The following is a 138,729-nucleotide window of genomic DNA, read 5'->3' as shown; positions in this document are numbered from 1 at the left end:
GTTTCCTGCTCTTGTCAGTAAACTGCATAAACATGAGTTATTTGTTAAATAAAAAGATGAAATTAAATTATTTCCAACATTCTTCTATTGAAAAAGTGAACTGAAATGGCATCAATTAAAAAATAATGATAGTTAAATTGATTTATTCTCTTTTAACTGATTCAAAATATCCCTTAGTGCAACACTGCAGTTTCTCGCAATGTGTTTATTTTGCAAGTTCATGTTGCGATGATAAAAATCCGATATATTGTGCAGCCCTACTGGAATATTAGGAGGATCCCACTGTCATGTCATGTAGTGTCATCTTGTGATTTTAACAGTGTCCGATATTGACAAATCACCGGCACGTTTGGTACAAACTTGATTGGGCCATGTTACTGAAGCCTGTCCTATATTGGTGATCAAAGGGGAAATCCACATTACTGAAAACTCTTTAAAAATGTTTTTAAGTAAGTATTATTGGTGGCGCCACTGTAGCGGTCATAACTTGATTGCTTTCCATTTTCCTCAGAGCCTAGCAACTATTTAAAAGTTGGCTAATAGTAATGCTCATTCATTCATTGGCCGTAACCACTTATCCTCTTTAGGGGGCTGAAGCCTATCCCAGCTGTCATTGGACGAGAGGCGGAAAGGTTGCCAGACTATCGCAGGGCTGACACACTTATAGACCGACAACCATTCATGCTCACATTCACACCTATGAGCAATTCAGAGTCACCAATAATCTGACTTGCATGTCTTTTGAATGTGGGATGAAGCCGGGGAACCCAGAGAAAACCCACGCTGACACAGGCAGAACATGCAAGCTCCTTGCAGAAGGACCGTCACCCAAGGTCCAAACCTCATTTGCTATCAGAATCGTTTTAGATTCCTACAAAAATAATCAGAAATTTGTGAGTCCCTGAAATAAAAAAGAGCTTGCATGTCAGTCCACAGACTTTTTTATCAACATATAACAAATATTCAGAGAGAAAAATCTATTACACAAAGGGCAGAGGAACCAGTTTCTCCACCAAGACTAACCTCAGAAGGCCTTGATGCATGCGTGTTTACCTGCGAGGCATGTTGTGGTCTGAATAAGGGGCATGGATGCAATCATCACTAACTGAAGCAGAAATAGACAAGGCAGGCTGAGCATAATAAAGTCCAGATTTCCAAAGCAAAATGAATCCCTGAACTGTGTCACAAAATGATGAAGGATACAAGAGTATCTTTTGAGTTTTCATTCACAGTCAGTCACGCTTGTATAAAAATGAGCTGCGTGTGTAAATGGGCATTCAATCTGCAGCTCATGGTGGACTGAAGCAAATCACCAAGGATGTGTGTATCTGTAGTACTTCTATTGCTCGACTCAGACCACAAACAAGACAAAATTATGCACCAGGGACACTGCTAGGCCACGGTTAGCTGGCAACAAATTATACATGAGTGTGAGAGGAAGAAAATGGGGTAGCATTTGGAGATTTTCTGCCCATGTGGTTATATTGTTATCAGCCTAACTGCCGACTGAGAGCTGAGTGGCTTTACGCCGTCTCCTTTTTTGTCATCTATCAAAAGAGAAGGGACGAGGATCCTCCCCTATGATGCTTTTGTTCATTCAGCCCAGTGAGTTTTAGCCCACATAGATTTAAAAACACTGATTTATTTTAAATTCTCAGGTTGATCTCTGACCTGATTATTCCATCCAGCCGGCTCCATTGATCAGCCATGAATCCCCATTTCTATAGTGCCTTTTCCGCCCATTTATTCCCCTCTCACTGCAGTGATTTAGTGTTGTTGATGTCCTGAAATGGAGTTGATGTCAAAGATTTAAACAGATTAGATTTTAAAAATGAATATCTTGTCCTGCATGGTGTGAATAATATAACTAGAGAAATAAATCACTTCCACAGTAGGGTTTAAGTAGCTAAAAATGTTTTATGCAGCCCTGTGCCCTTGTCCCATTGCAGTAATGTTTCAAGTAATATTTCACAATTTCACACAAGAGGAGCCACTGGAGTCAGCACTGCATCCTTTATTAAGCTTCTGTAAAACATCTCAAAAATAGAAATAGGTCTGTGATAGATAGATAACAGATAAAGGTAAAAAGGACAGCAGATCTCAGTGATGGATGTTTTCAACCCCGTCTCACTCCCTCAAATACAAACACTGATGAACAGGGGCATCCTTAAGAAAGCAGGAAAGTCTACATAGGGTGGGCAGTATGGGGCATGGATTAGCCCAACAAACTCCAGACTTTCACTGTTGCACTGGCTGTTTGTGTCCTGTGTGAATCCAAAACTGTGGTTTTAATAACAACATTGCGTGCTGGTAAATGTAGCACACTGCATTAGTGTCCTTTGTGACATGCCATTACATTATGTTAAGGACAACCATACATGTTTTAAGCCAAAACATGATATTTTTTTTCTTAACCTAACAACATGCTTTTGATGCTTAAACCTAAAATCAACAGTTTTTTTAACTGCCTTGTAAGCTTATTTCTAAAAGACTGTATGCATTTAACAAGTAGAAACTGTACATTTCCTGTGAAAACTGAAGTTTATTTTGAAAAGACGCAATCCATGTCACAAGCAGAAATTGACACACCATCCCTGAACATCCTAAACTGAAGCTTGAGGGCTACCCAGCGCATCATATTTTGACTTTGTATGGACACTGACTAAGTGTTTTTAACAAGCTGGGAGTGAGAATGTGTGAAGTTTTTGTTTACATGGGTAAACCTCTATGTAGGAACCTAGTTCGTATGTCGGAGGACATGGGTGAGCCCCACTAAAGTCAGATCATCCCATTGCCAATTACAGCCTTAAAACAAATTATAATCACCAATAAGAAAGGCAAAGGAGAAGTTTCACAGGGTTTTACTACAGTGGCGTTTTCTCCCTTTCTCTCCTTTAACAAGTAGCAGAGACATCTAATATCTTTCACTTATGCTCATTTGTTTATGTCAGATGTGCAAATGGGAGTAAACAAAGCCAGATGGGAAGGAGCAGGCTACTGTGCAACCGCTACGACGGAAACATTTGTCTTTCATCCAGCTTCAGACACACGGTGATCCCTAAATCACTTGATAAAAACTTGCAAAATGATGCCATGAAATAAATCAACCTCACTGTCTGTTGTTTTGTGGTGACGAAAAGCAGTAGTAGTACATAAGATGTGTGTGGTGTGCCGTATGTGTCATCTCTGTGTAGTCTGTCTGTGTTTATAGCCAGCGAGTGAGACAGTTGACATAAGAGTGAGTAAAGATATTTAATAATCCAAGTCACTAACTGTGGATGTGGTAGAGACTTTAAATGACTGACCTCAGGGCTTTATAACTAACTGCTGTACTATATATTAACTTATTGAAATAATAAACATTCAAAATGGACTTCTATAATCTTATCAGGTGCTATCAAATCACTGTAAAAGTAATAGTAGAGTTAGATTTGTTGTTGTTTGGAGCTCAGCAACCAAAACAGTAAAATCCAGAGTCATAAAATTCACGTTTTCCTGGGTAAAATAAAAATATTAATGTTACCGGGCACCAAAAGCAAACTCAAACTGTTCAAGTGGTAGACCTATTACACTTTTGGTTTGTAATGAGCACTGTGGGCTAAAGTGTTATCTAGTTTCACAGTGGGGCCAGAGGGATGTGTGTATGTGCATGTAATGTGGGATAATATGTATAAAAATAACTGGTGTGCACTGGACCAAATAACTTTCTAAAAATGTATGTGGTGATGAGTTGTACAAGGCTGTCGTGTAAATGTGTCTTCATTAAAAACTCACCATATGTGGGCGCTTCATCATAGATTTGGAGAAGCTCTTTACTCTGTAGCAAATGACTGACAAACATAAGAAAGGCACAGATTAGGTGCTGAATGTGCATCATGGTACTTTTCATGATTTGAGTGCAGAGCATTTGTTTACTAAGCCTGTATGATTAGAAGATGTTTCTCTGCAAAACATAATCTTTTGAGCATAGCTTGTAATACATCAAGGACTCATTGTCGTAGTTAGGGACTGTACAAAAATTATTGCTGTGGGAAGGGGAGCTGAAATTGATGATTTGATCACAACTACAACTATGACTATTCCCCAATGCTGGACCCAACACATTTTTAAAAATATTATTGGATTTGTTACAAACAAAAAAAGAGCTAATAAGCAATAAAAAAAAAAAAAGAAATAATAGCGCATCCCCTCTAGATGTCACCCATTGATTTAAAAACAATTCCTAGATGATGCCAAGATGGCACCTTTGCACTTAGGTGGAGTTGCTCGTCTGGCGCATACACCAAAAACATTTTTAGCCTCCGGGTTAACCTCTGCGGTATGCAGCCCAATGAATATGCACAGTAGTATTTCTCCCACTGGCCACACCCACATGTTCATGCTCAGCTCATGAACTTTAAACTGTGGTCACAGATTTTTTTTTTGGCTGTAGAATTTTTTACAAAAATAAAGCTTCCATAATCAAATTCATAATTAACCTTGATTGCAGTTTGAAGTGTCCTGTCAACAGTTTTACAATGGTGGTCTGTGGGAAAAATACTTTTTGGGCCTACAATACCACGAATGGCCAGTGAGAAAAATTGAATGCAAGGCTGAGCTGCTTTCCCGGGGGCCTGGTGGCACCTTGGGCAACCATCTATGTCACCTATGAGAAGATCCGCAACTGCCCTCCCACCTAAAATCTCAGAATAATATAACAGTATTGGGTGTTGTTCATTACATTTGACAAAACATAGTTTTATGATCAACTGATCGATTTATTTTATTTATAGTAAATCATACAAGGGAAGGCTGTAATAAGATTTAAATGAGACTTTTCTGACTGATCATTTTTGCACAGTCCCGTATCAGACACCATAATACACAAGATGCAAAACTACTTTGTGAAAGTCTATGTTTAGCTGCTATTAAAAAAGTCGCCCAAACAAAACAACAAACAAGTTTCAGTGTTTCAAATGTGGGTCAGCTTTTTTATTGCTTTGTGCTGGATGCCTCTACACTGTCATGATTGTACGATGGCCTGGCAAAAAGCCCAACCAATGTTACTCAAGCGTTTCATTGCGCTGAGATTCTGCCTTCAGCTCTCAAGGAACCAAACCTGTCAGTTAACTTATGATGCCAACCTGCTACACTGTTCCTCGGTAATGATGGGGCATCATGCCATCTCTCACCTTGTTTGACCTACTGAATTATAAAGGACTGACTCTGCTTTGTATGGCTCCTTCCGTCACTTGTGCATTCACCACAGCTTCTTCTCTTCCTGCCAAGGACTGATGTTGTTGTGAAGTGTGTGAGTACACTCTCTGCGTCCCTGTGAGCGTTTTTGTCTTTCGGTTTGAAAAGCTGTCAAGGCTACAACTAGGTTACATGTGGCTAAAAAAAATTAATAATGTAAATCTTGACAGTATTTCACCAGCTAACACTCACCGGATTCTGTCTCACCCGAGCTCTGTAGATTCGCTGCCATTTTGCACACACAGTATCTAATAAATGTTCCTGGTTTGGTTACGCCTGCCTTGTCAAAGATGTGTTTTGTTTATGGAAAGTACTTTGTGTGTTGGACTTGCACTGCATGAAGAAACAGCATGGGAAAATCCCATTGTTGATGCAAACATGGGTGGCACAAAAAATGAATCATATGCATCACACACAGGGTCTGATCTAAATAATAACGTAAACAAAACTCGCACGTCACATAATCCCTTTGTTGTAACATTTAATGTTAAAGGGATAATTCACCCCAAATTTAAAGGAGCATATTTTTCCTCCTACCTGTAGTGCTATTTATCAGTCTCAATCGTATTGGCCTGAGTTGCAGAGCATTGGAGATATTGGCTGTAGAGATGTCTGCCTTCTCTTGAATATAATGGAACTAGAGAGCACTCAGCTTCACAGCAATGTCTTTTTCCAGAAGTCACGACCCGCTTACTCAGAATAATCCACACGTTGGTGTTTGGTTGAGTTTTTCAGTTTTTTCTTTTTTTTTGTTGTTTTTTGGCACTCAGAGCACTACAAGCCAAGTGTCATCTAGTTTCATTATATTAGTGAGAAGGCTCTCCACAGCCGTTATCGGCAACACTCTGCAACTCACACCAAAACAATCTAGACTGATAAATAGTACTTCAGGTAATAGGAAAAATATGTTGGCCAATTTTTGATTTTGGGGTGAATTGTCCCTTCAATCGCGTCTTTATTTCAATAAAGTCCGTAATTTGACTGTGATCTTGTTAGACATGAAATATGGCTGTCTCTCTACTTGTTTCTGTCACGTAATTCAAACGTCACCATTTGCTTATAGAACAGTTTTGATGTCATATCATACAAAAAAATCATCAAACACTAGCAGCACTATGACTTGAATTAAGCAATATAACCGGAGAGGAGCTGTTGTACTGTACATCATCACAGCTGTGATTCGTTGCTCTTTTTTATTAACCCCTGGCATTGCATGATTGCAGGGTTAGTTCTTTGCTTCTGGTTACTGTTTTATATTGCATTTGCTGTCTTTTAAATCAAGTTTCAACAAAAAACTTAGTTCTCATACGATATTGATTAAACAAAACATGGACAACTGACTTGTATAATATATTGTGTATATTTATGACGGTAGCCTACAAATTTACTTTTTTTTTAACATGAAATGTTATTGTATACAATAAAATAGGGGTCTATAATTTTCTGTCATGGAGTACATCACTTCACTGCTAAAAGAAAAGAAAGCAGACTCACTGCCAGTTGCAGATGCTTTTTTTGATTTGTAGACTTTGCTCGTTTTTTTGTCATAATTAGTACTTAAATGAGTATAAATCATTAAATATAAAAATGATTCATCAACATCAGTTAAATGTAAATATTAGTGCTTTTTATTCAGAAAACCCAGAGTTTTTACGTCTTCTTGCATTTGTATAAAGGGCAGACCTGCCACATCCAATCTGGCGGACGCACTGACTTATGGCAGCAATGGCCCGACACAGTCGATGCAGCATCTACGTTTTAAAAGGGCATTAGTGTAAATTGTTCATTCTGTGATGTACTCCCAGATACACTCTCTCATTTATTTTGGCACTGTGACCATACCAGTAGGCTATGGATAGACTTGAGCCGATTTATTATTGACAATATTGACCCTGATTTTAATCTGTGTCTAGAAAATGTTTTGTTTGGTTTTCATAAAGGTAACTCTCATCCCCTGGCATCTGTTCATTTGTGTAGTTATACCTGTTTTCTTAACTTGCTCTGGCAATATGTACACGTACATTATTTTTGTACAATAAAGCCAGAATGAAAAAATGCTATGGTTGGAAAAGTGCACTAGAATAGACAGGGCTCTGGGTTGGGAGTGACAGCCGTTGCCTAGCAACACCAAGTTTTCCCTGCTAACTGGTGTGCTACACTGTGTTAGCTAGGTCTACTTATGGGCAGGGCAACTGCCGAGTATCATGTACATCAATGTGTTTCCAGCTAAATAAGAGTCTGTTAACAGTAGCAGACTGTTTCATATTGTGTGTGTCTCTTGATGAGGCGAGTATGAAGAATCCTCACCGGCTCATAAGTGTAGTCTCCGCCAACTCTCTGAAGCACCATGCAGGAGTTAGCCGGCTAGCTATACTGAGGCAGCTAAGCTAAAAACAACAGCAGGGGGTAAGGGCTCCACGTCCTGCCACCGACGGAACCGAGCATCCTGGGTTCGCCTAACTGGACCACTAATAAAACAATAAACCGGGCGGAGGACGGTGTGACAACTTCAACAGCAACTGCTGCCATTTTAGTTTCCTTAACCGGCACTCGCACGCATGCACGAGCCCCGAAAAAGCGTGGAAGTTTCCCCCACTACTTTTTTACCTGCGATACGGCAACTCAAGAGGGACAGAAAGTAAGCCTACAGAGCAGGCTTTACACTACAGTCTACAGTAAGGTTAGATGACGACCGACTTTTTATCGGCCTGGCCGAATATCAGGGCTGGCATTTGGCATTTTGCCAATTATTTTTAACAGTGTTTTATTATAATGATCACCAATAAAATTAATTAATTAAAAAGTGCAAAGAAAGTGTCTGCATGGAAGAAACTTTTACTTTGTAAAACCTCGAGGAGCTACTCTTATTATTCATTTTTAAATTAAACTTTCACATGACATGAAAAACTTGCTGTATATGATGTTGAACATCTCAGTTTTGATTAAACATTTGCTAAAGGCATTTAAACAGAGTTGTGTGTTGGTGTTTGTTATATTCCAAAGTCTAAAAATTGACAGAAAGACTTTCATTTTTATTGTAAATGCATATGGGTTCCAAATATCCAAATAAATATACCCCTCATTCCCAAATTTGGCTCAAGCCATTTGTAGAATCAGCTGAGAATGGTAAGAAGGAGAAATCTGATGTGCAGCTTTTACCATTTTTCAGAACAAATTACAGTTACAGAACAAATAAATGTAGTCAAAGCCATTAGTAAATGCTATGATGTTGTAACTGACGGCCTTATACTGTAACCACAGATTGCTGTCTTACTGTATTAACAATAAATGAAACTGGATGCAATGTGTGACAGAAGCAGTAGAGGGCAGCAAATCACAAGTCTCTCAGCACATTACAATGAGCTCATTGATCATCCATTGAGGGTAAATGGATTATAATTGGTCTGAGCACCAAAGTGAGACTGTATAATTGAATTATTGTTGCGTCTTATTGATGCCTGACTGGCTGACCTCCTAAAACTGGAGGTAACTTAAACAGCAAACTCCAGGAGGAGGCGGTTTGGCAAAAATAGTGGCATGTTATTCCATCTGCAGAGCTGCAAGAAGCTTTCAGTGAAAATATTATCTCTCCCTCTGACTGTGTGTGATGGAGCAGCAGTGTGTGTGTGTGTGTGTGTGTGTGTGTGTGTGTGTGTGTGCGTGTGAGTGAGCGAGAGAGAAAGTGAGCAAGTGAGAGAGTGAGCAAGTGATGGAGAATGAAGCAGGCCGGACTGGCAGCTCTGATCTCTCCCATGCCTGAAGGTAAAACTTACAATGATTTCCACAGAACAGAGAGACCTGCGGAGGAGTTACGTGGTTGCAAACATCAGCAGAGCTGAGTGCCGAGCTGCAGCTCGTCTTCATGGCACACAACCACCAAACGGCTCCCAGGGGTCAACAGACACAGGAGAGGCCCGATCAGAGGAGAGACATATTGAGTGTCACACATGAGGGAAAATGGGCAGCAATAATGGCTAATATTGTAAATAGTTAATTAGTTCTCATTTGATTGTCTGTAGTGAGTGGGATTGATTTTGTCACCTTGAGCTGTTGCACTATCATTGCATCCTGCTAATAAAACTGCTCCTGAATTCAGAGGAGACAGACAAGAAACAGAGGAAGACAAACTGCAAAATAAATGCATTTCTTATCAGGATATTATAGAAATGAGTGAGGTGAGGTAAATGAGGTTTTCTCACCTCTTTCAATACAGGAAACAGTTGTGGTAGAAACCAGAGGTGTGGACTTGAGTAATATGACTTGAACTTGAGTCAGACTTGAGTCATTAATTTAATGACTTTAGACTCAGCTTGACAAAAATCAAACAAGGTTTGCAACTCAGCTTGAAATTTTGCATGAATGACAAATGGCTTCACTTGGCCTTAAGCCTTTTGACTTGAAATATTTGATATCTCTCCCCCAAGCATAACGATATAACAGTATGTTATTAAAAAATATGCCACAAATCTATTAATTTTCCTCCATTTTCTGAATCAACCAACATTAATGTTATTTATTCCCAGCAAGTCCTCACTTCATTCACCAAATCTACTTTTTTTAACCAATCTGACAGCATCCAATCAAGCTGCAGGAGAGAATCATAAAAAAACTGCAGGTCAAAAATTACAGATTGAGATGCAACAACTGTCAGCAAACAAAAAAGTGGACAAAAAGCTCATGATTTTTGTACATGTAATATATTAATACTCTGTTGTTACAATGGCATTACCTTTGGTGAAGATGCATTATGATTTGTGTTGGACTCCAATCACAAAGTTTATTACTTGGGACTCATCTCAGGACTTGAGACTTATTTGTGACTTGCAAAACAATGACTTAGTCCCACCTCTGGTGAGAGAGCTCATACCTTATCAGTAAAGTAAAAGGTATAAATTATATGATAAGTTAAAGAGCGTTACCTCAGTTACAAGTAAAAGTCTTGCGGTCAAAATTCTACTAGCTACCAAAAATACCAAGGTACCAAAAGTAAATGTTCTTATGCAGGATGACCCTTTTGTATGTGAAACCAACATATTTCAGCTTGTAGCCTCGATCAAACTTCATCATCAGAAAAACTGTAAGTGACAATTTAAAATGTATTTACAGTCACTGATACACTGTTATATCATCACTTGTAACGTCAGTGCTATAAATACCACCCATAGGCACACCACTTCCATGGAAACAACACTCAGACGTACGTTTCTTCAGAGCAGTATTGTTAAACATTACTCATCTAAAATATATTGTAAAAGCAAACTAACAATGGTGCGTCTCAAGAAAAGTCTTTCCAAGTTTATAACCTCTGCCTCCACAATGTCTGTAGTCTCCACCCATCCTATGTGTGCAAGGTTATGACATTCTCAGCCCACACTCTTTCAATCAAGCTCACACACAAACATACACACACACACACACGCACGCACACACACACACACACACACACACACACACACACACACACACACACACACACACCTCTATGGGTTGTCATTATGTTGTAATCAGTGGTCTTAGCAGGATAATGATTATATTTATAGTTTTCTCTTGATGTCTGGCCTGGGGAGCTCAGTGTCGTGTCGCATTCATCCATTGTTGGAAAGAGTGAAATCACATGAAAGCCACTTTTATCAACATGAAGTTTTCTTGTTTGGGTGGTGATTTGACAAAGACGTTGATTCTGATGATATGCAATGATTAACCACAGTCTGTACATTTCTCTTTACACTGTGGTTGCTGCCCTGTTGCAACACTGCCACACGTGCCTCGAGAAGAATTACTCTAAACATGTCAGGCACTCATTTTGACATGAAATATGATTTCAAGAACACACAGTCCTTAGTAAGAAACCTGTGTAGATAAGCCTGTGGGTGGATGTTTGACACAGGCAGGGACAACGCTAATTAGTGCTCTATAATAATGAGTTCTTCTTTACACAAGGGTGTTGAGAAACTCTGTGCAGGGCTGCATGTAGTCTTATTCCAGTCAGGTGGCATGTGTGTGTGTGTGTGTGTGTGTGTGTGTGTGTGTATGTGAGTGTGTGTGTGTGTGTGTGTGTGTGTGTGTGTGTGTGTGTGTGTGTGCGTGCGTGCGTGCATGCGTGTGTGGGGATCTAACACCTCTCTGTCATGTTTCCTGGTGGTTGCTCACCCATGACTCACCATCTTTCCTCTGTATGAGACAGATAGGTTATCTAGCCAATTACAGATTAGCTAAGTTGCTTGGTACTTTTATCATCTTAATGTCTGTATTGATAATGTACAAGAACCCCCCCACTGTAGTGACATGTATGAAACATTTAAATATTGTAGCCAGTCGATGTGGTGCCAACTTTAACTGCTTTACATACCGTTTGGTAATGAAATCCAGAGCTATGTATCATGATTTGTAAAATGAACATGCTTCATATCTAGAATCTTAAATATCTATAACTTAAAGAAATTTTTCACAAAAAACAAACATTTGTATCAGTTAGTCGTGCTGTGTTACCTTGGATTCATGAGGAAGGTTTTCAACACATTGATTTTTTATTCATTTGGGACCATGTTTAACAACAGCAAAACTTTATCAAAATATCAATTTACAAACTCATGCAGTATAAGCCAAGTCTCATTTATTCTGTTGCATGCTCAGTATTTCCCAAACACATCAATTTTCACTAAAACCCTACCATTTAAGAGTGAACTGAAATTAAACTTGTCTATAATGTCCTTTAATGTCTTTGTTTATTTATACAGTATGAGTTGTGTGAGTTTGTAAATGGATGTTTTGATAAAGTTTTGCTGTTACATGGTCCCCATCATTCTATACATAATTACTCTGGCCTTTTCTGTGGAGCCATGCAAGAAAAATGTTCAAAAATTCCAAATAACGCAGTATGACTGACTGATTGAAATGGTCATTTGTGGATAACATATTGCTCTAAGTAACTACCCAGCTAGTGCAACACGTCAACAAAGAGATAGAATAAAAAGTGCCAAACCTGACTCTGGGATGTCGCGGAGTACACTAGAAGTAGCTAACTAAATAGATACAGTAGCTAGCTGAAGTTGCTATCATCAGCAAAATAATCTGTTTCTTTATCTAGAACTATATTGATTATGAAGCAAAACAATGTTTTTTTAGCATATGTTATAGGATTATATTTTGAGTAGTAATGATAAATTAGCTGGTCAAGGAGTACTAATGATAGCTTACTGTGTATAGATGGAAAGACAGATATTTTCTGGACATAGAAGTCACACTGACCGTTGCTTTCTCATGGAGACAATGGCTCCCAGCTGTACTGTGTGTGTGTATGTGTGTTGCATGCGCTGAGGGAGCCTCTTGTCTCCCACTCAGGTCACGTCTAAACAACAGGACAGGGTCAAGACCATACAGATTAAACTATTACCATTATGATGTTAGTGGGACTCGAGGGTGGAATCATGAGCAGCAGTTATGAATACCAGGTTTCATAGAGAGCAGTTAAAATGACGTGCAGCTGCCGAAGAAGAAAGAGGGAGAGAAAAGGGGAGGGAGGAGGGGGCTGAGAGGTAGGAGATGTGTGAGTCTTCGCCTCCTTACGTGTGTGTGTGTGTGTGTGCGTGTGTGTGTGTGTGTGTGTGTGTGTGTGTGTGTGTATGCTTCAAGCATGTGTTCAGTGACTGTGTGTAGGTGTTAGGGGATATTTTGGCTGCAGCAGGGGGATTTAGGCATGAGAGAGGCCTTCGTCATATAATGGGATAATGTTTTATCTCATCGGAAGAAAGGAGGAGGGAGGGGGGAGGTAATGAAAAGGGGAAGAGAGGGCTGATTATTTTCATGAAGCAGATCTGGCATGGTTGTCCACCCACAAAACTTTACAACCTGTTTGACGTGTGTGTACAGTACTCACGAACACATGAATATTATTACACAGGGCAGTATTTGCAGGACAGGTTAGGGCAAGCAATAGGAACTTCTTTTCATTATGTAACATCTATTCAGATAGAGAATTATGTGATTATCCTTGAGGAACAAGAGACTGCATGTCTGCCGGTGTGTGCTGCCAATCCCTTTTAATGTAAGTAATTTTAACGTGTTTAACTGCCTGCATGACACATTGACTTAAAAGTTGTCCACCCATTTGGGCAAACTGGCATGATCATGGGAGTATACTGGACAGGCCCTTTGTAACAGTGTATGAATGTATCTTCCAGGACAGATCTGAAAATACAACACAAAAATCACAACATGTTGTCAGTCAGTTGGCTGGCTAAGGATTTATAAACACACACACACACACACACACACACACACACACACACACACACACACACACACACCGAGAAAAAAAGTTATGTAGCCTATATAAATAATATTATTCCAAGGGGTACAAATGATCAATAGAACAAGTGGCAATACATTGCACAGTTATGAAACAACAAGTTAAATCACTATTATCATCACATTTGTCGTCTTAATTGTTGTTGCAATCCCCAAAAATAATGTGAGCTATATCTGGCCACAATAATTACATTTTCCTGTGAAATGGAGGTGCTTATGTGTTTCTTGCAGGAAGAAATTGTTGATAACATAGGTCACAACAGTCAAAGGACTTTTGCTCTCTGGCTAAAATCTGCCGTTAAAATTGTAATGAGAATACCTTTATTGTCATTATTCAGGTATGAGAAACAAAATTCAGTTGCTCTGCCCAAGCAGAGCTCATAATGAAAATAAAGTACAGCATATTTGTATAGCATCTTTGACTCAAAGTATCTTTACACTACATGTCAGATTCACCCATTCACACACACATTCATACACTGGTGGCCAATGGTGGCTACAAAGGTGCTGCACAAGCTACACACACACCAGTGGCATCAGGAGCGCTCTGAGGGTTCAGTGTCTTGCTCAAGGATAATTCAACATGCGGACCAGAGAGAACCATCAGTCTCTCTCTGAGCTACACCTGCCACCAAGGTAGCGGAAAAGCCTGGATTCAACAGTAAAAACTCCTTTGCATTGCTTTTCATGGGGCTATAACACAAATATGACAACATGCAGTCAGAGTTAAAATGAAGTCATTTGTTTAATTTTATTTTTTAAATTAATATAACCCAATCTCACAAATTAGTTAATGTGAGGTGGTTACTGTATAATCTGTGCAAACCGGGGCGAAACTGGAGGGAAACCCTCACAGAAACTGGGGGAACATGTCACAACATGATGCTTGATTGCCAAATTGATATCAGGTGATTTCTGGGTGTTTAGCTCCTGGCTGCAAACCAAACTTCCTTCAGGGAGGTTAGAAACTTGAAAATGATTCATGCCCCAGTTACATTAGTGTTCATTAAAGCAAAAACCTGAGTGACCAGTTTGAGTCAACAATGACTTCTGAAGAAATTTAATAAGAACTCATGCATGTAGATGTTGGTTAAATAAGTGACTTTAAAATCGCAATGAAATCAAATAAGAGACCTTTTCCAAATCATCTTTTGAGTGTATTGATTTATTTTTATTTTATTTTATTTTTAGATATATTTCTATATATTTTTTTATATCAATACATCCTTACTGTCTACTTCCTGGAAAATAATGGATCATTTCTGGAGAGAATTAAAGACTCCCAGCAATAAAACCATCACATTTTTCTTAAGTCCTGACCCTCCACGTCTCCTGTAACATAACTACCTCTGTTCTCCACTGCTGCATAATTGTGAATAATGCCTAATTTATGTCCTGCCTGAGCAGAATGTTTCAATTGAATAAATACATCAAGTAATGTCAGATAGTCTCAACAGTCCAGTCTCGCTGGGACTTTAAATTTTGGAATTTGTCTTCCAAAGAATGAGCAATCAGTTATAACAAAACAACTTAACAATGGCACTATTGTGTTTTATAAGTGTCTGTAACATGGTTTTTTGTTATGACAAGAACTAAAGGTTCCCCCATGAAGATTTACATTGAAACAGACCAAATTAATTCCTAGAATAACACAAAGTACAATCAGGTGGTTAAACACCAGGTTCAACTCATCAGTATTATTCAGACAAGTCATTGACCCTCTACTGCATATCATTTCCCTCAGTCAACAGAACGTCTCACACTCTCCCATAATACATATTTGATGCTTTACACACTGAAACATCTGATGACATGTTTCTGATTACTCACAGGAGGAGCTGAAGTGGGTGTAATGTGGCATTTTGTTGTGGGAACATACTTTGAAGGATGAAGCAGAGCCTCATGCGGCACTTTGCCTGAAAAGGTCGAGATCAATTAGACTATTAAACACTTTTAAATCAAGACAACTTGTTGGGAAAAATTACACACGTGCATTAAATAAGCATAATTGATGGTTTCAAGATCTCATGTTATATATTTTCCTGAGGTGTAATTTTGTGTACCAGACAGTTTCACGTTCAAAGATAGACATGATTATTATATAAAATTATCATATTTTTAAAACTTGAACCAGAGGTTGAAAAAAAATCTGAAAGCAAGTCTAAAATTTGACCTGCAAGTCTCACGCAAGTCCAATGTCACTGTGATGAGTCAAGCAAGTCTGCTTAAAGTCAAACTAGACAAGTCAAGTCATTGCTCAGATAACAAGTCCCAGTTCACGTCATATGATATTCTGATGATCTGTCAATAAGGTAGCTAAAAGACACATTAATGTACTTTATTTTGGGGTTTTGTAGTGACGGATAAGGTGGGATGTTGTGGCGGTAATGTCACTGATTTTTGAGCAGTAGGCCTTACATACCTCTGTCCTCTTCTCTGCTGGTCTGTTGCATCCTAAATTTGCATGCATTGCACTAGAAAAACAAACAAACCATGGGTCAAAACCAAAGACTGTATAAATAATAGACATAGCTACAATAACATCACCCATTAGTTTGTGGACTGTCATTTCAAAACAAAAATTGTCCATATCTTGGAAGAGAGTGACCATTTGTATACATGAATTAATGAATGTCTAATTCATATAGAAAGAGAACTCTCTTTTTTTGAACAACAGTGCTCTCATTTTAGTTTAGAGCAGTTTGGATTTAGTAACCCACCCCTTTGTTTCATGATCCAAAGCATGGAATAAAAAAATGCAAAATGAAAAGGGGTCCATGGCATATATTTTTGGAGAAAACAAACAATTAATACATAAAGAAAATAGGGAGCATAAAAGGACCATATTTATGTTCTGATACAGCTTTTCCAATGCATATGTTTTCTATTTTCATTGTCAGAAGACTCAAATCTTCTTTAAAAAAGGATGAAATATTCCTTGACTCACTGTAAAAACCTAATTCATGCAGTAGAGGGCTACATTCAGTCTTAATTTGTAATTAGTTATTTAAGCAACTGAGTGTCACATATACAACTCACTGTCATGCTGAACTGAGCGCATGAGCTTCCAGTTATAAGACCGGATGACTAACTGAACAGCAACCACAGGTGCTTCATCGCTCCTAATCTATGAAACCATAAAACATGTGAAAAGACAAGAGCAAACTATCAGCTGTTTGGTCAGGGAGGCGTTCAGAACAGTGCAATACTTAAGGAGTTAGTGGTGAGCAAACAGCTTTGAATAAGTGCATGTATGTGAACGATAAAACAGCCTGTGGACCCTTTTCACAAATCATGATAAGAACTCACAAAAAGGCCTCCACTTCCCCACTTCAAATGTGAAAGCAAAAGGGTTTTCTTGTATCCTCTGAAGCCCCATACAGGGTGTCACCCTAAGTGTTTAGCAGGTGCAAAGATATTTGCCTGATATGGAGGGAAGCCTAATGGGTTTGTCCTTTGAACCCACTTTACATGCAGAGAAACCTACCCAAGGAATAACTGCACTGTTGCTTTGGGTGGCTCAAGGCTGTCATATTTGTGCAACTAAATAGTTCAGTTGTTGGCTTTATCAGGTACTGTGTCAAAGACTATTACGCTGGTTTATAGGATTTGTCATCTTTTTCTTTTTAGTCACTGCAGAGTGATGTTAAAACTCCTTGACAACTGACACTTCACTGTTGTGTTTCACATGGTGAGGCACACAGTGATAAAGAATTTGAACTCGAAAAAGTAAATTATTAAAACAGCTTGTGATTGTGAATAAAACAAAACTTCACCCTTCAGAGCAGCAGCTGAAACCGCTTAGGAATATTTTGCTGTCTGAGTTATTATTTCAAGTATTTCATTTTAAAATGAGAGATTACAAAATAACTACTTTGCCGAAAGCGTATTTTAGTTGCCTGCTGACCCTGTTTGATTTGCTGTATGATCGGTGAAGCAATGCTGATTATTTATTATCAGCTGTCATCTCCACTGAATGATGTCAATCATAGGGAGTTAGTGCTAATTCCCCCATGATAAGCCTGATAATAAGACTGAATTGCAATTTCCCTTTATTGTACAACCTGAGAATTACATTTCTTCATGCTGCACACAAAACTTTCATTTACTCTGTTATTTTTCCAACTGGAGAAACTGTCATCAATGAGTAAGACACTTGATAAAAAATACATGAAAAAAAAATTAAAAATATGGCGCATTTATACGTCTAGAACAAAGCAACCCAATTACCAGAATAAATTTTGACATTTTATGTTTCTGTTTGGTTAACATGTGGTTTATTTTAGGTACAAAACATATGGTTACGGTTTGGTAAATATCATGTTTAGGTGTAAAACACCCAGTTTTGATGGCACAATCCCGGCAGGAGACACAGCAATGTCTTTGTAACAAACAAAAGCTTTCTGGGGCACAATGCCGGCAAAAATGCAGCAATGTCTCGTTGAAACATAAAAACACACTAACTGGTTCTCAAAAAAACACCTTTAAAAAAGCTATAAAAAAGTCTCTAAAAATGCTATAAAACGAAGTGCCTAGGTGGCACGCCTGCCACTGCTCCCTCCACCTCCGAATGACAGTCAGCTCATATATTACATCACTTAAGAAATGTTAATATGATATATATGACATGTACAAATCTAGTGTTTACAGGGTTTGCGGAAATGTACAATGCCAACCTTTTCTTCTGGCAACTAATCTAGGATACCTCCCTCCTATTCTCTTCGCATTGTGTACATACTGTATATCCTGTTGCTTTGCTCATTACGTACACAGCACACGGCAGAATACACCAGCCAGCTTCCTCTTTGATTGCCTTGAGCCCCACAAACCAAGCAGTACACCGGGAATACAACCTGACCCAATGAAGATTTACTTTGTGGTAACTTCAACACAAACATAGAAGGAAATATGAACCAGAATATTATCAACTGAAATAATAAAAGTACTCCATAACATACAGCCCCACTTTCTTTTCCCATCACTGAAAGTTGCTTTAATGAAGAAAAAAAATTCCCCTTATTCCACTATGTGTATCACGCTGTATCATATATGTGATGTTTACTCTGAGTAAAATATTAAAGGCCAAGACTCTAAATTCATCCTGACGTATTTGGCATTCATTAAAATGTTGGGATCTCCATTAATATTTACAATAAACTTCTGTGGGTTTCGAAACAATCAAGAAGACCAAGGTTGCTTTAATTGTCTCCCAAACAGAAAGCTGTCTTAGAGTAAAGAAATCACATGTAGCATCAGTTATGGCCGTGATTCATTGAGGGGATACAGTAAAATTAGATTTTGACTCAGGGGCCCTCCATAATAAGATATGTATTATGATAAGGTTAAGATCTTCAGACCTTAAGATCCTCTTTATTTTACTATGTAATTGGTTTAATGATGCATAATATCAAACAAATTTGCAATCAATCAAACTACAAAGTAAGTGATCTTGGGGTCTCTGCTGTCCCCGCAAATTAACCAAAGTGTTTTTTTATTGTTATGTTATTGTAAGAATTTTGTTATGGTTAAGAATTTGGATCCTTGACATGTGCGCACTCAATATACACAACACTAGAAACTGACGGGAGTAGCTGATCATTATACCAAGTCAATAAAAACAATGTCAAAAATGTTACATTTCATTATGGACTGGTGGTCTAATGAAAGGCTGGGACACTCAAGTTATTTTACTATATATTTTCATTATAACACGTAATAAGGATGAAAGGCTGGGACACTCACAGATATTTAATACATGTGGCCGACGCATTAGTAAATTAACAGTTTTAAATATTGTTGTCTTTTTTAAATTAATCTAGTTTTGTTATCTTATGCACTTAGTTAAAAGGGGTTTATATTTTCCAAGACAGCCAAAACCTTTATCATTTGTGCATACACATGGTCTGAGTCAGTGCTGAATTTGTTCTCAGAGTACAAACAAATTCAAGTGACAAAATACTCACGGATCCCAGATCTGTTTGTACACACGTCTGTCTGTTCTGATGTGCTGCAGCTGAGGGTGCAGCCCTGCCTGCAGCCCTGATTGCTGATGTGTGGCACCTGCTCTGATTGCCTGAGTTTGCTTCACTCAGCAGCACCCTTCCTCAGCCAGCCGTCTCTGCAGGAGCACGAGTCTCCTCTCACAACTTTTCCTTTTTGTTTTTCCTTTATTTGATTTATTGAGCTTGAAATGTGTATTTAAACTTAATTTCTTCCTTTGTTACTCCCCTTAAACTGGGACTTTTACACTATCGACACACTTTTTAAATAACATACGTTTTTATCTTTGTGCTTGGGGGAATGTTTTAAATATTTTGAGTCAAAAAGTTCAAGTTAAAGTCGCGGTTCAGTGGTGATGAAGTCCCAAACCAGACATTGAACTGCCAACACCCCCACCCCCACCCAAATGTCACTGGTTCAGATGTTGCTGCAGTGTTTGAGCAACTCCCCTATAGCATGTTCTCAATGGAGGACTTAACCCTTTGAGACCTGGAGCAATCTCACTCTTCTAGTGTTGCTTTCGAACACCTTGTACAGGTATTTTAATCTCTGAACCCTGAGAAAACTGGTGCAATTAAAAAAGCAAGGGGGGGGGGGAAGCATAGAGCAATTTTGTAAGAAATGTTCAACAAATTAATAGATTTACAATTTTTTTTTTTCAAAAACTAGGAAAAAATGTCCAGGGGAAATCCACATAAAAACTATACAATTATTATAATTACATACTTAAAATTTTATTACCAAACTATTTAAAAAATGTTGGCACTTTTTTTTTACTCATTTCATGTAATTTTCTTTTACTTTTTACATATCTCTTTTTTAGTTGCTAATTGCCACCTTCCCAAGTTTTTCAAAGAAATTGAGCCAATTTGCTGAAGTTTCAAAGAGTTAAAGGTACAGTCCTCTCCCATATAGAGATAAAATATATCTGTATCAGCAGCCACCATGAGGCTCTCATATTTGGTTTCAAACCTCTCTCAATTTCTAACTACCAAACGGTTCACCTGAGGCTACATTTTTGGAAATGAACGTAGCGTCTTGGAGTGAAACCCTCCTTGATTTCTGATATTATCTTTTTAACTTTTTGATAGCATGTCAGCTGTTCTGGTATCTCTTGAATCTCTGATAACAACATGTTCTATTCTGAGAATATTAGGAATGGTTGACTTTGGACTATGTTGACTATGTTGACTATGTGTGTGTGTGTGTGTGTGTGTGTGTATGTGTGTGTGTGTGTGTGTGTGTGTGTGTGTGTGTGTGTGTGTGTGTGTGTGTGTGTCTATCCGGGCTCCCCGTAGTCCTTCTATTGGTCTTCCGAGTGGGTGGTCTGTTCCAAGAGAGGAGCACTGGAAACATTATACCTACATACACACACACACAGATACAAAGGGAAACTGGGAATCACACCAACGCAGCACAGCAGAGGGTGGAGCAGGCAGGAGCCTTCTTCCAGATGTGTGACATTAATTTAGTTGATCCAAAACATGAACCGGTAGCTCCCACTCACTCATCACCACTGTGTGTGTGTGTGTGTGTGTGTGTGTGTGTGTGTGTGTGCGTGTGTGTGTGTGTGTGTGTGTGTGTTTGACATTCATCCTAACTTTTTAATATTCTCACACTCAGAAATACACCTGCAAGCCGACACTTTTATATATTCAGTATAATTTGGAAAAGTTGAGGGAAGAGAGGGAATCAAGATAAGAAAAAGACTGAAATCAAAAAAATCCCCTCTTGAGTTTTAGGTGGAGAGAAAGATGGAGCAGAGGGGACCGAAGGGAGACGAGGTGTGTGATTAAAGAAAAGGGGGAAAAGATGAGGAGCGGAGCAGGTTATGAGAACAGTCTCCACTCTGACCCGAGGAGCTGCGCCCCTGGACTTTCATACAATACTTTCCACCAGGGAGGAGAGGGGGATACGGTGCATGGAAAGACAAAGAGAGGGAGAGAAAATGAAATTAAATCAGAAGAGCGGAGGAGGAGAGGAGATGTAGGAGGACGGAAGTGGTTGATTGGGTCCCCCCAGAGATTCTTTTGTTTAGATTGTTCTGCATTTCACTTCTTTCACTCTCTCCCCTCCACCTCCCTTTTCTCTGACATCTGAGGTAGATTACAACACAGACCCTGGGTCACATTTATGACTTAAATCAAGAACATATGGTGTGTGTGTGTGTGCGCATGTTTGTACGTCCATTTCGATGCAGTGGGATTCCCCTCCGGTCCCTGAGTGGTGGTCAAATTTATTTTCTTGTTCATTGTCTCTTGCTGAGACATCAAAGAACTATTGTTTATTGATCAGCAAGGGTGCTGCAGGTTACTTGCAGGTCCTGGACGAGAACACTTTGCCTCTCCTCCACATCTTCTCTCCCTTTTTGCTGAAACTTTTAAGCATATCCGCAGTAAAAACCCAGACACAGCGGATCAGCACTTTCACAGAAACATGTTTAGATTTTAAGAGATTATAGTTGTTATGTCTCATTTGTTTCATTTAGGCCCTGACTGGGCTTGTTTTAATGCACCACACACTCTCTATCTGCACAGCATGGCTTATTCTTCAGAAAAAATTTCTTTAATAAAAACCTCATGGACTACAAAAAATAGATGCACCACATACTTTGCCACAACTAAGCCCTGAAATCCCCCCTTTTTTAGCAGGTAAAAAGAAGAAATCTCCCCATAAATTTCAGCACAAGAGCCCGTCTGTAAAAGTGTCAGTTGACTTTATTAGGATCGGTTTCACTCAGTTGAAGAAAAAAAACAACTTTTGTCTTTGGAACGTTTACCTAGGAAGAAAACAAATCTACAAAATAAGTTGTTGGAAGGACAATATATAAAACAATGGCATCAAAAAATCTTTGACAAGAAAAACAAAACCAAAAGAAAAACAAAAAGGCTCAAATATTTTTGGATGCAGGGCATTTTCCTCTTTTTGCCCTTTTGTTTACAAAATAATAACAAAAGAGGAAAAAACAAAAAAACAAGAATCAATAGTTATTTACAGTGCATATATTTACATTAAGGCATTTTTGCTGGGGAGAAACATGGTTGATCTGATACAACCCCCACTTCTACACAATCAAATAAATAGTCAGATTTACCATGATACATTACAGTGCTATATTATCTTTATGCTACCTGCAGTGAATGAACAAATACAGTTATAGGCGAAGGCTCAATCACAACATCAAAACGGACATTTGAGAGTATTTTTAAGGACAGGGTCACATTTTTTCAAGTCTGCTTTGAATCAATGCTCTTGTGCATATATAGGGTAAGACGGGGAGAAACTGTCCCTCCTTAAGAACAAAGTCACTTTTACTTATTTGGATCTGAGTTCAGCATTTGCAGGATGATGACGCATAAACCAACACATTGTTGAGAGAAATAAATTGGTGAGTTGCCAATTCTGTTGCAATACCACAAAAATGAAAACCTTTCTCAACCCAGCTGACATAAAAATGTTTGCATTGTATGTTTTTGCAAACAGACACATTATATTTATACATTAATATGTAGTGGATACGTTGAAACTTTTCTCAACAACGCTGTGGTGAAGGTGTGGTTAGATTTAGGCACAAAAAAAAAATCACATGGACATGGATAGAAGCCACTGAAAAAGCAGGCACGGGTCGGTGAAAACACCCAGGTCTGGCGGCTCAAATGCCACTGGGAAACTCTGAGTTGTATCAGTGAAAAATACCCAGATTCAGTAGCTCAAACATGGCTGATAATGCTGCAGTTTGCCGCCAAAAATAAGGAGATTCTGTGCCAAAAACAATGGTGGGTCACCAAAAAACAACTGGTGTTGATGGTTTCAAACGGTGGTCTAAAGCTTAGTGGGCGTCTCGCCTAGGTGACTATCCACCTTCCACTCTGCCTCCTTATCGCAATAGTCAGCTTATATATTCTGTCACTTTAGAGACATTGATATGACAAGCATGAAACATGCAAATGAAACATATTTGTGGTTTGCATGAACGTATAATGGAAACATTTCCTTTTGGCAACTGAGCTGTCATGCCCCACTATTGAAGCAACATGCCCTAACCATTAATACAACAAAGTAAAATCCCAATCTATATGAAATGTCAAAATTCAGAGTAGATTTGGCACAATCTTTTCATAATCATCCTCCATCTCACCCTACATTAAAGTTTTTGATGGATGCAGTTGTTCCTCTTGTCCAAACTGACTTAGATGTAACGAGATCTGTTCTTAGACTGATTCAATGAGATGGGGGACAAAATCTTTGTTGTTTTTAAGCAGTTATCTCTCGAGGGACACTTGCAGCAACCAATAACTCTTGCAATGCACATATATAGCCATGTAGTTTAAAGAAAGACTTGAAAAAATGTGACTTTTCTATAAACAAAACATACGTCCATGTTTCGATTGAGTGATAGAGCCAAATCGCAAGTTAGTTGTGTACAGAGTCAGAGCGGGAAAACTCTCAGAGAAAAGACTGACTGTTGGTTCAATTTAAAAAAAGGATGTCTGTGAAGTGGCCTGAGCCGAGCTGTTAAATCACAATGAATGATGGGTAAACCTTGTAATTTTGAAAAGATTTTTTTTCCTCAAGATTTCAATAGATTAAGAAATAAAAATAAACAGCACCATGTGTGTTTAAAAGGACTGTCTACATTGATCACAGCTCTGCTACCACTGAGCACAAACACAAAAATCAGAGAAGGAGGCACTTAATAAGGTGTCGACGATGAAGGTGATACTTTGGTTAAAACATCTGAAAGATTAAAACAGGCTGGATGAGACAGATGTACAGTAAATGGATTTTAACGACGCTTAATTCAAGCTTGTGCATCAAATACAGTCAAATCTGTTTTAACTGATGAATTCTGGTATATGTCTACGGGTTACATTTCTCTGGTTGGAAAAGACGACATAAATAATTCATCACCTAATTGCTGCTCTTTAGCAACCATCCACCTTCCTCTGTTTCTCCGTCTCTCCTCTCTCTCTAAAAACAAAAATCTTTCTATCTCTTCATCTCCACCCCTCCCTCATTTTTCCCCCGCACGATCTCTCCTCTCTCCAGAGTATAAATGCCTTCAATTTTTAATATCTGAACAGCAATGATTTGTGTAGCGTTCACAGAGATTCAGTCCAGTGGTGATAATGATTGTTCCAGTGGTGAATGAGATGTAGACGAAGATTACCAATTAGTGCAAACCGAAGGATTTGGTAAAAAAAAAAAAAAATCAAACCTGGATATTCCAGTTATATGAACAAACTAACAAACCAAGGAGTAAACAAAGATTTGGCTTGACTAGTTTTGCAAACAACAGCTTCTCCTTTATAAAAAGAAAAAGATGAAGCCTGTTCTATGTTAGGACAGAAATAAAAGATGTACAAGTTTTGAGTTGTAAGTGCTTTCATTCCAGTCGCACAAAATAGTCCAAATGGACTGGAGACACATTTTGGAGCTACCATTTTTCTTTTTGTTATTTTTCTTCTTTGTATTCATCCAAAGAAATTTATACGCGGAGGTTAAGAGACCAGAAACTTCATCTGGCCGTTATCTTTTGTACTTTACAACCTCCGAGATGTCCCACTCTGAGTTAAGAGCAACACGTTTGTTAGGCTATCGTACCGGATAGCAGCACCAGGAGCAGCTGTGGTGTCGTCAGGCAGCTTGTAACGTTGTTGTGGGAGATGGAGTGAGTGCTTTATGTGTGTCAAGATAGTGCTTGTGTATTTGTAGTGTTTGTGTGTGCAAACGCTGCTAGTTCTGGTGTCTCTTCATGTGCAGGGCGAGGTGGTCGGATCGGGAGAAGGAGCGCGAGCAGACGGCGCACTGGAAGGGTTTGGCGCCCGTGTGCTTCCGGAAATGACGTGTCAGCTCATCAGATCGAGCAAAACGCCAGTCACAGCTGTCCCACGTGCACCTGTACGGCTTCTCACCTGCAGGACGGGAGTAAAGAGAAAATCTGAGTCAGTGCAGCTGTTCTCTGCGAAAAAACAAAAAGCAAACAGTAGCTCCAGCACTAAAACAGCAGAGATGTGTCAATGTGTGATTACAAGAACTGATGACACTGATTATTATTAAAACAGACACAAATTCCCTGCGTTACATGACTCACACAGTTGGGTGGAGGAACTGGGAAAACAGGCTTCACAAAAAAATCCAGATAGAGTCATAACGCTGTCACAGGCATTCATCAAGCACACACGCTGCACAAGTTTCCCACGACCAACACGATGCATTGTCTGCCTTTGCCTCTGTGCCTTTCTCATTGACGGATGTTGTCTGTCTCTCTCTGTCACTCTGTCATTCCAATAATGTTTAGCTGCAGCCACAGGCACTTTGTGAAAACTAGTGTGACCTGTCTCCTGCAGCCCTGTCTCTGTCTCAGGCCCAACCGTCCACCCTGTGATGCACAACCACCAACCCAGGTTCAGTCGCCCAAAGGTGGGATTAAAGGATTTATTCAGCCAGTAGTATCTAGCCATGCAGATGATTTGGGTTTTATTGGTCCAGGTTTTGAGATATCTGCCTCTGACATTTCTGCTGCCACCCAAACACAGCACAGGTGAATTTGAATTTGAAAGGAAAAGGAATTTAATAACATGAGTACATTACACCCTAAAAACAAGACTTTACAGGAAACACAGGTATGGAACTTTGTCACTGTGGTTAGCTTTGTTTGGTGAAAAAATAATGCTTAAAGGGTGGGTCTGTTATTTTTTGTCTTTTAAAGAATTTTATATTTTATATAATATAATACTGTAGTGGTTTTTCTTTTGTATTCATATTTGTACATTCAAATTTTGGCTGAGGTTGCATCAAAATGCTTTTTTCCCAAGCCATTCTAAAAACGTTTTAATGTGAAACCTGATGAAGCTTTCTGCGTGATGACGTTGCTACACATAAACTCCTCTGCCAGCTTAATGAGCCAAGTCTTGTTTGAGAAGTATCAATCTTCCAAATAAGCTTTATTCCTCTAACTGTCACAGAAGCTGAACAACGTACTGTTTTCCAGGACAACAAAATGTAAATTTTGTATGATGTTTTGTTTGTAACATTGCAAACTGTTTTGCTTTTAAATAAAATAATAAACTAAACTTAACTGAACTACTGCTAAGGATGCCACACAAGTTAAGACAAGATGTAGTCACACAATAGCACAAACAAACAAGAGGCCGCTTTAGACCAGCAATATAACGGCTTCAGCTCCCCATTGGAAAGGGCTTTCTTGGGGAAGGTAGAGGAGTGAAAATATTACTCTGACTATGGATTAGTATCTTAGATTACCCCATTTTATAAAATCCAAACTAACCCTTTCAGTTACTATTAATATTATTACTATTATTATTGTTGTTGTTGTTTTTGTTGTTAGTGGGTGGTTCCTGCTGTAAAACCTGGACAAACAATAAGGTCACTTTCAAGATATATGGCCAGTTTTGTAAGGAATTTGATTCTTACTTAGCAAAATTTTCTCCTTTTTTTCTTTGGTTTGTCTCCTTTTTTTGTCCTTTTATTTGAATTTTAAAGGTCGGGTGAGATAAACTCCTAGTTCAAGTTATCAAATGTGTTTGCTTGTCTGTGAAATTGATTAAAGAGTGTTCTGAATGTGAGCCGCAATGCTGTATGAGCAGATTTTAATGGAATCTAATGGAAACTGGGCTGTCTGGTTGGTTGTTTTTTCTTCTTCTTCTTCTTCTTCTCCTCCTTTTGAACACCAATTTTACATATTTCTAATAATCAAAAACAGGGTAAAATATATTTAGACTTCTCCTGCAAATCGCAAACATTAATTCAACAAGAGTGTGTTTTTCCAGAAAGAATGTCCCCCTAACTGCATAGTCAACAGACATCGCTAGTAAGTTTCCGTTGGAACTACTCCTGAAAAATGTTGACAAATTTGTGTATGCGGCTTATTCAGACTAATATTACATCAGTTTTGGGGGGGGGGGGTAGTTAAATCGTTTAAATGTGATATTTCAAAGCTCTATGCACCTATAAAACTATCTATCTATTATCTATAAACATAATTCCATTAACCTCATTAAACTGGGGTGGAAGCATCAAAATCAAAATGTAGATCTCAAAACCCTGACAATAAAACCCAAACTATCTGCCTGCTGGATACCATTAGAGCAAAGTGAAAAAGTGTGATTTTTTTTTCTATTTGGGTGAACCACCCCTTTAAACAAGCACAGCATGTTCTGCAGCATCACTAAAACAACAACCGCAATCCTGTTACGAAATTAACCACATCGCCACCAAACTTGATAACACACAGACACACACTCTCTCTCAAACACACACACACACACCTGAAGCTGAACACAATGAGGAGAGACAAAGAAAAGACAGAAAAAAAGAGTGAACTGGGAGGAGTGTTCAGTTCTCTCAAACACACGAACCATGCACACACACACACACACACACACACACACACACACACACACACAGACAAACACACACACAGACAGACACACAAACAATCAGGGTAATGGATGTTGATGGAGATTAGAGTGGGAACTCCCACGGGGACCCAAACGCATTAGGAATCATCTCATACAGATTACTGACAGGTATGTGTGGATGTGTGTGTGTGTGTGTGTGTGTGTGAGTGTGTGTGTGTGTGAGTGTGTGTGTGTGAGTGCGTATTCAAGCAGCTGAATAAGAGAAGTAGAACGAGTTACAGACAAAGATAGAAATAGGGAGGAGGGGTTGAAGGTGGGAGGATTGCACAAAGCAGAGAAGAGGATGATTAGATGAATGAAAGCGATAGGAGGAATAAAAATGGGAGAAAATAACTAAGCGAGACTGACAAAAGCAGCAGAGAGGATAAGGAAGTTGCTGCTACATCCCTCTTTACGTGTTGCGTCCTCATCTTGTGGTCTATGATAACTGCAATAACCACAATCAGCCTGCAGCATGAATGACGCCAGATCTAATTGTCGTGTCATGTTCCCAAAAGTGAAATGCGAGGCACGCACACCCACAGCGATGTTCTGAACAAGCAGCTCAGAATCATAAGTGAACAAAACTCTGGGTCGTAAAAGTGGTGAGAGTGAGTCGTGTGTGTGTGTGTGTGTGTGTGTGTATCCAGATGAGCGAGGAATGTGTAGATATCAACAGAAGCTTTGTTGTGTTAGCTGGAGTGAGGTGGGGCCCAACACCTAAGCGCTTGTTTGTTGACTTTGCTTATCCAAAACTAATAGTTCAAATCTAAAATGTGAGAGAGGATTGAGAGAAAGAAAAGGGACGCAGTGATGGCTGAAGCCGAGATATTAGGAACAAGACGATCTAAGATATTTTTGTATCCGCGGATCTTGTATATATTTATAGTGGGGAAACAAGCCACACAAGCACATTAAAGCATTTTAAACGTCGATGTCTGAACAGGCACCAGGGGAGAGATGGCACCGTACGTCTCGCGCTGACCACATAGTCTGAGAGTCATCCCCCTGGCAGAAGTGTGTCACTTCCACCTGTTTTGATGGAATAGTATATTGGGCAGAGGATGGGAATGGGGTAGGATACATTTACACACACATGCCAGGAACACAACACTCTGCCTAGCAACACGGTGCCAGTGCAGATACCGAAATACGAGTCCTGCGTGGGCAGCGACATTTTTTTGTCCCCCCACCCCCGTTTTAAAAAAGCGGCATTAATTAGAGGAATGTCTTACCCGTGTGAGTCCTGAGGTGGGCTTTCAGATGGGACGACTTGGTGTAGACCTTCTTGCAGCCTGATGACAGACAGGGAGATAAACACAAACAGGAGGTTTAATTCAAATCATTCATCTGTCAGATATGGATTCACCCCATAAACTGAGCTGTGGTGTGGAAGAAATGTGAACTAATGAGGAACAGAAGCTGTTTTAGAATGAGATATAGTTAAAGTTTTTTTTTTTTTAAGTAAACAAGACTGTGTGAAAAAGTTACTCTTATTTGGTACTAAAGCTATTTCAATTTTCCGCTGAAAAACTTCTGTTCAATGACTTGTTGGTTTGACATAAAAAAATGAGATATTTTGAGTTCATGATGACTTAAACTTTTACTCATTATGTTATGCACAATATCAAGATTACAATGTCAAAAAATAAAGGTATTGGGACTTTTAATGATTTAGAAAGTCATCCTCCAGATTTATTCATACTTTAAATAAGGAAATATTTCATGTATTACAACGATCAAACAGCTGCAACAGTGTGACTAATACCCTCATGGCTAAAGTGTGGATGCATCCTCGTGCGGATATGATGGATCTGATCCATCTGACTCGAAAGAAGTCGGACGTGTGGTAACACGCTGCAGGAGGCTCCGCTTAAGCCTATTTTACACGCTGCCACAGGCTGGTTGACATTACATGTCCTACAAGTAGCTGCACATCGTAAAACTGAAATCAGAGCCAACTATCTAAAGTGTGACTGTATGCAACAGAAAAAAATATAAAGTGATTCAAGGAGAGCATCTCTCTAATTAAAACACCCACACACATAACAATGCACAGGTTCATTTCACAATCATAACGCTGATGACTTTAAAGCCACAACAATGTGTGAGAGCTCCAGCTGACAGTGCCCGAGTCATTGTGAGATGATAAATGCAATGTAGGTTTTTCAAGCAGACAGTTAATTGAAAGGCAGTGATTGATGTTCTCCTCTGCCAAAATATTTTAATTCCAGTGCAGCGTGAGCTCTGCATGGCTGTAGTACAAACTGTGACTCATAGGCCTGGGAAAGTCATTCCGACACAACATATAATTTTTTAAAAATGCACGGGCATCTTAAAATAAAGCTGTTTTTTTTTTAAGGGTGACCGGATAGTCATCTGACCACAGCCATGCACTCAACAGTGACAAGAATGCATATACAGTGTGTTTATGCAGCGTGTACCTGTGTCATTGCTCTAACCTGGGTAATCACAGTGGTGGATCCGTCGTTTCTCTAAGTCGGGGTTGTTCCTCCGGTTGTAGCGGGCAGGCACGGTGGTCTGAGCTGGGGTTGGTGCTGGGGTTGTTGCAGGTGCTTGGGGAAGGCCTGCTGCTTGGCCCGGGACTGGCGTGGGACCTGTAGTGAGCGGCAAAGCTAAGCTGCCTGGTCCCGGGCCGGGTCCGAGTCCAGGGGTGCTACCTGCCAACTTGGATGCGATGGTGGCTGCATATGAGGGCGGAGGAGACATGGTGTGCAGCAGCTCCTTCTGCCTGTCAGGGCTGCCGGGCTCCGAGCTTGGCGGAGAGGGCGGAAGGTAGGGCACCTGCTGCTGGAGGAAATGGGGATGCGCCTGAGCATGAGGATGTGTGTACGCCCTGCCGCCCATGCCGCAGTAGGAAGGCTTAGCGGTCTGCTCTTGTTGAGATGCAGAAGAGGCTACGGGCAAATCATGGAAAGGTGTGTGGATTGTGGAAGTGGAAGTGTGTTGTATCTGCTGATGATGATGCTGATGCTGCGGCTCCATACCATTGCCATGGTGATGGTCCAAGCCGGAGTTTAGTAGCTGAAACAGCGAGCCGCTGTTGTCATGGTGGTGGAGAGCATGCTGATCAAACTGAGATGACATTTCCTGTTTGATGAACACTTCTGGCACTGATTCTTCTCCGCGGCTGCCTCCCGACTGGTTAAAAACACTAGTGAAGTCTGGTAACCCTGTTAACGTCATGTTTATGGCTGAGGTTTCCATGGCAATAGTGCCAGGGCCATGTCCAGATGTGCTGCAGCTACTGGTGGGTGTCGTGTTGGGGCAGTGCAGCTGGATGTTGGGGGAGAAACACGGGGAGACCGATTCTGTTTTGATCTGGGTGAGACCTGTTTGGTTCTGGTGCTGAGGGGGGCGCACCTGCTGACATAAACCCATCCTCACGTAGGCAGCGTCAGGGAGGTAAAGATTCATGTTGAGGGTGTAGGGAGCCCCAGCGTGATCGCCAGTGAAGAACTGATCCAGCGTGCTGTCTCTCTGGGACTTCTGCTGGCTGTCTGCATGAGCTGGGAGAGGAAGAGACTGAGGGGAGAGATACCTGTCCATCTCACACTTCGCCTGTTGAAAAAAAAGACAACAAGAAACATTTTTGGTCTTCACTTTGGTTAAATTGAATTAGGTGTATTTTCTTCTTTGAAAACCCACCGCACCTGTTAGGCATCAAACTATTTTAAGTTCCAGATTTAAAAACTTTTCACACATTTTGTGACAAAGTTACAAGATTACAATGTCAAAAAAGGTCATTAGGAATTTGAAGATACAGAAAGACATCTGTCATATTTATTCACACTTTAAATATGGAAATACGTCATATATTGCAGTGATCAAACAGCTGCAGTATTGTGACTAATATCCACATGGGAAAGCGTGGATGAGTGTTGATGAAAAGACAGCAAGAAACACTTTTGGTCTTAAAGTTCACTTTGGAGAAATTAAACGTATCCAGCTTGGACCTGCTCCTCGTGAGCCACCATGAAGCTATTCTGGGGCGCTATTTTGAGAAGACAAAGGTTTGATAGCACAGTCACCGCTAAAACATTTATCAAGTAGTCATCAATAGGCAGTTGCCACATTCCCTCTCTGGCTGCAAGGCTGAACTCAAAAACCCACCAGCTGTGAGGCCAACAGTTGAGAATCAGGCCGTGGAAATTGCATCTAAAACGTGTTTGTGCTAAAATGCTGGATATTGTTGCTTCACGCTGCCTGTGTGGCTATTTCTGCTGTTTGTTGCTGCTGTGTTGTTGTTTTGTACTGGTTGTTTGTTTTGTTGCTCTGTAGGACTTGTGTTCTGTCTTAAGAATTCTTGTTTGTTTTTCTGTCTTTATGGTGTCCTGCTGTCTTCATCATGTGAATTTTATCATTTTATAGACTTCAAAACATCTTGCCAAAGGACCACAGTTGAAAATTAGTCAGCTGACCAACACTGCCACATTTACACAAATGTTTATTAATGTGACTCGTCCTAATTAACAAAATAAATTAAATGAAATAATACCTCTCACAATAAATCATTAGGAAATGTGAACATCTGCAGTTATGAGATCAGAATATAGAAGCAGCCTATCATACTGGCATCCCAAGCGAGCAACTTCATGTCAAACAATACCTTGTTCATGCTGTTTTGTGGTCTAATTCCTGTGAATCTGAAGGCGGGCATAAAAGTTAGAGAAGCCCTGCAGCAGAGGATGAAACAGCAACATGAAAGGGAATGGGGAAACACCCATGCCTCCCTGCAGCAGTAGCAGCAGCAGCAGCAGCAGCAGTCTGGGGATGGGCTGCTATTTCTAGGCTCCTGATCCTACCAGCTGTTAGATCGCACTCTGCTGCACAAGTTTCCTGCTAACTGAGGGGACAAAGTTGCCGGGAGCTTTCTGTCCGAGGCTGGAGTCAGTTGTTGTCAGCGTGGTATGATGGTGAGAGGGGGGGAGAGGAGACCAACAACTGGTGGCCAACTGGCTGGCACAGAAAACATGCGGTGAATGCAGGCGGAGCAGCTCGGCTTCACGTCCAGCTGGTTGCAGCCTGTTTGCTTAAAACAGCAAATAGTGCAATAATCACGCAGCTTGGGCCGATTGAAATTTGGAGGCCAGATTAAAAAAAAAACAACAACCTGGATCTACAACCGATCTGCCACGCCCATTCAATGAAATACATCACTAATGTGAAAAGTCGATTTACCTGCGTGTAGTCATTTTGTCCAGCCTTGTCTGTGTCTGTGATCTTGCAGTCCAAGCCGAACAACGCCGAGTCCTCCAGGGGAAATCCGGCGGGCAGAGTCGCCTTCTGCAGCGGATAGAAGGGATCCTCCTGCCCGCCGCCGCTCATCGCGAGTGTCGCGGCCATGAAGCTCCGACGCAGCGCCGCAAAATGCCTTCTCGTCCAAAAGGGAGGATGCTTACAGCGGAGTGGTGCTAAGGAGTGGAGCCGACGAGGTGTAACAGTGCGTTTGGTGGAGTTGTTGGAGTTGTGCCTGTCTGCTCACATCTCCTTTACTTATTTCATCCCTCCACCGGCCCACAGACACTTTTCTATCTCCTGCTCTAAGGGCGGGGCGGCCCCGTGTAAATACAGCACATGCACCGCCCACCAAAACCTTTAAAAAGGCTTTGATCATTCATTCACCGGCCACCGCCCTACGCTCCATCTACATACACCGACAACAGTGTCGTCAAGTGTGCACAGGACCAGTCACACACACAGCCAGAGAGGAAGTGAAGGTTACACTCACCTAAAACAGCATTTTAAAACACATTTTCCCAACTTTGCTGGTCTCTCCTCATATAAAATTATACATATTAATAATAGAGAGAAATTTCATAGGAAACATCATGAAATTCTAGAAATAACATTTTGTTTCTCCCTGAGTTAGCCTGTATTTGCCACCACGTCACTACATCAAGGATGGAGAGTAACTAATTACAGTACCTTACTTGAGTATTTCCTTTTCGTGCCACTTTATACACTAAAATCTAAAAGTTTATCTTAAAATAATGTGCTAATGTGACCCTGACAGATTTACTGTCCTTGTGAAACAGGTGAGTGTATGTGGGAAGATGCACTCTCATAGTAATGTCTTTGTCTTTTAATATTTGATAAAATTTGATTTCTCTTGATATTTCTTGTAGTTGCTGCCTGGAGAGTGCCATTTTCAAGCCCCTGGAGGGGGCTTTGGGCAATTCTCCTTCATATTCTTTTTTTATTATGTATTATTATATAAATTTTCAATATTCATATGTGGAAATAAAGTAATGAAATGAAACTGATTGCCTTGAAAAAGTCAAGTAAATATAACTACAGATCTTAATTGCTGTGTATTTTATATCTTAGTATTAAGCTTACTTGCAATTTAGCTGTATTTACTTAATTTTGTGAAGTTGTTGCAACTTAAAAATGACACAACCTTTTTGTTTAACATGTTAAAGAAAATACAAATATGACTGACTAGTATGCAACCAGCAGAATATAGATGTATAGCATAGTATACTTGATTTGCAGAAGTTGCAAACACTTGGAAAGATTGATTTAATCAAACTGTTTATTTTTAAGTTGCAACAACTTTGCAATATTAAGTAAATGTAACTAAATTTGAAGAAAACATAAGCTATACTATATTAGATATAAAGTAAACATTGATTAGAATTATTAGTTATATTAACTTACATTTTTCAAGGAAGTCATTTTACTAGATTTTTTTTTTTTTTTTTTAAAGTTAAGTCAATTTCTCAGATTTAACAGTGTAGAGGAGGGTATATGCAGGTATACAGCTTATACCCAGCTGTTTTTGAGGTTATTTACAGTTAACCTGCCTCTCAGCCAAAAAGCCATTGGAACATATAGGACCATATATCCACCTCATAAATTGCCACTACACTACTGAGTACAACTCTGAAACTGTTCCATTTACAAAACTGATGAACAGCCTGAGGTGTCTTATGAAAAATAAGTGCAATTTCAACAGTATGCCTCGTTTCTTAGTCAGTCTTCCACTCACTGTCATTGCATGTGCAATTTCCTTACAATTTCACTCCTGTGTATTTATGCTGACATCCCCACACCACACTAAAGTGGAAGCTATTGATGCAGCAGCCTAAGTTATCTTTTGCCTTGCAAACCATTTACAAAACATACGTTTTGGAAGTACCTTTTAAGATAGAAGTCTGATACGGATTCTTTGCACTGAAGCTGCTGATTGACTTACATGTTTAATAACTGACTAAAACCACAATAAATGTGTTTTTTCAGGGAAAAGTATCCTGATTAGGGTGGAAAAGCCCCTGAAGCAGCATTTTAATATGAAGTAAACTTGCTGAAACCTGGCACCTGTTAGCCTACACAAGTGCATCAATACTAGGGTGTACAAAGTCATAAGATGGGCCAGATTGGATCTTTTGGCAGGCCAGTTTTGGCCTGCAGGCCATAAATTCAAGACCCCTATTTATTAATTTACAATAACGGTACACCTGTTTACCACAAATGTATATTTCATATTTTCTATATGTTATACTTTATCCTTTTATTATTTATTTCTAAGAGTCCCTTCTTTTTTAATACAAATGTGATTTTCGTTAATGATGACAATTGTTGAGGGGAGCCTGATTCCTAATATTTATATTGCCAATGACTGTATAATTGTTGTGCATATGACAATAAATACCATGAACCTTCAAACTTCTGCCAAATCTCACACATTTTTTTTCGAACCCTTAAAACATTATTCAACAATTTCCCAAGTTAAATAGCACATGTAGTAACAAGGAAACTGAACTTGGTGAGATGTCCATATTTTTTGATAGCAAGGGTTTATAAATAGACAGGGCATCCTTGTACTGTGAACATGACGGTCTTTAAACGCTTCATTACACAATATTGTGGAAAACAACCTTAGAAGTCAGATAAATTTTAGTTGACGTGAAAAACCGATGGTTTATGTAAGTGATGTGCATTGTTTTTGAAGCAAATTCTAATTTATTATATGTTCAAGCTATTTCATCTGACAGGGAAAGAAAGTGTTGTATTATAGGCTAAAAAAAGGACAAAACAGCTATAAAGCAGTCCTCTGGTCGAGTTTAATATGACACTGATATGGACATGGTCTGAAATGATAAAGGTATGCCTACTATGTCTATATTTAAAGCCAAAGTAGCCTCAGCTTGTGCGAATCAGAGGCTGAGGTTCCTATAATGCTGTTTGTCTGCAGTCACCAGTATCTGCAAACCTGGAAAAGATGAGGAAATAATGATAGACAGACCTAATAAAATAGACCACTGCCAAGAAAGAGGAATTTTTGGGCAGTCAGTTAGCTAGGAATGTGTACCCTGTGGAAGGTAATACCTCTGGTTTTGGACCAGTAAGAGGGGAAATTTTCTGAACAATATGTAACCAAGGATGAGAACAACAAAACACTCGGACACCAGGAACATTTTATGCTTTTGTATTTAAGTTGGTTCAATAAGAAGTCTAAAAGTTTAAAATACAAAAGCCCTGAAAAAAAATTGTCAAAGCCCTGAGTGATAATTAATAGCACCAGTAGTAACACAAATGAATGTTCATTTCGGTTTCTGCTTTAACTTTTGGTACCAATCAGGAACTTCTTTATTTGTCTGCAAATGAAAGAAACAAAATAGAAAAATCAATGGTTAGAAAAGTAAACAGTCTGTGTTAGCAGCTCTTGTTTGGATAGATATTCTTCAAAGGTTTATGCTACAACATATCTTTGCTCGCTGAAAAGCTCTAACAAAACTAAATGACAAAAAATTCAGTTTATCGTTTCCTGTTAACCTCTTTTGTCTGAACTTGAGTCCAGGCAGGTTAAGGTGGTGTGACTCATACAAGGGTGTTGCCAATTCAGACACTTACAAACACCGTGGGTTTGGGTTTGTTTGGCGACTCTTCTTCTGTGGTCCTGTTGATGCGTTTGGACTGGTGTTTTCCTGCACCAGAGGTCCTGACGGCAGCTTTATCTGTTTCCAACAGGTTTAGAGCGTCTCCCTGTCTGGACCGCATGCTGATCAGGACCTGCTTCATCACTGCTAACTCCTGGAGAATCACACGGTTCATAAAAACATGGATGTGAAAACAAGGGTGAAACAATAAACAGGAATCTTTATGAGAAATAACAGCAAGTGTAGTGTCAAAAAGCTTCGAAATCTCATCTAAATCACCAGGTCATTTTAGACGGGAAATTCTGTCACTGCACTTCAAATGAAGGTGAAATAAACCATCATATGATGAATGTATAACAAATATTTTGTCTGATTGACACACCTTAACACAAGTGTAATTTCTTTTAAGTTAATAATTTTTTAAACATTTTGTTTTTGCTTTTAAAATTTACATTTTCAAGAATTTTTATTGCTGCGATCCAATGACATGTTTGTCTGCTTAAACTCCAACTATGGGGCGACTTGCAATAAGCTCAACAAGCTCAAGGGTCCGCAGGGGTGGCAGCAGGGCAGAGGGGAGGACTCTGGGCCATTTCACGGTTCTATTTATCACCCCTGAGGACATGAGCCCTGGCATGTCACACACACTCACGCACGAGCACACACACATACACAAAAACACTCACGCACACCAGTGGCATCCCAAACAGCCAAGTGGAGGAACAGCTGTCTATGACAGGGCACATACTTCATACAGCAAACGGCTGGCTTGGGGGGGGACGCACACCCACGTGCACACACGTACGAGCACACGCAGTCTTGAAGGAAACGTTGCAACACAGTGCAATAACTTGACTGGGTATTAAAAGCCTGTTTACTTTAAGAACGAAAAGTAGAGCTGCAACAATTAGTTGAAAAATGTCAAACTAATCAGCAGCTATTTTGATAATAAATTGATTGTTTGTCATTTTTCAAGCAAAAATACCCCAAATTGGATGGTTCCACATTATCCCGTAATAAGAATTTATTGTTTTTCCTTGTCTTAAATTATAATTAAATATTTTTAGGTTTGATGCCGACTTCTGGTTCTAGGAAACTGTCATGGATTATTTATTTATTTTTACTTTTTTTTAATGTTTTGTAAACCAAACAGTGAATTGAAATATTAATCAATGAAGAAAATATTCTTTTATTTCAGCCATAATAAAAAAAAGCTTTTCATGTTATGAGGTATAACTGGTGCACAAATTAGCACCATATATATGTATAAAAATAATTGACATAGCCACCCTGATTTTACCCATTGGTTCACAGACTTCTACTTTGAAGCCTTGAGTTTGGCATTTTAGCTGTCAACATCTTAGATTTTTGGAGCCAGTAGTGGCCATGGTGATCATCTTCATAATCTTGTGTACCTCTCGATGGTTGAGGAGTCTCTCCAGATCAGCGGCCATGTTGTTTTTCACCTGTTCCAGTGCAGCTCGTTCTTTCCTCAGGGAGCTGGAGTGACATCCAAAAAAACAGGCAGAGAGAGCAGATCTTGAGTTAATAATAAACCATTACTGTTATGAATTCACTATTCTAGCTACTTCTGGGGTCATGTGAAACTTGTTGAACAAGTCAGTGCTGTAAATCACTGTTTGAAGTTTTATGGCTTTATTTGAAGTAGGAGTCAGCAATTCTGGTGAAAGATTGTTGTTATTTACTCAACAGCCAAAAAATCACCCCTCCTGTCAGAGCTCCTGCAGCTTTATTTTTTTCCACATCTATTGCTTTTCCTATGTCCTGTGCACGAGAACAAATGCCCACTGTTGCTGATTGGCTCAAGTGGCGTTGTGTGGTTTGGTCAGAGATACTTTGTTTGCCATTTACAGAGCCTGAGTATGTATATGTATGATATCTGCTAAATCTGACCAAAAGAATCGAATCACAGAGTGCATCTTTAAGGAAGGAAGGTTTTATTTTGCTTTAGTGTGGGGTCAGGTTAGGGTCAATACAGTGTGAAGGTGTGGTGTACATCAAAATTTGAATATTGCCTCATTTGTGTGACTGTGTTCCTAAGTATAGTTTACGGGAAAGAAATTTGGACCAGAAACCAGTCTGTCTACATGGCAGAAGTTTGGTTTACTAGCGAGCTGAGCATAAATCACTGGAATAAAACCATCAACAGCCGAGCAATAAATTAAACACAAGAGTCATGAATTTCAAAAATATACTAAATAATAAATTGCTTTTTTTCTCTCTTCATTTTTAACATGTTTCTTCTATCTTGAGAGGAAAAACTCTCTCCAGCACTGTCTAAGTTTTCTTTCCTGGGGCTGTGAAACATACAAGCAGGAGCTTGTGATGGAGGTGCTTTAAAATAAATCTTGCAAATCTTGACACTGCGACTTTTTAGCTCCCCCACTTTTCACTGAGAACTCCCGACAAAAAAGTTAAACATGTGGGTCTTACAGTGTGAGATCTGCCTCTACTGAGACTGTTGTTAGCCCAATTGTACATAAAGTGAAAATGTGTGTCTCTGCTGTTAAACAGGTAGCACTGCCACAGGAAGACTTCAATATCTCTGTTAGATGAGGAGGTTTGAGAAGCTTAAAGGGATTTTTAAGGATTTTTTTTCTCGCTCTGCTTCTTGCCCCAGGTGAGCACTCAGTGGTAGTGAGCAGCAAGAGAAAACATGCTGTCTTTCAGTTTGCATATTTCTCAGGTTAATATAAGGATGGGGACATGGGAGATTTACAGTAGATCAATGCCATATGTGTGCTGATGTGAAACACTACAGACACACTGACACACACATGCAGCTTTGCACAAAGACAGATTGAGTAAAAGTGTGAGAGGGACAAATGAGGTCAAAAGGGAGACAGAGAAGCCCAAGGCTAAGGAGGTATGGCCTGCTGCCATGATGAGTAAATTACAAGGAACCAAATGTAACCAACAAGATCAACAAATAGCTTAGCAAACAAGACAGAAAGCCTAATCACTTTCAATTTAAAAAGGTCATGCATGTCTTTTTATGTTGTTTTTGTTTGTGAAGGTGTGTACTGTAAATGTACCTGACATCATCCTCCAGCGTGGTGAGGCGCTCCCTCAGCTTGCTGATCTGTGCGTCCCTTTGTCTCACCGTCTCAATCAGGTAGCTATAAGGCTGCTGCGTCTGCTGTAACAGCTGGTTGGCTGCCAACAACTGATGAACAACACACACATGTGCATACTGGAGCAGTTACAAAAACAATTACTTCTCTTACTCAATGTCAGGGTCAACTAAGGTTCCCTTTTTCCCTAGACTCAGGTCAACATTTCCACATGAGCTGTATGACTCCACAAACTGTAGAGAGTCGCGCATGATGCAACAAGAGCTGTCATCATAACGTTCATCATACTGAACATGACTTAGTAAAAGGGGTGATTCACCCTATAATCAAATTTCATATTTTTCCTCTTAGCTGTAGTGTTATTTATCGGTCTAAATTGTTTCGGTGCAAGTTGTGGCGTAGCGGTCTCTGCAGTGTCAAGTTCCTGCCCATACAACCATCCAAACAACAGCAAGCAGCGCTATTGTTCACATGCATACCTATTGCCACACTGCTTTCAATCATGACATCCAACCCCCTTCTTTAGTATAAAATAACTAATTAAAACCAAAGATTTCAGGAAAACAAAAACTTGAACAAACATCAGGGGAACAAGAATAACTTTAAATGACAGAAACCATCTTTGGGGAAAAAAATATTTGATATGTACTTTGATCTTTTAATTTTGGCACATGTGAGATGTTTTGGCTTCACTTCTGAGGAGCTGTAATGTTGTGCATTTTTATTAGACAGTTTATGCCACCAAACTAGATCCCCCAACCAAATCACCACACAGGAGGAAGCATGCATCTATTGTTGGTTCACCTAGCATCACTGAGCTGGCTAACGTTACTGCTCTGCTGAGGAGGATAATGTTTACATCTTGCGCTGTAATGAACACAAGTCTCTCATCCATACTTCCCGCAGTCTGCGCTGTGACTTTGGTTTTTGTGAGTTTGGTAGAGAGAAAATAGTTTCTACATGAAACTGCTCACAGCAGGGTCTGTGAGTTATCTTGAGTAACCAAGTCATGATTTCTGGGAAGTGGCATTGATTTTGAATTGAGCACCACAAGCCAAGTGCCATCTAGTTCAATTATACTGGAGAAAAGGCAGACATGTCTACAGGTTATGTCTCCAACACTCAGGAACTCACACCAAAACAATCTAGACTGATAAATAGCACAGCAGGTAAGAGGAAAAATATGTACTTTTGAATTTTGGGTGAACTGTCCCTTTAAAGAATACATCCACTTAAAATCTGGCTTCAAATGTGGTTGATATCATTAAACAGCAATTGTGTCTGGTATTTATGAATGGCTAAAGGAAAAAACCACAGCCAAGATTTCCTTATCTCTGATGTCATCAGGGCACACCTGAGTGCCCATAAATGTGAGTTTATGAAGTGCATCTAAGTTGTATCATTTTTATTAAAAGTAGTGAGATGAAGTAGAAATGCACTGAAATTCATAATCTTAACAACCTTCTGATGAAATCTTATATAAGAATCTGAACATACTGTGTGTATTACAATATTACTCAGTCAGTATCAAGCTTAAAATCTGCGGAACAAAAGATAAAGTTAAGTTGTTACACATTAAGCCACTTTTACAGCCAGTCAGTAGTGAGCAGGACTGGGTGGGAGGGTAAGGACAATAGTTACTGAGTCAGGGCATCTGTGTGGGTGGTTAAGTGGTTAACACCCTTTCTAGTGAATAAAAAGTATAATTTTTCACTCTCTGCTTTCATGCTTGATGAATAATGAGGCATTCCAGACGAGTGCCAGTCAGTCACACCTGACAGTTGAATGGCTGGCTTATTTAGTCTCAAACCTGCTTGCACAATCCCTCCTCTCATTGAGATTATAATACAGAGGAAGAAAAAACCAAGCACAGTCTTTGCCAGAGATGAGTTCTGTCATTTCAAACCTTACTGGTTGTTTTTTTAGAATCAGGGCATAAGAAGTAGACATGTGACTTCTTCTGCACACAGTCATGCATAGACAAAATACACACACCCTGAATGAAAGGCTAAGAGTTGCACACACATGCACATGAAGTGCCAAACACAACAAAAGCCTCAATGATTGGTGTGGCAAGTTTTTGGGAGAGTAAAGAGCGTGGCCGTCATGGTTTTTTGGCACTGTGTCCCACTGTGTCAACAAGTATGACAGGTACTAAGATGAACTTCTTGTTCTTCTCATTTAAGTTCTGAGGTGTCTGCTGTCGGCTCACAGACAACCTGTCATTTTCCTGGCACGGCTTTAAAAAGTGGATTTAGAGAATTGGCAGGACTATTGTCAACCTGAGACCAAAGTTTCAGAAAAAGAGGTAGAAGACACTGTCATTAAGGAATACTGATGTGTTTGATGATACATGTGACCGACCTCACAAGCTGCTGAATTCTTTTTTATGTTTGTTTTGCAGAGTCTGACTTTAAGAGAGCGATTAGATGTGCCCTCGCCATCGACTTTCACAGCAGAGTGTCGTGCGATGGTGTGAAGAGATAAATGGTGGATGATGAGAGAGAAGCTGCCGGTCTTGGCTCTGTGATAATGACTTGTTATGTCATCAGAGAGATGTAAAAACCAGCTGATATAAATCATTTGATAGAAGCTGTAGAATAACCATAATCTGAGTCACTGTAGGAGTTTTGTGATAGTGGGAAAACAAAATGTGTTGCGGGTGCTGACTTGCAGTGCTTTGAGTCTTTTTTTTTACATTAAATAAAACTAGGCAGGCTCACACCTGAATGCTATATGTGTGTTTACCTCTCCAGATATCTGTCCCGTTTGTGACTTGTGTCTCTCCAGCTCTCTCCTCAGTGATGTGTTCTGCCTCTCGAGCTGCAGCACCCTGCGGGCCAGGTGAACGCTGCGCGGCACACAAACAGTTTTGGAAATTCCAAAGACTGACAACACCAACAAGTCTACACTAGTGTGTACTTCCATGTTGTTTACCCAACAGTTAATGTAACCACAACAGTTGAGATCAATTTGAGGTTTTGGCTGCACATGCCTGCTTCAAATCAAAGATTGAGTGCGGAGTAAAATTGTTTTTAGTCTATCGCTTTCCAGAAAAAAACACATACAAAAACTAAAACCAAATGACAGCAGGCAAAAATCAAATATCTGCCAGCTCAAAAAATCAGTTTTAACCCATACTATGTTAGCATGCTCATTTTGCTTAGTGAATACAGAATATTAAAGAAAAAGCACACACAGTCACTGTTTGTTTAGCACCATCCCTAACGAGCTCTATCTTTGAAATATGAAGTGCGTCATGTGTTGTACCTCTGTTTTAGTCTTCTTTTGGCCGTCGTGGGAACATTTGCTCCATAACCATACGAGAACAAAACTCTCTCTGCCTCCTCTTCATTCTCAACTGGCAACAGACAGAAACACAAATACTGTCTATACATCTCCAGGACCGTTACGTTAACAATCAAGCCTGTAGTAAAATTCTGTTGTTTTAAAGATATTTGTATTTTCCTTAACTTCTGTTTAAACCACTGTCACGAGGCCATGTATTCCAGCTCCTTACTAACAATAATTACATATTTTCCATTTTTATTCCCCACATCTAAATCCGATATGATGCTATATTTTATATTACACATTCTCTGATGCGGCACCAAGGCATCGGAGAGAACCAGTGTGTGCTTGTTTGAGTTTTTATCGTTCTGACCTCACAGTAATGTGTGTCATGTAGTGAGTACAGTTCTTACTTTCAGCAGCCTGCATGGTGACTTGGTCCAACTCTTGCTCGAGCTTTTCGTACGTCTCCAGGCGAGACGCCTGCTCGGCATTCTGAGCTTGCAGCTCCGCCAGCCGCTTCTCTGATGACGTCTGCAGCCTGTAAAACTCCTGGGTCAGAAGCTGTGCGGCAGGAGAGGAGGAGAGGAAAGAGAGTAAACAAGAAGTTGGGGGAGATCGAGACCAAATGATGGAGATATTTTTGAAATTGTTCAAAAAATATCTCTCTGAGGAACAATGATAGTGTGAATGTCTGTCAGTGTAATAAAATTATGGATAATGGATTCACATCTTTCCTGATTGCCAAATAAGGGCTGTAACAAATGAATTTTTTTTTATCACTTTTAAACATTTTTTCTTTTTTTTAATAAATTCTTTTCTGGTAATTTGTATGATTAAAATGTGTTCATTTTATTCACACTTAAACTCAATAAAACTGTTATTCTGGAATTGTAAATGTGAAAATTATAGATGTGTACATTTACTAAAAAATGTTAAACAGCATTTACAATCCACCATTTCCCCACATTTACAAGCATAGACAAAAACATTCACAAAAAGAGAGTAGTGGAAGAAAAAAAGGAGGAAAAAAATCTAAACGAAATCTATATTTTTATCCCAAATATAGATTTAAACCTCACTATTATAAAGAACTCGAACAAAATCAAAGCTTAACAACAAACTGTGATGTTGAAACCTAAACCAGCTCCTCATTCACTGTTTTTAAAAAGAGAAAAGGACATGATCCTTTCTTGTTCCCTCCGTGATCATGTGCGATGCATCGCCTCACCATGCGTGTCCCTCTGCCGAGCAGGACAGGGTTAAACACAGGTGGAGAGGTGGACCTCGGCTAAGTGCATGCAGACATCAGGAACAATCTGCACTCAATTAACTTCTTGTATAAATGGGTGTGCTACAGTGAATAGAGATAAGAACGGAGCCACCGGACTGACATACAAAGACCGAAAAGATATTCCCGAGACTCGAACATTAATCTTTAAGTCCTGTGGACGACTTCTCCCTAAATGAACCGAGCAGTGATTTAATGATTTACGCATCTGCTGTGCATTTTTGGTTGCAATCATTGGTGTGATGTTACCAGCGTGTAAGCAATATCACTACTTTCTCATCTAATGTAAATGAAGAGTAATGTAGAACCTTGAGACTTTCACTCAAGGAAATTATTGCTCCTAAATCACCTTATTTGACTTATGTTCCTGTTCTTAGGTGTAGATTTAATCTATGTCTTTTATTTAGTATGTACACATTCATTTTATTATTGTCCGTTTTTATTCAATTTATTTTATTTTGTTTAGTATACTGCATATACATTTATTAAGTATATATACACTGATTTTATCTTTGTCCATTTTTATTTTATTTTATTTAGTATATATATATATATATATATATAATATATATATATATATATATATATATATATATATATATATATATATATATATATATATATATAAATATATATATATATACACATATATATACATTTATTTACTTAGTATTTATACATTTATTTAATCTTTGTGAATGTTTATTGAATTAATTAATTTATTTCATTTAATATATACACAGTTATTTATTAGTATACACACAGTTATTTTTGTGTAAATCTTTATTTCATTAATTTATTTATTTGATCTTATTTTTCCCTTCTCTTTTTAATATTCTTATTTTCAATTCTGTTCCAATCTCAAAATATAATATTTTATATCATTTGTTCTGCATCTGTGAATGCAATCTTATAAATGTTTCATATAACTGGAAATGAGCTTCAACACAACAATATACTATATGTATAATCTTATTTAGCTCAATAAAACTATCTGAAATGAACACCGGGCATTAAAATCCATTAATGGCATTTGCACCTATAGTCAGTGTTTGTTTATTATCAAACATGTATCTAAACTTCAGATTTAAGAGTCATGTTAACTGGCTGAAATCAAAACCACAAGAGGGAGATGCATGCAAAATTTAAGTGTGCGCTACGACTAGAAACTGTGTGGACTCCTGAAATGCCACAGGTAAAACATCTTCCCCCTTAAGTCTTCATGTTTCGAGTACCTCCAATTTCTTTTGCTGTTTCTCACACTCCACCTGGCACTGAGCCAGGGCCTTAGCCGTTTCGTCCTTAACCATCTGAGCGCGCTCAGCTTCGAAGGAGTGCAGCTTGGCCTGGTTAGACAGCTCTGCTACCCGGCTGTCGGTTCCCAGCTGGAGCTGCCGAAACCTGCATAGATGGGGACACATAGGTTGATCATAGGTGAATAGGTGCATTTTTAAACTGACAGATACAGAAGGTAAACTCAGCTCTGGGTCGCTGGTTGAACTCAGACGTGCCTGGTGGTTTCACACTAATGTTGCAACGTCTTCCTTCATATAGATACAATCGCACTTAGTGATAATTTGCAGAATAACATGTTTTTTTTAAGAATTGGCAAGGAAGTGACTATTTAGCGTGCAATTTTTTATGTTGAGGTATTTATGTTCAAAATTTTCTGCGGTACATAACAGCACTACACAAAGTCACCGAGCAGGAAAACAGGTCTTAAATCGTTTGGTGGCATTAGAGTATTTCTCAATGATGCTCGCAGCAATGTTTGGCCTTGTTTGATCTTTCACTTGAGAAACATGTTTTAACTTTAATATTCAGTAATTAAAGAAGAAGACAGAAAGAGGCAGTGTATTCTACAGTTTCGGTTTTCAGATGACACAATGCTGCATTGAGTCAAAGCCTTGTTAGATAAATGCATGTGGGTGGGACGGCTTTTACAAAACAGAAAGACAGTTAAAAGCAACTTGAAAAACGTTTTAATGTCCACGAGACCATAAAATGAAAATTGGTGGTTGATAATTTTGATAAAATGTTGATCAGTCTGAGAATTTTGTGCTTTGCTCTGTTTTGTATAATCTTAGATCGAGTATCATGTGGATTTTTACTGTTTGTAAAAAAAGAAAAAGGAAAGAAAAAAAGGGAAATTCAAGGAAATCACTTTATGCTCTGGGAAATCCTGATGGGCCTTTTTAATTACTTTTTAGACTTTTTTTATGGGCTAAAAAAATGTATTGATTCATTAAGAAAACAATCACCAGATTAACGGAAAGTGAAAATAATCATTTACTGCAGCCTGAACAGTAAAGGGCAATGGTTTTTGAGCCCAGTGCTCTTCCTCAGGCAGCTTCCAAGCACCAACACACAGACTCTATTAAACCACGGAGGTTGGTTGGATAATATTAATAACTCTCGATTACAGCTGACCTGATAGGATTTCATCATTCCATCGAGCGCAGGCCTGAAATGTGCGCTCGGGGTGACAGACATGTACACATGGTCAACATTTCATGCCTTCTTTTATTGATGGCGGCTGATATTTAGATGCAAAATGTTTTTGAAAAAAAGGTGTAATGAGCCATATTTTATCTCTCCACTTCCAAATGCCAAATTTAATGGCGATATTTACAGCTAAAGTGAGTATGAGCACCTGACTCTGGGGCTCCCTGAGGCAGTTTCATGTAGTGTATGTCTGCTAGAGAGGCGAAAACTGTCCTCAGCACACTGTGTTTTTGGACAAGTTGATTGCCGTAACTGGCCTGTTAGCCAGAATTCTGAAATAGAGCGCTGAGATTCAAGCTGCCTTCTATGCTACAATCATCTGACGCCATTTCAAGCTTGTCCGCCTCATTCTCTCTTTGCCCCAAAAATAGGGGCATGCGCGGGGTTAGGGGTTAAGGGCTTGTGGCTAGCATCTGTCGTTGCTGGCTTGCGATGCGACGCATAGAGGGAATGTGATCGCAGCAGAGAGAGAGAGAGAGAGTGCAAGAGGGAGTGAAGTGTGTGTGTGTGTATGGAAAGACCAACAGCTGGTGGTTTGGATCTAGAGAAATGACTGGTATGTAGTAGTAACTCAGGACAGGGACACCACTACTGCTGCTGCTGCTGTGTGCGTGCTGCTCTGTCTGTCTGTCTACTGCAGATATGATATTGAAAAACAAAGTGTAAAATAAAAAAGCTGCCTGAGCACTAAAACATGAGTGTAAATTGACATGTTTTGGAAACAAATTTTTCTATATGAGTCCTTTCAAAACTTAAAACATGTTTCTAAAATGTGTGACTAAAAAACACATAAATTATTCCGGGGTTCCTAAAACTTCAGGCAAGTGGGATTTAGCTCTTTGAAATTTAAGACCAATTTTACAGTAGCAAATATTGGAAAAAATAAAATAAATAAATAAAAAATAAAACATGTACCGACTTCAATTACTTAAAAGTTAGGGAGAATTTTATTTAACTTATTAAATTATACTTTATTTAAATATTTATTGTGACATAAAACATGACTCTGCTGATGTTAATGCAAGAAACATTGCATAAATTATTATTATTCAATTAAATTAACCATAATTTTGAGCATTTGCAATGCAATGTCAGGAAAAGAAATTGTTATAACCCTCCTCCAATGTCTAAGCAATTTTAAGACTTTTTCTTAATTTAAGAGATTTAAGACATTTTAATGTCAAGGCCTTATTTTCATATTAATGAATTCAATGCCTTTTTTTTAAAAATTTTTTTTTTTAGAATTTTTAAGGATCTGAAAGAGCACTGTATGCAGAGACAGACATGTATATATGCTGTAGGAATATTGCACAAAAACAGGATACAATATTCAGAAGGTTTACTGAAATACCTTTTGAAATAAAACAAAAATGCAGACTTAAAGTATGTGAGTGCGTGTGTGTGTGTGTGTGTGTGTGTGTGTGTGTGTGTGTGTGTGTGCAGCAGGGCTCACAATATATCTGTTGCAATTTCCATGCAAGATTTGAAACTTCCTCCAAGGCCATGACCCAGAGGCAACTTTCGAGACTATACTGAGATTGGCTTTGTTGCCTGGGGCAGAGATAGTGACCAGCAACTTGGATACAAATCTCTAAGAGGAGGTTTGGAAATGGGAAGTGACTTAAAAAGCAGCATTAAGTGAAAATGTTATGAAAATGTTATAAGATCAGAAAAAAAGCTATATCTTTGTCAAGAACAAGAAAAAAAATCTAAAGAAGCTATTTAAAATCATAAGCCACAGTGTAAGGAGAATTCCTCAGTATCTAAACAGTCATCACTGCTACACAGTATTCTGTATGCTACTTTGCTTTCAACATGCGCTGGAAGTATTTCACTCCCAAGAGGCAGGCAGTCCGGCCAGTGTCACCAGTTGCTATGAAACTGACCTCCAGTGACCTCTGACGTCCATGTGACCTTCTGACCCCACAGTTACAGCAAAGCTTTCATGTGATCTTCAGTAAGACACTGAACCACAGCCAACAGAGTCCTGCCGCTCCCACAACATGCGCTAATGACAGACTGCCGCTGGCTCACACATCAGCAACAGACCAACAACAAGCTCGCAGCTTTCAGGGAAATTCAGAGGAATTCAGTCTTAATATCAGCTTGTGATCAGTTACACTAGTTAAGCTTTGTTCACTCCCACGCACACAAAACACTAGAAAGACTGGGCGTGATGGCGTTCGCCGCCTCACATTTTAAATTTACACATTGTCAACAAAAAAAAAAAAGCTGTACTGACTTGTCCAAGCTTTCTTAGCAGTTTAGCAGTCGCCCTCAGGTGAGGTTGCTTAATATTTTCTGATATACGGCCTAATAAGAGTGCATCCAGGAAGTGGCCTACATTCAAGAGTAGCAGCTTTAATCAAGTGTTTTACTCATAAAAGGTTAACGGAGTTGTAGAACATGGCAATATTTGTGAAAATTATACATAATATCTCGATTATTTATTAAATAAAGTAGCCAAAAATGGCGAGTGCAACTTGGTCTCCAGGTTGCTGCTGAAGATTTGAAAAACGGTGAATACTGACAAGTGCAACAAGAGAATTTTATAATGTGAAAATGTTTTATATCAAATATATTTCTGTGTTACTTAAAATGCAGCTTTTATTGTAAAATATTTTTTTATTGTATTTCCCTGTTTTCCTTCTTGAAACCACATTAAAGGGTTAGTTCACCAAATTGCTGAGAAACCTGCTTTCTCCCTTCTGTCAACTGGTGTCTAGCTATGCATGTAGGACTGGATTTATTTATCTTAGTTTTCTGTTTTTTTGGTTGTTTTGCTTTCTGCCTTTCTCCCAAGATAAGGGAGTTGAAGAGACTTCATTACAAACAATCACAAATAATATACATGGCTAGATAACACCACAACTGTGTTTTTTGTTGTTTGTTGTAAACTGGATGAATCAGCCCTTTGAATGAAACTTAGTTCATATTTTAACACTGTATGATGTAAAGTGAATGGAAACCTGTATTAAATCTAAATGTGTGTGATGGCTGGTAAAACTCACTGTTCCAGTAGTTGGTCATATCTGGACTGAGTGTCTCTCTCTGCAGCCACAGCTCTGTCCCTCTCCAGCACTGCATTGTCTCTGGCCTCACGCAAGTTCCTGGTCAAATACACACACACACACACACACAGTACACAGTATCAGCATGGTCTGTTATGTCATTCGTAACTATAAAAAAACATTATTTCTTTTCAAGGTATGGTTGTATTTCCTTTTATTTTGATGCTAATGTGAAATATGTGTGGTGATAGCTCTTCCTCTTCCTTAATTTTTTTTTATGTGTGTGCAATGATTTGTTTTAATTAACAACAGCTCACATTATATTGTACAATTACAGTTCCAAAAATGTATCAGTTTCCATTTGTGCATTTGGAAGACAACAAAAAATGATAATATTGATAAAAACAAAAAGTGAGAAAAAAAATCTTTGAAACTTTGAAAAAGAAAAGATACACAAGGATACCTATCAAATAGTAGCGGTAATAAAATAGAATAAAATAAAATAATATATATATATATACAAACACATATGTATCTATATATAAAGGGGGGAAGAGAAAAAGAGGCAGAGGATAATTAAACATAGACATAAACAGCAAAAAATATTCTATTCTCTTATAAAATATATAAGAAGAACAGTTTAGATAGTGTGTTGACTTGTTCTGGCGTGTGAAAAAAAATCTCTTCATGAGAATGAAAATACAGCTTCCTGTAATAACATTAGAGGCTACATCTGCAGCTGATTAGTGAGAATAAACATGATGAAATTACTTTTAGATACACAATACCACTGTTGAGGTCTTGTCTGAAATTTGGTCAGGTTTATAATAATCTACCTCATAGTTTTTACAAACATCTATTCATACAGTTTCTTAAAGTCCCAGAACAAGTGGCGACCAAAGGCGGCTGTTGCATCACCTCACGCTGCCTGTATTTCAGCCAAAAAGTTGCACTGGAACAAACAGCAAAGGCTACTGCCAACGCTTAACTAGCATGTATGTTCTGCAACTCTCCATATCAGCAGGCGGTGGTAGTCATATTTCATGGACTGACGGCCAGCTGTCAGCTTGGTGTGTCAGGGCCCTAAGAGTTATGTAAGAAACGTCTCGTACCTGTTCTCCCTCTCATACATCTCCCTGGAGGTTCTCTGCAGGTTGTCTATCTCCTGACCAGTTTTCAGCCTGATGTTCTCCAACTCTTCCCTCAGCTTGGTCTCATACTCTGACTTATAGTGGTCTCTGTAGTGAGAAGACAACACCAAAATATGAATGCAGTTATCATTTTCCCACGATGGTTTCTTCATGTGAGCCAGGTCACCGGTAAAATGAACTTTAGGTTACTGTGACTGGCAAATGAAACCATCAGTGACAGTGTTTTGGCACAGCTTAGGTCTACAACATTATGTGGCTGCTGGTGGTGGTGTGAAACAGCAGAGCCTAACCTGGATGCTACATATTTCTCGTAGGCGTTCTCCCTCGCCTTCTTAGTGTCTTCTAATTGCACCTGGACCACAGAATCAAGAAGTGAGAGCATGTTAGAGGATTCCTTCATATTATCAAATGCCTGCTGTATTATTTGGGCCTCCAAGCTGATCAATATGGACCTGCAGCCTCTCTAGGCGATCCTCCTCGTGTGCACAACGCACACTGAGCTCCGTGTTCTGCCTGTGTAAATACTCCTTGTCCTTCTGCAGGAGAGTCACTGACTGCTGCAAAGTCGCCACCTGGAGGGGAAAAAGGAAAATGAAAAAATATTAAAGAACGCAGAACACAATAAGACATTTTAATGAAAGCTGAGTGTAAATTTAAAAAAATGTACTCTGTGTGTGTGTTTGTGTGTGTGAAGCACCTCTTTGCTGAGTGTGTTCCTTTCTCTGGTAACTGAAGTGTGAGTCAGGTCTAGTGTCTCAAATCTTCTCTTTAACTCCTTCAGTTCAGTGTCAATGTTGTCACGCTCACTAAAAATAAAGTGTAAAAGGTTAACACACACTTGAACTTGAAACTTAAATATGCTGAATTTTCTTTAAGACATTTGAAAGATTAACTTAAACCATTTTAACACCAATAAGGCCTTATTTCTAGATTAATTGACTCCATGTGTGGTGGTGCGGATTTTGTTTTTTTTCTTATGCATTTTTTCCAATGTCTGTTTCCTTCGAACTCCAGCGCCTCGGCCACACGCCGTCCAGCCCCTCACCACCCGTGCCGTAGTGTTGTAGCCATTGTACTCACAACTTGGGGAAACAGACTTGGAAAAGTGCAATGGAACAAATTCAAGTCGGGATTCCAAATCGGAAACTGGAGCAAATCCATGTAGACAGAGTTGGCTGAATTGACATCACAGCAGTACGGTGACACACAGAACTAGACGTTTGCCAATTTTTACTGTTAAGCAGCGTTTGTGTTGTGAAATATGCTTTAAAACCTTTGTAGCGGCATTTCCATTCTGCTGTTTAACAGAAGTCTTTGCGAGCATGTAGTAGCCTACTCACCTACATCACCTTCACACTACCTACATCAATGAAGCTGCATGTGACCAAATCAGAAGTTGGATAAACCGACATTATCGACGACCGACTTGCAATGGAACGCAGCATAAGCCACAGGTCCTTCAGTGCTGTAAGCCACACTGTTTCAGTCACACCGCAACAACTTCAGCTCCAGCCTCACTTCAGTCCGCCTGCTGCTTCCACCTGCAAAACTCTAACATAAACTCCTTTTCACCCCTTTCCCCTTGTCTTGTGGTCTTGCTCTTAGGTCCAGTTAAAAACCTCAGTAAACCCTTACACAAGGCTTTTTAAGGATCTGCAGGAACCTTTATGGTGTTCTGAAGTTTTCTTTTCATGATGAAAAAAAATCTAATCTTCATATATTTCCATGTACTGACCTTATCAATATCTGCTTGAGCTGATGCTCCCTAAAACATCAAATAATACTTAAGTAATGATATACACAACTTACAAAAACGTTGGTGCAAACTGACACCTGAGTCTCCTTTAAACACAAAGGCTTTGGGCTGTCTGTCTCTTTTCAGGCGCTGCTGCCTTCAAAGGACAGTCAATCAAAACTGACTTCAAATGGAGTCAAAAGCAGACTGCTGACCCTCCTCATGTCTTCAGAGGAATCTCGTCTCCAGTTCTGTCACACAAACACATACCGTTTGATGGCAGGGTAGTTTTCTCTGCGATAGTCGCCCTCTTGGATTTGCTGTTTGGTATCGGCCAGTTCGAGGGTCAATCTTTGGCTCCTCAGCTCCAGCTCAGTACGTATCCGTCGCTCCTCCTCGTAGCTCTGCGGATACACATACACAGAATAGACATTTACATTACATGGAGTACTTGTATTAACCCTTTGAAACCGTGAGTGACATCACTTTTTTTGTGCTGATTTCAGACGCTTTTCACAAATATTTAAAACTGTGAAGCCTGAGCAAATTGTTCCTCACCTTTTTTTTCTATATTTTTAAAAGAAATTGCACCAAAGTAAGAAATGTTCAACAAAAAGCAAGAAATTAGTGGATTTGGAAATTTCATCTTTTTTTAAAACTAGGGGAAAAAATCAATGGTAAAAAAAAGCTAGCTTATACAATTATAATTACACATTTGCCTTTGTCTTTTATAATTTCTTGCACATTTTTTAGTCGTTTCTCCCGTCATTGCTCGTTGCCTTCTTCCTATGTTTTGGAACGAAAACAACCCAATTAGCTCAAGTTTCAAAGGGTTAATATGCAACACACTGGATTTTTTCCTCATGGACACCCTACATTTTTCAGGAAGAATCCCTGTCTAGAAAATGTCCATAAGCATCCTGCTCCATGCTGTTTTAGCAGTATCATGCAGTTCATGCAGACTCTTTGACAGCAAATTTATGCAGCGAACATCACACCCTTTTCCTGGAGCCATCCTGAGCTGATGAGTAATTTACCTGCTGGATGTACTGAAGTGAATAAAGAAAGGCAAGCACCTGTTCAGTGACAATGTCTAGATAACCTGCAGCATTCACACAATGCTCATTTAGTCTCTAAGGGCCATTGTCATGTTATTGTCTTTTGCCACATCCTTACCTTGCCTTCAGCATGTTGCATCATTATCTCATCAACGTGTCATTTACACCTGCAGGGCGACTGCTGACTCGATCAGCTGGGTGGCTTATTTTTATTGTAAATTACTCCGCTCTGACTCTCAGCACTGCAGGCTGTGAAAATTACCATTTGGAGGATGCTGTAACTGACGTGTAGCATTAGCAGAAAAGGTTTTAGGCAGTTTAGACCGTCTCCCCCATCCAGTTTTAAAGTAATTGAACCTCTTGACCTTCTCTGCATTCCTTATGTCTACGCTTTCTAAATATGTGACTCAAAGCCTGGAGGAGTGAATGTTTGTTTAAAACGTGTTTGTTTTTGAGAGTTCAAAGAAAGAAAAGCAAAATGCAGCTGATTGGTATTCTGGTATTGTCGTATGTGTGCTCACAAACACAGGGAAAGGTTGCAAGCAGCTTTGTTGATATGCTGCACAAACATAAAAACACAAAATGGTGCAAAGAAAGTGTCGGCATGCGAGGAACTTTTACTTTGTAAAACCTCTGAGCTATTTTTATTTATTCATTTTTATTTAAATTCACATTCCTTATATTAAAAAAATAGCTGGGAACTTGCTGTATATGATGCTGAAGGTTTCTTTTTCATTTAAACTTTTGCTGAAGGCATTTAAGCATAGTTTTGTGTTGGAGTATTTTCCAAATTCTAAATATTGACAGATTTTCATTTTTATTGTAAATGCATATCAGTTCCAAATATCGGTTAATAGTATCATTAACTACAAATAATGTCCCTGAAAAACCAATATTAGTTGACCCCTGAGACAGTCACAAATAACGGTGATAAAACATGATGAATACAATAATGCATAAGTGAGATAAAATGATAAACGAGTTTCCTTTAACTCTAAATTATGTGAACTCATACAGAAAGATGAGAGTCGACACTTTATTTGTCATCGTAGATGTACAACAAAACTATCTATGCAGCACAGAGGTGTCGCACAAGCTGTGAATGTGTGCCGTACCTCCATCAGAGCCTTCATCTGGGTCCTGTGTGTATCCAGGTCTTCAGTCAAACTGCTTCTCTTTGTACTGAGCTCAGCCAGCTGAGCCCGCAGAGGAGTCACCGCCTCGTAGAAACGCATCTGAACACACAGCACAAAGGCGATCTCTTTGTCGTTATTGATCTACATATACATATATATATATATCACTCTCTCTCACAGAAAAGCTCCCTGATACTCACAGCTACATATTCCTGTATGGAGATTTTGTCCTCAGGGAGGTCACGGAGCTCCTGGTACTTGTCCTGAGAGATGTCCAGATCTCTGAGCGACCTCCGCAGCTCTCCAGCTTTCTCACACAGCTGCCGGTTCGTCTCCTCTAGCTGCTGCTGCCTGAGCAGGACGGTTTCCATCTCTTGCTTACGCAGAACCTGCTGCTTCCTGGTGATGACAATATCTGTTAGCACAGTTCTCATCTGTAAATGATGATGGGGTTCATAACACAGGTTGAGTTGTCCTGGTTAAAACACCTTTCAAGCTTCCACCATATATTCCTATCAGAGCTTTCACAACTTCTAGGTCGTCTGAATTGGCATAAAAGCAAAGAAACACATTTGCATCATATGCAGGATTCCTACAGCTTCATGCAAATTAAATTAGGACTTTTTTAAGACTTTTTTAATGCTACTCGGGATGAAATTTCAGACCAATTTTACAACAAAAACATGTAACATGATAAATGATCAATTACGGTGACACCGCAGCTTTCCTGCAGTGCATCTCACTGTCCATCGCCACCTTTATTCTTCCTCACCTGCTCTCCTCTTGAGTAAGTTTCAGCTGGCTGTCCAGTCTCAGAGCCAAAACTTGTTTCTGGTGTACAGCATCATTCAGCCTCTCTTCCAGCTCATCAATCTGACATATAAAACATAAGACATGAAAACAATCAAAGGAATATTACTGCAACAAAGACACCGCCTCTCCTGTGTTTGTCAAATACTGTAAAACTTCAAATATAAGTCGAGTCCCAATTAGATGCCAAGTCCCTTTTACTAGCCCGGTGTGGCTACACATTTTGACAAATAAAGGCCTGTCTCAATTAGAGGTCCGGTCCGGTTGTCATGCAGTTATTTTTTACAGAAGTTCTTTGGATGTATAAAACCGATTTGTTGGCTACCTGCTTGAGATAATGTTAATTAGCTGATTAGATCACACATACAAATATAAATGTTTAAACTTTTGGCAGTATAGTCATGTGACACACATGACTATTAAATTATTCAGCTCATTTTAACTGAAAACCCTGCACCAAAGATGACGGTATTATCGGCATAATAAACAAGAGAGACACAAAAAGGAGCTGAGTAGATGGAGGAGACTATTTTTTTAAACTATTTTTATATTCATAATTGTCATAATTATAGATTTTAAAATTATTTTACAGAATATTATAATTTAATCTTTTTTTCAGATCAGGTGTGGCTTTGTATTTTTTTTCAGTTAGGGCACATTTTATTTGTTTTGTGTGTGTGGTACCTTTCACAGATTTCTTGCTAAGTTCTGGGTCATTTCTTCTTTTTTTTGCTCATCACCTTCTGTCAATGTTTTTTTCGAGAAAAAAAGCCTATTTGCCCAGGTCTCAAAGGGTTAAATAATACATTTTAATATACTTCCTATCTTTTCTGGGCAAAAGTTTTAGGTGAAAGGAATTAAAAGCCCATCCCATGTAGACACCTGTCCAAAATATATGCCTATGCCTATTCAGTGGTTTAACTCTTTGAATCCTGGATCAATATCACCTGCTGCATTCACGCCCCTCCACAAGTACTTAAATGTTTGAAATCTGAGCAAACTGATTTTTTTTTTTTTTTTTTAAACATGGAAGAAAGGCAACGGGCAACTTAGCTAGAACTGTTTCACAAATTATAAGAAATTTTGGAAAAATTGTTCTTTAAAAAGCAGGGGGAAAATGACAACTATATTTATAGTTTATTAGTTATTATAGAATTCTTTAACAGTGTTATTATCACTACTGAAGCATTTTAAAATCATTTTATTGTTTGTTGTTTTTCTCTCTTTCTTCTTCTAATTTTAGGTAATTTTCTTATACGTTTCAATTACTAATTTTTTTTCCAATTTTGGGATATTTTCTTTTCAAGTTACTCATTACATTTTGTTTTTTTTTTTTTTTCAAATAAATAAAATAAAGCAAACAATAATAATTGAAGTTTTACGGTACAGACACATCCACATGTCCCCATAAACACTGTCCATCTGTCCTCCTCTACCTTGGACATGTGGTCAGCCTTCATGTTGTCTATGACGAGGTTTTTCTGAGAAAGCTCGATCTTCAGCAGCTGGATGTTGTGCAGCAGCTCCTTCCTCTCGATCAGCTGCCGGGTCACTTTCTGGGAGCCGTCCCGCTGCTCGTCCGAGGAGGAGATGTCCTCGGTGGTCGGGACGGTTGTCTCCAGGCTGATGTCCTCCGACTCCAGATCCAAGGAGCTGGAGACGTTGGCTGCTTTCGGCCTCATTTGTTGCTTCTTAGGAGGCATTTTGTATCGTTTTCGTTCCTCTTTGTTAGCTAGCAAGGTGAGTGAGACACTTAATGTGACAGATTAATGGAGATTAGGGTTAAAAGTGTTAACCTTTAACGGACATCGCGATATGTGACACTTAAACGCAGCGAGAATCGGAACAAATCCGGACCTAGCACCGGTCTAGCATAATCGTTTAAAACTAATGTACTCTTACTCAAAATAACAAGATACACGCTCAAATATGCTGTTAAAGTGACATCCCGGAGTTGGTTAAAGCATACGATGAGGTGTTTTTATTTTTAAGGGTCCCGCTTCGAGCCGTCTGCTAACCGCCAACGACTCACGGAGCTGAAGTTCGCTTCAGATTAGTAGCTTCCGCTTCAGCAGTTAAGGGGAGAGTTAAAGGAAAAGTAATTTACATTTCTTAACGACCAATTCTCCTACTGTGGTGAAAGCATGTAGTAAAGCCGCAATGTTGCCTGAAATGGTTTCAAAGAAGTGAAACCTTTGAAACCTTTATACTATATATACATATATACATATATACAGTATATATATATATATATATATATATATATTCCTTAGGGTTTTTTTTTGTTTGTTTTTCCAAATAAAGACCACATTAGACCAGGTCTACATCACATCACAAAAATGGGTCATATCTGGACTAGATTTCCCTTGAGATACTAAAGACTATTTAAAACTGTTTCTGTTTAAATGAATGCGAGGTCTCTCTCAATAACTAATATAGTTAGACAGGTCAGACTAAACTAGATTATCCCAGAAAGACTGAAAAAAAGAAAAAACACAATTTCAGATTTTTGAAACCTATAATTCTATTTGTGAAAATGCAATTAATATTTCACAGCTTTCTTTCCACATGTAGACCATATCAAAAACGAGTATACTTAGACAGGTCAGATCTGGACCAAATTATCCTAGAGAGGTTGAAGATTATTTAAAATACAGTTTCAGATTTGTGGAACCTATATATTATTTTTGAAAATAAAACAAAACACAGTGTTTTTCACATAGAGAATAAAGATTTCACAAATCTGAAATTGTCTTTTTAATAATATTTAGCCTCTCTGGGATAATTCAGTCCAGGTTTGACCTGTCTAAGTACAGTAGTTTTTGATGTGGACCTAGTTCAATGTGATCTACGTGTGGGGAAAAAAAGCAGTGAAATCTTCCCTTTTTTTGCATTTTCACAAATAGAATAAAGGTTTCACAAATTTCAAAGTGTGTTTCAGACAACGTTGAGGCTTTACTTCAAACGTCTAACATGCTTTCACCACAGTGCGAGGTGCAAAAATCCGGAAAAAGACACAAAAAACACTGTTAAACATTGTAAATTACTTTTCCCTTAATTATCCCCTTAACTGCTAAATAGAAAGCTACGAATCAGAAACTAACTTCAGTGTCGTCACTGGTTTGATTACGACGGTGTTGAGCGGCGTTAAGTGAAGCGCCCCCCGCGGTAATGAAGCTGCATTACAACCAACGCCCACCTGTCTGTAATATGTTGTAATGCACAGAGCATGCAGTACCGCCTCCTAAACACAGGTGGCGCTTTAACAATAAACTACATCTTATCCACCCTGCCAACCGTCCCTCTTCTGCCTTTCTCTGCTTTGTTTTCATGGAACAAGCCAGGTGGTCAACCAAAACTAAACACAGACTTGAAAATAGTTTTACATAAAAACCGTAAGATATCTACACATTTTAACGCATACTTTTATGTTAATTTCTGTAAATGTTTCTCAATTGAGATTAACAAACACAGTTGAAAGCGAACACCTGAAAGTCTTCATGTTATTAAAAACTCCGGGAAAGTATTGTCGGCCCCGGTGAGTTAGTTTACACATGGGCAGCTAGCTGCTAACTCCCTGCTTACCCTCAAATGCAAAGATAAAAACATCGGGATTCAACACTTTTGGGGGCTTTTATCGTCGTCATGCTGAAGTCTAAAACCTTCGTGAAGAAGAAACGGGCGGGTGGGGTGATGAAGATAGTGCGCGAGCATTATCTGAGAGATGATATTTGGTGCGGGAGTGAAGTTTGTTCTGCGTGCAAACAGGAGTCCACGGTGCTGCAGAGAGACGCGTGTATCGAGAGCAGCCTGTGCTCTTACCCACATTATGTGATCCCTGACACTAATGTGGTGCTGCATCAGGTAAATATAAAGCGAGTGTCACACTTCCCCTGAAAACCTAATTTCAATTGTGTATTTTATTTGTGACCATTTGATCAAACAGTCTAATGTAGTGATTTCCAGACAACTTGACATGTAACACAGCCCAGTTTGTGCCTCTCATGTATTGTGATAGCGTCGTATAGTATCATGTATGACACTGCAATAAAATATGGCTATATATAACTGAAGACATGAGATTTGTTTACGAATCAGTAGCACTTATTCTTGTGATTGTACTGTTAATGTTAATATGTTCTGTGTGTCTAAATGATTATAACAGTATACTGACAAGAGCAGTTGAGAAAGAGTTTGAGATTAATATGACAATATGATCTAAGATTAATAATAAGCACTTTGGGCTGTATTTATTGCATGAAATATTCTATACAAATGAAGTTTATCACTGTTATTGTTGTTATTATATGTGACATATGTGTGATAGTCATTCATGGCTTCTAGACAATCAAGGGCGTCACAGTGGGGGGAGAAGGGGGTCTGATTACCCAGGGCCCAATCGAAAGGCCTGGAATGAAAAGTTTGGTTTGCAGTTTTTCATTTCTGTACTTAGTGCCTTAGCTAAAGTAACTTGTCAGAATAAATCTGCAAGAAGGCCCCGTTCATCCCTTAATGGTGTAAAATGGATTAGTCTGCCTCTGCACTAGGTTTTGCCTCTAAATACAGCTAGCGCCGGGTGAGTGACTTCTTTTGCTGCTGGAGCACCATTGTCATGTCCTCCCCAAGAAAGTGAAATTATTGTTCTGAAAAAAAGAAAAGGGAAAGATAGCTGACTGTCTTTGTAATAAATAATTCCAAAAGTCTGTAAAAGAGACATGGACAAAGAGAGGAAGAGCAGGGGATCACAGAGACTTCTAAAGGCCCAGAATTTGGTGCAGTGCCCCTCATTACAATATCCTGTTGTTTTCCCACCTTTGCACCTGATTCTGGATAGCTCTCATTTTTCTTCAACTTTATGTTTACAATTTCTGTGTCCTCCAGATTGACGTGTTGGAAGATGTTATGATTCGTAACGTGATAATCCTTCAGACTGTGCTGCAGGAGGTTCGTCACCGCAGTGCACCAGTCTATAAACGCCTGAAGGACATCATACATGAGAAAGAGAAACACTTCTATACCTTTACCAACGAGCACCACAGGTACAAAAACACCACTGCATCACAACATCTTGATTGCAAAGTGGTAAAATTTTAAAAACATGTAAAAGGAATCAGTGACAAAGTATATTGGTAAGTTAAACACAAAGTTACTCATATTCACCTTCACACAGCGATCTCTTCATTAGACCTCCCTTATTATATGCATTTAAAAAACATGACATACGTTTTTGCCTGTTTGTCACCCTCACACATTAATACTTAGAAATGCTGTTTTTCCAGAGAGACTTTCATTGAACGTGAACCGGGGGAGAGCGCCAATGACCGCAACGACCGTGCAATCCGTGTGGCAGCGCAATGGTACAGCCAGCACCTGAAGACGTCCGACTCCGAAGCAGATGGACTCAAAGTGGTCCTCCTCACCAATGACCAAGGCAACAAGCAGAAGGCAGAGGAGAGCGGCCTGCTGGTGTTCAGATGTAAGAAATTGTGATAAGGGCACAGAAACTGTTTGCTTTAGATGAGTCTAAAAACACTCTGCATCTCAAAAACATGGCTCCTAAAAATGTTGTGGTGAATTCTACCACAAATTGTGCATTTAGGGTTTACAGTTATGAATCAGTCTCCAGTCATGTTTCAGAAACCACTGAAGGCGCCTCCTCTGAGCTCTGTTGCATACAAGCATGCTTATAGCATCAGCTGTATTTACCACTTTGTCATCAGCGTTTATTCACTTACATTCTCAGGTGAAGAGTACATCAAGAGTCTAATAGGGAACCCTGAGCTTGTGGATCGTCTGGCTTTGTCCAGTGATGACAAGGTATGTATAAATAAAAGCTATTTCCATATGTTGAATTTGTGCCTGTATTTTGTGTGTAGGTATCTGCTTCTTCTTTGTGCTTTTCTCCTTCCACTGATTTCTTTTTCTTCCCTCCGTCAGAATGAAATCACCAGCAGTAAGGTGTTATTCCCCGAGCACCTCCCTCTGTCCAGGATCCAAGCAGGAATTAAGAGTGGCACTTTCCTCCAGGGCACCTTCAGGGCAAGCAGGGACAACTACCTGGAGGCCACAGTCTTTGTCCAGGGAGAGGGGGAGGACAGCACAGAGGTGTGTGTGTGTGTGTGTGTGTGTGTGTGTGTGTGTGTGTGTGTGTGTGTGTGTGTGTGTGTGTGTGTGTGTGCGCACGTGCACATTTGTTTTAATTTTAATGTATTATGTAATTCTAATTAATCTATTTTAGTTTGTCTTTTAATTTAGTCTTTGTTTAATTCTATTATGAGTTCTAATAATTCTGTGTTTACTGCTAATATTCTTTGAAATGTATTTACTCTTATTGGTAGGGGTTGTTATTTTTATTTTTGTTTTGTAATTGTTTCTCTCTTGTTTATTTATTTTTTTAAGTCTGCCTTAAATTTTGTCAGGCCTTAGTTTGGCATTATTGTTTGGCTCTTATGTTTATGTTGCATCTGCAAGAAACTCTTGTTGCTTCTGCTTTGCCTTGTTTTCCAAGCACTTTTTAAACTCCGTTTTTAAAGGCGTTGCATAAAAAACATTATTATTATTATTATAAATTATTATTCAACATCTGGAAATTTAAGAATCTCCCAAACCTCATCTGAGAATTTGTCATGCTGTGTTGAGATGTATATTTCCAGTTGGAGGAATTAGGACAAGTTAACTGTCTGTCAGTAGTTGAGTGCATGCATACGTTTAAAGTTCTGCTCTGTCCCTCCGGCTTTCTTTCAGGTTCTCATCCAGGGTCTTCAGAACCTCAACAGGGCCGTGTACCAGGACGTGGTTGCCGTGCAGCTGTTGCCGCGTGATCAGTGGGTGGCGCCCTCCTCAGTCGTGCTGCAGGATGAAGGCTCAGCAAAGGATGATACTGAAGAAGAGGAGGAGAAAGCAGTATGTATGAGTTTGAAGAGTTTTCAGACTGGCTTTGTCTCTGCAAACATTTGGAGGACTTTTATGCCGTTTCCACTCTTGTGGTCGGAATAAAATTCAGAAGGAGGGACAGTATCTGAGTGATGTGCTACACAAAAAGCTTATACTTTTTAACTGTGCGATTGAATGACAACCACAAACTGTCCTTTTGTAGCTACAGTGAGTTAATGACCTCTTTGTTCTTATGTGTCTGAGCAGCTAAAAATATCAGCAGCTGAAGCAGCGAGGAAGCCCACAGGCAGAGTGGTGGGAATCATTAAAAGGAACTGGAGGCCGTTGTGTGGCATGCTTAACCCCTCCCAGATCAAAGAGGTAAGTCCAGCTGTTCTGTCATAACATCTGTCGTACAGGTTGGTCTTTTTTGTTTGTTTTTGTTGTTGCTTTGATATTGCTTGATTAAAAAATTTGAAGCTGTCCTCAAAATTGGTATGCACTTATATTTAAAAAAAAGCATTTTAAATAGGGTTTTTATTTACTTTAGTGTGAACAACAATCATGTTATTATCTGTAGGTGTACAACACCAAGAGGCCCCTGACAAATGTATAATTTTATAACAGCCAAAACAAATATTTAGCAGTTATAGCCATATTTTTGGATCATCAGTGAAACCAGCAATGCTGTGTGCCTCATCTTTGACTTACCTATTATCTGTCCAAAATTAAATTAGATTAAAATGAAGTAGGGAAATAAAATAAAATAAAAGAAATAAAAGAAAAGAAAAAATAAAATAAAGAAAAGAAAAGAAAAAATAAAATAAAATTTCAAAAAATAAATAAACAAAATAAAATTTCAAAAAATAAATAAACAAAATAAAATTTCAAAAAATAAATAAACAAAATAAAATTTCAAAAAATAAATTTAAGCTTGTAGCAGTCCAATAGAATCAGTAAACAAAAAGTTAACAATGTTCCATCAAGTCACCATCTTAACGAAGTCAGGTCTCAGAGGCCCCACATATCGTACCCGTTTCTCCCAGAGCTGTATAAAAATGTCCATCCTGAAGTGCAAAGAGAAAGTAACCTTTTCCATCATGAAAATCGCCACTGTCGCATTTATCCAGTAATTTATGGTCGAACCAACATGCATCATCCATCTTCTGGTCACACTTACATTTTTACTTACATTAATATAATATATTATATTAATGGCCTAGCACTCCCTTGTCTCTTACCCTCAGTACTGACTGTCTCTTTTCTTTCCTTTTTCTTACAGTCAACCCGACACCTTTTCACCCCAGCCGACCGCCGTATCCCTCGCATTCGCATTGAAACGCGCCAAGCATCCACACTGGCAGGCCAGAGGATCATGGTGGCCATCGACGGCTGGCCCCGACACTCCAGATATCCAAATGTGAGTTGGAACCTCTTAAGACTGTCACATCATCGAAACACAGATATCCTACGTCTCCACTAATCAAAGCTTAACAGGAATTTGAATTGTTTTGTTTATTTATATTAAGCTTCACTTCTCTAGCGTGACATGCAATAATATGTATGAATCACGAAATTTACTTCTTTGTCAGGGTCACTTTGTGCGCAGTCTGGGGAACGCAGGAGAGAAGGACACAGAGCAGGAGGTGCTGCTGCTGGAGCATGACGTCCCCCATCAGGCCTTCTCTCAGGCTGTGCTCAGTTTCCTTCCCAAGATGCCGTGGGCCATCACACCAGAGGTATGGACAGGAAATGAGATAAACTCAGCAATGTTCTAGTCTCAGTGTTGTTATCAGTGGGTCCCTCAGCTGATGATTTGAGAGCGTGTAAGTGTGTGTGTATGTAGTAACATGGATGTGTGTGGAGCAGGACATGGTGAGGAGGGAGGACCTGAGGCATCTGACCGTGTGCAGTGTGGATCCTCCGGGATGCACAGACATAGATGACGCCCTGCACTGCAGAGAGCTGGACAATGGCAACCTTGAGGTACACATACTGGACACACACATTCTAATTTAGTTAAATATTAGTGTTATATTTCATATGAGCTCACAGTGATTTTATTTGTTTGCCAGGTTGGCGTCCACATTGCTGATGTGAGCCACTTCATCAGACCTGGCAATGCTTTGGACAAAGAGGCTGCGAACCGTGGCACCACTGTCTACTTGTGTGGCAAAGTAAAAAAAAAAACACAAATACACACACACACACAGATGTTTTCACAATATCAGAATTTAAATGTCATATTTGGAAAAAAGTATGTAGTCGTTTAGTGTAACATAATAGACCATTTGACACTTTTGCCATGTGTTCAGCTATTTTATTTTATTTTCTACAGGTTTGCACAATCCATAATTATAGGCTGGATTGCAGTTTAATTATTATAATATATCTTTTTACGATTGCATACATGATTACATATCTAAATATTTACACTCTGAAAGTCCCAAATACATTTGTTGATAGTTTTGAATGTTTATAAAAATCAATATATAATAATATGTTTTCTTTGACCACTAAATATTGATTTTTAGAACCTGATTTTTTCATAAAAGGCTTTTTCTGACTCCAAAAAAACTAAAACGAAATGTCTGTGTCCATCAGAGGATAGATATGGTTCCTGAGCTGCTCAGCTCCAATCTTTGTTCTCTGCGCTCCAATGTGGAGAGGTGAGGACTCGAGATGCAAACACACACTAATACTCACATAACAATCATCATCAATGCTCTTTCTTTCCCCAAAACATTTCAGTGAACAAACAATGAAATTGTTTGTCTGAAATTCTTTATTCCAGGATGGCTTTCTCGTGTATTTGGGAGATGAACCACAACGCTGAAATTCTAAAGACCCGGTTCACGAAAAGTGTCATTAACTCCAAGGTAAAGTGCCAACACACGATGGATGACGACAGGAACTACTCAACATTTTAGTGGTGATGTTTCTGCAACTGATACACTACCACCATCTTGTTTTACAGGCGTCTTTGACCTACGCGGAGGCCCAAATGAGGATTGACGACACCACCAAGAATGATGACATCACCAAGAGCCTGCGAGGTCTCAATAAACTGGCCAAAATCCTCAAGAGGAAGAGGATAGAGAAAGGGTGAGGACTGGGAGATGGGAGTATTAGAGGCAGAAGACTCGATTTTCAAAATGTAGAATGGTACATTCATTCTGCTGTGGGCAGAACATGCTGTTATGAGTTTTATTGGTTTTTACTCACCTCAGAGAGGAAACATGCATCCAAGTTGACTGACAACTTAAACTACAAATCAAAAGCAGTGGGAAAAGCAATTTGGAGCAATGATGAAAGAATCAAGAATGCTGAATTTGGGCGATCTTAACTCTTATAACCATGATATATTGAAACTGGTTGGATTTAACATGAATTGTGTTTTATTTGATATCTCATAGGGCGTTGACACTGTCATCTTTAGAGGTCCGTTTTCACATAGACAGTGAAACCCACGACCCCATTGACCTCCAGACCAAAGAACTCATGTGAGTAACCTCAAAAATGGGGAATCCTGTTTGAAACACTTTACCTCATAAGAGCTCATTTTTATGCCCTTTCCAGTGTGGTATGCTGTGTTTTGGACAGATGTGAATAAACCCACCTCTTGGTTACTAGGGAGACAAACTCCATGGTCGAGGAGTTCATGTTGCTGGCCAATATTTCAGTTGCCCAGAAGATTTATGATGAATTTCCAGACTGTGCTATGCTGAGGAAACATCCGGCACCGCCTCCCTCTAACTACGACATCCTGCTAAAAGCTGGAAAGTCAAAGGTGAGGGGAGACAGAAAAATCACTCTGGTTTAGACTTTTCTATGCTTGTTTCTTGAGTTAATGGAATCAGTTTACCGTTTAAACCAGGCAACAGAGCCTTGACTCACTGCCCACGTCTCAGATTTGTTTAAACAGAAATGAATGAATATGGCAATTTAGTCTGCTTCAGGCTACATTTATTGTGACACTTTTATGCTTTTTAACAATATTTGTTCCTGTGGTCGAGTTCAAAGTCGCTGCAAACAGATAAGATGCTATACAGCCAACAGTACAACTTTATCAGAGCCTCAGTGATGTCTACTATAAATACATTTTAAAGTGTCAACACTTTTTTTTCCTTTTCTCTCCAGGAGGTGGAGATCCACACAGACTCGGCCAAGGCACTGGCTGACTCCCTTGACGTGGCCAGAGTGGACGGCTTCCCGTACTTTAACACGCTTCTGCGCATCTTGGCCACTCGCTGCATGATGCAGGCTGTCTATTTTTGTTCTGGCATGGACAGCGATTTCCACCACTACGGCCTCGCTTCACCCATTTATACACACTTCACATCACCTATTAGGAGGTAGGAAAACAGATATTCTTCACATGTTGACTGCACATGTTGGATCAGGCCTTTTATAACAAAGACGTGCACAGATGAGAAACAACCACAGAACAGTTCTTTGTCACGTCCTTGTGTCATTAATATTCTTCACTTTTTCTTCACTAAACCTCCTCCCCCTCCACCTTCTTCATCTGCTCTCCTGCACAGGTATGCAGATATTATAGTGCACCGACTGCTGGCAGTGGCCATAGGAGCAGACAGCACATACCCAGATTTGATGGACAAACAAAAGCAGTCGGCGCTTGCCAACAACCTCAACTACAGACACAAGATGGCCCAGTACGCACAGAGGGCGTCTGTGGCCTTCCACACACAGGTAACACATGTGGACAGTATCAAGATAAAGAGTCAGCACAACATCCTTTTATTAGCCCATCAATTTTTTAATTGAGTAAAACAGACCTCAAACCAGGAATACTCGACCTACTTTGCCCGGGGGTCACTCCCACTTATCGCTGCGATCCCTCGACTCGTGATAACTTTATGAAGTCACTGAAAACATTTTTATTTAGACAGGCTTTTTTTTAGAATGAATCATCCGTTATTATTATGTATTAACTTTTATATGTTTTATTCCTTGTTATCCATGTGTGTCTCTGCCCTCATGTGGCTTGTTGTTGCTGTGGTTTTACTTGTGTGTTACTGTGTTTTAGCTCTGTGCTGTTTATTTTGCTTTATTGTGTATCTGTTTTTTTAATGTAAAGCACTTTGTGATTTTTATCTGTGAAAGGTGATATATAATGTACTTTACTTGTTGTTTTCCGGATTTTAGGACGTTTGGGATATAGCTGGATCGTCACATGGCATTTTTAAAAAATAGATAATCTCTATTTTGATGCTTTTTATGCTCATTTTTTACATTCACAGTTCAAAAAATCCCAATGTGAATTAATTGATTTTCATCGTGAATTAGAAAACAGCATCCTATCATGAGCCAGATTTAAGCCATCTAAGTTGATGATCACAGCCTTACACCATACTGCTGGATTTACTGCAAATTCATGCTTTTAATACAAATGATCTCTTTCCAGTTGTTCTTCAAAAGCCGAGGCATACTGAACGAAGAGGGATTTGTTCTGTTTGTGAGGAAAAACGCAATCATCGTACTCATCCCAAAGTTCGGCCTGGAGGGAACCGTCTTCTTTGACGCCAAAGACAAGGCGGCCCCAAACCTTGTTTTTGATGAAGAGGTATGTTTGGTTGTTTTTTTTTACAGCTTCTTAGAGCAACACTGACACATTCAAACCAACAGAAGATGCTGTGCTTAAATGATCTCTCCTGTGTGTGTTTAGGGTCCCACTCTGAAAGTAGAGCAGCACACTTTCCACATATTTGACAAAGTGAAGGTCACCATCAGCCTGGACGCCTCCAATATTCAGCACCAGAAGATCCGCATGGCTCTGATTGACCCTGTGGTAAGGACTGACTAAACTGAACACAAGTTTCACTTAAATCTTCATCAACACGTACATGTGACACTGACGTGCCAGCTGCAACAAAATAACAAACCAAACAACAAAAAATAACAAAACAAAAACTGCTTGGGTGCAAATACATTTGTACATTCGTAAATGAAGTGTAACTGTTGATTATTGTTACACTCCAGTGTTGTCTTTTTGAGTCCTGCATATAATCCATTTTTTTCCCATTTTCTGTTCTGCTTCTTGTAGTCTTAGTATGTGTGTCAATTTTTGGCCACTGATCCTTCATTGGTGGTGTTTCCTTATTCCAGTTCCTAGTGATAGCTTTCTTGCTTTGCCACTAGCAGTATATTGATCAATTATCTATCACTGGAAATAACATTTTCTTTAGAGAATTTAAACAGATAAAGCACCAAACAATTGTTAGGAACCTCATATCCTAGTATGTTCTGTAACTCTTACACATCATTTCCCAAAATGCAATTATTTTTGACATATCCAAAAAAACATGAGAATTCATGAGTCTACATCAAAAGACCTGCACTCTTGCCAACACTGAACACGAGTTTCACTATTAAATGGCCAGTGGTTCACAATTATGGCCACTTTACATCATTAATTTCAGCCTGAGAGATTTTTCTTCTCCAGCCAAATTATTGAGGTTTGATTCAGGAAGTCCTAATAGAGGAATTTGTTCATTTCAACTCAAAAATACCAGCTTTTTGTACTTGTCATTATTTCAGATCCCTGGTGTGAGCGTTCCAGCCCCAGATGTTGAACCACAGACCAAGAAACCCAAACTGGACCGCTGATACACGAAGAAGTACAGTAAATCCCCCACACCACCAGCTGATCCCTGAAATCAATAACTTGTAAAATGATATAAAAGAACCAATTTGGACTCTTTATTACATCGACACAGATAAGTATATTTTGAGCAAAGGTGCCCATTTTAACACATTTACCACAGTGAAGCTACGTTTCAGCCTTACAAGCATCACTATGCTCTTTTTTATATGTGAAATACTCATTAACACGTAAGTCATATACACAGTTTAACAGTGTAGTAGGCGACTCAGTCATTAAAGTGTTGTTTTTGTACTTAATTGTTTCTGTGGGTTTTTTAGGGCCATCATAATTCTGAAAGGTATACTAAACAGTATCGCCCACTCCAGCTGTGTCCACTTCGTATTTATCCTCGCTATATTTGAGCTGTTTTTGTGATTTTCGGATCTGGCCACTACGGCTGGCACATTCTGTCCAGGAACACGGTAAAATAAGATTTAGGAAAATCCAGCTAGCTTTCAGTCCCTGTAGTTAAATAAACCACCACCGCTTCTGTAGTGGGTTGTAAGTAATGATAAGTTGGATTAGATTTATTTTTTTATTTTGGTGGGGAGGTGGGGGGTTGTTTGTTTATTTAGGAAAATTCTGCACAGTATACTAATCTGTTAAAGTACTTAGACAGAAAATGGTTCACAAATACTGACAGCAATAACTTTTTTTAAATTAATATAAAAAACACATCTTATCACATCTGCTCAAAGTATTCCTCATTAGCCTTTCTAAATTAATATCCAGTTATTTTGAAAAAAAAAAAAAAATATAGAACAGCTATTTAAATCCTTTGAAAAGAACTATGAACCAAAATTTTGAGAACTGTCAAAATGCAGTTACATGGAGTGATAGTCAAAATTAATTATTTGAAGCAGACCCTAAAATATAAGTCTTATTTCTGGACCAAAACACATACAATGAATTGTAGAAAAAAAGGACAATAATAAAAATAAACACTACTTTCTCAAACCACACAAGGAATTCAAGTTAATTTAATGTGACAACGATCCAGCCCATGCTTTAAGTATGTAAAAGAAAAAAAAGGCTCAATCAGCTTTTGATTTGCTAGTGGCATTATTCAGTGCATCTTATTCAGGAATAAATATTCTGACAATCCAAATAATATCCACAAGTAACCTGAATTTTAACAATTCTTCAATAAAAGAAAAAGCTTTCATCATATGAAAACATGATAAACTGTTTTATAAAAAGATAAATACAGTACAAATCAAATGTCATCTGAAAGTGAGGACCTATCAAGTCCATCAGATTAGCACCAAATAAAAACTGAAATGACATCAGCATCAATACAGCATTCAAGGAGGTTACTGTTGTGCAAGTTTGACACAGAACTGACATTTTTTTTCCTTCCCCCTTATTACATCAGTTTATACTGGGCCAAAAAAGAACTGTTGACTTATAATTACAGCTTTTCAGTGTCTTACAGTGGGATTTAGATCTTCTCCCTTCTAACCTGTTTTTAAACATACTATAGCAGAGCTTCTGCTTTCAGTCTGACAACTTGAACTTTAAAAAGAACTAATAACCACTTGTGAAAAGACCCTCAGTTCATACTGCATTAAACAGTTGACCCCATTCACCCTAAACAAATTACTGCAACATAAATGCTCCAAAACATAGTGTAAACTTTGTTGTATTTGATTGCAAAATAATCATCATAAGCTTCCACTGAATGAGGTGTCCCTTTAAATGCATCAATCAGATGGCTCAGTGGTGAGGATAAAACACCTGTAAAAAAAAAAAAGAAAAGTACTTTGGTGAGAAGAAAAGAAAAAAGTAACTAAAAGACACAAATAAAACCTCGTAGCATGCACAATACTGTTAGTGAAGTCTGCACGATACTTTCAGTAATGCATTTTAAACTATAAGAAACTATAAGAATCCAGAAGCCTGTGTTTGTTTGTAAAAGGTTAACTTAAGGCTTATGTATTGTAACTTTACGTATAAAAATAGATATGTCTATTTAAAATGTTGCCAACAGTCCCTGCCCACACACTTGCATACTTCCTTTACATTGGCATGGATACATCCACTAGAGGTCACTAGTTTCCTTTATAATCACTTCACTTTTCCTTTGCTACCATCCAATTTATGTTACACAATTTATGGTGGCACTGCTATGTTTCGTCCGTATCCTCACGCCAATACAGGCGACAAGAACAAAGAGAATGGACAGAAGGCTCTTCCTGTGTCCGTATCTAACATTGAGCATTAGTGAGCCTTGAACTCACCTTTACTTTAGTGTGTCGACTAAGTTGAAGAGGTTCTTCTGCCAGGTTTGAACTGAAGGACTCTTTACTGTGACAGTCTGAGCCGAGGCCATCTATAAGACTGGCAGTGCCTGCCGAGGTAGTGTTGTACCCGCTGTCCACCTGAACACGGAAAAAGCCATTGCAAATATTCAGTTAGACAAACATCGATATAAAATAACAGATGAGAATCAGTCCATACAGGAGTAAGTTAGAACAAAGTAGCTCTTAATTCTGTCTGGATGAACTTGCTCACACAAACCTGCATGCTGGAATCGTAACGTATGCTGCTTCCTTCTGCCAGAAGAGACACAAACATCTGAGAGCTTTCTGTAACCGACACATTGCCCATACGAGAGCTGGTCAGCTGTCCAGAAAGCCCTCCGCTTTCTTCCTCTTCATCCTCCAGCTGCCCTTCTATCTCCGTCTCCTTGCCTTCCTCCATTTTCACAGGTTCCATAGGTTCCAGGCTAACTCTCTTTGTGTCAGCGGGGTGGGCGTCACGGACCAGGGGCGACGATGGATCTAGCTCCATAGCAGGGAGAGAAGAGGAGGAGGAGGAGGGGGAGGAGAAGGAGATTTGGTCCTCAGCCTCCGGATTGTCTTGCAGCTTAGGGTTGAGGATTGGGGAGATGAGGGGAGGGGAGGCCCAGCAGCGGACTCTAGGTCGGGGCTTGGGTCTGGCGTTGTGCTGCGGCTCGTTGTAGCAGTGGTGCTGGTGTGGGGAGCAGCTACGTATAGGCGAGCAACCCTCCACAAATGGGCTCTCGTTGCAGGTAGTGCCATCTATGTCCAGGGGAGCGCCGTGTGGAGTCAAATTGCTCTGCTGTCTCCTCTCAGCTAAAGAAAGATTCGGACAGAAGAAACTTTAGTTGACATCATCCCAATGTCGTTTTTAAAAGTATCTTGTGTCGTAAAAACCCTATCATGAAAACATTTTTTTCTGCTTTTCACATTTTGGTGATTAGTTACAAAACAAACAGTGTACCTGAACATATGGGTGTGCGTGCTGCATGTGCAAGAATAGGAGAAATTGTGGGGGAGATGAGGCCAGCGGGAGACGACCTGTCAGGGAAAAGAGGACTGGTGATGCTGCCCAGGCTGCAGTCCCGGAAGCAGCCGTGCTGGATGGGACTGGATGAGAACTGACCCTGTAGTTAAGACAAGTGACAGTAGTATATTTAACAATAACTAAATTTTTTTTAAAATAATACAATAAATATTTAAAAAACAGTGTAACTTGATTGTAACTTCTTGATAAAAATCATTTTCAGAAAAAATGTTAATTGTGAAGTAAATGCATATGAGCAGGACCAAAATCTGCAGTACTCTCAAGCTGCCAAGATCAGTCAATGACCAGAAGATGGATAATCAAAATAAATACAATTTGCATCCCTCCACTCGACTCACCGTAGAGGGAGTCGGAGCCGACACACCACAGGACAAAGGTGAGGAAAAGATCGATGATAAAGCGTCTCCCTCTGAACCTGCTGCCCCTCCCACAGCTCCCTCTCCTCGGTCTAGAGAAAGCCTCTCCTGCCTGGTGTGGCTTCTCTCTGGACTTGGCGGACTGGAGCTGTCAGAGCCGCTGTAAGAGCCCCTGCCATCGAGGAAGAGTTTTCGTCTTAAGGAGGAGGAACTGAGACTCTCCTGCACAGCATCACATGGTTCGTCATAGCGGTAATAATCCCCTGTGGAGAGGGAAAAAACAGACAAACATGATGACCTGATGTTTAACACAAAGTCATAAGTGATTTTATTGTGCTGGCATTTATTGGAGGCTTACCTAGTATTTTCTCCAAATCAAAAGCCAAAGGTAACGAAAGAGTTGTCTGACAAGCAACTGTATGAGAAACATAATGTAGAGAGATGAAAAACAAGTTAGTAAATGAAGAAGGAAAAGAGAGGAAAGTTATTTCAAACCCTCTCAAAGAAGACACAAACCTGAGACTTTTTCTGGCTCCTCTGCAATCACTGAAGACTTAAAACCTACAAGTGCAAAGACACAATATTGTAACACAAACATTAAAAGTTTAATGTACAAAACAACAATACAACATGAAATGTATGACAATAAGACTTTTACAAATGAAAAATGAATAGAAACAATAACATGACTTACTTTTTGTATAAACCTGAGGGCCTTTACGGGTGTCTGGTGCTGCCCAGGGCGAGGGCACGATGGCTCCTTTGGTGAAAAACTTTATTGGGGGACAGACAAAGGACATAATTACAAAATTAATCAATAAATCTTCAATTAATGGACTTCTCTGTCGCGGTCAACCAATATTGGTTTTTCAGGGCCGACACCGATTATTTAGTTAATGAGACCAATAACTGATACTTGGAACCAATATGCATTTACAATAAAAACAAAACATCTCTGTCAATACTTAAAATTTGGAATATAACAAACTCCAATACAAAACTTTTTTAAAATGCCTTTGGCAAATGTTTAACATCATTTACAGCAATTTCCTTGCAACTTTTTTTTTAATAAAGTTAAATGAAAATGTAATAAAAAACAAATAGATAAAAATAGCTCCCAGAGGCTTTGATGCTGACACTTTCTTTGCACTTTTTAATTAATTAATTTGATCACCAATCATTCAAATAAAATGCTAAATATCGTCCAGGCTGATAATCTGTTGACCCTTACTTCTCCGTCACTAAAGACTATGATTATTTTTGAATAGCGTACCTGCTCAATTGCATTCTGACGCTTTTCCTCAATGTCAGAGTCCATCCTAGATGTTTGGTAGAAGAAAAAAAAAGCCACTTTAAATTCTCCACCATCTTCAATTTGTTCTCCACATGTAACACATTGAGATATTACTTTATCACATACCTTGTCTGACTGAGGTAGAAGGACTGTCGCTGGATTTCCTCTGGGTCTATGTGCACTGGGAGAAGACTGGCCATTTCATCAATAGACCAGTTGAACTTGGGTGGAGTCTGAGTGAGGCAAATGAAGAAGTGAGTAAAAGACTGCATATTAGCAGAGCAGAAATATTGGACAAAACACAGCATTTAGATATTTGCAGGAAGAGATGTGTGTCTGTGCCACATGGTTTGTAGGTCTAAAGTATTTTAGGTGTGTTCAGACTTACAGCTTTACAAGGCTTGGACTTGAAGACAGATGGGCTTGGCACCAGAGGTTCATGGAGGTGGTGGTAGTCATTGGGACTTTCAAAGGGGTTTCTGATGGATGGCCTGCCTGGAGTCTCTGGAGTGATCTGTAGCTCAATGTGGTCCCCCATTTTACCTAAAAAATCCAGTCAGTATCAGAAAAAAAAATGATATTTCAGACATAGTTACTCAAACAACAGTCTCTTTTTCGTTGTAAAGTAGGTCAGATGTTTAGTTTGGTAGGTTAGCTGTTACTTTCTCTGTTTCTATAGCGTTAACAAGCCTTCGAACCAGCTAATGTGGAAGAAATTTGGTCACAGCGTTTCCTCCTTGCCTCTTCAATAACACACCACTTTTACGTAAAAACATAAAAGTACGTTTAAATATTGCACATATAATGTTCTGGCGTTGGTACTTACGACTGTTAATGAGCCAGGACTTTGGGCAAACAGCTAAAAACAACCTTCATTGAAGAGTCGGCAAACAATCAGCAGCTACAGTGTTCAAACGTTTATTTCAATTTCGCCTACACGGCCCGCCAGCCAATAGGAACGCCGCAGGAAGTCCTCGGGAACCAATCAATGAAGGAACGACGTCACTTCCTTCTACGGTTTCGTTCGCGAGCTTAGCACTCGGTGTAGCTAACTAGCTGCTAATATTGTCCCTTATTGAACGCGTTTTTGTTGTCTTTGCAGTCGTATCTAACATGAAAACGAAACTTTTAACATCTGACTGAACTGTTTTAAAAAACTTTGTATTGCATCCCGTCAGAGATCTCTTCAAGTGTTTTTGTTAGCCGTCTGCTAGCAGGCTGCGGCTAACTCTATCCACAGTACACTATGGCAAGTGCAGCAAATGCTAACCTAAATGCAGTCCGCGAGACGATGGACGGTAAATATTTATTTTATTTTTACACATGCAGCAGATTCTGTGTTTGAAAATTTTTAGATGTAGTTGCTAATGTTTTTTTCTAACCCTTAACTTCTTTGTAATTGTATTGCGGTGCAATAATTCTCAGAAACACTGTCTTAACTCTACAATAATTGGTGTAATAATTCAACTACACCAATACTCTGTAAATACTCAACTGTGCAATAGTCTTCCCACTCCTGAATGTATATTTAAGATATGTTGCACGTATTATTTCTTATTCTTGCTTATGTATATAATGTGTCGTACATTGTAGCATTATACGTGTATTTTTATATCTATAACTTTGCATACTAGTTTTATACATTTGATTGTAGCACAAGTCAAATATTTATATATTTCTGCTTACTAGTCGTATTTATATTTTTTTAAAGTTACATGCTGGTGTTTATATTGTAGCACATTGCACACATTGTATTTTTATATTTTTACATCATGCTTCTTATTTCTGCTTTACATCAGAGGGACTGTAATGAACCACCGTTCCCCCCTGGGATCATCAATGAAGTATTTTTGATTCCCTGATCGATATCTTTGCACATACTGAACTAAATTGTACAGCTCTCTCATTTTAAGATAGTTAAATTGTGCATATATGATCCACTATTTCATGGTTATTTAATTTTTACCTTCTCTGTATTGGTGTTGCTGACTTTTGCACTACTTTGCCTTTATTTCAATTTAATCTTAAAATGTTTATTGTATACACTAAACACCCAGGCAAATTCCTTGAAAGTTAAAATCTACTGTTACTTGTCAGTAAACCATATTCTGATTCTGATAAGTGCATTGTGCAGAAGTCAGTTTTTGTCTTGTTGTCACTAGAATATTTATCCTAACTAGAGTAACTTTTCATTCTCTTTCTCCAACAGTGCTGCTGGAGATCTCGAGGTTGCTGAACACAGGTTTGGACATGGAGTCTCTGTCCATATGTGTGAGACTGTGTGAGCAGGGCATCAACCCAGAAGCTTTGTCTGCAGTCATCAAAGAACTGCGAAAAGCTTCTGAAACCCTCAAGGTACAGAAACAGAGCAATAACTGCCAAAGTGAAAATACCAGATGTAAACGTAGTGTCTTGATAATTCTTAAACTCTTAAACCACAAACAGTGAAATTAACAAACTTAATTTCCAATCATTGAACAGGAAGAAAAGCAAAAATCCTCACGTTAGAATCTGTAGCCAGTGTGTAGTGTGTTTGGCATTTTTATTGGATTACTCACTTACAACCTATAGATAATTGAAATTATCATACATTTTCTGTTGATCTGCTAATTAATGAATTCACCAATAGTTTTAACTCTTATTCAGATGTTTAGTTGAGGCCAATAGGCAGAGCAGCTTTATTTGTATAGCACATATCATACAACAGGGCAAAACAAATAAAACAGCCTATACCAGCGCTGAAAATAAGTTGAACTACCTGCCGCTGCTGTCTGCATCGTGGTTTGGTATCACAGCCATGACATGAAATGTAAAACTTTTAACAAAGCGATAAGATATGAATGTTTCCGGTGAGATGGTACAGGTTTGGGTGATGTCTTCAGACATTCAGCCATGCCGCCAACATTGAGGGATCTCTGGGTGTATTATGCCATGGCGAACATTAAGAAATGTTTCATATTTATTAGCACAAACGTTTCACAGCAATCCTGGATTTTTATGCACAGATATGATGAGGTATTTTGATTTGAAGGTATTTAGTCAAATAGCCAAGAAAGATGTCTCGTTATTATATCCATACAAAGTCTGTTGATTTTCCAGAAAACTTACCGTAACCTAATATAAATCACACAAGTTAAAGCAGTCAAAACATCTCCCTCTCCTAACATACCATACTGCTTGAGTTTTGTTCTTTTTGCACTGTTGAATTTTGCCACCTCTCATGTCACCATCTGAGAATTTTTTTCATGAGCACATGCACTCGTGAATCACCATATCTGTTTTTCTGCTAAACAAGATGGCAAGATAATACTTGTAAAATGGGACTTAGATCTTCTGAGTGACTGCATCATGACGGAAATATTTCTGTCTCCATTGAAAAGAACTGGTAATCGGAAAATATCTTAACATCCAGGCAAGAGAGGGAGTTGTCATCACAGAGAGCCAGGAAAAAGTGAAATATGCATAATGTGATTTCCTAGCATTTGTTTTGGTGTAACTTTTGTGTTTTTCCACATATATCAAACTGTCAGCCATCATTTCCCTCCCATTTCTCTTCTCTCAGTTTTGCAAACAAATGTATCCTGTGCACAGTTGTAGTTTGTCGATAAAGCAGGTGTTACTCGATTAAAAAAATAAGACGGTAAAGTGATCATTTACCATAAAGCTTCAAATAAAAGCCAAGTCCCAATTAAACGCTCAGTCCCCTTCACTAGCTGGGTGTGACAACACATTTTGACAAATACAGGCCTGTCTCAATTACAGGCCTGGTCCGGTTGCCATGCAGTTCATTTTTATAGAAGTTCTTTGGATGTAGAAAGCCGGGTTGTTGGCTACCTGCTGGAGATAACCTCAGTTAGCTGCTTAGATCATGCATACAATGTGTATATATGTTTAAACTCGATATAGGTAGGCAACCCACATGTACAAGATTCTGTAAAATTCAATAATTCAGTTAATGTTACTGAAACCATGAACACCAAAGAAAACAGTATTATCCTCATAGGAAACAAAAGAGACGCAAAAAGCAATAAGTAGATCCAGAAGACTATTTTCAGAAAAAGGTGAGGATAAATGTTCAGTGAACTATATTTATAATTATATATTTAACATTATTTTACAGAGTTATTATAACTTTTAGGCTTTGTTTTTCAGGTAATTTCTTGTTGTTTTTTTGGCAAATTCTCAGGTCATTTTCATGTACTTTTCACAGATTTCTTGTTAACCTCTGGGTCATATCTTTTGCTGCTCATTAGCTTCTTCCTACATTTTTCAATAAAATAAAGCCAATTTGCTCAGGTCTCAAATGGTTAAATAAGTAGTTTGATTGTATTTCCATCTTCTCTGAGCCACAGTTTTGTGCCAAAGGAATTAAAAGCCTGTCCCATTTAGACGCCTGTCCCAAATCAAAGCATGTTAAGTTTATCGATTTATAGACCAGGCTATTACATAAAGTTTTACAGTAATTAATCATGATGATTTATTAGTACTACTTAATATTTATTTTTTCTTTCAGGCCTCTGAAAACTGCACTAACTGAAGTTGCAGCCTGATCTACTCAGTTTGAACTGTAATGGTATGATGCCCTGTTCCTGGATCTGTACCTACGATGGGCTCTCCAGCCAGTCGGACTTGTCGTGTGTCGGCACTCTGTCCTTTGCGTGTCCTTGGTGACTGACTGCTCCCGTTTTGTGCTTTGACTTGTGTCTCAAGTTTTTGTGTGGAGCTTTCAACCTCAGTCCTCTTCCTGAACACAAGTTGTCTCCCAACACAAGGTCATGCTGCTTCAGATTTGCTTGCAAGATCTCCTACAGCCACTTCTAGGTTCACAGTGGTAATCGCATTGACATCCTGCCTTAATTTGAGAGCATACTTCTTATTTCTGATAGTCTGCTTGTGTTGCACTCTTCATGAGGAAATGTTTTTTTTATGATGTTTAGAAACATCTCATTTGTCATGAATTGTTTTTAATTTTGTGTAATGCATTTTTCAACTTAATCCTTTCGCCATTTCCATTATCCGTCTATGATGGAACAAAAATTAAAATGTTACAAGCAACGACCACAAGGTGGTGTTGTGTCATTCTTAACCGAGGTATAGGTCCTTAATGGTGTCACGCTCAAACTGCAAGTTTCATACTGCATAGTTTTCCTTTTTCAAGAGCAACTGAATGCCGTTATTTTATCGTTTCTATTTAAATCACATTTTTCCTTTTTTTAATTAATCGTGACGTTGCTGTCTTTTTGATCCCATTGTAGAACAAAAAGCATTTTTCCGAAGTGATGTAATTCTTACAGGCTTTCAAATAGGACCTGGCATTTTTCAGAGGGATTTTACAAAGGAAATGATCTTTCCTGTCACACTAGGTGAAAGGGACAAAGATACAAACACAAACTGTGCAGGGGTGATCACATCAACATGTACAAAAGACACAAACAAGGGTCATTCTTTACAGCAGGATGTCCTGTTCAACTGAAATCTTACACCTCCCCTTTATGTCCATTCTCTATCTACAAAAAAAGTATTTGCGATTTATTGCAAACTTGACAAAAAAGCCCTCTTTGATCAACCAGAAACGAAGCCCCCTACATCATGTCTAACCACACAGAGCATTGTTTTGTTTCTCCACCGTCTGTGAAATAGCTCTATTCATCTTCGAGACGAGGGAAAATGCTGAGAGCACAGAACATTCCTCCACAGGCCAATATACAGGCTAGACGCGACCTCTCATCCGAAAGGGCTTGAATCAGTATCTTTTTGAATGTGTGTGTGTCCCTCTGTGTGTGTGAGAGAGTTTAGGTGTTCCTGCAGCGCTGTAGATGTCTACAAATGAGTAGCCCCCTAAGCCATCTGACAGTCACGCCTCACCCCTCACAGGCACACCACAGAGAAAGGCAGCGAGCGAGCAGGAGAGTGTGTGTGTGTAAGCATTTCTGTCTTTTTCTGCTTTGTCTCGCCATCTTGACTGACGGGCTGTGAGTCTAAATCTCTGTACCGCCGCTTTGATCTCTTAACACAGTATCTCTCTGTTCCTCAATACCAGCATCGTGTTAGCCAAGTATGAGAGGCATACAGATACGGCGCAGTGGCTCTCCTTGATAGCTCGTGAGCCCGAACAACCCCTGGCCTCCGTGGGGGGTGAGCTGCAGGAGATGTTGACGGAGGGGAGACCCACATTGAGAATCCTTTCCTTTCACAAAGAGTTATGCACGGCTTGATTGGCTACTGTGGGCGTGGGATTCAGGATGCATTGCTCCCCGTTTGATGTGTTTGAAGGGTTTCTCCTGATCTTAGCCGGCTACTTTGATCTCTATAAAACAAAATATTCTCAAATCCCATAGTCCTGACTGAGAGATTAGCGTCCATATATGCATAAACATCTAAGAGGTGTTCAACTAGGCCACTGGTCAGGTCACATGACTGTATAAACTTAAGCAGGTCCACGCATCTGAACTTCTGAGGGTGTTTATGTTTGTACGTCTGATAATTACCCCGGCTGAGGATTATTTTTCTGATAAATGAGGGCAGTCTCATTTAAAAGTGAAAGATTACAGTTCAGGTGTGCGCAATGGATATTATAAAAAATAATTAGACTGGACTGATTAGAAGTTCTTTATGCATAAAGGATAGATGGTCTGTTGATGTTTGCACAAACTTAAATTACAAACATAATGCCTCATGAAAACAAGCAGAAGGAGAGTGAAACCAAAAGTCAAAGATGTCTGTGTACTGTTATATTTAGGTTACTAATTACCATTAGCCATAAACAGGCAGGTCTAATGGTCTCCCTGCAGAGACAAGGCTTTGTTTGTTATGTCCATTTCATTTTTGATTGCAAATTATATGATAATTTCAGGGCTAGAATTTTAAGTTTTTGGACTTTATTTCTGACGTGTTGTTTTGTTCTGTTTGGAGCTTTATTTAAAAAATATAAAAGAGCTGTGTTTTAAGAAGGAAAGTTTTGTGGCAGATTGGATTTGTAGAGACAGCTCTTTGTCATATTTTAGAAGTTATACATAAAAAGAGGGCTCTTTATTGAGATATTCTGCAAATGTTTGGTAGTCTCTTGTGTAGGTGTTCATTTGGGATGTTTTATTTATTTATTTTTTGCTTTTCCATGTTTTGTTTTGCACCAGGAACACTGAAAGATGGTTATAAAAATACAGTGTCTTATTTTCACATGGGATGGTCCAAAAAAGGCATCACACTTGAACTGAATTACTTAATATATTTTCCTCAAACAAATGCATGGGTGTCATACGGGACAAGCCTGGGCCCCGGCCCAGGGGTCAGGGGGCCCCTATGTTAGAGCGTTTGATTGAAGTCGCTGTTATTAACTTTCAATTTTGAGTCAAAGGGCTTAGTCATTCATGTCATTAACAGAGCTCCTCCTAAAAAGAGCCCTAAAAAAGAAAAACTGAAGGAATAGCCTAAACCACGTTAACTTTTTTTAATGTGAAGTTCCATCTTTTAATTTTCTTATTAATCAGTGTGCCGTGTCAATGTAATGTTAATCCTTGCTCCTCAAATATTATTATTAATAATGATAATGATAATAATAATAATAATAATAATAAGAATGATAATAATAATAATAATAATAATAATAATAATAATAATAAACTTTATTTGTGGCTCACCTTTCATACAAGAAATGCAGCACAGGGTGCTTTACAACAAAGAAGATACATGCACCAAGTGCTTCACATGAAAAGACAGAAGTCATGAAGACATAATAAAACCTGCATGTAAAAATAAGATAAGATCAGAACAGAATGCATACAATGCATCTTCACATGGGTAAAACCCACTTGATAATACTTGTAAAAGTAAGATAAAAAGGGATAAAAAGAATGCATAACTTAAAATGGAAAATAAAGCCCATTGAGATAATAAAAATGAAAGTAAAGATGAAAATAGAGTGTATAAAATCAAGGAAAATACAACTTTTTAAAGAGGTGCAGCAGTGCGTAAGTGCGAAGCAAAATACAAAGCAGTTAAGTCAGAACTAGATACAGGCTAAAGTGAAGAGATAAGTTTTTAGTTTTCTTTTTAAAATAAAATAGCGAGGTGGTGTCTCTGATATCTATAGGCAGTGTGCTCCAGAGCTTTGGGCCGTAACTGACCAAATCTGCATTCCCAGGGTCAGTCTAAGGTTGCTGACCCCTGGCATAAACATTTATTTTGAAGATGCAACAAAGGAACCATCATGATGCATTTTTACTGAGTGTTTCTATCCCCTCAGTTTATCTACGGGACAATAACAGCATGTTGTACCTGTCTTTCCAGGGTGGTGTGTGGGTGGGCTTTTATGCATCCAGGGCCAGGGGCCCGCTGTGTCATAATCTGCCTTACCCTTTCACCGCTGCAACTGCACACACAAAAAATATGTACTTATGTACAATCCAGAGGTACTTGTACTTCACTTCAGTATTTTAATTGTATGCAACTTTATAGTGCATTCTATTTCAAGGGGAAATAAAGTACTGTTTACTCCACTACATTTATTTGGCAGCTAAAGTTATTTTGCTGATTAAGAGTTTAAAATATGCATCATTATACAGTAGATTTAACCACCCAATAGTACATAAAAAAAAGGTGGAATTAGCTCTGGCTTTAACAGCTTTAGCTTTAACAGACTGTGCAGCTTAAATTTATAAAAGGAAGATTGTGCTCTTTTAAAGGTTACATAGTTCTGCTTTGAGTACAATTTCGAAAGCGGAGCTTTTACTGTAAAGAAGTATCATGGTATTTCTGCTTGCACTGAAGAGTCTGACAAAAGTCAGTCTTCCTCTCTAAATCAAAAAACAGCAGCATATTCTTAATTCCTTGAAACACAATTATTGACACCCTGCAGCAGCGTATATCCTAAAGAGTTTCTACATATATAGCTCTGTATTGTAGCACTGACGTGAGAGATATATGAATATTTCTGTAGCAGATCGAGCCTGTCCGGCCCTCATTCTTCACTGACTGTATTTGCCCTGAGAGCAGCTCTGTGACCTTGTTAGATCTTCCTCCAGTACACCACCCTTGATTGCATACAGGCCGCACTTTAACACCGCAAGATTATACTATTTAGGTCCCAATTAAATTCACAGCAAGAAAATTGGATCATAAACTCTTTAAAGGATCGTTAACAATCATTAGACGGGATAATAGCATGGCAATCAAAATATGTTAAAAAAAAACTTCCAAAGTCTTTTAGTGACTTTGTTATTTTTGGACATTTTCCAAGCTGATTAATGTAGAATTGATTGATTTACAGTTGTAATTAGCTGTCTTCTGCATAGATGCATAATAATCATATATCTCCCTGCTTGTTTTAAAGTATTAATTGGTTTCATTAACAAAAGCAGTTAATTGAATAACAATTAACAAAGTTGGCGATGGCATCGACGCAGCGCGTGCAAGCTCCCTTGTGTTTTCCCAGTGATGATGATAATGAAACCACCTTTTTTATCAGATTGGAATTTTGTGTGTTGGACTATGTAATGACTAATATGATATTGGGCTTATTAGTTTATTCGAGTGGCTCACTGAGGCGTTAAGCTGGTGTTGAGCATGTTGTGTTTAACAGGTAGGCACCATATGCCGCCTTAATCAGACATTGGAATCACATTTGGTTGTTAAATTGTCTTCCAATAAAAGCAGGTAGTAAAACAACTTGAGTTAATTCAATTTCAGGCGAGTTTGGTTGAAGGCAACAGCTGTTCATGTTTGTTGAATTGTTTAACATTCCCTCTCTTGTTTTTTTTTTTTTCAAGGTTTAACTCCAACAGCCTGTTTGTTCTTCCAACTTTTCTTGTAGAAAATAGAGACGGAGGGTGGACTAGCTGTCCACTCTCCTTAAAAGAAGACAATGCCAGGCATATTGTAGTGACAGCTTGCATTGTGTGTGTGTGTTTAAGAGAAAGAGAGGGAGAGAAGAGACAGGAGAGAGAGCATGTGTGTGTTAGAAAAACAGAAAAATAGAGAATATGTGTGTGTGTGAGTGTGTGTGTATGTGTGTGTGTGTGCATGTGTGTTACAGTGACAGCTTGTATTCTCCGTGATTAATGATGTGCTGTGTGACTTGATAAGTGCTTCGGAGGACCAACGCTTGTTTCAATTAGACCTTGTGAAGGTCGCGACGCCGCGCCGGCCTCTCATTATCATATCCATAATCAATCCACATTATCATAGGGGAATGTGCAATGGATGTGTGATATCTTGGTCATACACACACATTTGGAGACGGGCACACACACATACACACACTAATCACATACCAAAACACAATGACATACACTCTCACTCACAAGAGCACACACACACACACACGCACCCTTCACTCCAAGTTGATTTGAACCATAACAGTGGCTTGTCGGAACGGATTGTCTGTTCAGATTAAGAGTGTGTTTCTGAGAATTAAGCAGCGTTGATGGTGGTGGCATTTCAGATCCCCTCTGCAGACACAAATGCCAAAACATCATTCTGTCAGCCCCCCTCCTTCTCTCTCACACAGCCACATACACAACCGCACACTCGCATGCTCATACACACACACACTTAACCAGGACCCTGGGGCATTTTTAATAGAGGCGAAGTGATTCGTATGTTTTTCCTCCTCTAATGAGAACAGATTGAGTGGTATTTACACTTCATCGGCTGATCTAACCACCTACACATTTCCCTCATGCTTCTGCTGCTCACTGGCCAAAACAGACATGTGGAAAGGACCAGAGCTTGGCTTTCAAACAGCGACACAACATGAACATTATCTTTGTCTCTTTGGCTCACGATGGCATCATGGCAAAATGAATATGAACTGTTAAAACACAAGATTTGGGTTCTTTAAGGAGGCTGAGTGTATTTTTTCTTAGTTAAAATGGAAAGGAAAAGGCATCAGAAATGAGATTCAAATGTCTGGCAAGTGCATCGCTCCAGACAGGCAACTCAAATGAGATGTGACTGTTGAATCTTTAATTTAATCAGCAAGTTTACCTGAGATATAAACATGCAAAAAGTGGCAAATACGTCATGCATTTTCACCAAAAACATTCAATTAGCAGTAGCTGACTATGTGATACAATAACATGAACCGAGGCAAGAAGCACACTGCTCTGGAGCAATTAAAGGAATCAAAGAAGATATAAAGAATTCATGAACTCAGTAATATTCACTTAAGGGAGAATCTTCCCAGGTGGTCAAGATAGATCAGCCCGAGGAAGTGGAATCTAAATTAACAGTCTTTAGCAGACATCTGCTTTCCTATAACATTGTAAAATTGACGATGGACAGTTCTTAAAAAAAGGATCTAAATCGCTGCTGCAGAGGCAGAAATATCATTCGCACGTTCTCACTCCAAACTCTGTCAGGACCTTTTGTGTCTTCCTATGACGTTTTAAGTATCCTTCTGCATCAGCTGTTTATGCTCCGGGATTCAGTTACTGTGATATCAACAAATGTACATGTGGGATGAAGCAGCATGGTCCGCAGAAGGTGGATTTTGGCAAATTTGGAATGAGAACGGGTTGGAAATATAATCCTTTTTCACAGTGCCTTCTTCTTTCTTGTCAAAACCTGGCACCTATGTTACCCATAATGCAACTTGAACCCTGACAGTTTGGTTGGAGGTTTATGTGTGTAAGGACCCTGACACACCCGTCGGCCGTCGGCTGTCGGCTGTCGACTGTCGGTCAATGTTGGGCTGTCCGTGTCCGTCTGTTGCCTTAATTTTTGCGGGGTGTCCCAGATCGTTGGCCCTTGTCAGCCCTTGTCGGCTGTATTTCGGCTGATTCAGCGTGTTTAATCTTTGTTGGAGACCATCAGTCAGTAAAATCGCTCTGATTGGCAGTTTAACACAGTGTACCAGAAGTGAAACAAAAGTGAGGAAAGTAAACAAATGATTAAGTCAAGAGTTTGTAAGATTAAAACAAAATCGTTATATGAGGTGAGATTATTTTTTAGCCATTGAGCTCTTTTGTAGAAACGGTTTGTAATTGTTGAAATTGTACACTAGTGCATGGTAAATATCCATCGTTCTTTTAGCATCGTGTTGTGTTGTTAATGCGCTCACCAGCTAACTAGTGTCCTGAGTTTCCCTTTTTGAAGAACAAATACAAACTACCGCCAGCTGTTGGTATGGAGACTCATTTTCTTTTCACACAGGTGCAGAATGTATCTACTAGTTGACTGTTGACTGTAATTTGCAGTGTGAGACAAACAGTGTTGGGTGACGCAACAGTCTGCCTTCGTCTCCACTACTTCTTCGATTTTGGTTTGGTGTGTCTGGGCCTTTAGCTACTAGCAACTATAGTGCAGCAAAGTGGTTATTTTTCACTGACACATCGTTGTGTTTCCAGTAGCTTTTTAGCCACCAAATCCAGGTATTTTGAGCCAAAACACGACCTTTTCCTAAATAACAATCAAGTGTTTTTTGTGCCTTAACCGAGCCATGCATTGACCACAAAGTTGTTGACATGCCAAAGTTTCAACGTATTCCACTAACATATGAAGTTAACACATCCATACTTTGCCAACATTTATTCTGGCAACTGGTTTGTTCCAACACCTGTAAACTCACCTTCATATGTTCCCCTTTAACTGTGGATCGGTACGCTGTATTTTTATACTTGAGTAACTGGAGAGATTTTGCAGCAAGTATCGGTTCATTGTTTCATTTCATGGGAGTTTAAGCACAATAGCTGCTGTAGGAATTAAACCTGTGACCTTCCTGTTGTGAGACAAAGTCACTTCCCACCAGGGCATCCTGCAACCTCCTGCTAACAGGGTTCTCCTAAAACACTGTGGTTGCTTAACAGACCGTGGACTGATGAACTAAAATGAAAAATTAAACAAAATCTAGCATCTAAGGTTATAATCACAAATCATTTCTTCCGGCTTGCATATTACTCATCAGGTCCTTGTTATGCCACCTTTTGCAGACTAAAAAGGTGTAAAGTAAATCCATCATCAGATGTCGCCACGGGCATAAAAAGTTGCAGCGCACTGGCTTGGGAGTTAAACCTGAATGTTTCACTATATTAAACACTTAAAGGTGGGAATTTACCACATGAATCAGCTCTGCTTAACACTGATGGCTTTATCGGTGTATTTTCTACAGATGGAGAAAGAGAGTCGTGACATTTCTTTTTGGCAAGGAAAAGGCCATACTCAGCAGGAGTTATCAAAGGCAAAAAGTAAAAAGTTCGAGTTAGCTATCTCTCTCTCTCCCTCTCTCTCTCTCTCTCTTCCCCTGGAGATACTCATGTTAAGCATAATTAAGCAGATTTGATTAGCATCAAGCCTGGCTTCCTCTCTTGACTTTTAATGAATGTAAATCTACCATCTACATCCTAAAGATTAATTTCTGCCAATTAAAAAACACAAGAGGGCTTATTGGAGAGAGAGAGAGAGGGGGGCGTCGGGAGGGAAAGAGTGTTAAAGTCCTTTGAGTTGGAGTACAGTCGGAGTTTTATCCTCTTCCCCCTTGTCTTATGGTGAGATGGTCTCTGGAGATCTGTGTCTCTCTCTCCCTCACGACCAAGATCATTATCAGCACAATGTTCCGTGAAAGCCACTTTGAAAGGACTGCGAGCTCCATATGTAAATGATGGGAACGTGTGTGTGTGAGTGTGTGTGTGAGTGTGTGGACTGGATGAGGAAACAGAACAGGGAACAGGTAAAGGGGTCAATTTGTCAAGACAAGGTTATTGCCTTGCCCCCCCCCCCCCCCCCGCCTGGCCCCTTTTGTACAATGTCTCATCTCTCTGGTTTGACTCTTTTTTGGAGGCTTTTTATTTAAATTCTGATTCTTGTTGCTTTAATATTATGATGGAGAACAAACAATATTACAATAAAGACACAACATTGGCATCTGGCAGGAATGAGACATGGATGGATTACTGAAAGGGCCTACCGAGCACAGCCCCCCCCCCCCGGGGCCTCCCGAGCACAGCCCCCCCCCCCCCCCCCCCTCCCAAAATGATAAGCAAAACAGGTGTTGGTGGTTGAGAGGTGTTGGGGGCCTTTTCATATCTGTGCCCAGGGGTCCATTGTCACAAAATCTGCCCGTGTAATGAGGTGCAACACAAATTATTTAAACACATGTAAAAATCCTTTAAAAGGGCCACCAATTTACTTTGGGTAAAACATTAAATATGAATATACTTGTAATTTAGCAGGTGCTTTTTCCTATATTACACTGTGCTTGCTTTCTTACCTTTGAAGAAACAATATTGGTTTTTATCTTCTTTCTGTCAAAGCCTTTACATCAATTCATGACATTTTTTTACTCTTGTTTAAATTCACACTCCTATTTACATGACATTGAGTTCATACCTGGCATACATCAGAGTTTAGGCTATATGCCACTTTCTCTAGGCTATAAATTGACATGATTTAATATTCACTTGTCTTAAGTCAAGTATCTTTTCAAGTCTCTGTTTTTGCATTTTATCTGAAAGCACTCAGCTATAATCAGATTTGACAAAGTGTCTCTGATGGTATCCACATTAACTAGTATTTAAACACAAGTATATTTGATCTCAAGACAAATAATTACAATAATCAAGTCGTGTTTTTTTCCCCAAGATAATACAATTACACAACTATTAGTCACAAACTATGTTGTGGGAAGATTACAGTGCTGCCATGAAGGTTTAGAAATGCCATAAAGAAGACAGATTGAGTCCCATTAGGAGCATTAATATTAAAGTGTCTTTTCGTTAGGCGTTCACAAATAGGCTTATCCAAAGTTTATGTAGGCTAATCTTTGCTCTCTCTCCCTCTGCTCTCTCCCTCTCTGTGAATGTGTCTCTCACTCTCTAAGAATATATCCAGGCTCCACCTCTTTATGATAATGTGACAGTAGCATCCCCAGCTCGGAGACAAGCCTCCTCTCCTTCTCATTCAATCGCTATGCGATCTGCTTTGTCCACACATGGACCTCGTCTCCTCGAGCACGCTCTATGTGCAGCTCCCCCTTAGAAAACAACCGCATTTGTTCTGTGAAGATACTTCCTTAAAATTGTTTCTTTAGAAGTTTACTTTTGTTCAAATTCATCAGACATGACCTCCATGGCAACTTCGGCTCTGCTCACCATTGCAACACTTGGGCACCACCCAGGGCCAATTTTGTTTTTTTAAGCGACCAACTCCACCACATTCGGCTACTTTCTACCCAGCTCCCTTGGTGGCAAAGACACTAAAAATTACCACAAAAAGATGCATAATAAGTGCAAGGAGACACAAAATAGCAACAAAAAGGGGCAAAACCAACCATAAAGAGACACAAAATGACATAAAAGACATACAAAATAAGGGCAGGTCTAGGGAGTGGCCTGGGGATATACCCTTGAAATCTGATTGGCGACCTCATTGTGATCGGCTATCTGCTCAGTCAGTTTGAACTTTTTGAGTTGTAAAATGAATTTTCTTTTATAGGTACAATTTAGTCTTAAATTAAACTATAAATAGAAATAAGTAAGTAAGACACTGCAACCTTAGTAATTAAAGCAGGTGTGTGTAGTGGAGACTGCATAAGTCAGTGCCCAACTTTGACCACCCGAGTAAGATTAGTGTGCATATGACACTGACACAAGATAAGATAAGATAATCCTTTATTAGTCAAAATGTGGAAATTTGCAATGCTGAAGCAGCAAGGTGCGTACAAGATAAGCAAGCAAAAATAACAATATAAATAATAAAAAAAACCAAGGTGCAGCTCAACAGTTGAATAATATTTACATCAATTGCACATGGAAGATAATTGCACCTGTGAAATATGGCACATTAATAACCAAAAAAGTCACAAAATTACCGCACACACACACACACACACACACACACACAAACACACACACAAGTTTATATGCTGTGCTCTCTCTCTCCCTCTCTGTGAATGTGTCTCTCACTCTCTAAGAATATATCCAGGCTCCACCTCTTTATGATAATGTGACAGTAGCATCTCCAGCTCGGAGACAAGCCTCCTCTCTTTCTCATTCAACTATGTGATCTGTTTTTTCCACACACGGACTCTGTCTCCTCTCTCCTCTCCTCTTCTGTTATCCCCCTCTCCTCCTCGGGCACACTCCATGCGCAGCTCCTCTCAGAAAGCAACGACGAAGTTACTTTCCTAAAATAGTTGACTTAGAAGTTTACTTTTATTCAAATTCCTCGGACATGACCACCATGGCAACTCCGGCTGCTCCGGCTCTGCTCCCCGCCGCTACACTCGGGCACCACCCGGCGCCGAGTTCCGTCTCTCCGGCCACCAACTCCCCGCCACCTGCGGCCACCTCCGCCGCTTCCTCCCCGGCTCCTCCGGTGGCTCACCCGGCGCTGCTGCACCAGTTCCGGGCGGACCTCTTACTAGCGAACGGGACCCCATTGAAAAGCGGAGGAGCTCCGGTGACCAGCAGCGCTAAGCCCGTGTACGCCACCCCATCGCCCGTGGAGAGCACGCCGCAAAACAACGAGTGTAAACTGGTGGAGGTGAAAGGTGCCAAGCTGGCCTCGTTCACGGTGAAAGACACGGAGCTCATCTGCCTGCCCCAGGCTTTCGACGTGTTTCTCAAGCACCTGGTCGGCGGGCTCCACACCGTCTACACCAAGCTGAAGCGGCTGGACATTTCCCCCGTGGTGTGCAACGTGGAGCAGGTCCGGGTGCTGCGGGGGCTCGGGGCCATCCAGCCCGGCGTGAACCGGTGCAAACTCATCTCCAGGCAGGACTTCGAGACGCTTTACAACGACTGTACCAACGCAAGGTGAGGCGGGGGGTACAGTGTGACCCGGGCTGTGTCCGAGATCATTCACTCATTTACTAGTCCACTATTTAGGAGCTTTGTATAGGACTATATAGTGCGGTGCATCCCAACTGGTCCAACCAGGGGGTCCAGTTTTCTCCTTAGTTCAAGGTCCACACCTTTGATAAATTACCGCATATTCAATTATATTTCACAAAACGTAAACAGCATGTGCCCTTTGAACATAATGATATAAAACATAATGCAAGAATAACGTGGAATTTGCTTTAAACTTAGTAAATAAATAGCAACAAAAAAAGTGCATATTATTGCTTCTAGATCAGTGAGGCTACAAAGGCAGCACGTTAAAAGTCCAAATAATACCAAGAACGGGGCAATGAGATAGTTGCTGTACTGGAAAAAGACAGATTGGCATGATAAGAGGCCCCTAACAAAGTCTGCAGGTGTTTTTTTTTACAATCTTCATACATTCTTAGGTCACTTGTGGTTAATTCAGAATGGATCCACGACCCACTTTTGGACCACAACCCACCAGTTTGGAACCACTAATGTAGAGGACTATATAGTGAGCAGTGAGCGACACAGCCCTGGTTGTGATGCTGTTGGGGTTAGGATACCCAGTTTAGGGGGGCGGGTGCAGCAGGTGGGGTTTTCTGAAGCAGGTATTAGTGGTTTAGTGGGGTGTACTACTAGGTGTAGATAGTTTACCAAGAAGGAAGCAGGTTTACCCTCCTATATATTCCAATACATTTTTGGTTTGATAGGTGAGTATACATTAAACAACCAGAAAAATAAGTGGGTAAAGGCTACCCGTATACCTGCACATAAAGGATTTTAGGGACTTGTACTCGTTCATTTTTATTCAAGGCTATTTGATATTTCTGCAGGTCATTACAAAACTTCCCGGATCCATTACAAAACTCTAAATAATAACCTATTGCACATTGCAATTATAATTGATTCGTGTTGTTTGCAAATGTTTTATATATATGTAATATTTCTGTCATATTTAAGCACTTGGTTTTACGCTGACATCTGCATTCTATTCCTCTAAATTAAAGGCTAGAGTGTTCCAGATGCAACTTAATAGGAAAAATTATCATTCCTTAAATCAGTTTCTGAAAATATGATTTGTTTTTGCTTGTATTGGAGGTTGTATACCCCTTTTTAAGTTTTATTTGCAAAAACAAAGACACAGGAATTACAAACAGATAGGGAGGTAGGTGGGTGCAGGTTAACAACATATAGAAAGAAAAAATACTTTGAAAATATAGAGATTAAGTGTAATTGTGCATGGAGGAGATGCAAAAGATTATTGTCGGTAAGCCACTATGTGGAGATAGTTTGGGCGAAAAAAGTATTTGAGTAATTAATAACATTTGTTGCAGTAGTAATTTTACAAATTACCACTTGATGACTGACTGGAGGTCCAGTTAACCCCTTTTTATTTACCACATCACTGCTGCTATAGGCCTGCCTGTCACTAATTACCATTTTAAAGGATGATAAACGCTGTGATGGGGATGATGGTGTTGACGATAATGAATTTTAGTAATCCTAATAAAAAAAAATCTTCAAAAGTTTGTCATGTTATCATAGGCTATGATCTCTCGCTCTCTTTCTGACATGCACTCACACACACAGTCTCTCTCTGACACACACACATGCACACATTGAATCTGACACTGTCATTCTGAGAAATTGATTCTTCACAGAAATTAATTAATTTTCATTTGGCCCCAAGCGGCAGCTTAAATCAGGACAAGCTCACTCACTCACTCACTGATCCCTTTGCTCCCTCTCTCTGCCTCTCCCTCTCTCTCCTTCCTTAATAACTCACTGTCTTATCATATCAACACTCTTTAGCCCTGAGCATCAGAACAGAGGAGATGATTAAATGAATTCTCGGTATTTATGATGCGATTATGTAAATTAGCTGTTTTGCAGAACTCCGTTGGTGACCAACTACATGGGTCATCAATCCAATGCACCACAGAGATGTTTGGATAAAGGGGCTATAAATTGGCTGGGATTTGTGGTTTCCTGGTGCCTCAGTCTGCTGTTGTGCAGACCACATGCTCGTAACAGCATGAGTTTGAATCCAGAGGAGTGTGGATTAGCCTTAGTTTGGGGAATTTATATTGTTTGATAGTTAATCCCTGCTCCTTGGAGCATGAATGATCCAATTTACACCTGCCATTAAATTTCAGATAGAGGATGTGTCAAGATGTGCACAGATAGACACTAAAAAAACTAATTTTGCAATTTATTAACTACTTATTTTCTACTTCTTTGTGTCTCTTGGTTTTAGGTCAAATTCAGTTGCTTTAATCCTGCTCTACTTTTATCTTTGAGCTTTGATACAAGCTTTGACTTGTTGAGCAAAACCAGAAACACTCTTTAAAGAAACAAACTGTTCAGCTTCCAGCTCCATGTGCGTGGATTAACACCTGCACTTAAGCATCTGAGGCCCTCCAACCAAGACAAAATCCAGATGCATCTTCTGGGCTGCTTTGGGATTTCTTCTGTGTCAGGTGTTAATGGGAACGTTGTTATACAACCGCTGCAAATACACAGCCTCCGCCGTCTCTAATTATCCACACAACACTCAAACAGCCTTTAGTTAATGAGATCTGAAAACATCACTCGTCTGAAATCTTCAAACGACTTCCGTGATTCTTTGTCTGAACGCTTCAAATGTGCTGTGGTGGCCATTAGCATTACCCCGCTGCAGCAGAAGTTTCTAAGTAATCCCTGGTGTAGCTGGAGCATCGTGCAGTTGTAGGTAAAAAGTGGGAGACGGTTATCGTTAAATCAGGAAAGGCCGGCCAAATAGACCTAAAAGTTCATCTCCAAGAACATGATGTTACGGCTCTGTGACAGCGTCAGGGCTCAGTGAGGTTTTTGTTACTGATTAAGACAGCCATCACTTATTATTTTCCAGTCCAGTACAGTTGGACAGGCTGGAGGGGGAAGTAACAGCCTTGTCTGATAGTTTAACATGACTAACAGAACGCTTTATTCCTGCTGTTTATTCTTTTGGCTGTTTTTTGTTCATTCATTGCTCTATTTATTTATTTTTTTTAAGATTAAAATGAAACAGAGGTTATAAAAAATGTCCTCTGTTTATCATTCTCTTCCCCTCTCCTCTTTGTCTCACTTGTTTACTCCTGCTGTGCACAAACACACACACACACACACACACACACACACACACACACACACACACACACACACACACACACCTTGACCACTGACTCATCAAACCATGAAGAAGGGCCGACTTCACCCTCAGTCAAAAGCCTGGTTATAATTCATGCATAGGTGGCACACAAACACAAACACACAAACACACACACACACACACACTCCCTCTGTCATCTCTGAACACACAAACTCACACGGTCACGCCTGTGTGTTTGCTGGCTTTGCTGCTAAATGACATTAGTTCCACAGAGAGAACATGGCGTGTAGGAGGCAACCTGATCCTCCGTCCTTTTCTTTCTCCCTCACAAAGGAACAGTTTCATTCTCTGTTAGGAACACACATCAAACAGCTCGCTCAGGTCAAACTCTGTGTGTGTGTGTGTGTGTGTGTGTGTGTGTGTATACTTTGTGTAGCGTACACAAATGCCACCCTTCCGCATGTTACAAATGTGGCGAGGTAACACAATCTCTTGTTACTTTTTAACAAAGCATGTGTTAACAACAGCACATGGTTTCTGCATTTGTGCATGTGAACATCTTCTCAACACAAAAAAAGAGACGTGTTTCCTAAACAATGCTACTTTAAACGGTTAGTTAATCTAAATTACACATTTCATCATTGCCATTTGATACCTACCACGCAGACTGCCTGCTTTTTGTTTGCTCTCATTTTGAGATATCTGTCTCCGTAGGTGTAAATTCCGGAGGGGACACTGGGGACATGTCCCCCTCAATATTTAGAACATTCTGTAGAACATTTGTCCCCCCAATCAAATCATGAAAGTAACAGAGCATTAAATTTAATAAATATGCACCATAAATTAATGCATAAAAGGCACAAATTGGTGCAAAAAAAAAAAATCACCAGAATGCAGAAAATAAAGTCTTAAATGCTCAAAATCTCTAAGATTCCTGCTTACAGTCCAATAAACTTGAGTTGCATGGAATTTAGTTTCTGGGGTATAAAATATAATATATGGGTCTTTCCAGAAACTGTTTCCACATTACTCTGGAGAACAGATAATACATAAAAGGCAGATAACAGGTTTCAGAGGACTTAGTTCTACTTAAGACCGACTTTAGAAGAAATAGTCCCCGTAAACTGTCGTGGTGTGTTGGTACAGGGACACCGTTTCTGGAAATGAGATGTTGCTGAAAATGTCATTTTCAAAGGTTGTGAGCACCACAATCAAATTCCATTCACCTCCATTGTTTTGGGGTGGAAGCAGAAAACTTGAAACCTGTGCGCCTTGAAGTCGGCATAGTTAGATATCACTAAAGATTAAAGGGAAAATGTGGAGTTTTTGTAATTTGGGAGAACTGTTCAAGGCTGACTTCACAAGTTTGTCTTTGCAGCTTTCACACAATCAGGAACATTTACAGAAGCAGAGACAAACATGAAGCAGCTGTAGAATAAACAAGCAAACAAAAAAGGTTAAATCAAACGATGAATGATAAATGAGACGAAGCGGCCTGCGGTGTGCAACAAAAGCTTGCTCTTTGTGTTTCTCTGGGGCGAACCTCGGCCGCGCAAGTTGGCAGCGGCGAGCCGGCGTTGTGTGTATGTGTGGGAAGGTGGACTCCTCAAAGCTGAGCCCCACTGCCACGCCATAACTCACTGTCAAAGTCAGCAGCGTTAGGATGAAGGGGAGGAGGGCTGTGTGTGTGTGTGTGTGTGTGTGTGTGTGTGTGTGTGTGTGTGTGTGTGTGTGTGTGTTGGGGTGGGGTGATTAGCTCAACTTTAACCTCCGCACTCTTTTGATGTTTTATAGAGAAGAGCATGATGAGATAGAGAGGGCCTCCGTGTCTTTTACTATGACAGGTTATAATGGAGTATACCATGCGCACACACACTTTTGAACACACACACACACATACACACACAGTCTTGACATCGTCTTGACCCTGGAATGTGGGAGAGGAATGCAAGGCGGTATCAGTTTAGGAGATCAGATTCTTATGATCAAACGTCCTGTGTGTGTTGTCCTGCCTGCCTCTTTCATGACATCATCACACAGGCTTTCCTAATAACAATGGCGCATAAAGCTTTTTATTATTTTTTTTTCCAGCCCTCGATTTTGAGAGGAAGATCACAACATCAATCTTTCCCTGCCTTCTCTAACCAGCAGCTCAAGTCTTCCTGCGCACAGCCTCGACGATATGATTTATCAAACCGGACCGTGACGGCGAATACAAACCCGTGTGATAAACACAGATTGAAAGGATGGGAGCATGGGAGCTGTAAACCGCCGCTAATATATTCCAAACAAAATCTTGTTTGAGCTAGTTCTCCTACACACACTCACACACACACACACACACACTCACACTCACATAAACACACAGCTGCTACCTATCAGCACCTCCGAGCCAGTAGCTGTTCCACTGTTTTGACTGTAACACTTCCTCTTCTTTCATTACTTTTCTCTTTCCTGTGAGTGTGTGTGTGTGTGTTAGTGTGTGTATGAGCAAGGAAGAGAGAGATCTGTCATCTTTGTTATGTTTTGTTTCTGTTCCACCTGTGCTAAGCTCCAGCTGCCATGTTTGGCGTTTCATGTTTCAGGTAACACACACACACACACACACACACACACACTAATCTAAGCTTGGAGGGCAGAACTCAATGTACAGTTTTTTTTAGCGTGTGTGTGTGTTTGTGTGTGTGGCCAGAGCGTTGGCATGAGGGAGGACGTCTGGGTGAGATTTTAATTAAAGTTTGAGACAAAGAGGTCATAAGCCATACACCCCCTCCTCTGCACACACACACCTTGTACACACACACACACACACACACAATGAACTGTTTTCTCTCTCCCCCCCTCCTCTCTCTCATTCCATCCCCTCAGCTTGATGACTTTTCCATGAAAGGCTTTTTCATTAATCCTACCTCAGGGAACCGGTGCTCTCCAACCTCACACACACACTCACAAAAAACACACTCGCATGCACAACACACACATAGACCTCCCTCTACGGGTCACTTTGATGTATCAACGCACTTGCAGACTAAACACAAAATTAGGTTCCACTTCTTTATGCCCCCTAAAATGCAACATATACAAAGAGGTGCGCGCACACACACACACATACACACAATACACACAGGCTTAATTAGTTTTTGTGCAAATAAACAGTAGTAAGAAAGGGAAGCGGCTGCTGTAAAACCAACCACAGTCTTTGGAGTCTGTGTATTTTATTTCCCCCCACCAGTGTTCGCTTCTGCATTTGTGTGCATGTGTGTGTTTCATTTGAGGTGTTTCAACATCAGTGTGTTGCTTTACCTTCAAACTTGAAATCTAAAAATACATTTCCTGCTTTTGTGAAGCACAGTATGCACTGCAAAAGAAAAAAAAATTGTGTGATGTGAATGCACCTCCCGAAAAAACACACACTCCCACGGCTGCGTACATTCACAACTTCATCCCTCTTGCAAATTCCTGCTGTCTGTCTGTTCGTCTGTCAGGGTGTGTGTGTGTGTGTCTACCTGTGTCTCTCTCACTGTCTACGTGCCTGTGTGTGCGTGTGTGTGTGTGTGTGTGTGTGTGATATCTGATGTCAGCTGTCACATCCCAGTCGGTCTGGGCCCCATAATAAGAGACAATAATAACAACTCATTAAAACTGAGGGCAGGAACTGTGGAGCTCATCGGCTCATCAAATTAACCTTTGAACACTTCACACATACACACATACCAGACTCACACACACACACACGCACACACACACACACACATACACACACACATACGGTGTGCGCTCACACACACTCTAGCTACCTGTTTTTCTCCCACAGTTAGTGACTACACAATCTTTCTCTCTGTCTTTTTGTCTCTCTCCATCTCCCCCTCTCTCTCAGCCAGTGGGTGTGTCAACAGGGGATTGGTCCTTTCTGCTGGGTAATTGATGAATTATATGCAATATGCAAATGAGGCGCCATTAATCTCCTGACTGACAGCTTCGTTTATGGGGCCTTAATGACGGCTGGATTAGATTCTAATTAAAATCTGCTCAAAGACACCCCACGCTAGGAAGCTGCTGCTGCTGCTAGTCTATCTTTCTCTTCTTTTTTTTTTTTTACTCGTTCCCACCTTTTCTCACTCGCTCGGACTCTCATCTTTACCTCATCTTTCCCTCAATCTCCCTTTTTATTCCCGTTTCTATTCCTTTCTTTTAAATCATCTTCTTTCCCCCTCCTCAACTCACTCTGTCTTTTAATAACACACACACACTTTGCAGACTTGGACGTGCACTCACCCACAGACTCATGTTATCCAATGTCAGGCTGGTATGAGAGGAGATGAGCTGCGCTGGTTGTCATTAAGCCTGATGTGGCCCGTGTCATTTCCCCTGTCAGGACATTCACACCATTTAGTCAGAGCCAAAGTGATGTCTGACAGCTTTTCACATACCTCCTCCAGGATTGATTGAGCATGCCCGGCTCAATCAAAACCATGTGAATCTGCTTGTAGTCCCAGCCTTTATTGAGGAAATTTGTGACATGGCGTGGGGGAAAAAAAAAGAAGGGGAGGGGGATGAATGACCGAAAGAGGAAAGGATGGAGAGGGAAGGAGGCGAGCAAACACATTTAATAAGCAAACAAATGAATGAGTAAGCTGAACAGTAATGAGGTGCTTTATTGATGCCATAGGAAACTCCTTTTTTGCTTGCTCGTATCCACAGGGAGGTCAGATTTGCAGTACAGCAGCCTTCCTGGAACCGGTCAGGTTTCAGTGTTTTTGCTTGTTGACACTTCAGCAGGATCAGAGGTTTACAGACTGAAGGGCAGTTTTCTCTAACCAGGCCACCCATCTCAGTCTCAGCAGGAAGAACTGACTGACTGAGGGAGTATTAAGTATTAAACTGCCTAATGACTAATGTTAACTTGTGTTTTCTGCCTGCAGTTCGAGGCCGGGACGACCGCCCAAGAGGCTGCAGAGTGTGACAGAGGGTGGGACTCACCACATGCTGTCCCACAGCGGTCTGATGCACGCTGGGATCATACCTCCTGCAGGTGACCACCCAGGCCTCAACGTGCACATACAGTACACATGTACACATGTATACACATGTGCTGTAGAAAACAATATCACACAGGCGCATAGACAGACTGAACTACTACTGTTGCGAAGAATTATTTTTGACACCATGTAATTATGATGTCCACTGTCTTAAAAAGACTGACATCATATTCAAGATCCAAAATTTGCACTTCACACAAAAAAATGCGGGGACATTTTTTTTATATATATTTTTTAAAGTCTGTTTAATATTTATTTATTTATTATTTGTATTTATTTTTTATTGCAATGTTATTTTTTCACAACTTTTAAGATTTTTATTTTTTTCCCTATTTGCTTTCTTAGGCAAAAGTGTAAAATTTATTTACATTTTAAATTTGGTTCTTCTTATTTATTTTCTGCTTCACAATTTTTTTTTATTTCTTCCACAATTATCACAGAATAACAAAAATAATGCTGACCAGGACCTTTACAGTCTGTTCAGTAACTTCTGCCCTCACTTGCCATATCGATAACAAAACTTTATTGGAAAAGATACATACATGAGGAATACAGATATTAGCATTTTAAATCACACATATGTTTATCTGCTGAAGTTAAAACACGGGTAAAATATATATATGTTTTTTTTTCACTTTCATGTGTCCAATCAAAGACTCAGCACACTGTCATAGTCAGACCTCATTAATACTGATGATCAGTTCGTCACTCATAAGAACCTGTGGTCCTACTATATGTAATGATTAGAACAAGGAAATGGGAAATTATATAGTATATTTTGATAGAAAATGTTCCTAGTGTGGAAAAAAAATTGCAGTTACCATAGGAGTAGATTTCAGGAGGGACACAGGGGACACATCCCCAATAATTAGAGTATTTGCATTTGTCCCCTCAAATAAAAGTAGCAGAGAATTTTCATTTTTGCAAAATTAAAGACATTTACACCATAAATGGATGCAAAAGTTGCACAAATTGGTGCATTAACATTCACCAGAATGCAGAAAATTAAGTATTTGATGCTCAAAACCTTCTGGTGGAGGACCCTCGAATGCCCTGTTTTATGTGTCCCCGCCCCCAAAATTTAAACGAAATCTATGACTTTGGCAGTTACTGACACATATGTAGTTCAGTGCAGCATTTCAATGCTAAGGTTAAAAATGTATAAATACATTTTTTAAAAATTGATCAGAATAAATTTAAGAACAAAATGATAAACAATTTAGCAACTTTGAGTAACAAAGTAAAACATGAGGTATTTTTTTCTCCTTCTAATAAACATTTTGATCAAATATTGATATTTTTAATTATGAATAACTGATATTTATGCTGTCTTAGAGTGCAATATACAAAAGTCTTCAGTCATTTTGCATCAACCAGAGTCACTCACTTCTAATTTCAGTGTATTCTGTATCAATGGTCCACTAAAAGGAGAAAGCCTCTCTGACTTCCTAAATCCCCTGTTTTTGTTTTTCATGAGGTCGAGGTTTGTAACTCTTCAGAAGTCACAGCAGAAATCCCTCTTTTGGCTCCACAACTGCTTTAAACAGTGAATTAGTGACACATTGTTGCTCCAGCCCTCAGAGGAGCTGCTGGCAAAGTTCACATTTTGTTCTCTTTTCAGCTGTCGGAAAGTGAAAGCAATGACCTGGCAGCCAGCTGAGTTACTCCCATCAGTTTAAAGAAAAGAGCAGGCTGCTGATGCAGTATAGACACAGATAGGATGGGGCGGTTTTTCCACTTTTTCCTGCAGACCCCCATAATGACACATTTTACCCATCATCAATAGTGTGAGGAGGCGGGGCTCGGGGAGGCGACCTGCGTGTTGATTAATAAAATTAGCATACACGGTGCTGACACATGAGAAACAACTCATAACTTGCAAGTTGGCCTTTTTTCCTGAATTATAAGTACACAAAGTCCTCTGATAAGTTGGGTGAGACTTATAATCTTTAAGTCTCTAAAACGGCTTTGGAAACAATTTTTATAATTTCCTTAAAAGCCTTCTGTTTTAACCCTTTGGTTTTCTTGTGCTGTGTCCAGATGCCTTTCACAAACATTTAAGCCTTTGAAACCTTTAGCAAATTGGTTTGGTTTCTTTTGAAAACATGGCTAAAAAGTCAATGAGCAACTTGGCAAGAGATATCCCACAAATTGCAAGGGATAAGAAAAAAAACAAGAAAATAAGAATTTAGAAAATATGAATGAGAAAACAGAGAGAGAGAGAGGATTTTTTAGAAGATATTAAAAAAGGGGAAAAAAATCCAGAAAATTATTATTATTATGATTAGTAACTATTTTATCGATACATTTATTTATGTTTTTTTTTAAACCTTTATTTATTTATTTATTTTATATATTTTTGCTAAATTTCAGGTAATTTTTCTTGTACCCCATAATTTTTCCTGTGTTTTTGAAATAAATCAAGTCAATGTATTCAGGTTTCAAAGGGTTAAAGCACAAACCCCCCAAAAAATTTGAAATTCTTCTTGTGCAAATGACACTCAAGCCCATTAAACGTCTCTTCAAGTATAAAATTAAGCAACTATTTTTGGTGTAGTGGCAGGTGAAAAGTGAGCAAAAATGTCTGAAGGAAAATCTGTTCTTTGTAACGTCAGAGTCTGTTTTATATTTTAGAACAGTCTTAGTCAAGTACCTGCTAAAGGCCATAGTGCTGCTTGTTCTTGTCACAAACAGTTGTGTGTTTCAGTCCCTATTGTGTTGTTTGTGTGTGTGTTTGTGTGTGTGTGCGTAGCACAGAGAAAGGCAGAAAAGTAATTGTTGGCACCTCACCGCTCTCAAAGTTGCCCTTGGCTTTGTGCTCTTCACTGCAACCTGATCTTTTCATTCCCCGCCTCAAAAGAAGCCATTTTCTGTTAGCTCCGCTTCCTCTCACTGTTCAAAGGTGCTCGAGTGTGTGTGTGTATATACGCGTGTGTTGTGCATGAGTGTTCAAGAGCATCTTTCTCAGTGGGAAAAGAGTCTTTTTCCACCAAAGAAGAGGGCACGGCGGCAATGTCAGCGCTACTGATTAGAGCTGGCCACATGAGAGGGGAGAAAGAGACAGAGAGAGGGAGGACATTTGAGCGTAAAAGGCAGGGAGAAATCTTTGATGTGATCCTCCTTAGTCTCTTTTTCTCGCCCTCGTGCACTCACACATACACACGCGCAACACAGTGGCTTATGTCCTGCTGTGATGCTGACATTTGAAAAGGTAAAGTAAGGAGAGGGGATGGGAGGAGAGCGGGGGGAACAGGGCAGGGAAGAGAAGGAGGGGAGATGAGAAGAAAAAAGGAGCAATTTGTTGTGGTTGTCTTGGACGCACGGGCGATTCACCTGAGAAAAACCATTGTGTAACAAAGAAAAAACACTTGTGTTGTTGCAAATGTTTAGATGTATCCAAGATCAGGAAATTAAGACTTACGGTTTGTTTGCATTTCCTGAGTCGTGTTTGCACAGTTGCATGGTTTGTCCAACTTTAATAATTTGCTGTGTTTGTCTGTATTAGTGCGAGAGATATTTAATTTTCTGCGGAGTTTTAAAGGTTGCTCCGCGGGTCAAACTACCTTCTGAGGTTCAAGACACAAATTAAAAATGTTGCTACATTTTGCCACTCTCCATTTCGTATTATCCAAAAGTGCACAACCCCTATTAACAAGTATCTACACTTTTTTTCTAATGCGTCTAATTTTTACTGATAAAGAAGTGCTTTCTGACTAAAAGGTGGATCTGCCGGCGCCGCTGAGTGTCGTCCTGTGTGCTGTGGGATGTGATGTCCCTGTGTGGGAGAGATGAATGTCCTGGCTTGTTCCTATCACTGCTGATTCCCTGGCAGACTAAATGGCCAGTGCAGCGGTGCAGTCAGAATGAATGGCTGGCCTCTGTCTTCCCATGACAACCTCCTGCCTACCCACTGCTCTAATCCTCCACCGGGGCCATTGATCTGGCTCTTATTGATTCCTCTTCTTTCTTTCTGTCCTTCTTTTTTTCTTTTTCCTCCTCTCTCTATATCTGTCTCCCTCTCAGATCTGTCCGCCCTGGCCAAGAAGATCAAGCTGGAGGCGATGGCCAGTTACCACAGCAACCAGCAACATGGCGGGCCAAATGGCGAGAACGGGGACCACAACCACGGGCTGGGTGAGTGGTATCCGTTTTGCCATCCACACACGTGTGAAAGTGTTTAATTAGGGTCAAGTCACACTCTGCACAGTTGTTGTCAGTACACATCCGTGATGCCAAGTCAATAGAGCAGCTGTGTTTTTGTGCTTAACCAAGCTGATTAAAACCAGGATGTGACATCACCTCTGCTGCTGGTACGCTTCCTCTGAAAGACACTGGATGACAAAACAAACTACAGCAGCATTGAGTTAGTTCTTCTAATGATGAAATCAGAGATAGACATCTGGCTCAGGTAATCCAAACCATCAAAGCATGAGGAGTCTTATTATTTATCACTAGCTTTGTTGTGTTTTTTTCCATTTGTGATGAATTCCTGTAAGGGTGAATATTTCCTCCAGCTTGGATTTGTTTGCATACTTGTGGGATTCAGTGAGATTCAGGGAACATTTGCTGAGAAAACACAGTTGGTCATCTGCTCTCAAGCCCCAAAATGTTGCCGGCAAATCATTAGTACATATTAGTCATGACATCAAGAGAGAGTATACTGAAAACAGATCTATTACTCATGCTCAACATGGCATTGCTCTGTTATATTGACTAACATTAGAGCAGGATTTACTGGAAGAGAAGTCTTTACTTTTCAGCATTTAAAGTTCCTTTCCTGGCATTGATTAAGCCCCTAAAAACTCTTCTCTGTTCATCAGAATTACACATTTAGAAGTTTTTTTTTCATGAAATAAGTGCATTCATGCCCTAAAATGGTTTAGCAGTAAGGGCCCTGACACACCAAGGCAACAGTAGGGCCTTGATCAAGCATCTGAGCATCTGTCACCCAACTTTTGGTTGTATGTACCGTACCATTGGCAGTAGTCGGCCCTTTTTTAGCCCCAGTCAGAATGATGAAAGATGCAAGAAGAGAAAAAAGAAGAGAGGAAGGCAAACAAACAGTCGATGTCAAGAGGGCGTGCTGGTATGAAAATGATCTCCTCACACGCAGGCGCAGAATGTATGTGCTAGCTGGCCGATAGCTCTAGTCTTTGCGATTTTGGGCAGAGACACAGGCGACATGAGCCAACGCTACAATTAGCCTTCGTCACCACTAGTTCTTTGATGTTGGTTTGGTGTATATGGGCCATAACTCTACACCTTTGACTCAATTAGTATGTACAGATGTATGAATATGCAAATGAGTCACCGCCTCTATCTCCAGCCAACCCTCAGCTGCTCATCTGCAGCTCGAGCACACCTGCTTATCAAACACACAAATGTCTGCTTGTAAACACGAGCCTTCAGTTTTACATTATGAAAAAGATGATAATTTCTTGCTAATATTAGATAAACCTTATTCCCAATCGCCAGCTCTGACAAGGTGAGGCAGTGTTTCCAGATGTACAATAATTATTGTGTTTGTACGATAATTTTGCCCTTTGTACGACGTACAATCAATGGTTCCAAAATTGCCGTAATGTACGATAATTTGACCACTGTGAGACTTACAATAAGCACAATAAGCCACGTAGACTGAGAAATAGCTTCTCTCAGTGTTATTTCAGTGTCAAAAAGTCATTTAAATACTTTTTTACTAAAGTTATAAATTTAACCTATTGGCTCTCATGATTGTGATTGACGTAGGATAATTTTTCTCAAAAAACTAGAATTTTGAGCCTTTTGTACGATAGTTTAACATCACAATCTGGCAACACTGAGGTAATGTGCCCCGCCCTGCAAGGTGATTGGATTGGTTACCTAAGTTCGTTCAGTGAAACTGAGACTGTTATTGGTAAACTACAGTTCCAGGGTGAAAATGCTCCGCCGTGGCATTGACTGCTTACTCCGCACATGATATGTCTTCAAGCATATATATATATTTTTAAAAAACAAACAAGCACATGGGCATGTCAGCAAGATTAAAACTGTGATTTTCATTTGAGGGGGTCTTGAAGTACGCAGTGTGTTCTCATCCCTGCTGGTGCACATATAATATTTCGTCTTATGATATTAAAAGCTGTTCCCTTTACTGCACCGCTCCTCGGCTTTGCAGTGAAGGAGAGCAGCCAGCAGAAGCGGAGCACCAGTGGACGAGAGCTAGCGCACGGGGATGATAGAGAGATGAATAAGATGAGAGGCTGAAGCCAAATCAATAGTCTTCTCTCTAATTCACTATCCTGAATGCAAACGACAAATGCTGGACAATCGATGGCGGAACGGACACACGCACGCACACATGCACGCACACACAAACAAATGGGACGCGCCGCCCCCACTGTTATCGACAGGTTAAAGCGACATCAGTGTGTTTAGACAGATGACAGGGCTTATGGGGGTCTGTGTGGAATACGCTATCAACCTGGGACGCGTACACACACACACTTAACATGTGGAGCATGAAAAGAAGGAAAGTGTCCTTGTGTTTTTCAGGAATTAGAAAGAGACAAAATATTAGAGCGCAGTACTTCTTGTTTCTGCTTTAACTGTTGTGTAGTTTTGTTTTGTTTTTTTCTACCCGTTTCTGTAAACACTCTCAGTCTTAAGCATTGTTTACCATTGTATACACTCAGTTACGACTGCCAGCATCTGTGCGCAGTTAGGTGGCATGGTTACCACCAGCCATTATAAACCTGTAAAGCTTAATCACTGTTAATGATAGAGTCAAGTGGAAACACACACACACACAAACACACAGCTCAAGCATACATACACACATGAAGGTTTTTTCCATACCGCCACCCACGGCCTTATGGGAAGGATGGGCCCCTACCAGAGCTTTAACCACTACAAAGGCAATCTCAGATTACACACACGCACACACTCACAAATGCTGAGTGTGACACCTTATGGGCCGGGGAAGAGCGGGGAGCAGCCATTTCTGCATTTAACAAGATCTTCTGGGAAATTTACAGTAACTGTTTGTTTACAGTAATGGTTTGTTTGGATAAACATAAGAGAGGCACTTTGACTTTTGATGTTTTTTAATGAAACATAAGAGAGAGTGATGGGAGGGCAGAGAAAGTGAAGAGGGGGATATACAAACAAGAAGGAGAGTGAAAATGAAATTATAAAGGAGGTTGTGGTGTGGGTGGCGGGGGGGGGGGAGGGGCAAAAAGTGGAGCGCTGGTTTCTAACCAAGGCTTAATATTTGGCTGCTCGTTGATTGTCGGAGCATCTGGTTATTTAGCTCCATTCAGACAGATCTTTTGTTTGGATTGGTTTCTGCTCTGGGCAAGTGAGAGACTAATCTGCCAAATGCACAAAAGCACCGCACATATGTCCAGCGAGCCCGACTCATAAAGTCAACGCCTCACTCTTTATTTCTTAGTTTGCCTTTTTCTTTCTCCCTTTCTCCCTCTTTCTTTCCTCTCCCTCCATTATTTGTTCTATTTCATCTCTCCTCTTTGGATAGCCTTTTTTTGTTTCCATGCACTCGTTCTATTATTTGTGACAATTGTGCGGAATAGAGTCCAAGATTTTTTCCTTTGTGTTTATAATTACCCAGCGTGCATTGCTGGCCCAGCACCAGGACTGCCATCAGCTTCTTTTGTTCCACTTCCTCCCTGTGTTTCTTTTGTTTTTGTTTTTCCTTTTATTAAATGATAAATATTTATGTCATTTTATCCCCCCCCCCCCCCCCCGCACCCCCCCAAACAGGATTGTTTGTTTCATGAATAGAGGGACTGCAACAACCCACTAGGGTGCTGTTGAGAGGAAGGATTTTCTTTAAAGATAGTGGATGCTTGTCGTAAAGAGACGAGTGCGAACAACAGATTGGCCAAGATAATAAGAGTTTGGTCTGAACCGCTGAAAACGTGTTGGATTATCGTCAAGAACACCGGGGCATTGAAAGAAAAGTTATCTAGTTTTTGTTAACTCCAGAGAGGCTGTTTGTGTTTCTGCAGGTGACACTCGCAGAAAAGCATTTGAAGTATCACAAAAACACGTTGAGGCTATCACTGTTTTTACATCTTGGTGTCGTAATGAGCAGAATGAGTGTTTCTCAGCCATGTTCCCTTCCTTTTTCTGCTACACACTCGACATCTCTAAACCTCTGATACACATGCACACACACACACATTTCGAGTCCTGGTTTAGAAGCGGAGCAGTCATCCAGGTAATATTGACATCACAGAGGAATGACATTGGTGTCCGGTTTCAGTCCTGTCCTCGGAGAAGCTGCGGGCTTTCAGCTCAGTGCACAGAGCAGAGCCTTTAAGAAGTAATGCATGACTACAACTGAAGCAAAAATGAAAGAAGAGAGAGACCTGTTTCATGTCATGTGCATGTGCAGTGCAGCTTTGATGGAAACAGAGCGGCTGATCTGACCTTATATGAGATGCACGTACTGTACTCTACTGTACTTTACCTCCTTTAATACTTCTCTATTCTATTTTATTCTGTTCCCCCCTACCAGTTCTGGATCAGTTGCCCTTCATGATGATGTCACATCCTCTGATCCCTGCCAGTCTGGCGCCGGCCTCCGTTTCCATGGCGATGGGCCAGATGAACCGATTGAGCACGCTGGCCAGCATGGCCAACGTGGCGCAGCTCCACGCCAAGCCCCCTGCCAGGGCTCCCACCTCCGTCATTAAGGTGAACTCAGAGGCCCATCAGCTCGGTGGATCTGACTGCCGGCCAGAGTCCACGTGACACCCGGGATCTCATGACATGAAGTCAGAATTAAAATTACAGAGAAGACATAACACTAACTTAAATAACTTGCTTTTGACATCTTAAATTCAAGAACTTTTAAATATCCTAAAAACTAAAAATCGCTTTGATCCAATGGTTTCGGCTAAAAACTGGTAGTTGTTTGCTGTTGGATATCTGGATTACTACCAGAATGTAATCAGTTGCTCCTTGGCCTAAGTCCAATCTCATACCTATTTATAAATATTTGAGATATCCTGCACACAGACAGAAACTCCGACTGTCCAAGCCAAGTTGTTGACTTTGCTTAAAAACAGTCCTGTGTTTTAGACTAATTAAAGGAGGTTTGGAAAAATTTCATACTGTATGTGCCAGGCCTCACAAAGTATAACATTACACCATGTCCTCATCAGTAGCAGGAAGTACCGTGTCCGGTCATAATTTTAACGATGCGGACCATTGTTTTTAAAACACTGGACTGAGTCCCAAAGATGGTTTACGAGGCTTACTGAAATGAGCGCCAAATTTTCCTACAAACACCAAAGAATGTCATATTATAAATTCAGGCCTTTCCAACAATATTGTTTTCTTTCAAGTGATTTGTAGATAACTGCCCTACAAAGCCAAAATATAGCTGTATATTTGGTCAAAATTGAGCCTCAAAACTTTTTTGATACCCCTTTTAGCATATGAAATCTGTGTGCCTTAAAAAATGTACAGTATGTGAGAAAAATGTGAAAACCCCTGAGTATTAGAACCTGCTTTCTCACTCTGCACAAAGAGCTACATCAACTTAAATCTAGCTGCCACAGGCTAGCCTTAGCTAAAATATAATATATATTGTTTTACTTTTAACACTCTCTTAAATTGTAAAATACCCATTTTATTGGTGATTTTCAGCTTGTCGTCCATCGTAACTATATGAGACAGTAGAAGCTATGATGAATAAGAAAACAGCTAAACGGTGACCAGTGGCAGCCGTAGACCATTTTAAAAAGTACTGTGGGGGTAATGAATGGTGAAGGCATGATGCCGCCCTACTCTCCTAATGATTGGCTTGTACTCATTGCTGTTGTCCGTTGGGTTGGTTAGTTTTCGGCATGAAGATCCAGACGAAGGAAGAGTAGGGCGTGTCATGCTTTTGTCTGCTTTGGTTAAAAAAAAAAAAACTTGAGGTGAAAAACACACAAAAATATTCACCACAGTTAGGGGTGTCAGAGGGTGTCGCAGGCTTTATATTAAAGGGGTGCAGGCCCTCTTTGTCCCTCCCTTAGAACCACCATTGAGGGTAACTACCATTAGTCATATCAGCTTTTGACTCTAAATTCACTGAATTTGGTATGCTACATTTAAATCATACATTTCAATGTATTAAATCGTAAATTAATTTTGATAAATATAATAAATTGTAATATGTAGATAAAGAGAAAAACGGTAGATGCACTATGAAGAATTCACTGTGAATAATCAAAATTAAGTTTATTCTGTTAAATCTTCTATATTCTGCATTTTCTTCCTGCATTCTTAATATTATCCAACCCAGAATTCACTATCTACATTTAGACAAAATAATCAGCCTCAAAGGGTTTAAAATTAAAGCTTAAAAGGCATGAAACTTTTTTATGTGTCACACAGTTTTGAATGTAAAGTGTGATTCATGTTTTGTATTTTTTTTATTTGTATATTTTGCACTTTATAAGCCATAATCTTTTTTTTCTGTCTGATTTTGTCACGATAATCATTTTTTGTTGTCTGGTAGGAGCGAGTGCGTGACAGCCCGTCACCTTCTCCCTCATTGGAGGAAGCTCAGATGTCGTCCAATCACAGCAGCAGTGTGTCGAGTTCACCGTCTCACACAGAACGCACTGCAGAAAACACACGTACGTAAAATGACTTGTTTGACAGTATTCTCACAAAAATACCTGTGAGGAATTTCTAAATTATGAGCTTTTTTAATATTTCGTTTCAGACCCACATGATGACGGCCTGTCATCAAGTCATAATGTGTTGGGTCATTCCCCTGGTGTGGTGCATGGTGCCAGAGAGACAGATGTGACCTCAGTGGAGTACAGCAAGGAGAACAAAAGGGGCCACACTGACAGAGGTAAGATACACTATTATTTTTGTAAAGCTTTCTTTGGTATTGGATCTGGTTTTTGCAAAACTTTCTCTCTTTAAAGCAGCTACAAGGGAGTTTCATTTTATGTTGATTTTGGCGGCCCCTGTATTTCCATGAGCACCACCACCTTGTGTCGTAAAAATTTTGATTTGTCTAGCATGTGCATTTGCTTTAGAGGCAAGTGAAAGAAAGTCGCGAATTACTTTTATTACCATTTTCCGTTGTTTCCTTTTTTTTCCTTGATAGCTGTTTTTTAAGATGTATAGATGAGTTGTTGTATCTTGTTGTAGCTATGTAAGATTAGTAACTGTTATATGACCAAACGGCAACCTCTGGGGCTAAAAAATGCAGTTTCAAAAACTGCAGTTCCTCAAATGGACACTTGAGACTGGCTCCAAAACAAGACAATCCTCATAGACCCCCATGTTCAAATGCATGACTTTACAGCACAAATGGTTACAAACTGGTAAAAAAAAATGGTTTTGGTCTCTATAACTAATGTTCTCTAACTAATGGACAACTGTACAGGGATGAATTTCTATATAAATTCTCCATTTCCATTTTATTAAGGCTTAAAATTACGCATAATTAAGGGTCGGACCTTAAAGTGACAGGCTCTATGTGAGATGTCACTACTGTCTGTCAGTTAGATCCATCCCTCATTCCTCCACACCTCCACACCTCCACACTCTCTCACTCTCTCACACTTCTGGCTCCAAAAAACCAAGATGGCCACAGCCAAAATGCCATATTTGAGACATCAAAACGGCGGTCCACAAACCAGTGGGTGACGTCACACTACGTCCATTATTTTATACAGTCTATGACTATGACAACGTTAAAACAAAGTAAACTTTATTTCAGCCAACATAAATGAACATATTGTTGTAAAACCTGGTAATGTATTTTTTTCAGAAATAGAATAGACATATTACCTGTCTAGTAGGAGGAGAGCCAATTCAGGATCAGTTTTGAATCCTCTGAAATCCAGCAAGTCTCTCCATCTGTTGCTGATCCTGCTCCACCGTCAGCCTGGCCACAAAATGCCAAACTTCAAATTTTCATTAAAAAATGTTGCTTCCTTTTAATTGGCTAACGAACAAATTACTGCAAAAATGCCTGGAAAATGTAAACAAAGGCTCTCTTAGTTTGCATGCCATACATTGTTTTGTCCGTGACAGGCATACAGAATAACTATAGAAACAGCCAATCTTCTTACTGACAGTCTTGTTTGCTTATGTAGGTAAAATAGAGGCATCAGACTGTTTAAAGATCCACTCTGTAGCATTTATTTGCATCTAGCGGTGAGGCTGCAGAACTGAAACTTCTCATATGTGTGAAGCATGTGGGAGAACTACAGCGGCCATGAGAAAACATAATGGCCCTGTCTAGAGCCAGGGTTTGGTTTTTCCATGTTGGACTACTTTAGAAACAACATGGCGGATTCTGTGGGAGAGGACCTGCTCCTTATGTAGATGAAAACAGCTAATTCTCCATAACGACACACCAATTCACTCTTTCAGGTGATTATAAACTAATGAAAGCATAGTTATGAACATTAAATACCATTTCTGCCAATAGATGCCCCTAAATCCTACGCACCTGACCTTTAACAGCCAGTTTAAAACTCCTATAGCTGCTTTAAACAATTTTAAACTTAACTTTTTATAGTGTTTTTAGATGTTTTCACATTGAGATGGCTTCATGCAAAGGTCAAGAGTTTGCTGTTTTTGAGAATGTCTAACTATGGTCATTAATCATTAAATGATTATTAATGAGAAATGATTATTTCTCAGACAAATCAATTGCCTTGAAACAAAGTCTGTCAATACGGTACAACAAGCACTACGTTTCCATCCATCTGTGTCATCATTTACACTCTGTGGATTTAAACACTTGTGGCAAGTGTGTGATGGTTTATTTAACACTATTTATCTTAAAAGGGTTTTATAACTGTTTGACAAGAAAGAAATATCTCAGTAACAGGTCGATAAGGATTCACTGTCTTCTCTGCTCCTCCTCTCCTCCTCGCTGTCAGTGGCCCCCCTACCGGCTTCCCGCGGAGAGCAAAGACAAATAATTCTGCAAAACAGGGCTCCATTAGACCAGGAAGCAGTGTTACATTAGCGAGCCATTTGCCGGGCCGCGGCCTAACGAGCCAGGCGGCCTCCCGCGCTCTCAGCTGGACCTCATCTGCATAACGACCGCCTCCCTGTCGTTAGGGCCTGCGTTGCCACGGCGCTGCAACGTCAGTTGTTTGGTTCTCTCTGTCAGGGAGGTTTGCATTAGCTTAATGAGGACTGCTCAAGGACAAACAGTCAGCAGAAATCTACAGCGAGAGCAAGAGAGGGAGAGAAAAACGGAGAGTTTGTATGTGTGTGCACGCGCCTGTGTAAATGTATTCTAATACTGAATCACATTATTCAGTAATCGAATCTAAAAATCACAAAGGCCTCCCAGGTAAGGTTTCAGATGCTGTCAGGTATCTGTGAACATATTGACAAAGCAGTGATGGCACCAACGACGTGAATGCCATGCATCACACATCGCATTTATGCAATTGATTTCCAATTGATTTTGCAGCATGCAAATGAAACACATGTACATTTGCTGGATTGCAGGCTTTTGTGTTCGACCTACAACATCACAAGATAGGTTTATGGTGGATTGAACAGGAGTTTCAAAGAGCACTTCAGCGCTGTCATTCTGTCAATCTATTGTATGATAATCTCTGAGTGTGTGTGTGTGTGTGAGAGAGAGAGTCAGTTTTGGCTGTGTGTGCTGTTTCAGTGGTCTTTGAACAACGTATCCATGCAGCAAAGATCAGAGGCCATCCCTGACACCTCACTCCCATTAACCAAACATCAGCAGAATTTTATTCTCTGTCTGTCTCTCTCCTTCTCTCCCTCCCTCCCTCCCTCCTGCTCTCTTCCGCTGACTGGCAGTCTTCACGTGGTGAAGTTCATTAGCCCTGGGGACGGGTGGGAGAGGAGTAAGAGAGGGGGGAAAAAGAGAGATGAAGTTGGGAGAAAAGAGAAAAACAGACAGTGACCTTGGTTAGGGAGATGGGTAAATGATCAAACGAGCTGGCAGCTGTGTGTGTGTGTGTGTGTGTGTGTGTGTGTATTTATGCCAAACGTGTGTGTGTGTGAGTGTGAGGTAAAGTAGGCGTAAAACAGTAACTCAATAAAGGATCAGTCACATCCAAGGAGCCTGGGGAGCCCACGCTGCTGACTGCGCACTTCAGCGGCTACAAATGTGTGTGTGTGTGTGTCTGTATGTGAGCCACGGGAGTGTAGTTGGATGCCCTCCGCTGAGCTCGCCAGCACCTGCTAATTACCTTTCTCTACAGAGCAATGCTTTTAGCAAGAAAGAGGGAGAAAGAGGAGGAGGAGAGGGGGGTATTGCTTCTCATCTGTGAAACACCTTGAATGTGACAGTTGCCAAGACGTGAGGCCGAGGAGGAGAAGGGGAGGTGGGTGGATTTGGAGCAGAAGATGCTGTGGTCAGCTAAGTGGAGAAAACACTGTCATTTGTCACAGACAGAGAAAAGTGCCAGATATCACATCGCACGTTCACACTCGTCTCTGCTCCAGTAACCGCCGGACTCCCAGGACGTCTTCGTCCTCAGTGGCTCGGATGACAGTAAACGCAGAAAGTGAGCAACTGCCTGATGTGTGGGGAGGAAAAAAATGCAGAAAATGGCTAATCTTCATCTCCCCTACCGTCACGAATCGGGAACACGCAGTTCTCAGGTTTACAAACAGATGGTCATCCATAATGCAGCTTCTTAGCTGTTTTTATGGGAGATGTCAAGCTGTGATGCATTATCAATAGGCAGAGTGCCATCTAATAAAGGGTAACCACATTTTCAAAACCCCAAACCAGGACTTCTGGGTATGTGTACACACACACTGTAATTAGTTTAAACACCTATTTACAGTTGGGCTTGATATGTTTACAAGACATTAAGTAAATGTATTGGTAAGCTATGAATTACAGAAATTTGCATTCAGTCCTGATTACATACATTGCTGGAATGATGATGTGTTTGGTTTGAAACAAACATGACACCTTAATATCAGGAAGCAGGAAAGAATTTGTATGTTGGTTATAGTGGAAACTGCTCCCATCAATCAGTGCTGCAGGAAAAGACAGTTTGTAGACTTAATGTATTTTTCAAAACAGTACTTTCAAAGTCCTTTACAGGAGGGAATAAAGAAAAAGAGAAATCTCTCTCTCTTGTTCCTGCTGGTTGAATGCACTGACTGTAAGCTGCTTTGCACATAAGCATCTGTCAGGTGGATGTAATGTAGTGCAATGTAAAGAGTAAACAATGTTTAATACAAGGTTGGAAAATGTTACACAAAATATGAAGTTATAAGAGCAAGAAAAAGTCAAAGACAACAGATGGATTTTAAGATGCTGTAGAAAACCACAAAAACAAACAAATAAGCATCGCTCCTTTGCAGCTACAACAACCAAAAATTCACTTTACACTTAAAACAAACATAGAAACAAACATATTAGTTCATCTCTTAAATACTTTCTGACTTTCCTGCCCTGTTTGTAGCCCATCTGTTCCTAATGAAGACCGTGGTCCTGAATTATTTGAATCTTTAAAAATAGGGTGGATCAAAGGCCAAGTGTTTTCCTATAACAGCTGGGCACTGTAGTTTTAGCAGATGTAAACGATGCATTTGTTGAGACGTTTCTTCAGATTTGGCGCAATACAGAGTATTTACAACTAGAGCTGCAATAACTAATCACTTGGTTCTCAGCTATTACTAAAATAATTGCCAAATGGTATGATAATCTCTCAAATCGTTTGAGTAATTTATTTCTAAAAAAGTTAAAATTCTCTGATTCCATTGTCTTGCCACCAACATCGTAAGATGTTGATTCATGGTTGAATTTGGGTTGTGAAATTTGAGTGACCATAATCCTATGTCAGGATGTCTAATGCCAATGTTGATGTATACTACTGATGACAGATGTCACTGATATTTTGTTGGGCCCAAGTTGTGTTGATAAGTAACCAAACATCTTCTAAACGTATCATGCCAACGTTAACTTGATGTAGAATAACAACATTCAGTTGTAAGTCATGAAGAAACCAAACCTAACGTCCCCAAACTTCATTGTTTTAATGTCCACAAAATGTGAAATTCTAATGTTGTTAGACATTTTAAATCTTGCCAACCTAGTTTCATTCTAACCAAAGTTTAACAACTGTTCAGTGAGTCCAACGTCTTCCTGACATTATGTTGCCATCCAGAGCCAAAAAACTCCAAATCTTCAGTCTGTGGACAAAACAAGATATTTAAGGACATCATTTAAGGCTTTGGGAAACACTGATCAACATTTTTTCAGCTTTTTCTGTCATTTTATAGACCAAACCACTAATTTGTAAACTCTGTAGAACCTAGAGCAACATCAGTTTTGTTGAAGTGATTTGTTTTGAAAAAATCAAAAAGCAATGAGCAACTTCACAAGAAATATCGCATAATTGCAAAAACATTAGTAAAAAGTGACACAAAATTGACTTAAAATATTGGCTGCAGGGAGATTATTAGATTGGAAAAAATAGGGGAAAATGTGCAGAAAACTATATTTATAATCTTTTTTTTTTACTTCTTACTTGTAAGTTCCCGTTTGCCGTCTTCCCCTATTTTTGGAAGAAATCAAGCCAATTTGCCCACATTTCAAAGGGTTAATCAAGAAAATAACAGACAGAATAGTCGTCAGTGAAAATAACTTAGTTGCAGCCCTATATCGGCAGAATGGTGTGTGCAGGAACAACCTATTAATAAATTGCTGGCGCATGTTCAGGAAACTGAAGGAATATGTTACCCAGTGCAACAGTGTGGCTCACTGATTAATTGTTTTTTTGTTATTGTTTTTTTTACATTGGAGGTCTGTGGCACAGAAGAGGTGGTTGTTGGTTTTGGTCTTTTCATGGGAAGAAAAATATCGAGTATGTCTGCAAAGTCATGTAGACTAAACGGTGAGCCTTTTGTGGAAAACTGATTTAACTGATGAGATATGAAAATGTGTCTCTGCCCTCCAGATAACAACTCCTTGGCCACTCAGACAACCAGGGAGAGCTGTGATAGACAAGTCTACCACAAACCCCCATCGGGCTGTGAGAGGGTATCTTACCCCGCGGGACAGAAGCTCCCAGCAGGTCTCCACCACGCTCCCTTCATCTTCCCGGAAGGCTTGTCCTCCATAGAGACCCTGCTCACGAACATCCAGGTGAGGCTCTGCCGGGGCTTTATTATCATTATACTCTGAGATGAATAGGAAGGGCGATGAGCCACTCTTTGGGATTTCCTGAAATGGTAAATAGCAGACGAGGCAGACATTTAGGATGTGCAGTAATTGGGGATGGGCGTGTGCTGACCTGCTTCTCAGATTTTACATTTCTTTGTTATAGCAGAGTCACAATGAAAGCACTCACCGGCTGGGTTTTCACAGGAAGGAAAAAAAAAAATGCATGTCTTTAACCTCATTTGACCCTGATGTGGCAGCAGTTAGCATGTAGTTAAAAGATCTGTGTTGGCTTTCATGAGGTTAAAAACAGATTTTTTTTTCTTTTCCTGCCTGAGTAAATCAAGGAATTAAACACCTGAGTAAAACATTAGACCAAAACATTGCCTGAGGAAGAGCCACATTCTTTGTGATCTTTTCCAGTCAGGTGGTTAACATGCTCTTTTTTTTTTTTTTTAATATCCACAGCGGCTCATTTTAAAAGATATTAATCTTGAAAGTTAAAAACACACTGCCTTTGTTAAAGTGTTTTAAAAACAAAACTATTTACTCAGGTTTAGGTGAAGTAAGGCTTCTCTCTGTGAAGTGTTAAAAGGCTTCTTACCTGGTTGTGTGATCAGTGTGTAACCTGTTGATGTGTGCCTGTGTGTCTCCAAGCAGGGTCTGCTGAGGGTCGCCATAGAGAACGCCCGGGCGCAGGAGAAGCAGGACCAGATGGAAAGGACGGAGCTGAAGATGGAGCTGGTCCGAGAGAGGGAGCTCAGAGAGACCTTGGAGAGACAGCTGAGCATGGAGCAGAAAAACAGAGGTAGACTGCACCACAACAAGCAGCATTTAATGAGAAAATTCTCAGGTAGACTTTGCAGACACAGCAGACTAAACTCTTAACTATCAGTGTTAATTTAAGATTTTATATTCTTGTTGGCAACTGTTGACGGTAGTTTTGTTTTACTCTCATTTAAAGCTATTGTACATTAGTGTTAAATTTTCCCTCATGAATTTCTGATCGTTTTTCTGAAGGTGAATGTTTAAACCTTCAGTAGCAGGTGGCACCTTCTACTGTAGCCTCATCTACTAGTGTGTGACTTCATTCATTCAACTTATATTTAAATCTCAAGGAATCGGCCAACATTTTCAGTGATGAAACACAAAAGAATACAAAGAAAGCACAAACAACGACAGGCCGAACACCGTTAAAAACAGTTACTTTAAATGAGAGGAAACCAATGCACATCTATCAAATAAGCTGCCCATCCCATTGGATGCATTGAAAGATTCTATAATGCAAGTCCATTTACTGTTTACCATTATATTAGTATTAGTATACTGTACTTTCAGTATTAGTAGACTGGCTTACTAGATTGGCCTCATTTATCGACTATTACCATAAAATTAAAATCTAATTGAAAACCACGTAATTAATTAATAAACTTGAAAGTAGTCACACACCTGGATAAAACAGACCGGTTTCTGGAAATCAGTGCTTCTTTGCTGTTTCACACTGAGAACAGGAGCCTACAGAGAAAGTTGCGCCGTGCAGCCACTGGCAACTGTTTTTTAGCACCTAAGAAGAAGCAATATCCAGTAAATAGTGTAACGTTAGTTGTGAGCAAATGTCAAATTAAGTAATAAAAGAAAAATCAGTGGAACTCATTCTCTACGTGTATTTGTTCATGTTTTGCAAAGGGTTTAAGCTGAGCTAAGTCATAGAACAATGATAGCAATCTTGTCACATCCATACAGGACTCGTATCAAATCGTTTTTCAATGATATGCAAGTTGTAGTATTGGAATCGTATCAGGAAGAACAAAATGATATCAGAACATCTCTAACATTTACCTGACATCCTCCTCTGTGCTTTTCTTCTCCTCTGTTTAGTTCTGATCCAGAAGCGCCTGAAGAAGGAAAAGAGGAGCAAGAGGAGACTACAGGAGGCCTTGGAGGAGGAGGTCAAACTGCGGGATCAGGCCGAGCACACCCTGCTGCACACTGCCAACACACACACAGGTACAGGCACAGAAACCGTTTTCACGACATCATAAATTTGTCATGTTTTTTGTGAGCCTCAAGTTTTTTAATTCTCATTTTCATATTAAATGTCACCAAGCCTTTCGGTGCAACACAGCCCCGACTGTTCATTTGCCTCTAATTAAGTGTCTTTATTAATTAATGACCAAACTACAGGCCATCAATCATCGGCGGCCCCTCCTCACACAGAACCCGTGACCCAGGACGTGGATGGGAGCAGTCACGATGACAACAGGCTGGACACCAAGGCGACAGTACAAGGTACAGGTGTCCGGATAACAAACACTGCTTCCTCAGAGTTGAGCTGTGAAAACAAGCTTCATGTTAAGATCAGTGAAAATGGCGCAGTTGTGCAATTATGAGACGGAAACGACTGAAGTAGAAAAGCTGCTGTCGCTGCTGAAATGTTGAAATGAGGACAAACAACCTTATTACAGAGCTTTGAAATTAAAGGTTGTACTTTTATTCTTCTCTTGTGAAATGAGCTTCAGAAACTCTTAAGTGAGTCTAGTTCTTAAAAGAAAAAGTATGTCTAAAAGCAAAGATATGTGTGTCAACATTTGCAAAGGGGCTGCAATAAGTGTGAAGGAATCATTTACTCATTAATAGTGGTAAACTGACTAAAAACAGCAATTTCAGTGTAAGAACTGTGGAATAAACGCTGATATACCTGCTGCTGGGGATTTATTTAGCTCCTATCAACTGAGCTGGGACAAGATTTCATTATCACTCACTGCTTTTGATGCTTAACTGACCGGCCGACTGGAAGGGTTTTCAAAGATTTCACGGGGAGACCGCTCCTGAGAAGTTGAACAAAATTAAATGAAGCATGAGGCAGTTCACCGGGGCTACCATTTTAATGGAGATGGGCGTTTAATATATTTATTTTGCCAACATTATTGTGTTCACAGGGATAGATTAATGAGAAAATCCCACATGTAACGTCTTAAATAGACAGAAAAAGAAATGGCCGTGATCTCTAGCCCGGCCTCATCAAAAGAGTGCATGGTTCCAGCCCACCTCTGCTCCGCACCGTGCCAGGACCGCCGTACCAGACAGCGTGCTTGTTCAAAGCCAATTTTTAATTGAATGTCAGTGAAGCAAGAAGAGAACTGGCCACTAATTAACGGCTGTCTTAATTGTCCTCGTGACGAGTTTGTTTGGACATCATTTGCATAATTAACACCCAGTAATAAATCATTTAAAGGGGAATTGTCTGTCAGACAGCAGGGCAGGATGTGGTTCCTTTGTGCCAGGAAGTTTTATCGCCAAAAACAGGGATCAGGGGCCGAAAAACACTTTCAACTTAGCCTTACTTAATAATGATCTTTTATTAATGATCTTTGGTCAGGGTTATAGGGGAACTTGTTCAATATTTATAATATAAATATAATATTTGTAGTGTACAGAATTTGTCCTAACGTGTAGAATTATGATTGTGTTTTATTACATCTGGTTATTTTTTTCTGTATTTCAGAGGGTCGAGTGTTCCTGCAGACCACTGGCATGTACTGAAGATGAAGCGTACGCACGAATCAATAGATGAATGGAAGAACAGAGTGACAAAGATTCCTCATTTATGAGAAATACAATCGTCAGGCATGCTTGGTCACATCTGAGATACACATCTCCGCCTCATCGAGACGACTCCCCTCCATCTCAAGGGTGACATTTGAACTTTCCCATTGCTCTCTTGATTAATTTATTGCATTTATCACCGAACCTCGGCCGTAGTGGGAACAGTACTTTATTCTAATGATGTGTTTGACTGTGTTTCTTTTAATCAAGTTTTTTTTTAGATCCTAGATGAAGATGATCATAGTTGGTTTTTTTTGTTTTTTTTGTCAGTGCTGTTTATCTGGACACAAGTGATGAATATAACTTGTAACAGAGTTGTGTACATATATATAGTCATCATTTTTGTTATTATTATTATTATTATTATTATCATCACAAAAACATAATGGCATGTTGTACAGTCAGTACATGACCTGTATTGTGTATGTTATGCAGTAGTGCAATTTGACAATACAAACAATACAAATCCTTTTTATTAAATTGTGTCAGTGCTTCTTTCTTTATGTCACAACTGCAGTCTGGATGCATTAATCTGTGTAAAAATAGGTAGATTTCTTTTAAAAAAATTGGCTTACAGTTTAGTTTTGCATATACAATAGATTCCGTAGTACAGAAAACCCTTGAGATTTGTTCTGTGTGTGCAGGAGAGGGAGGTCCATGTGCTTGCATGTCTTGCATGTGTGGGGAGTGATGTGACATTGATTCTTGCACCATCTCCAAAAACATACACGTAAGTATTGACAGAGAGACAGGGAGGTGGTGAGCAGGGTCACATGTAAGCTGTCCTTTGGTGAAACATGATGACGATGCACTCTCTCCCTCTCTCTGTGGCTGCACTCTTTTTTTTTTTTTTATCACGTTTCTTTCTCAGGACAGAGAAGAGTGAGGGACTTTAAAAGCTAAACTTGGGTCATTAAATAATTGAAAGCAAATTTGGTAAATGTGTAGAAAGATAAGATGAGATTGATTTAGATTGATTGATTATTTTTGTGTGCCCAACCGTCATGGGTTTTACAAGACACCAAAAGTACAGTCGCAGTGGTCAAACATTTCATTGCATTAAAAGAAATTACAGGTTATTTTACAACTCTGTCTTAGACAAAATAATCTGCGGTGTCTCTCGAGCTTGGCAAATAAAATCTGACTTTTCTTGAAGTGCAACTCAAGTTTTCATAGTCATCTAGCCAAAAGGAAACAACATAAATAGATGTAATTTTACTAAAATGCACGTCCTTTGTGTCCTTGTGAACAAGACAGTAAAATAAAAAGTGAATCTCAATTTTAAAAGAAATAGAATTATGTTAAAAGAGAACCAACTTTTTTTGCTGTGTGAAAATTTGTGGCTATTTTATCATCTTTGTAGGCCAAATATTAGCATTGCAGGAGATACGACCATATCTAACTAAACTAATGAATAATATTTTCTGTCTCATTTTTGGATTTCAACCCCAAAAATCTCTAGTAATATTATTCAATTGTAATAAAAAAAAAAAATCTGCATGCATATATTTGAGAGTATTATCAACTGAAATAGACTGTTCTGTGTGTGAGAGTGTGGCTAGAGCAGAGGCGTTGTTGTTTGGGGGTAAGTGGGATTACCCAGGGCCCAAATGGGAAGGTGGCCCTTGAATGATGAAATTAAATGAAAAGTTTGCTTTATTTGCAGTTTTTCTGGTACTAAGTTATGTGTGCCATGATTATTATATATTTTAAAACTTTATAGAAACAATAATGGAAGCTCTCTGCGGCTCCTCTCACCCCTAGAGGCACAAAATAGTTTAGTCCACCCCTGCACTAAACACAGCTGGAGCAGAGTGGGTGACTGCTTATGCTGCTGGAGCATCAACGCACACGTGTATCCCTAAGAACGGGAAATCACACTGTGAAAAGAAACTATTTGTTTTAACCTAAGAAAGTCAGTTAATTGTAAGTTGACTGAATTTGAGAAAACAAGTTAGGTTATTTTGTAATGTAATGTAAAAGGTGTGTGAGAGTGACATGGATCACGAAAGAAATAGAGGGGGGCTGCGGAGGCTGCAGAGACTGCTTGTGCATGGGGCCCAGAATTTGCTGCTACGCCCCTGGGCTGGAGACATGCAAAAATACACCAAGTGATCCTCGACTGAAGCGGAGGGCCGATGCATGAATATGTAATAAATTATGTAAGGGGTCGAGGATCACAAATGCTATTGAGGCCTAACTGTTTAGAAATATTTCAAGCAGATAATTTCCTCTACAGTCGATACTCAGGATCCTAATTGGCAAGCAAAAGTAGTTTTCTAAAGTAACACATTCCACATTGTTTTGAGCCCATTTGCTGTGCCCAAAAAATCCTTGAAGTAGGCCAGATTTTGCCCATGCAACCTTGTGTAAATGTGCAGTGTGCCATTTCCTGGACACTGGCAGATAAGCTGTGATGCAGGACTAAAACAATACCTCTGTTACAAGCAATTCTTCCTGAATACAGAGTGGCTGACAAGTGAATAGCAATGAGTCACATAAATGAATGTGTGAATGAGTCATCAGCTTTTCAGATGACCACCTCAGAGGCTGTCTTGACTAAAAAGGTTTGTGACTTCATTCAGCACCGCTCTACTCTTTCACACTGTCTTGTATCTCTCTCTCTCTCACACACACACGCACACACACACACATACACACACATCTCTCACAATTCACCGAGTCGCATTGTCCTGCCGAGAGATGTGTAATGGAAAAGATAAATGGAGGATAAAGCTAAGGTGACAGGACTGAGTGTGCATGTGTGTATGTGCATTTGCATGTGCGTGCGTGTGTGTGTGTGTGTGTGTGTGTGTGTGTTTGTGTGTGCTTACCAATAAAGAGACTCCAGATTTGGAGACAGCCTTGACTCCTGCTGTTTGCTTTGTTCATTAAGAGGAGATGAGCAGATGGTTTGCTGGTCTGTTGTGCAGTACACACATGCGGCAGGCACACACACACAATTCACCGAGTCGCATTGTCCTGCCGAGAGATGTGTAATGGAAAAGATAAATGGAGGATAAAGCTAAGGTGACAGGACTGAGTGTGCATGTGTGTATGTGCATTTGCATGTGCGTGCGTGTGTGTGTGTGTGTGTGTGTGTGTGTGTGTGCCTGCCGCATGTGTGTACTGCACAACAGACCAGCAAACCATCTGCTCATCTCCTCTTAATGAACAAAGCAAACAGCAGGAGTCAAGGCTGTCTCCAAATCTGGAGTCTCTTTATTGGTAAGCACACACAAACACACACATACACATACGCACATCTCTGCGCTGTTTAATCTGATTATCTTTGATTGAGAACAGGGGCAAAGCAACCTTTTTAGACCTCACTCCTACATCAGTGACAGAGAAGGTCTGAAACACAATTAGCAAGCTGTTCCTGAGCTCTGCTTTGCAGTCACATCTGACCACAAGCAGCCAAATAGACCTAATGGGTGGGAACTAACCAATGGGAACCAACACGCACACTGCATCTGTGGATGATGGGGAAATGCAACACTATTAGACAGCTGTTCGCCATATCTTTTCAAATGTACTTGGACGTAACATAAGCATTGGATCAATTGGCTCAGAAGCAATCACAGCCAGGCATGAAGGTACACACGCGGTTTGATGTGAGGCAAACTGGCAGCCTGTAGTGCAAGACAAAGCCGGGCCTCTGCAAAGGAAGTCTGGACCTTGACAAGATATGACCATGTGTGCATAAGGCCAAGAGGACCATAAGAAAAAGCCATTAATCTGGACTTTGTGCAGCCACATCCTGCTCAAGGCCCCGAGGATAATTAACACTGTTACTTCTCTGTCAGAAAGCTGACCACATGACTTCAAGACATGAAACACTCGCTGTCTGCTGCTTCCACTGTATGCATATCAGACCCATGAACACATATTACACACTAAGCAAATGGTCATAAATGACAAAGATCAAACATTATTAGAGCAATGCTCCAGGGCCTGCGAATACCCTGTCTGAGATACATCAGATAACAGCAGGGTGGCATCGTGGGTAAGCACACTGTCCTTCATCAGGAGGATCTGGCAGCAGAATCCCTGCAGAAATGCTCGTGAGTAAGACAGGGGTGCTGCAGTCGTTAGAGCAGTGCTTCTTCACCTGGGGGTACAGACATTTTAGTGGTCACAGTGGATACAGATGGAGATGACCCTGCTGTCACTACTGTGTGCATCAGAACATGATCTGTCACAATTTATTTTTCACAAGTTTCTCCTCAGCTCTGCAACGATTTTATTTCTACTGTACGAAAGTGTTTTCTTCTTTTCAGGGCTTTCTTTTAATCTGTTTCATATATTTATGTTTTATTATTTTACTTAGACTTTACTTGCTGATTTATATATTTTTTTGTTTATTTGCTTGTTTTGTTATTCTTCTTCCTCTTCCTTGTCATCTTCATCATCATCGTAGTAGTAGCACATTACATTTCATACTTTTAGCTGATGCTTTTATCTAAGTGACAAATCTAAAGTGGATTTAATCACATGGATACAACTCAAAAATTGCAAGAATCATACAAGCACAAAAACTAAATATGCTAAACTGCATCAAGTGCTGCATTTAGGGTGGGTGCAAAATGAGAAATAGAGAAGGAAAAATGTTTTTATTTTATTTTATTTCACTTTATTTTATGGTGCAAGGTTCAGTCTGTGATGTAAGGTATTTCTTATATGTAGGGCCTATGTTTTACTGTGACTTAATTTCTCATTTATATTTAGTTTTGTTTAAATTTGTCAGCTTTTTGTCTGCTTTGTTTAGTTTGCATCTTTACTTTGAAAATACATTAATATCACATTACATATAACATGGTGATGATAATGAATATTAAAAATAATACTGATAATAATACATTTTGAATATTTTTTAAAATCTTATTCATTTGTTTGCTATGCACTGTATAAATTGCTGTATAATATTTTTTATTTGTAAAATAAATTTGATAAATTAATTTGAAACTGTTTTATCATTTTGTTCTATTTCTTCAGACTTTGATCGCAGAAACAACTAATCTATATTCCTCACATGCTATAGACCTCCATAAAATGCGCTATTTATAATTATTTATCAGTAAAAAATGTATGGCTCTCGTCTCATCTATAACACGGAGTAACAGCGCCCTCTATAGGCCTGTTTGCTCTAATGCCGGCGGCCCGCGAATCAACGCTTTTTGGTCCTCTCGGGCTCCTGCAGCAGATCCCCTTCCTCTTGTCTCTTTCTCTTAACAGCCACAGCATGGACCCTCTCTCCAACTTTATCTCGGTGTTTTCGTGTTAGTTTCCGGTTGCCTTTGGATTTACGGCCTTTGTCTGGATTCCTTAACTCACCTGGACACCATGTTTACCACCACCGGCTCTCGGGGCCTGTGTAAGTATCCCGGAGCCGGCGTTAAACGACAGCAGGACTGTGGCAGTCCTCTAACGGCTCCTCCTGTCAGGTACAACGGTAACAGCTAGCTTAGCTAACCGACGTTAGTATCGCGCTGTCATTCATTTACCCGAGGCGGTTTCTATCTGTTACAGCTGCGTTTAGCTATTCGACAACCTGTGTGTAGCTTTTTCTATGTTGTCGATCGGCTCAGTTTAAGTGCCATCGTTAAAATCACCATAATCTGTGGAAAGAGCATTTTTAGATTAGCTAAACAGCCAGCTAAATCTCTAGTAACGTTACAGTGTCTGCCCTGCCTCCATACACACTTCACCCGCCTCTCTCTCTTTTATCCAGTAAACCTTTACCTAATAGACCCTGACATATGCAAAGCTGCCCGCTGAAGTAGGCGACAGTGTCACTGTCCCGTTGTAAATATATATACATATATATATAGTGTGTGTGTTTGTGTGTGTTTTGCACAGACAAGGCTCCTCTGTCTAAAGGCCTCCTGCTGGTTCTCAATGGGCTGACTGTGATGCTCACCCTGCTGCCACAGTACCAGGAACTGTTCGTGTACAACCTGCAGGCTGTCACACAGCAGCACCAGGTATGTCTCCAGCACATGTGTGTGTTTAAGTGAGAGACACAGGGGTGAGGGACTAAAAATAACACCAAGTATCTCCAGGTTTTGTGCCACACCACTGACAGCAAATACGGACCAGATTAGATAATGTGAAAAAACTTGGGGACCAATTGCATTTTGCATTATATGAGCTACTATAAAAATCACACACAGATTAGACAAATGCAACTGTTTAGCTTTCATTGAAAAAGTATTCAACTTTGCATCACTCCTGGAAGTGGTGGCCCTCGCTGTCAACTGATATTGTTTTTTCAGATCTGATACCGATTGTTACAGCTTAATGAGACCGATAACTGATAATTGGAACCGATATGTATTTACAATGAAAATGAAAATCTTTTGAATTTTGAAGTTTGAATATAACAAACTCAAACACAAAACTTAAAAACAAATGCCTTTAGCAAATTTATAATCAAAGCTGAAACATCATATTCAGCAAGTTCTCTGCAATTTTTTTTTGTAAATTTCAGTGAAAATTTAAATTAAAAATGGATGAATAAAAATAGCTCCCTGAGATTTTACAAAGTAAGAGTTCATCTCTGCCTTCCCTGGTGTTCAAATAAAACACTGATACAGATAATCAGCAAAATGCAAACTACGGGCCCAGATAATTGGTCAGGCCAATAGTCTATCAACCACTTCTGTTGACGCTGTACGCCTCTGTCTTCATCTGTTTGCTTGTTCATGGTCTCTTTACAAAAACATTGTAGTTACTATTTGCCGCATGTCAGCAACTGTATGTGGCCATTTATAATCTTTCTGAGCACCACAGTTGGTCCCCATACTGGACTTTGGACATGCCTGCCTTAGAGCCAATAATTTAATGAACATCATCAGGATAAAAGTTTTGGAAAACACCAGGATTCATTTTGGTGGAGACCCTGTCCAACAGGAAGCAATTACTCCATAAAAAAATGCACAGCTGCTGTGGGCCATCACACATAACACTGAAAAGGCCCATTTGAAAGAAATAGAGGCCCTGCCCTGCTGCTGTCAGGACAATAACCCACTCCTGAACATCAGCAGAGCAAAAAACAAAACTAAGGACACAATTGTGAACTTCAGGAATAAACAGCAAAGGAACTACTGCAGTGATACTCAATTTACGGCCCGTGGGCCAAATCTGGCTCGACAGGGTGCCAGGTGGCTCCCCAACTATTTTCTGTTTCACAATGAAAATATGTTGATTCACTCTGGGATTTTCTTGTGTTGTTTGTTGTGTTTGTGTAAATGTGGTGTCACTGCATTAGGAAAAGCATCAAACTATAGTTTTTTTTTTAATTAAAAAAAGTGCGTACACCATAACTATTTGGTGCTGTTGCAACTGGCCTGTCATTTTGCAAAAGTTGCCTCTGGTAAAAGCAAGTTGAGTATCCCTGAACTGCTGCCTCTTTAATGTCAATGGGTCCCCGGTGGAGAGGCTGTACACCTTTAAGTACCTTTGCTTTCACATCCTCGAGGGCCTCACCTCTGCACTGCATAATGACTCAGTGGTGAGAAAGGTGATGCAGAATGTGTTTCACCTTAAACACCAGAGGGGACTCTGGGTATTCCATCAGATACTAAGAAATTTCTCCTCCTGCACCATATAGAGCGTCCTGAGGGGGAACATCACAGCTTAGTACACGAACAGCGCTGAATAGGACCATAAGACCCTGCAAAGAGTGTGTTGTTCAGCTGAACACACAGGTGTTGCTACACACTGCATAAAGAATGTTAACACTGTAATAATAAGGCCAGAACAATCATTTAACATCCCAGCTGCTTTTTCTACCTGTTGAGGTCAAGAAGATGACATATACGTAGACCTATATGAACAATTATTACAATCAGTGCAGTTATGTGGACATAAATAACCTATTAATGAGGCTTATCCTGGTTATGATCATATTCGGGATATGGTGTTAACTTGGGGTTGACACATTATTGCCCTGGCCTATTATCGGGCCGATATTTGGCATTTTGCAGATTATCTGTAACGACATTTTATTTTAATGATTGCCGATAAAATAAGTCAATGAAAAAGTGCAAAGGAAGTGTCAGCATGGGAGGAACTTTGACTTTTTGTAACGCCTCAGTGAGCTTTTTTTATTTCAATTTTCACTGAACTTAATAAAACAAGCTGCTGGGAACTTTTTTATAGAGTTTGTTTATTAAAAATCGGAAATGCAAATCAGTTCCAAATATCAGTCATCAGTCTCATTAACTACTGATGGTCGATATCTGCCCTGAAAAACCAATATCAGTCAACTCCTAGTGTTTGCGTGAGCACAGAGAAATTGGGTTATTCACATTCCATGTAAACACCTCGGTTCTTTCCGAGCACTCCAGCTGCATATCCAGGTTTCTCATAAACACAGTATGGTGTTTACATGCTCACACTCATGGAGGGAATACTCCAAAAACCTGATCATTAACGGGTTATTTGTGACTATGAAATCACACTGACTGTTTAAATGCCTAAATTGATGAAACTGACACATTACATGTCACTGTAATTGTATTCATATAATTTCATGTGACAAATAAATTGACTGATGGATCTTCCCATGTGCATTAGATACATGTTTGTGTGCATGTGTATAACTTTGCTCTCCCTCGTGCTGTAGGTGTGGAGGTTGTTGTGCGGCAGGCTGGTTTGTCTCGACGTAAAGGACTCCTTCTGTAGCAGCCTGCTCATCTACAACTTCCGTATCTTTGAGAGGAGGTTTGGCACCAGGAAATTTGCTGTGAGTACCGAAAACCATTGAGAGATTATCGCAAATATCTGTACAAATTTAATAAACTTGCTGATATTCTTAGCTGAACTAGATTCTCCCAAAGGGATGGATTTAATGTTATAACTTGTAACTTCATTCTCTAGTTACTTTGATAAACAAAAGCAAAATGTTCGCAAGTCAGAATCACCTTTGCGTCATCTTGTAGGGAAGAGCACACAGAACTTCCTCATCTGGCACAAAGCAGTTCTCTAACTTGCTGTGTCACTTAATTTTGACTTTGTGTTTGTGAAATTAGAGTTTGTTTGTTAAATTCTGGACAAGACTCTTGTTTTCAGTGCGTGTCATGTTCTAACCATCGTGTATGGTGCTCTTCTTAACTCTAGTCCTTCCTGTTGGGCATTTGGTGTCTCTCCGCGCTGATGGACTTCCTGCTGGCTCAGGCTTTCCAGTATCTGTTTGACTATGAGGTGGAGGAACTGCCTGCAGGACTGTGAGTAGCTTGATAACTTTAATAGCCACAGTACATGTGAAGATCCTGCAATAAAAATATGAGTATCCTGGTATTTAGTTGGGTTTATGATGTGTGAAAGCAATGTGCAAACTATGTGTCAGTTAAGTAGAAAATCGCCATTTTCACCTCCACAAATCAGCATGTAAGCCTCGGGCAATATTCATTTCCTTCATTTATTAATCCCTTTCCTGCCTTATATTTGAGTATACAGTATTTAGATGGTGGTGGACTGTGACAGCAGCAGTCACTCCACAAAAAAGGGCAATAAAAAACGGCATGACAAACTTAGTGAAATAATAACTTGTTTTTTTAGAGAAAGTAAGATGGTGAATTAACCAGTTCCAAAACCTTAAGATTATTTATCCCAGACTGCCTGAAATATTACTAATACTACTGTAGTAGTATAGATATCAATTGATTTTTAAGTTTTGTTTTTTTTTTTTTGGGTCTGACCTTAATGTCTGGTGAATAGCTGTTGCAGTCATATGCATTACGCTACATACAACAAAATCTAATACCTGCAATGACAAGTTTGGAATGCATGTTTGAAATGTTGATTTTTGTGTTTAGTGGTTTGGTAACGTTTCTCTGAGGAACAAAAACTCTTTGGCCCAGATTGTCAAGTGGGCTAGTAAGCTTATAGGTGAGTCTCAACCTGTCAGCTCTTTACTCATCACAGCTGCAGCATGAGGCCCGCTCTGGTCTTCAGGACTGTTCCCATCCCTTATAAAGCGAATTCCACCTTCTTCGCTCTTGTCATCGGCTTGTTGTACCCAGGTGCAGAACTAAATGATACTGAAATACTGAAATGTTTTTAAAGCCCTGACCTTCAATGGTGGAAACTTATAATGAAGGCTTTTTAATGTAAATCCTCCTTGTTTTTCCACGTTTTTGGAGTGCCTGGATTTCCTTCCTGTTTATCCCGATATTGAAATACTTTTGTACTAACAGCTATTGCACTACTAAACAAAGTTAGCACAAGATGATGCACTTTGCACTTTAAGCTTTTGGGTGAATGGTTGAGTGCACGTGTTTATGTAAAGGTACCTTGTCATGGCATTCATAGGAGTTCTTATATTTTGGAACTATTTTATTGCTAGACAATACCTGTTTAAAGTATATTGTTTGAAATGTCTTTTACATGTCTTGTTTTGGAAAACTGAATTTCCTGTCTGCACAACAAATTCACCCTCGGGTACTAACAAAGAAACCTTGAGCCTTCATTTTTTGTGTCTCTTTTCCTGTCATCTCTCTCCTCTCTCAGGCTTGCTCCAGTCTTCTCTCTGTTTGTGCCTTTCTACCGGTTGATCCCCAGAATGCCGGTCACCCAGGTCCTGGGTCACATCCACATCACCAACAAGTCTCTCGTCTACATCGTAGGCTTGCAGGTAAGATCTTCTAATGTGGTTATGCATGTATTTATTTGGCATTCTCTTCCTCTGTTCATGAATTCTTGACAATACTCATTTTCCATCTAATCTCGTTTTTTCTGTCCTCCTTCTTCTTCCGTGGTGAAGCTGTTGACTTCCAGTCCCTTCATGTGGCTCCTTGCACTCAGTGGACTGGTGAGAGGCCAAGTTCTTCATGTTATTTACTGTGTATCAAGGAAGTGCACCAGTATTTAAAACTTAAATATGTGATTTATGATGAGTAGGTGGTACAGGAGGTGTTTGTTGAAGTCACATTCATTACATGTGTGGGCAAGAGAAGTTTAAAGTTGCTAAAACGTTCTGTAAAGATGCAGAGTTCCTTGTTAATTCACTGTAGGTTGTGAGCTATCATTTTATTGTTTTACTTACTCATTGACTTTTGAACACAGTTTAAATGTTTTCGTGAAGTATTATCTTTCATGTAATTCGACGCCCCTGTAAAGCACTTTGAATTGGCTTTAAAGGTGCTGTATAAATAAACATGCATAGACTTGCATATACCTATTTGTTATTACATTTTTATCAATGTTTCTTTCAGATCTCAGGCGGACTGTACCACTCCAACGTTCTCTGGTTACAGAAGCTTCTCTTTGTTCCTGCCTGGGTGTCTTGTATTGGACGGTATATTCTGGAGCCAGTCTTTTCAAGTGAGTCCACCCGTTAGTAATCACATACACAAATCCTGTTTAAATCCTTTTGCACAGTGACCAGTGTTGCAGGGCCTGACGTGAAGTTGTTGTCCCTCTCTGTCTTCTTAGGGATTAATAATATTTGTACAGTTTAGGCATTTCAACAGTGCTGTGATGCGAATGACTTACAATATTAACATATGCTAAATTCTTCATATTTTTAAATTCTCCTTTCCATTAAAAATGCTGTAGGAAAAGTAAAACTAAGGTTTGGTATACTTTTAATTAGTTTTATAGATGGTATTTATTTACAAAGAGGATATTACCTGTCAGTTGTGACAAAGAAGCTGGTGGTTACTGCTGTTTTTCATGTTCAAAAGGTCTTTTAGGTTTTTAGTCTGCCTATTAATATGTTATTAACATTCAATCATTTATTCAAACCTTAATTTAGGACTTGGGAAATCAAGTGAGGGAGATCCTTTTTTTCAATGATGCCAAGCATAAACGAAAAAACAATCAACAAGCAAATAAATAACAATGAAAATATAAAAAAAAATCATACAAAACAACAAACAATAATAGCAATGTAAATAGCTAAAAATTAAAAAAGGATAACAAACAGCTTAAGGTGAAGTAGTATAATTAGAAACATTAAAAGGCATTTGAACACCCATAATGGTGGAAGAGTGTCTAAGTTTAGATTTCTTTGCAGATTATTCCACATATAAGGTGCATTGTAGGAGAATTTCAAATACAAAATACAAAATATTTCCTAGTTCAGCTCTGATTTGAGGAATGTGGAGCAACAAGCTATTTTGCGACCGAGCACCAAGATTATGTGAGTTTAGTGTTAAAAGGGATGAAATTTAGGGCAGAAGCATCTGTTTCAAAGCTTTAATATATGACATCTGTGCTCATCAAGGCTCCCAGCCGAGCAGCGAGACGCCCCTGGGGATGGGTGCCACTCTGGACATTCAGAGGCAGCAGAGGATGGACATGCTGGACCAACAGCTGCTGCTGGCCCAATACAACGAGTCCAGGAGGAACGCCAGACAACAGCAACAGGTAGGTGGACAAAAACAGAAGTATGTCAGCACTGATGCACAGACAGACCCGTACGCAAATGCACACAATGCCAGAATTTGATTCAATTCAAGAGTCAGATGCCAGTAATAATCTGTACAATCTCTGCACAAAGTGCTTGATTCTGCCTCTTTGCGTTTGTTTGTGTAGTCTGGGTTGTTACAGTGGACCAGATTGTTCCCCTCCTTGAGACACAGAGGGCAGAACCGACCCCCAATGCAGCCCCGCCCCCAGGCTCATACACACCCATCCACACAGTCGCCTCTATTAGACAACTCTCCTGTCGCAGAGGAGCAGGTGGGTATCTGTGTGTTTCAACCATTAACACCCACTAACATCTGGCTGTTGTCTTTGGTGGAAAAGGGTTCAGTCAGCTCTCATTCCTGGAACAAATGACTCTGCGTTGGTCATTGGTTTTTATCAGCTTCATTGGTAGTGATGAAATATGACCCCAGGTGGACGCGCTAATTATAGCCCATTTTGTTGCACAATACAAAGACCCACCGCCACAGCGCACAAAGTGTGTCCCAGATTTTGAAAAGACAGACTGAATAATTAAAAGACATACAAATAAGTAACCTCATTACATTTAACAGGCCTCCATGCTGCTATATACTATTTAATAACTCTGTTTTCAGCGAGTTTGTTATGACATGACACAACAGACCAAAAAAGAAAGAGAGGCGTACTCATTTACTAGCAATAGGAAAGGAGTCTGTCACCCATTTTTAGCAGGTTTCCCCACATTTAAAAACCTGAAAATATGCTGTTATTTTGGTCCTTTATTCTGTGTCATTTGCAATGAATTTTCAATAATATTATTGGTTTAGTTAGTCATCTGTAGATATTCTCTCACATATTTTAGTACCTCACTGATTCTTCATAGACAGAGAGACGGCTAACTCTTGTTAACCGTAACTTGATTCTCTAGCTCGCCCACACTTCTTTCAGGGCACAGTTATGAAATATTCCCAGGTGATGATTTGTCTTCTGTCTTAGCTGATGTTTTTTTTTTCCTCCTCAGGTTGCACGGTTGGTGGAAATGGGCTTTTCCAGGATTGATGCCCTGGAGGCCCTCAGAGCTTCAAACAACGACATCAACATGGCAACTAACTTCCTCTTGCAACACTGAGAGAGAGAGAAAGAGAGAGAGAGAGAGCTCGGTGAGAAAAACAGAGGTGAACGAGGACAGAGAGAGAAAACAGGAAGAGAAGCAACCAAAGCAGAGGAGCAGAAGACAGCGAATGATGGAGAAATTGTACAGATAATCTGAAGTCTGTGTCGCTGCTCGCTGAAGCAGTCGCCAGGCTGACCTGAACCAAGCCCGATAGCAGGCTGATAAATGAAGAGGTGTGAAGCACAAAGTGGAAGACATTTGTGTCATAGCTTTCTGATGGCCTTCGTAGTGTGAAACATGCGTCATTGCTGGAGGCAGTTTAACTCTGAGGGGTTCCCTTTGAAAGCATGTACAGAAACCAAACAGGAGTGTTCAGCACAGTGGAGGAAATATTAAGGTGGGTTATTTCTTTAAAACAGAACTGACGCTGAAGCACAGCAATCAGCTGAGATCCCACGACCCTCTCCACAGGGAACTTATAGCAGCGTGAAATAGAGTTTTATATAACCCACTGTCATGTACTGCCACTTTACTTCCAAAATGGCTACTGTGTAACCAGCGTCTTAGACCCTGATAACTGGTTAGAGGTGATAGTGACATTGAAAACAAATAAAGAAAAGGGTGCGCAATGTTTCTGAGAGCAAGAGGGTTTTCATCTTGTTTTGGATGGCATAAAAGACGTTCAGGATTTTAGGCTCTGCTCTTGGATAGTTTTGTTTTTCACTGAGACAATAGGACACAGGAATGCAGTACCTGCTAGAAGCTCATGTTCAACTCCACAGAGAGGTGCAGAGGTCATGATTACAACTTCAGAATTTACAATTAAAGAACAATATAACCTACTTTACCATGATTTTATCACAGTTGTTATTTCTTTGTGTTGGCAGTGTTTCGTGGAAGTAGCAGGGCGCAACCCTTTTCCTGCTTGAGCTGTTTTAACAAACCCAGATCTACAGCTACTTTAAGAACCAAACTTCTTCCATTTCTAAAACCACAAGCACGTTGTTGGTGACGGACAGCTATCTCAGGGTCTATGAGGCGACTTCTTCTGTTAATGACATAATCACATTTACAGACACGAGTGCCCGTACACACACAGACACACATGCACAGTAGCCCTCGACTATTTCTGTCGTCATTTCGTGCAATCACTCCTAAAGGTTTTATTTATTCTGTCTTAACTGAGTCTTTTCTCTGCCAGCACACGTCTGATTCAAAGCAAGTCTTAAAAGACAGATGATATTTATTATGCAATATCATAACTATATCATAAAGAGAAATGTATGGAGACTATGCACCGCATAGTCACTACTTTGTGTATATAAGAGTGCAAAACATTTTGTGCAAGAGAAGCAACATTGCAGCCACTATGTATTGATGTCAAAGACAGATGCTAGTTTTCTATTTTGTGCGTAATAATATTGATAATATATGACCACTGAGACGAGTCCGTCATTTGTGTGTATGTATTTTTTAGAGTGATATAACAGTATATGGGTGTGATGAGGGAGTTGTTGCATGGACAACTTTCTGATGAACTGTAATGAATCATATTTGATCTGTGGAATAAATCATCTTGCAGACTGAATTATTGGTGGCGCATAAGATGTATTTATTATGACAAGCATGTGTTTAAGTGACAGTTTACAGTGTTTTCTGCATTGCTTATCACTTTCTAATACCATTCATGCCAATATTGGGTGTATTGAGTATTTATTTTATCTACAAGCATACTTCATTTCTGTTATTCAGAGTGAAGGATGCAATGCAAACATCCACTGGGCTGGAAGATTATTCTGTGCACCTTTCACATGCAGCCATTGCAAGTTATATTACCTCAGAGATGATAGTGTTAATGTGAAAACTTTTGAAAAATACAACAGCTTTAATGCAATAATATATGAGACTGTGTCATAATACGCCGCTGTGATACTACTTTCCCACACATGATGGCACTCTTGTAATAAGATTAAGATTAATTTGTATCAAGTGAAAATGTGAAATCACGACACACATAAGCAGCGCGTGCAAAATAAAAAGCGAGACTGTATCATTTAGACTGGCTTTTAGAAGTAAAGTAATAGCTTGTTTAAAAAAAACCTGTGAAGCCCTTTATATTACACATATCTTCAGAGTCAAGATACAGTTTGATCATTAACAGTAAAAATGACAGTTGTTCTGTTGGGTCAGATTTTATCCTTATTTTTTGGTGAAATGTTGCATAGTAATCTGAGAGGTTTTTCGGGGAAAAAAGACCCTTTAGTGAAACTGCTCATAGCTCAAGGAGACATATAAATACTGTGATTATGTGTAACAAATAGACATAGCTTAAATTTAAGTGTCCACAGGTCACCTTTTCAACAGTTTACCCCCTTAGTAACCACTGACTAATGTAAAACATTTTTGGAAGAAAAATAAAAGCTTATATGAAGAGGTACAATCTCTGTTCCATCAATGTCTAATTTACAAATCAACAACCCTGTTACTGAAAAAAAGAAGAAAAAAACTGAAGCTACATTTTAAAGGTTTAGGACTGATAATTAAAAATCATGGCAAACAAATTTCTTGTTATTATGCAACAACACTAAGATGGCAGTGTAGTTCCATTAAATTGCATCCTGTCAATAAGTTGCACTCAACTTGCAATTTAGCCTGTTAAAAACCCCATCAATTCTTTTTTTCTTAAGTTTTGTTGTTACTTACAAATACAACTGAAAATCAGACAGCACAACAATAGTTTGCACCTTATGCAGCCTTTAAGCTCTTTCAAAAAGCCAGCAAGTGAGCTAGCAATAAAGCAATAAAAAAAAACAGAACGAGCAAACAACAGCACCTACAAATAAAAAATAAATAAATATCCATCCCCATTGTTCCCCATCCATTTTTAGAATGTCTAGATTCATGATTACCGTCATTTGACTTCACCCAAATATACAAACCTATTTGCTGGGATCTATATAAACCAATCACAGTGTTCCACATCATCTAAAGTGGCCAGCATTAGAGCCACGCCCTCCTTCTTTAAACTCAGCATGGCGGCCTGTGAGGTGAAGAGGAGCTGCAAGGCGAGTTTCAATCTATGTTCATGACTTTTGTTTAAACTTTCTATCATTGTGCCACTATCTTCAAAGTAAATATGAAATGTTTTATTACTTATCTCAACTCTCAGGACTTTCAGGATGCATTTTTTCACTTCCTGTTGAGTTTTCTGTCCAAAAGCACCTGTCAGGCAGAAACCAGAGTATAAAACCATTATATACTTTATGCCTTTTCCTCACTGCCTGTCCAAGGGCATTGTTAGAGACTGTTGTATCTGCTTTTTAGGTTTTTAAATGGAATCCACAGCAGTGAAATCTGTTGTAGCATAATTACAATACAAACTTACTACAGCAATATCTTTTTTGAAAATTGCAAGAAGAAAAAAAACTCAAATCAAATGTATAACTAAGACAAATGTTCCCTTTTCAGCTGGATGCATTATTATTGAAGCAAAAAGAAAATTTGTGATATAAAAGAAATTATTAATAATAGGTGACAAGAACATGACCTGAAAATTGTTTAGTTTTTTTTAAAAAGTGGGGACGACTATTATAAAATTATCACAAAAAAAGGAAAAATATCAGAAAACTACATTTCTAACTATTAGAACTATATATTTAGAATTACGTTACTGGAAAAAATATTATATTTTTTACCTGCCTATTATTATTATTTTCTAGATTGTTTTGAATTGTCATCAATTTTTGGAGGTCATTTTCATGTTTGATTTTGTTTTTTACTTGTTTTGTTTTTTTTACTTATTTTCAGGTAATTTCTTGTAAATTTTTCTTCTAATCTTACCCATTTTGGGGCTATGTATTGTTAAGTTGTTCATTGCCTTCCCATGTTTTTGAAAGAAATCAAAGCCATTTGCTCAGGTTTCAGAGGGTTAAAGGGTTGCATAATTAAAACATTATCAGTCTATAGATTACCACCGAAATGAAATAAGACAAATATAACATTAAAAAAACGTCCAATCATGCGACAACCAAATTACTGTTTAGAACAACATGACCATGATTGCTGTTATTATTTTAAAAAATCCACCTGTCAGTGTTAGTCTCCCTTTGATCACTAGATGGAGACGTTGAGTGAGCTCTGTGATGATGTTATTGTCAGTCAGTCCTCTGCCACACCCACCCACTCCGATTATTCCACTGAGCAGACAGCTCCAGCAGACACTCTCGCTCCAGGGTGGCTGAATATCAATGCTGAGAAATTATCTTCAAGTCAAAGAATTTCAAAAACATATCGTTTGCCAAGTATTTCCAGAAACACAAAGCACATAATCACACTCTGCGCATCCTATGTTTTTTTTAATCTTGCATGTGTTGTACTTGAAATCTCATCTGAACTCCCACAGACACCCAAGAAACATGTTTTTTATTATTATTAGTTTTTTATTAAAGGGTCTCTTGAGTTCACAGTGACACAGTTCCATTCAGCCCCGGCTGACATCGAGTCCAGTCAAGCGGTGCAACTTTTAATGGCTGCTGAATAGAAAAGCAGCTTAATAAACCAGAGTGATTAATATCTGTGTCTCTTTGTGTTTCGGTGTTTAATTAAAGGCACAGATGAAAGAAAAAATACTTCACTGACAACCAAGCTCATTAGGGAGATTCTTTTGTGAAATGCCCACTTAATGTGCGGCATTAATCACGTCATGTTTGGGGGTAATGATTTTGATTTTTTTTTATTTTTCTTTTAGCTTTGGGAGGTCATTTTAGTCATTTTTTTATTTGAAAATTAGGGTGAGTTATGTTTCCTGATGGGTGTCTATAAATGAACTTATTTTGACTTTAAGTCTGAGGAAGCATGTCTTTATATTTAAACCACTATGTGAAAATCTCATTGTGTTTCTCTGTGGTAACCAGCAGCAGTAACAGAATGAAGATGTATGTTTGTTCTGGGGCTTTCTCTTTGTCTGGCAGGGAAACTATTATCGTTTACAGTACAGCCGACCGTGGCCTTAAAGGA

The 138,729-nt window shown here is 39.6% G+C and overlaps 6 protein-coding genes and 1 long non-coding RNA gene across 8 annotated transcripts; 3 read left to right on the top strand and 4 right to left on the bottom strand.

Annotated features, from left to right (window-relative positions):
* Window positions 1–13,266: 13,266 nt before the first annotated feature.
* Window positions 13,267–16,016, bottom strand: LOC121954364. The gene is made up of 3 exons (XR_006106569.1): window positions 15,965–16,016; window positions 15,373–15,458; window positions 13,267–13,422 (listed from the first exon to the last, which is right to left on the bottom strand). It is a non-coding gene; the product is annotated as an uncharacterized LOC121954364 (long non-coding RNA).
* Window positions 16,017–22,241: 6,225 nt separating this feature from the next.
* On the bottom strand, window positions 22,242–33,486 carry klf5a (Kruppel-like factor 5a). The gene is made up of 4 exons (XM_042502739.1): window positions 33,168–33,486; window positions 30,428–31,547; window positions 29,201–29,260; window positions 22,242–25,457 (listed from the first exon to the last, which is right to left on the bottom strand). The coding sequence occupies exons 1-4, from the start codon at window positions 33,330–33,332 to the stop codon at window positions 25,279–25,281; spliced, it is 1,524 nt and encodes a 507-aa protein (XP_042358673.1). The 5' UTR covers window positions 33,333–33,486; the 3' UTR covers window positions 22,242–25,278.
* A 2,912-nt stretch (window positions 33,487–36,398) lies between these two features.
* On the bottom strand, window positions 36,399–57,976 carry pibf1 (progesterone immunomodulatory binding factor 1). Its single transcript, XM_042501794.1, has 18 exons — window positions 57,391–57,976; window positions 55,917–56,017; window positions 55,345–55,543; window positions 55,124–55,243; window positions 53,221–53,354; window positions 51,913–52,021; window positions 51,668–51,787; window positions 51,506–51,567; window positions 51,177–51,302; window positions 50,065–50,163; window positions 45,784–45,949; window positions 43,671–43,821; window positions 43,237–43,327; window positions 42,715–42,817; window positions 39,928–40,058; window positions 38,287–38,371; window positions 36,846–37,025; window positions 36,399–36,589 (listed from the first exon to the last, which is right to left on the bottom strand). Exons 1-18 carry the CDS (start codon window positions 57,655–57,657, stop codon window positions 36,536–36,538), a joined length of 2,298 nt encoding a protein of 765 aa, XP_042357728.1. The 5' UTR covers window positions 57,658–57,976; the 3' UTR covers window positions 36,399–36,535.
* A 1,377-nt stretch (window positions 57,977–59,353) lies between these two features.
* dis3 (DIS3 exosome endoribonuclease and 3'-5' exoribonuclease) lies at window positions 59,354–69,746 on the top strand. Its single transcript, XM_042501793.1, has 21 exons — window positions 59,354–59,818; window positions 60,836–60,993; window positions 61,234–61,430; window positions 61,698–61,771; window positions 61,892–62,059; window positions 62,699–62,857; window positions 63,095–63,208; window positions 64,110–64,247; window positions 64,420–64,566; window positions 64,697–64,813; window positions 64,903–65,004; window positions 65,432–65,496; window positions 65,622–65,706; window positions 65,805–65,932; window positions 66,244–66,330; window positions 66,461–66,617; window positions 66,968–67,182; window positions 67,372–67,540; window positions 68,256–68,414; window positions 68,517–68,639; window positions 69,389–69,746. Exons 1-21 carry the CDS (start codon window positions 59,600–59,602, stop codon window positions 69,455–69,457), a joined length of 2,850 nt encoding a protein of 949 aa, XP_042357727.1. The 5' UTR covers window positions 59,354–59,599; the 3' UTR covers window positions 69,458–69,746.
* Window positions 69,747–70,459: 713 nt separating this feature from the next.
* On the bottom strand, window positions 70,460–75,392 carry bora (bora aurora kinase A activator). Its single transcript, XM_042501795.1, has 12 exons — window positions 75,301–75,392; window positions 74,863–75,017; window positions 74,601–74,707; window positions 74,454–74,499; window positions 73,875–73,953; window positions 73,697–73,741; window positions 73,539–73,595; window positions 73,163–73,443; window positions 72,741–72,903; window positions 72,015–72,592; window positions 71,735–71,875; window positions 70,460–71,231 (listed from the first exon to the last, which is right to left on the bottom strand). Exons 2-12 carry the CDS (start codon window positions 75,010–75,012, stop codon window positions 71,211–71,213), a joined length of 1,668 nt encoding a protein of 555 aa, XP_042357729.1. The 5' UTR covers window positions 75,013–75,017; window positions 75,301–75,392; the 3' UTR covers window positions 70,460–71,210.
* A 15,079-nt stretch (window positions 75,393–90,471) lies between these two features.
* LOC121954625 (dachshund homolog 1-like) lies at window positions 90,472–120,389 on the top strand. 2 transcript variants are annotated; one of them, XM_042502257.1, is made up of 11 exons: window positions 90,472–91,222; window positions 99,329–99,438; window positions 103,469–103,579; window positions 107,967–108,145; window positions 109,962–110,082; window positions 110,172–110,306; window positions 116,392–116,579; window positions 117,255–117,402; window positions 118,473–118,601; window positions 118,779–118,883; window positions 120,100–120,389. In XM_042502257.1, the coding sequence occupies exons 1-11, from the start codon at window positions 90,639–90,641 to the stop codon at window positions 120,135–120,137; spliced, it is 1,848 nt and encodes a 615-aa protein (XP_042358191.1). In that variant the 5' UTR covers window positions 90,472–90,638; the 3' UTR covers window positions 120,138–120,389. The 2 variants fall into 2 exon arrangements, with proteins under 2 accessions (XP_042358191.1, XP_042358190.1); XM_042502256.1 differs by having other exon boundaries at window positions 117,252–117,402.
* Window positions 120,390–125,393: 5,004 nt separating this feature from the next.
* ubac2 (UBA domain containing 2) lies at window positions 125,394–135,301 on the top strand. Its single transcript, XM_042502803.1, has 10 exons — window positions 125,394–125,577; window positions 126,063–126,187; window positions 128,833–128,952; window positions 129,327–129,433; window positions 130,719–130,842; window positions 130,972–131,019; window positions 131,423–131,531; window positions 132,436–132,578; window positions 132,747–132,893; window positions 133,621–135,301. Exons 1-10 carry the CDS (start codon window positions 125,547–125,549, stop codon window positions 133,726–133,728), a joined length of 1,062 nt encoding a protein of 353 aa, XP_042358737.1. The 5' UTR covers window positions 125,394–125,546; the 3' UTR covers window positions 133,729–135,301.
* The last annotated feature ends 3,428 nt before the right edge of the window (window positions 135,302–138,729 follow it).

Source organism: Plectropomus leopardus, chromosome 15, assembly GCF_008729295.1.
Source record: "Plectropomus leopardus isolate mb chromosome 15, YSFRI_Pleo_2.0, whole genome shotgun sequence".
Lineage (NCBI taxonomy): Eukaryota > Metazoa > Chordata > Actinopteri > Perciformes > Serranidae > Plectropomus > Plectropomus leopardus.
This window is presented reverse-complemented; position numbering and strand designations above follow the sequence as displayed.

Excerpts from the sequence above, each read along its gene's own strand:
- klf5a (XM_042502739.1), bottom strand. The coding sequence starts at position 33,332 with ATGGCCGCGACACTCGCGATGAGCGGCGGCGGGCAGGAGGATCCCTTC. Across the intron at positions 31,548-33,167 it reads GACAAAATGACTACACGCAG|GCGAAGTGTGAGATGGACAG; the intron begins GTAAATCGACTT and ends TTTTTTCAACAG. Across the intron at positions 25,458-29,200 it reads CCACCTCAGGACTCACACGG|GTGAGAAGCCGTACAGGTGC; the intron begins GTAAGACATTCC and ends CCCGTCCTGCAG.
- pibf1 (XM_042501794.1), bottom strand. The coding sequence starts at position 57,657 with ATGCCTCCTAAGAAGCAACAAATGAGGCCGAAAGCAGCCAACGTCTCC. Across the intron at positions 51,788-51,912 it reads GGAACACACTCAGCAAAGAG|GTGGCGACTTTGCAGCAGTC; the intron begins GTGCTTCACACA and ends TTTCCCCTCCAG. Across the intron at positions 51,303-51,505 it reads GAGAAATATGTAGCATCCAG|AGACCACTATAAGTCAGAGT; the intron begins GTTAGGCTCTGC and ends TTCTCACTACAG.
- dis3 (XM_042501793.1), top strand. The coding sequence starts at position 59,600 with ATGCTGAAGTCTAAAACCTTCGTGAAGAAGAAACGGGCGGGTGGGGTG. Across the intron at positions 61,431-61,697 it reads CGGCCTGCTGGTGTTCAGAT|GTGAAGAGTACATCAAGAGT; the intron begins GTAAGAAATTGT and ends TTACATTCTCAG. Across the intron at positions 62,858-63,094 it reads AAGAAGAGGAGGAGAAAGCA|CTAAAAATATCAGCAGCTGA; the intron begins GTATGTATGAGT and ends GTGTCTGAGCAG.
- bora (XM_042501795.1), bottom strand. The coding sequence starts at position 75,012 with ATGGGGGACCACATTGAGCTACAGATCACTCCAGAGACTCCAGGCAGG. Across the intron at positions 73,742-73,874 it reads CCCTCAGGTTTATACAAAAA|GTTTTAAGTCTTCAGTGATT; the intron begins GTAAGTCATGTT and ends TTGCACTTGTAG. Across the intron at positions 73,596-73,696 it reads GGAGCCAGAAAAAGTCTCAG|TTGCTTGTCAGACAACTCTT; the intron begins GTTTGTGTCTTC and ends TTTCTCATACAG.
- LOC121954625 (XM_042502256.1), top strand. The coding sequence starts at position 90,639 with ATGACCACCATGGCAACTCCGGCTGCTCCGGCTCTGCTCCCCGCCGCT. Across the intron at positions 99,439-103,468 it reads TGGGATCATACCTCCTGCAG|ATCTGTCCGCCCTGGCCAAG; the intron begins GTGACCACCCAG and ends TCTCCCTCTCAG. Across the intron at positions 116,580-117,251 it reads CCCTGCTCACGAACATCCAG|CAGGGTCTGCTGAGGGTCGC; the intron begins GTGAGGCTCTGC and ends TGTGTCTCCAAG.
- ubac2 (XM_042502803.1), top strand. The coding sequence starts at position 125,547 with ATGTTTACCACCACCGGCTCTCGGGGCCTGT. Across the intron at positions 131,020-131,422 it reads TCCTTGCACTCAGTGGACTG|ATCTCAGGCGGACTGTACCA; the intron begins GTGAGAGGCCAA and ends TGTTTCTTTCAG. Across the intron at positions 131,532-132,435 it reads TCTGGAGCCAGTCTTTTCAA|GCTCCCAGCCGAGCAGCGAG; the intron begins GTGAGTCCACCC and ends GTGCTCATCAAG.